Source organism: Tamandua tetradactyla, chromosome 1, assembly GCF_023851605.1.
Source record: "Tamandua tetradactyla isolate mTamTet1 chromosome 1, mTamTet1.pri, whole genome shotgun sequence".
Taxonomy (NCBI): domain Eukaryota; kingdom Metazoa; phylum Chordata; class Mammalia; order Pilosa; family Myrmecophagidae; genus Tamandua; species Tamandua tetradactyla.
This window is the reverse complement of record NC_135327.1, coordinates 212,909,375-213,053,553: the sequence shown is the minus strand read 5'-3', so window position 1 is coordinate 213,053,553 and position 144,179 is coordinate 212,909,375. Positions and strand designations below refer to the sequence as shown.

Genomic DNA, 144,179 nt, shown 5'->3' with positions numbered 1-144,179 from the left:
TTTTCTAAATTACTTGTTCATATCCTTTATCCATTTTCTATGGAATTTTGTGCCTTTTTTCAATTAATAAAAGTCATTCATATTTTAAGAATATTAAATTTTTGCTTCCATATATGTTGGAAAATTTTTCTCCAATTTTTCATTTGTTTTTTAAATTTGTCTCTGGGATTTTCAGATTCAGGAAATTTTCATTCATATGTCCCTTCCCTAATTATTTCCAATGAGAAATTAGCTGTTAACTTAAAAGTCTGCTTGGGAATGTAAATTGGTTTTGATCTTGTAAAAAGGGTGAAAATTGGGCAGGCCATGGTGGCTCAGCAGGCAGAGTTCTCACCTGCCATGTGGGAGACCTGGTTTCGATTTCCGGTGCCTCCCCATGTGGAAAAAAAAAAAGTGAAAATCACACTAGCAAATAGCATGTCTTCAGCTGGAGAGTTCCTTTTTCCTTGTAAAATCCTCCTCCAATATTTTTAAATGAAAAAAAATCAGGTAGCGTCATTAAGTCTGATGTGGGGATATCAGGGGTGTTTTCTGAACTTTTTGTATATATAGAAACCTCCATTCTTTTTGTTTTTAACTAGTAGAAAAAATCTCCTTCTCTCCATGGCTACTGCCCGAAGTCAATCAATTCTTTCAAATTTTCCAGAACCTGAGCCTTCTTGTTCCCTTGGGAGAACTTCATCAAATAGTGACAGACACTAACAATGTGCATATGTGTGGTATTTGTGTGTGTGTGTGTGTGTGTGTGTGTGTGCACATGCATAAGAGTATGATGTTTGCAAAAGGCCAACAAAATATTCCCAGGTTAAGAGGATGTCGGTATATCTGTATGTGCCTGGCGCTGACTGGTTCTTTGAATGATTTAAGTCATAATATCTCTATGCGTTTATTAGCTTTATTACAAATAAAATTATTTTAAAGATTATTCTGCCATCTGGTACATGAAGGAAAAAATAATTTGTTTGGATTGTGCCAATATGTAAATGATATTACTGGTTAGCTTACCCTGCATTCATCATTGTAATGGCTTTAGAACCAGGGATATTGTGCTGGCTGATTGGCTCCAAAAATGGACTTGAGCCAGAGATGCAACAGCTATGGATGGATTGAAAAATGATACCCTTATTCCAATTCCATTCCTGCAGAGAGAGGTTTTATAAACTTGAAGCTAAATATATTAGATTGCAAATAAACTCCCACAGTCTCCAACACTCCCTATTTTCTGTACCTAGTTACTCTCCCATATATGTAACTTACTTGGTCTCTTGAGGTATTTGAGTTTAGACTTCCAGTGTATAGGTCCAGATACCCAAAAAAGTGTCAAAGCCAAAAATATCATGACTGAAAAGGTCAGAGCAGATCATCAGATAAGAAAGAGGGGGAAAAGCAGGTAGGAACAACTTGCTAGAACAAACAGTTTGGGTGTTTCCCCTAACTAGTGAATAGAGACCCAGAGAAAGGGGCAAAGCTGGAATAGATGTCAGAAGAGGAAGGTGGGGACATAAAGGTTGAGACATGAAGCAAAGGCTGAGATTGCTCCTTGCCGACATCACATCAACAATGGTTCCTTGCCAAGGGCAGTTTGGGTTATCACTGGCATCTCCTACAAAGGATAGGCCATCTGTGTGTTGAAAGGCCTAGGTTATTAACATGGGGCTATTTATCATGGGCCACTGTATTTGTTTAATCTGCTAACATGTGTCTGGAGGAACACTGTGACCTTACGGCAAATGCTCCTGATCTGGCATGATGCTACTGAGTTGTGATTTCTTGGTTGTTCTCTGGGTCTCAGGACTGTATCAGAAACATCTTAGGAACAAATAAGCAACACCTGAGAGACATAAAGCTCACAATTTTCTATATTTAGAAAGAAGGTCTATTGTGTTGATATTGACAAGATACCCTGGCCAAAGTAGAGTACAATAAGCTCTACTGTTTCTCACCAGTGAAATTTTCAGGAAAAAAAAATAGCAGATGAGACAGTCCATTGAGAGCACTTCTTAAAAAAAAAAAAATGACAATTATTTCTGTAGTTTAATTTTAAACAGTGCTTTAGGAGGCAATATTATCTACTGGGTGCATCAATGAACTGTTGCTGATAAAAAAGCATTCCAAACTGAGTAGTTTGAAATCACGACAATTTTTTGTTTTGCCAATGAATCTAAAATTGGGACAGGGCTTGAAGGGGACAGTTTATCTCTGCTCTATGGTATCAGCTTGACTGGAGCTGGAGGATTCATTTGCAAGATGGCCTCTAACCCTCTGGTTCTTCAAAAACAAATGTCCCAAGAAACAGGAAATGAAAGCTCCCGTTTCTCAAAGGCTTGGTCTGGAGCCTGGCACAGAACTGTGTGTGCTGTGTTTTGTCTGTTAAGCATTCACGGAGCCAACATTCAAGGCACGGTGGTAGAGACCACACTTAATGATGGGAAAAGTGTCAACCAAAATTTGGAGCCACTTTTTAAAATTGCTACAATGGATAGAGTTATGCTATCTGGGTTCAAATACTGATCCACTTACCATCTAATCTCTTGGAGACCCTGTTTCTCATCTGAAAGATATATATATATATACTAATAGTACTTAACTCATAATGAGAATTAAATGGGAACATCTAGTAAATGTGAGTAGCATAGTGCCTAGCACATTGCAAGTGCTCAGTATATCTTAGAAATTCTAATGTTTAAATGGAGATGGGCAATATGGTAGGCCTTTTATTAAAGGTGATGCACCATTGCTATTGCCACCCCATGGTTTTATTCTCTGATTTTCATTGCTTTGCCACTAAGCACCATAAGTAGGATTTACGTCAAGCGGTCTGATATGTTCAATTCTCTTTTTTAAGCTAGATGTAAAAAAATTAGGAGTGCAGATGCTTTTTTGACAAATATGTATTAGAGTGAAATGAATTATTCTTAGAATCCATATTATCCAAGACATTTTTAACTGTCATAAACTCGTTAGGCTGTTGGCTTGAACGTTTCTTTATGTGTGAAACTGAACAATAATGGATACTTTTTCACTTCATGGAACACAAAATTGTTTTAAGTTTTATGGATTTTCTTTATCTGAACATTTTACTAGCACATGCCTAGAGAAATAATTGTATTTCAAGCTAAAAAAGTAATAAAGTATGAAAATATTCTGTAATTCTAAGTTGACATTTCTCTAGAAGATAAATGGATGCACACATTTAGTGGACTACAACAAACTTTGTCATTACTTGGTACTATTATATCTAATGAAGACAGTTATGCTAAATCTTTCAAGAATTTTGACAATTAAAATTTTCTTTAATTTAAAATATTGTTTCACTAAAACTACATATTTTCTCCAGAAACATCAAGTTAAATTCTAAACAGCCATTTTTTTTCTGAATGGTTTGTCTACACATTTTAACTGATACAGAGCAAGAAGGAATTACAATGATTATTTAATTCATGAAAAGCTGAAGAAACAAAGCTATATTGTACTAGAGCAGCAGTTTCTTCTCTGTATTGTATTTCCTAAAAAGCATCCATTCTCTACTGTCATTTTTCTCTGTTTAGTGACTCTTAATAACTACAAGATATAAAATGGCCTTAGGAAGTTCTTTTTCATTTTCTTTTTTTATTTGAGCTTCAAATAAAGTTTTTACTAAGCAGGTATCTTTTCTCATCTAGTAATTATCATGCTTTCAAAATTGATTATATATACAATACCTAGTCTGTAAAACTCATGAGAACTTCTGCTATAACTTCTACTGGAACAAAAAGTGATACCGCATTTATAAGATGTTTCTAAACAAATTTTCATCCATTCCAACCTTTAGAAAGTAGTCTATATTGAGCAATCATATCGCCTTAAGTAGTGATTTTAGAAGTGATACAGAATATAAAACACAGGTTTCATCCTTCTCTGCCTTCTTAGCTTTCCTAACATTAGGCATGTATATACATGGTCTCTGATAATAACAGATTAGGAAAAGGACCATTTTCATCATAATGACAAATCCAAAAGATGAACCAGATAAAATTTAACATGAAATAGAAGTGAACTAGCTGAAGAATATTAAAATTTCATTGAAGAATTTTTTGAATAAATGAGATAACACAAATTCCTGGATGGAAAGACTGAATATTATAAAGACATTTCATTCTATATTAATTTATAGTCTGATCTAATTCTGGAAAAATTCTAAATATATTTCTTTTGGAAACTTGATACATTTATTTTAAAACACATCTTAAAAATAAACGGGAAAGGGTGGGCCACGGTGGCTCAGTAGGCAGAGTTTTCACCTGCCATGCCAGAGACCGGGGTTCGATCCCTGGTGCCTGTTCATGCAAAAACAAACAAACAAATAAATAAATGGGAAAGCCTAGAATTTGGACATTATATATGATACCTAATGAAGATAGGTGGCTGAAGACTGCACTGAATGAGAAGTAGATTGGTAAATGATGGTGTATACATATGATCAGATATTGTGCTGCTACAAAAAAGAATGAAGTTGTGAGGCACACAACATTGTGAATGAACCTGTGGGAATTTGGTGAGGCAAGATAAACCAGAAACAAAAGAGCAATTAAGTATGGTATCTTTTAGAAAATGCTTATAAGAAAACAGGGGCTTAGCTTGTAAGCTCTTATCACAGACACGTTTAGTCCAGAGTGGTAATTACTATGGATTTTGAGATGCTCTTTCATAAATGTATAACCTGGTATTTAGAGATAAGAATGAAGCAGATCAGGTCAAGATTAAGGTAATTCAGAATACAGGGGTAAGGAAGACATTGTGTATATTTTAGAACCTTACCTATTCTTTAAGACCAAAGGAAGAAAGGTTTATTTTGTCCAGAAACTAAATTTTCTGTACAAATAATTTAACTCAGCCTGTCTGGATAGCCTATTTAAACAATCGAAAAACAGGGACCCCAGAATAAGAATGAGGTCCTTTAATCTAGTATAGCTTAGTGCAATGCCTGGATACTTTCTAGAATATATTAAGCAGATAATCAAAAAGTATTGGCAAAGTCCCTTGAGGACTGGGAGAAAAAATATGAAACTATTAAACCTTACCACTAGGAAAACCCCTGATACTGTGTCACACATTAAGGACACCCAAATTAATAGGTCAAGCCCTTCATCTTGAGGCTTACTCTTGTAAAGTTTATGTGTGTAGTGAAGAAGCTTAGCCTATGTATAGGTATGCCTAAGAGTTACTTCTAGAGGACCTCTTTTGTTGCTCAGATGTGGCCTCACTCTCTCTAAGCCCAACTCTGCAAATGAAATTATTGCTCTCCCCCCTACATGGGACATAACATCCAGGGGTGAAAGTCTCCCTGGCACTGCTGGAGATGACACCCAGGTATGAGTCTTAACCTGGCACTGTGGGATCAACAATGCCATCCTGACCAAAAAGGGGTTAAAAAGAAGTGTTACTAATAAAGTGTCTTTGTCTAAGAGGGTTCAAATAGAGTTGAGAGGCTACTCTGGAGGTCACTCTTATGCAAACTTCAGTTAGATATTGTTATCTACAATAACTTGCCAAACCCTAACCAAGACCATTCCAACTAGATCTAAAGACTACTTAGGACAATATGTAAGATTCTACAAAGGTTTCATGCACTAGGGTAAGTTTCCAGAAACCTACAACATCCAGATGGGTCCTTGAACAAAATAAGTCCTGAAACCTAGAGAGGCCAGCCTCTCCAGAACATCAGTTAGACCTATCTCCCTACCCCATATTATTGACAACCCCTTTTAACATGAAAAAGTTAGAATGGGCATAGTCCAAATACCCCAAAAGATGAGAAAAAAATCAAAGGTGATGGTGGTGAAGGTAGGACTTAACAAATGAGTGTGATTGCTGAATCATTATATTGATATTTCTTTTAGTCTCCAGTATCTTAGAGCAGCTAGAAGTAAAAACCTAAAATTGTGGAATTGTAACCCATACCAAACTCTGAAATCTGTTCTACAACTAATTGTTGCAATGTGCTTTGAAATTAATTGCTTTTTTGTATATACATTATTTTTCACAAAAAAGAAAAAAATCAATTGTGTTGATAAAAAATATATATATTCCTTCTAGCTGCCAATGTTCTGGAGCAGCTAGAAGGAAAAATCCGAATGATGGTATGGTATTCCATGACAAGCTTTTGGATCTGTCCTGTAAGTACTTGTTGAAGAGTGCTTTGAAAACTACTCCTTTTTCCTTTCTTTGCCTTGTATGTGTGTTATCTTATACAGTAGAAAAGTTTACTATAAATAAATGGGAAAGAATAACTAAATGAATTTTGAAAAAGAAGAGAATGAAGAAGAATTCAGTATACAAGAACATTGACATAGTTTAATATATCTCTATTTCTATCCACATTCATATCCATCTCTCTCTCTCTCTATATATATATGTACACACACGTACACATAAACATATATGTTAAAAAAGACATTTTCTAAGACTGTTTAGACAAAAATGTCATGTAATGCAAATAATCATTTTCATATATTTTAATGTAGTGCATAACTCAAAAAACCCTAACATATGTAAATGTTTAATAATTCCTCTCTTTTCTAAGCTTTTAAAATAACAACACCAAATCTCCATTTTCCATGAATAGACCTAATCTTTTATTGAATCCACCCTAATGCTAATACACACAATCAAATCATGCAAATATTTTATTTAAGAGAAGGTAAAGTTTCCTAGACATTAACATCATCCAAACACATTTGTGAGGACTTGAACTTAGCAATATCACTAAAGCTCCCCTAAATAAAATGAATAAATGAGTAAACTATCATGTGTACCGAGTTTGGTAAATCAGATTACCAATGTTCTACAGAAAACCATGTAATCAGAAAGAGCCCTTGTAATCACCGTGGTCTTTAAACTGTCTGGGTTTCCTCAGAATTGTCTGTATGTATGCATATATAACAATAATAGTACCTAAGTATCAATACAATTTTTTATATCCATTTCTTTCTTTGTTTTGATGCATGAAAGTTATTTGATACAGATTTCTTGACACAATCTCTAAAAATGAAAATCCAGGGAAAGCTGAATAGTTATTTGAACTATGTTTTAACATTACATAAGGTTCTTTTGGCCCCAAGATGGCATTAAAAGAGCTTAGGTACTATAACATTAATTCAATAAATAGTTATATTGGCAGTCTCAACCCATACCCCATGGTGCTTAATGTACTCCCAGGGAGGAGTTTATGCACAAGAAATATCTAATTCATTATGTGTGGCTATTAGTTCATACCATTTAAATCAATTTATTTCATTTATTTAAAGGAACTTATGATTTAGCAATACTACAATAAGGATATTGCAGATGGGACTTATAAATGCAAGAACAATTTTACATAAGATATACACGTGGATTCATTGACCTTAAGGAGGAAAATAGAGACTATGACTTACTAATTTACTCATTTACTTATTTATTCAACAATTATTTCTGAAATTAAAATACAACCAGCTACAACATGAAGATGCAGAGATATGTAAGACCCACTCTTTTTCCATAAGGTACTGACATTCTTATGGTGAACAAAACAGTGTGTGTAGTGGCATTTCTCCAAGGAAGAGCACAGAAGAGTGACACTTCATGAATGCAGGCGTGCTGGTTTGAATCTCTTGCGGACCCCAGAAAAGCCATATCTGTTAACCTTTATTCAGTATTGCTGGGTGGGAGCTTCTTGATTGTACCCGTGGAGATATGAACCACTCAATTTTGGGTGGTAACTTTTGATTAGATGTGTTCTGCGGTGATGCGTCTCCACCCATTCAAGGTGGAGTTGCTCATGGGAGCCCATTAAGAGGGAGCCATTTTGGAAAAGGCTTCAGAACCAAGAGAACGACGAGAGTACACATAGTCAGAGACCTTTGGAGATGAAGAAGGAAAACGCCCCTGGGGGAGCTTCATGAAACAAGAAGCCTGGAGAGAAAGCTAGCAGATGTTGCCATGTTTGTCATGTGCCTTTCCAGTTGAGAGAGAAACCCTGAATGTAATCGGCCTTCTTGAACCAAGGTATCTTTCTCTGGATGCCTTAGATTGAACATTTCTATAGGCTTGTTTTAATTTGGACATTTTCACTGTTTTAGAACTGTAAATTTGCAACTTAATAAATTCCTCTTTTCAAAAGCTGTTTTGTTTCTGGTATATTGCATTCCATCAGCTAGCAAACTAGAACAGTGGGTATGTGGGTTGGGGTGGGATTGGTGAAGGGAGGATTGCAAAGAAGAAACTATTGAGTTGATTCTAGACCTGTGGCCAGAAGATCACATTGTGCAGGTGAAGAAGGAGGGTGGCTGATAGGAAAGGCATCATCGCAGGTCATATTCAGCCATTCCATATGGTTGGAGTTGGGGTGCCATATCTATGAGCTGCACATGATTGAGACTCTTAGATCTCCTATTCCCTTGCTTGCCCTGCCGCAGTGCCTCTGTCCTCACACTATTCCTTATACATGTTTGACATGTTTCTGCTTTAGAATCTTCATGATGGCTCTTTCTACTGCTTATGTATGTGTAATATGTATAATAAGAGTTCTAGAAAGAGAGTGAGAGAGAAAAATAGTGTTTTTAGAAGAGAAAGGATAAGGCAGAAAAATTATTTGTGAAAATAATAGTCAAAGTTTTTGAACTTTGGTGAAAGATGTTAACTTACAGATTCAAGAATCTCAATAAACCCTAAATAGATTAAAATCAGAGGATTCTGACTAGCCAAAACACAGTCAAACTGCTGAAAACCAAATGAGAAGAGAAAATCTTGGGAACAGCAGAGAAAAATGGCAAATTAAACAATGATTTGAATTATCACTGATTTCTCATCAGAAGCCATGGAGGCCAGAAAATAATGGGAAAGCATTTTTAAATGTCCAATATAAGAAAAAACAAACAAACAAACAAACAAACAAAAAAACCAAGCCTGCTGACCCAGAATTCAATGCCCAATGAAAATATCCTGTAAAAATGAAGGACAAACAAAGATATCTGAAGATAAAGATAAGCTAAAGGAATTAGTCATCCCAGACAAGTACTGGAAGACATTTTAAAGGACATTTTCCAGACTGAAGAAAAGTGTGATGGTTTGGCTCTGGTGTTAACTTGTCCAAATGATTATGCCCAGTTGTCTGATTAGGAAAGTGCTGGCCTGTCCATTGCTGCAAGGATATTTCATGGTTGGTTGATAAACCAGAAGGGTGGTATATTAAAGCATCAGTCAGTAGATTGCATCTGTGGCTGATCACATCTGTGATCAACTAAAGCATGCCCTCCCTTCAATGAGATAATCCAATCAGTTGAGGATTTTTAAGGGGGAAGAGAGACTCTTTCACTGCTTCTTCACCCATGGAGTCTCTCCATATTATGGTGGAAGTTCAATCCAAATCCTTCATTAGAGCTGCCAGCTTCACAGTCTGCTCTGCAGATTTTGTACTCTTCCATCCCATGGTTGTGTGTAAATCACCTTTATAAATCTCATATTTACCGATCTCTCCTGTTGGTTTTGTTTTGTGGTAACGCAAAACGTGCCAACAGAAATCCTGGCTCTTCGGAAGTTAATGAAAAGCACCAGAACTTGCAAATTTGTAGGCAAACATAAAAGGTATTATTTTTCAATTTCCTTAAAAGTATATGGCTGTTCAAAGCAATATTATAACATTGTTTTGTGGGATTTATAGTGTTTATGATAAGATATATGGTAATCATAGCATAAAGATTAGCCAGAGAGGGAACGAATAGGTCAGTATTGTTGCATGATTTTGGTATTGGCTATGAAGTGGTAGAATATTAAATCTAAGTAGACTGTGAAAAGTTAAGAAGGTGTATGGTAATCCCTAGAGCAACCATTAGAAATGCAAAGATGTACAGCTAAAATACCAATTGATAAAATGGATTTTAAAGTATTCATATAACCCAAAAGAAGGCAGGAAAAAGGGAAGAAAGGAATACAAATCAGAGGGGTCAAAGAAGAAAAAAATGGTAGAGTGAATCCAACCATATCAATTATTACTTTAAATGGCAATGGACTGAATACTCCAATTAAGAGGCAGAGACTAACAAAATGTATAATAAAGGGAGACCCAACTGTATGTTGTTTATAAAAGATGATGTACTTTAAATGTAATACAATAGGTTAAAAGTCATTGTATGGAAAAGTACCATCTCAACAGTAATCATAAGAGGGCTTCAGTGGCTATATTAATAGTAAAATTGATTTCAAATCGTTGAGTCATTTCATGATGACATCATGATAAATATAAATCTGCATGCACTAGTAATAGAGATGTAAAATATATGAAGAAAAAATGAATAGTATTAAGGGGAGAAACAGTAAATTTCAGTAGACATAGTAGAGATTTTACAGCCCTTTTAGCAATTGAAGAACTGGAGAAAAATCAGCAGTGACATAAAGGATCTAAATCATTCTATCATCAAATTTGATCTAATTGATAATTATAGATACTTATTTTTCCAATTGCACCTGGTAGGTATGTGTATGTGTGCATATATATGTCTATATAAAAATGCATGCACACACACACACATATATACATGCATGTGTGTGTGTATATATAGATTCACACACATATACACATAAATGTATGGTCTTTAAAATGTCTCAATACCTTTAAAAGGATTGCAATCATATAGAGTATGGTTTCTGACCAAACAGAATTAAATTAGAAATCAATTAATATTAAGATTATCTAGGAAATCCTAAAATATTTGGATGGGTATAAATAATACAGATCTAAATAACCGATAGGTCAAGGGAGAAATCACAAAGGAAATTAGGAAATGTTGAATTGAATGATAAGGAAAATGAAACACACCAATATTGTGTTATGCAAATGGAGCTGTGTTTAAAGGAAAATTTATAGGCTTAAATGTTTACATTAGAAATGAAGAAAGTTCCAAAATCAGTTCAACTCAAGAAGATACAAAATAGAGAGCACATCAGAACATCAGTATTTACCAAGGAAACACAAATTCAAACACAATGAAGCACAACCACACGCACTTTAGAATGACTAAACTCTATATCAAATGTTGGTCAGGAAGCAAAAGAATTCTCATCCCTTCCTGGTGAGAATGTAAAATGGTACAATTCCTTCAGCAGTTTTTAAAAAGTTAAATGTCCATTTACATATGGAGAAATGGGAGCACTCATATCTTGTTGGTTGGAATGTAAAATAGAGCATTCTCTAAAATGCCCTGGCAGTTCGTTAAAAGATTAAGCGTAGTTACATTGTGACCCATAATTCAACCTCAAGGTGTACACCTATGAGAAATGAAAATGTATAGCTACACAAAAATTGTTCATGGTGTTCAGAACAGCTAATTCACAATAGCTCAAACATAGAAATAACCCAAATGCCCATCAACTGACAAATGGATAAATAAATTGTGGTCTAGCCATACCGTAGAATATTATTAGGCAGTGAGAGAAATGAAGTACTGATACATACTATGATAAGGACCAACCCTGTAAAACAATATGCTAAGTGAAGGAAGCCTGTCACAAAAGACCACATGTTGTATTATTCCATTTATATGAAATATCCAGAATAAGCAAGTCTATAGAGACTGAAAATAGATTAGTAGGTTACCCAGAATTGGGAAGAAATGGGGAGTGACTGCTAATGGATTTAGGATTTCTTTCTTAGAGAGATGAAAATGTTCTAAATGATTGTGTTGATGGCTGCACAATATTAAAATAAATTGTATTCTTTAAAACGTTGTGTGAATTGTATTACATGGATTCTATCTCCAAGTCGCTATTAAAACAAGAACACCATCCATTTACCATGCAATCAAGCTCTTCCACTCATAGAAATTTGCCCAAGAGAAAGAAAAAACACACATCCACATGAAATCTTGTGTATCTGTGCTAATAGCATCTTTATTTACCATAGTCAAAAGCAAACAAACCAAATGTCTCACAATACCTGTATGGATGAACAGAATGTAGTATATCCATATAATTTAATATTACTCAGCAATAAAAAGAAATGAACTACTAATAATTCAACAAATTAAATAAATCTTAACACTATTCCAAATGAATGAAGACAGACATAAAAGAATATGTACTCCTCAATTTCATTTCTAGAAGATGAAAACATATTCATAACAACAAAAGCCAGATTGTTATCTTGGGTTGGGTGTTGAAAGAGCGATAGACTTAAACGGAGCATTAGCAATCTTTTGTGGAAGATGAAAATGTTCTGTATCTGGATTGAGGTAGTGGTTTCATGCATGTATAGAACTATTAATATTCATTGAATCAAACACCTTAGATGGATGCCAAAAAAGCACATGAAAGTATATTCTCTCTCATCAGTATACATGAACTACGACTTAAAAATTGAAAAGGGATATCATTTTCTACCCACCAGATTGGCAAAGTTATTTACAAATAACAATGTCTACATATAAGAAATAGGTACAGATATGCATAAGTGAAAATAAAAGTAATACCTATATATATGTCAACATTGATGCTTCTCGAAAGCATAACATTAAGCAAAAAAGAAGGCAAGTTACATAGAGCAGGAGTCCATTTATATGAATTTCAACAACATCCAAACTAAGCAACATTATATAAAGCCTTACATGTTTAGCAAAACTGTACAAATATGTGGAAAATAAACACATAATTGAAGGTGGTGGTAATTCATGGGAATGTGAAGGAGTATTTAACTAGAAAATACCAAACAGGTGATTCAAAAATCATTGGCAATGTGTTATTATTGACTCAGGGTAGTTTATATCTCTTTTATCCTTATTTTTTAAGTCATACATTTATGACATATATCATAATGGATATTTCTATTTTTAATTTTATGGAGAAACAGACATATAACAGTGGCAACTACAGAATAATTGAAATAAAATTAATCAATTTTAAGGCAAATAAGAAAATTTACTATGCCCATTAAAAAGAAAGAAATGCAAAAAATATTTAAATAAAGTAAATAGAAAATATGGTTGAAAAGATAAAGATACATTTCAATATAATTGTGATTGTAATACATGTATTTGTGTCCCATTCAATAAAACTATAGGCTCATGGAATTCATGAGGGGAAAATGATCCAGCAATGTGTTAATTGTGTGATGTATTCAAAATATTAAGAAATATTCGGGTGTACCAATGATAGAATGCTCATCTTCCATGCAGGAGACCCGGGTTTGATTCCCAGCCCATGCACCCCCTCAAAAAAATTTATATATTTTCAGATATATTGAAAATGGCAGTATGTTGTGACTGGCAGATATACCAGGCAAAATTAAACAAATGAAAAAGCAGCAATTTTCATGCAAAAATAATATTTAATGCAAAAATAATTATGAGAAAAAATATGTACACTGGGGAAAGGCATCAGAAAGTGAAACAATCATGAACAATATAGTTTAAAGTGTAGAAGGAAACAAAATCATTTTAAGGAAAATAGATGGTATTTAGAGATTTTAACATATTTGTTCAGAAAATTTCAACCCAAGTGTGAAAAAAATAAAAGTACAAAAGATAGAAATGATAACTATAAACTTAAACAAACAGAAAACAGTTACATGTATGCATATAACTTTATATGCAAAAAGTAAATCCATACTTTTCCAGCCCATACATAACATTTACAATAAAAGAACAGGCTACTGTGCATATCTTTTCTAAAAAGAAATTGTGGGTTTATAGAACAATCATGTAGAAAATACAGGATTCCCATGTATCACCTCAGCATTAACACTTGCACTGATATGATAAATGTGTTAAAATTGATAACACTTTTTGTAATTCTACTATTTTTTAACAATTGATGAAAGATTATTAAAATAGTACTATTAACTATTGTCCATAATTTATGTAGGGATATTTTTCTACCATATTCTCAATCTGTTATTAGCATTATTATTATTTTCAGGAGTATCTTTATTTTTTTTCCATCTACCCCTACACTGGGTAAAGGGGGTATCAGTCACAAGGTTTTTACAATCACATGGTCACATGGTAACAGCTAGATAGTTATACAATCATTATAAAAAATCAAGGCTACTGGACTACAGCTCAACAATTTCAGGTATTTCTTTCTGCTTGTTCTAATAACATTAGAAAGAAACATCTATATGACCGTTCAGTAGTCATAATCATTTGCTAAATCCTAATTTCTCAGCTACACCTCCTCCCTCTCATTTGTTCATTCTCTCAATCTTCAGGGATATCTGGGCAATGATCATTTTAACTTCTTCATGCTGGAAAGAGGTATTGGCCTTAGGGAATAGAGGGGTGAAGCTTGCTGATATTCTTGGATAGATTGGTACCTTTGGGTTTCAGGGTTTCTCTGGCATAGGAACAATCTGGAAGCCTTAGATTTCTAAAAACGTAAACTTACTAAATAAAATTTTTATAGAGTCTTAGATAGAGCTTTTGGTATTCTTTTGGGTTTTCAGGAATACTTTTGATTGGGGCTTGGCATACTGTGGCAATTTCCAATACTTGGCAGAAGCTTATATAAGAGTAATCTCTAGAATGACCAATCAATTGTGTGTGAACTCTCTTAGCCACTGAAACTTTACTTTTTTTTCCATTTCTTTCCCCCATTTGTGGGCAAGAAGGCTTTCCTAATCCTACAATGCCAGGGCCAGGTTCATGCCTGGGAGTCATGTCCCATGTTGGGTAAAGATAATTGCCCTCTTGGAAGTCATATCTCATGTAGGGGAGAGGATAATGAGTGTATTTGCAGAGTTTGGCTTTAGAGAGAGAGGCCACATCTGAGGAACGAAAGAGGTTCTTCACTGATGACTCTCAGGCATAATTACAAGTAGGCTTAGTTTCACCATTGTACTCTGCATATCTTCATATGTTTAAGAGGGAAGGAAATATCAAAGTCTAATGAAAGTGCAATCAGTTAGAAATAATTTACAAATGGAAAGCTTAAAAAGAAACCCATGTTTCTAAAAATGAAAATCATACCAAAACAACCAAAAACAGACCAAAGATACCAACCAAAACATATCAAAAGAAAAAAAGGAAATAATAAGTAAATTAGAAAAACTGTGTTTCATGTCAAAATTTTAGAGGCAGTACTAAAGCAATACTCAGATGGTAAATTATAAGTTTATTATGAAAGCAACTAAGCTACGTTTTCAACTCAAAAAGCCAGAAGAAATGAGTAGTACCAGGGTATAAAGGTAAAAAGAAGGAAAGGGATATAAAGAAGATTTCAATAAAATAAAGAACTAAAAGAGAAAGGGAGTAGTAGCAGACATAGTGACACCACCACAAAAGACAGAAATGATTTAAAAATTTTGAATCGAAATGATTTAAAAATCCAAAAGACAGAAATGATTTAAAAATTTTGAATCGAAATGATTTAAAAATCCAAAATTTCTTTGGAAAGATTAATAGTAATTAAACACCCAATAAAACTGACAAAGGAGAGATAGAGGAGTGAGTGTGAGTGTGAGTGTGAATGCATGTGTGTGCATATGTATACCTGAGATTGAGAGATAATGCAAAGAACAGATTAAAGAAGGAAGAATTTCAGTCACAAGGGTATTTAACCAGGAATGTAAGGACACTTCAATATCAGACAATTTATCAAATAATTTATCTCAAGAACTACAGGACAAAGCCTCAGGCTTATCTCTAATCTATTTAAGTACAAAATCTACTTTTGGTTAAAATCTACTTATCAAAAAAATCTTCAGGAAACTAGGAATAGAATGTCCTTAATTCATTTAACTGGTATTTATTGAGTATCTACTATGTCCTAGGTATTCTTTAAGCACAGAACTATAACTTGGAATTTAATTCACTTTATTTTCATGTCATGTTAATGTAGAGAGATATATTTCTCCCTAGGGAACAGAGTGCCCCATTTATAACCATTTATGTAAATAACTTATGAACTGGCAAATTATATAACTGCCTTTCTCAGTTTTGAAGTCTCTATTATAATTGCACATAATGATTTCACTTTTTTTGCCTTTATGCCTTTAATTGTAAGTTTATTGCCTTTAATCAGCAAATATTAGGATGTGTATTTAATATTGTCTTAGAGTGTTAAAATCAAGACTGAGAGTTCTCAAATGAACTACAGAATTCAGTGAGTTTAGGCATCAAAAGATACAGGATTTGTGTACAGGAATGTGTGTGGGTACGTCATTTTTAACTTAGCCTTGCCTTTCTTTTAAGAAGGACACATTCCTAGACAGGTTCTTTTTATTTCTTTGGTTCAGAAGTGGCTCAAATCTAATTTTTTTTTGCAAGTGCTAAATAAAATCAAGTTTAAGCTAAACAGATGGTCGCACCTCCCTCTTCTCATCTCAGTTAGTCAGCCTGATTAAAATGGTCATTCTTCCAAAACTTGTATGTCTTATGCAAATGCACAAAAAATATTTCCACAAACCATATGCCCAATATCCTAACTTAAGCGTGAGTAGATTTATGTGAAAAGTTAATATCGACACCCACTCTAATAGTGTGCTCTCAGTGACTCTCAAAGGCGTTCTGCCGGGGTATTTTTGTTTGACACACACTTATAAAGTGTGGAAAATTCTATTCAAATGAATAAAAATATTCAATCAGACGTGTACTTAGCAAGAAATAATCTGTATCCCTAAAGCAGGTAACTGCGGACTTCATAAAAATTAAGTGTTTATGTCATTGTATAACAAAAAAGACATTTTAGCCTAAAGTAAAAATGTAAATGCGTTCATGACCTAAAATTAATAATATTTCTTTTCCTTTATTTATTTAACCTGAATTTGGCAATCAACTTAATCAGATTAACCCATTTTTATATTCTATATAATTTTAAATTTAAAACACTTTGGGGGAATAAAAGAGCTCCTCATGTGTTCCAATTTAACAAATGTAATATATGTTCCTTCAGCACTTTATTTATTTATTGTGCAAAACAGGGATTCCATGAATGAAGAAGCAAATAAATGAATTACTGCTTGGTCTTGTCTTCCATTATTTCAGACGTTATTCATTTCTCCATCTAAATTGTAAATTAGTTGAGAGCAAGGTCCATGTATGTTTTTTCTCTTGTGTCCTACAGAGTAATGACACAATAGACTGTTTATTAATATATACATTCCAATGATGTGTCACCTTCCATCAATATTAGCACCACTAACCAGTGCTATTTGACCTTCAATAAGACAACAATAAGGTAGATATAAATGAATAAAGTCTAATCCCTGCTTGGATTTAACATAACCATGTTCTTTCTGGCTAAATCTATTCTAGAACTTTGCTTTCTAGATTTGACTTTTAGTCTGCATCAAGCTTCTTTCCATTCTGTGGCTTTCCCCCATTGGGGAAACTAACCTTTAAGGTTCTCTCATGTTTCTCCGGATGGTGCTTTCTGTCTTCATGAATTCCTCACATCCTCCCACACTGCCCTTTCCTAGCAAACCTTTAGGGAACAGGACACTTCAAGCAGGTACTGTGGGAGCAAGTAGCTTTGTGGTTCCAGGCTTCAATGCGAGTCCTCATTCTGCCACTTATTCTGGACAAATATTTGAGCATTTGTGTCTTGGGTTCTATATCATTTATAGGGACAGTAGCTCACTCTAGAGAGATTTCGTGAAGATTAAACTAGATAACATATATGAAGAACCTGCCAGCATTAACTTTAGCTACTTAATAAATAAATGCTTCCTGTCCTTATGAGCAGTGATACAAAACTTTAATAATAGGCTTTTTATTGAACATTCATTCTATACATGGAAGGCCAAAAAATAAAGATAAAAAACAGTACACAAGTTTTCCAGGAGGAAAGCATAAAACTGATTTCACTGAATTCAGATCTCTGGATATCTTTTCAAGATATTGGTTAAAATGGTTGTCCATATTTTAAAAATTCTTAAGAAAAGTCTGTTTTGCAAGGATTATTGATTATCAGTTTAACTAAAACTGTCAAATTCTCTTTAAATCAGTCTGAAATTAAATTACCAATGAAACCCGAGGCATAGATATTATTTGGTTATTCATGCAAGACACAGGTTACTAGTTCTTTCTACTCCCAAAGCTCTAGCACTCATCACTTATTTGAGGAAATTACAAACTTGCTTCTACTTTAAGCTTCAAGATTAATTACTGTTACTCCTTGAGGAATATGTGCTTTTAAAACAAATCAGCATTTAATCAAATATTTCATTTAAGCAGCTTTAACATTTATTGTAGAATACGCTATTGGCATATTTGAAATGCTAAACCATGCCCACCATTGCTAACTAATCAACTAGTCCCAAGTTAGTAATTACTGTGAGTGCTTTTAAGCAAGAACACAAATGCTAAGTAAGATGGTACTTCTTGAATCATGTCTCCCACAAAAAGCATGCTCATATCCAAATCTCTAGACCTCAATTTTGGACTTCTCCTGAATCTCAAAACCATAAACCAATAAATAAGCTCCCATTGGTTTAAGCCAATCCATTGTAGGGTGTTTGTTTCAGCAGCTGATAAACCAAAACAACCTTGAAGAGTCAATAATGGAAGTAAACTACAGAAAATATATACTTTTCAGTTCACTCATCTTATTTCTCATAAGGTTCTGCAATGTAATTTCAATCAAGTATATTATCACACGAATAATCTAGCCCTATATCAGGCTAAAGCCTTGGAGTAAAGATTATAATCTACTTTTTACTACAGGGCAAAGCCTGATTGCTCACATTATATCCACACCATTACTATGTAGGTGATAAATTACATGCGTTGTTTTGCCTCAGGGTTTTAGGTTGTATCTCTAAGTTCAAAGGTGACACACCTTTCAAACCACTGTGGCCATAAAATCAGCTAAACCTTCAAGACATTTTCCCTTGACTGACTCACAACCAGTAGAGATGGGACAACTTTAGTCATTGCAATTTTACTGCTACACAGACATACCAAGGGTATGTGCTCATGAATTAATCTCAATTTCAAATAATTTTATTTATTCTTTGTGTGCCTGAGACTCACAAACTTAGTTTTCCTTTTTTTTTCATTATGAGACTAGAGCATCTAGCCTTAGCATGTAAACCACCTTTAAAAGCAATTTATGTGGATAAATTAGATCATTAAAAGTGTGTCAAATTATATCTGGATCACTTCTATTCAGAAGGTTGCTTCATCCTATACTGCCCCCTGTCAGTTTTCTAAATGAGTTCTATAATTCTTACAGTCTGACCTGCTCTTTGAAATTTTTGATGTTTCCAAATCTCACCATCATAAGGATAGAGTAGTTATCTCACTTTCCAGATTGGTCCCAATCAGAAAGCAAGCTACAGCAGTTTGGCCTCCTTCCCTAGAAAGGTCTTCTCTTCTCTAGCTCTAATTTCATGGGACATATGGATCAATGATTATATTGTAATTTGGGGCAACTGGTCAAAATCCGTAACAATGTTAATGCTATCTGTGTAGCTGACATGTGAATTATTTAGAAACCACTGGGTGAGGAAAATGGAAAGACAAACATTTGGACTGTCCAAATGGGCAAGTGGCAATCTTGTGAAACTTCCTCTGTTTCCTATTATATAACTCTGCTTCTCTTCCAGGACCTTATACAGAATGTGTGACTTACATAAGTAATGTTCATTTGGAGAATTAGCCTGTGGCGTTTCATAACCCCTCCTTGGTAACCATGTGGAAACATGATTCAAGTATTTTGCAAGATAGTAAGTTGTGATAATAAGTGGTATTAATAACTCCTATCAGTACCCCATATCTTAGGACTGAACTGAGTAAACAACTTTTCATCACACCCTGTGAATGTTGAATATAATGGCAGATTATTGGGAAATAAATGAATATAGATCAGAATAGGCTATTACTGAACTAGAAGAAAAATTTTCACCTTTATCTGTGATTGGAAGTTAGCTTTTAACCAACAGATTGTGCTAAAGGGAATCATATTTCTCTTTAAGTTTACTGTACCGGGCTAATCACATGGTGCTCCAGGTTTTTTTTTTTTTTATGACATTAAAAATAATAAAGTGGTTTTGAGATGAGTAATCATTTACATTATTATTATTATTTGCTTAAAACTCACTGTTTAAATGTAAATTTAAATCATTCAAAACACCACTCCTTTTTTTGATCTTTTTTTATTTATTAATTTTTTTAAATACAAAAAAAAACCACACCAAACATTACATTCGTAATTTTTTATCATTCCGTTCTACATATATAATCAGTAATTCACAATATCATCACATAGTTGCATACTCATCATCATGATCATTTCTTGGAACATTTGCATCTATTCAGAAAAAGAAATAAAAAGAAAACAGAAAAAAATTAATACATACCATACCCTTCCCCCTCCCCCCATCAATCACTAGCATTTCACTCTAAATTTATTTTAACATTTGTTCCCCCTATTGTTCATCTTTATTCCATATGTTTTACTTGTCTGCTGATAAGGTGGATAAAAGGAGCATCAGACACAAGGTTTTCACAATCACACAGTCACACTGTGAAAGCTATATTATTATACAATCATCTTCAAGAAACATGGCTACTGGAATACAGCTCCACATTTTCAGGCAGTTCGCTCCAGCCTCTCCACTACATCTTGACTAACAAGGTGATATCTATTTAATGCATAAGAATAACCTCCAGGATAACCTCTCGACTCTGTTTGGAATCTCTCAGCCATTGACACTTATGTTGTCTCATTTCCCTCTTCCCCCTTGTTCAAGAAGGTTTTCTCAATCCCTTGATGCTGAGTCTCAGCTCATCTTAGGGACAAAACACCATTCTTAAAAGGAGAACTGAAGAATTTAAAATTATAACCCAATTCATGGCCTGTTAGCTTTTTAATAATGAGTTGATTGTTGGAGTTTATAGATTGAAGGAAGCAAATTATTTTTATTTTAAAAAAATGATTTTTTTTCATTCTAAAAGTTTACTATGAAGTTCCTTTGGTTTTTCTTTTTTCAAAGCATCAGTAACTACCTAGGGATTTTCCTGCACTCATGAAATTCTTGATTGGTAGGATTGACCACATTGTTTCTTGGACAAGACTGCATTTGCTCACTACACCCAGAAAGACTGCTGGCTAATAGTTGATTTACAATGTTAAAATCATCACCACCAATTCTAACAAAACTTCCTGTGCTTAATCACCCTAACTTTTTGCAAATTCTCTCATATGTTTATTAATTTCCAGTTTCTCTGCAATAATAACCTTGAATTTCATATAAATAGTCCGTTTAAAATCATGACATACCTTTATGCATCTGATCTAAGCATTATTTGACAATTACCTTACAACAGCACAATTAAGTACGGTTCTGTTTCAGGTTTTCAACTTATCTCAGGTATGTCGACCTTAAGTTAACTTGAGATAAGCAAGTGGGAATATATAGCAGGATATGAAATATTTGGCTTTGAAACTCAGGCTAGAGATTTTGGCTGAGGATAAAGATTTGGTAGATCCCTCAAGAAAGTTATCTGTGTGAGCAAAATCTACAGGTTGATCTGAAAGATTCCTTTCATCGATTTTCAATGAAAATCTGCTTGCTGCAGATTTGTCCTTGAAGTTTTGGGGAATATAAGAAAGTGAGCAGGGTGTGTGTGTATGTGTGTGTGTGTGTGCGTGTGTGTGTGTGTGTGTGTGTGTCTTATAGAGGTTCTCATTTCCCTATTAAGGTTCGATACTTTGGCTATGCACCCTTTCCATGGCCCCTCCTTGTTGTTGTTTATAAGGCTTGAGACAAAACAGTAGACTTTTTTCATGGAAGGAAACAATTGGGCTAGTTCATAAAGTTTAAATTGATCAGACAGAAAAGGATATTAATTTAAGAAGGAAACAAAATTTGCCAATGAACAGCATAAAAGATTGAAGTCAATTCAGAGAGAGGAAGCATTGTGTGGGGCTGAAGAGTAGTAATTATATTGTAGGGGACAGGAGGGACAAGGATGTTGGGGACCCTTAGTTGAAGGTGGAATGTAGGCTGGAGATAGACTAAGAATGTGCTCATATAAAACCTTGGAGCAGTCATTATGAGTATGATTCACAGTGAAGAAGCACCATGGTTCCCAATTTCTCCCCAGTGTGGTACCCAGTAGCCCCTTTAGATACTGGAATTTCCAGATTCTATTAACACAAGACAGTAGTCCTAAAAGACTTAGCAGCAGTCGTTCACATTTTTCTTAGACTTGCTATGATCAATTAAATCTAATAATTTAAGAGATGAAAGATCATTTGGGTTCATCTCCCTTAGATTGAAAAGTGATTCTGGCCATATTCCCTTCGTTCCAGGCAGTGTGCCCTCAGCCATAGCCCCTCCTCTAATCTGGCAGCTTGGTCACGGTGGGAAATGTGAAGAATCTCTAGGGTGTGTGATTCTGTAGCCATGTGGTCTCAACCTACCCCTTTTCTTTCTGTCACTTTTTTTTCTTTGGCATATAATATTAAACTTTTCCCCAACTTTCAGTCGGCCCCTCAGATAGTAACTTAAATGTGACTCACACATTATCCAAGTTTTCTTCATGATATTAGTTGTAAACATTTCAAGGAACAACAACACTGAATTTCCCTGGCAATATTTTAATTTCCATACTCAGAATCATGGTACAGTAGAAGGATAGCATATTTGAAATGAGAATTCTGAGTTTCAAAGAAATGAAAGAACTTACCCAAAGTTATTCAGTTTGTTAAGACCAGAGCTTAGTTCAAGATCCGGAACTGAAAGCACTCAAGACAGTGCTACTGCCTCTACATCATCTTCCGTCTAGTTTGAGAAGTGATACTTATGCTTAAGAACCCCTGATTCTGACAGAGGCTTCCAAATAAAATTGCAAAGTACTTGGAACTGAGTTTTGTTTTATCAGTAACATGGTACTATAGGTCTGCAGATTCCAAGCCCTTTGAGGTTAGGTGCCTTGACTTAATTATTTCTGTATGTACAATAGCATTTCCTTTAAATGTTTCTTGGACAAGTAAATGATCTTAGGCTGCTGGAGCCAAAATCAATAGAATAATTCCCCAAGATATATAAATTAGCATAGTTTTTTTTAGTAGTGAATGTCTGTTGACCCAGAAATTGCATATCAAAGCATAAAAATGCATAAAGATGTATCTACATTTTAGATTTTAACAGGATGATTCTATTTGACAAAAGAGAACAAACCAAAATGCTCACCAACAAAAACTGTGTTAAATAGATTATGGTAATTCTATATGATGGAATAGCAAAAGCAATTAAAAATAAAGAGGAGAAAATTATTCACAGTATCATGCTAAGTAAAGGGAAATTCAAAAAAAGCACACATAGTATGATAAGAATACTGTTAAAATATCTATACAGAAGAAAGTCTGTGTAGAAAGAAACCACAAAATGGTAATTATCTCTAGGTGATAGGCTTGTGGATGCTTCCTGTTTTCTTTATTGTGCTTTTTCATAGTTTCCAAAATTGCTACAAAGATCACACATTCTTTTGAAAATTAAAAAACAAATCACAAAAACAAAACAAAAAATCCATACAACCCTGGATTCTAGGATAACTACCTCAATTTCTTCAGTTCTTGATCCTCAAACTCTCTGCTATGCTCATATGCTGACTAGTGAGATTGTGCTCTCTTACTTGGTTCTGTACCCACATTTTTAACCATGTCTCTGTATATGGATTTACCTGCCTCTCTTGGATTTCGTTTTCTCACTCATCTTTTATCACATTTTCTCTCCTAAGTTACTTTTTCTCTATTTGCTGATGCTTTCATTCAGTTCTTCCTCAGATTGCTTCTTGAGATGCCCAAATAAGTCACATCGCATGTACTGTACTTCCTCTGATTGGAGGCTGCCAGTTTTTTATCCCAATACTGGGCATGGCCAACATACTCCCAATGGAACAAACTTGCCAGTTTCCAATGGGACCCCCCCATAATACTCTGAGTATAACAGATACTAAACAAATCATGATAGATTTAATTTGTGGGTAAATCAAACCTTTTCATCTCTGGCTAAGGTAGCTACTCAAGTGGAGACTTGAGTCTCATGATAGCCTTATGTGGAAGGCCAAGGTAATATCCAGGCTGAGGCTTTCTCTCTATCACCTTTGGAGCCCCCGAGTTAAAGTTGCCCTTTCCTACTCCCACAGACTCTTGCAATGATCAGTCTACTGAGTTTAGGAACTTGGTGGCTCAGCATTAAGCCATCCCTGTGCCTCAGTTCTGCTAGGTGGTCCCCTGTGAGCAAACCTTCTACCCCAGTTGCAGAACTCAGTTTGCCTTGCCTTTCCCTGCCTGGTTCCCTATCTTGTAACCTGAATGGTACTCGAAATTCTTTGGCTTGCCTTCTTTTCCCCCCTCTTCTTATTGTTCTGAGACCACAGTTCATGTACTCTAACCACTATCCCTATGACTGAGTTCCTCTATATTGATTCCTTGCTTAGATCATCTTTTGATATTTTTAAGGCTTTTATAATATCAATGTCTTTAGCTCAATGAACTTCCTTTTAAGCTGCTTATAAGGGGAAGGGGAATTTGGCAGAAAGACCACAAGATTTGAAGTTAAATTGGTTTCAAATCCCAGGTTTTATACTGATGTGTTGTATGATTTTTGGACAATTTATTCATTCTCTATTCTCTCACCTGTAAACTGGACCTAAGAATAATCATTTAATTGGGTTGTTGTAAAAGCTGAATTAGATTATGAGAGCTATGTAACATAGATTGAAGATTAGCAAATATCAGTTAAATTTCCTACTTTTTTGCCCATTTAGGCTACCTTTCCTGATTGGCTGTTATAGCTCCATGTCCTTGTATAGTTTCATGCTTCCTGGTTCATCAAAGTCTGTTGTATGTGGTTTCCTTAAGGAAATGTTTAATATTAATAATGACCAACATGGAGTCCTTACTGTTTATCAGACACTGTCCTAAGTACTTTCCATGTTCTCTCACATAGTCCTCTCAACAGTCTTATGATGTTTCTATTTATGGATGAGGACACTGAGGCAGGGAGGAGTCAGTTAGATAACTGGGACACTATGCCCACGAGGAATTCTGTCCATGAAGTAGATGCTACCATCATGTCCTTTTGTAGAATGTAACTAACCAAAGCTCATAGAAGAGAGGAATGTAAGAAAGCTCTCTCATTTTGAGCAAATGAGTCAGTGAGCAGTCAAAAGACAGCATGTAGAAATCGGAGAAATTAAAGGAAGGGCTATTTTGCAGAAATTACATCAAAATGTAAGCATTGACTTTTCCAGCCTTGTCTAGTTTGTGTTCTACTCTTTCGTTCTTTTAATGTCTCTAGCCAAATGCATATGACATTTAATTCTTGATTTCACTTCCCACCTTGGATCCCCGAGCATCATTCTGTTCTGCCTGGAAACATTGTGACTTGGATTTTTAATACTATCAAAAGAAATAAAAGGAAATCTTATGGTGTATGTGTGTGTGTGTGTCTAGGCAGGGAGCAACTTCTGAGTGGGAAATATGATTGCATATCATTTGTTCCAGGAAATGAGCTTTCCCACAGAAGACTAGAGAACATCAACCTCTACCCCCTTGCCATGCTTCCTGACAACACAAGAGAAATTACTCACCCACCTTCTCTTCCCCTTTACTGGTGAGATGATCTCACCTGTACGCAATGTATGTATAAATCTGCACGTCTTGGGAATTTTTTCCAGGGACAGGCTGAAACCCAAGAAAGCTGCACATGGAAACTGAGTAAGTTTAAAGGTATTCTCTGTGATGACTGCACTCTGAGGGACTGAATTAAGCAGACTTTGCAGAGTTTTCTTTGCAAAACCAAGCTACAGCTCCAGAGGCCATCACAATAAAAGAGGATTGCTAAACTGACCTAAGGTTTAAAAAAATTCCTGGGCAGCCAGTGGCAGGTGTACTGGCACTAAGTGTCTTCCACAGGTCTTTAAAAGGAGCTTGAGAACATGTACCTAGATCTGAATTTGTCCCACGATTCCTTCCATCCAGTCTTCCCAATGGGCCAGTTCCCATCTGTGTGCCAGATTCACTCCTAACAGATTTCTGAGGAACATATGACATCAATTATCCATCCTTTTTCTTTTGTTTTCAACTTCTTTCTCTAAAGAGTCTTCTTTCCCATCAGGATTCAGGCATTCTTAAATATGTCCTTTCATTTAATAAAAGAAAATGCCTACCCTAATCTCACTTCCACCTCCACTATCTCCCTATCTGTTTTGGCTACTGTGCAGCCACATTTCTTCAAAGAGCAGTCTATACTCCACTTCTTATCCTCCCACTCCCTGTTTATATATATTATCTATATGTGTGTGTGTATTCCATTTCATTTCTATCTTTGTCACTTTAATGTTGTTAAGTCTAGAGGCTATTTCTCATATATCATTTTCTTTGCTCTCAGCTGCATTTAATATAGTTGGCCATTGTTTTCTCCTTTGGACCATGCTCTTTCTTTGGCTTGTACCATGCTAAACAGTTTACTTTTATGAATTGCCTTCCTCCAGCTTGGTCTTTTTTTTTTTTCTTTTACTGGTTTATATTTCTTTACTTAGCCTTTAAATAAGAGGCTAATTCAAGGATTTGTCCTAAAACTTCTCACCATAGGTTCCTTCACTAAGGTGACCTGATCCAAGACATGTCTTCAATTATCATCTATGCACATACAGTTTGCAAGTTGGGATCTCTAATTCCAAACCCCTTTTCAAAGCTTCAGGCAAGTATTTCCGCCTATCAATCTGACTGTTCCACCTGGGGGTATCAAAGACACTTCGCCCTCAACATGTCTAAACCAAAACTTAGCCTTGTCCACCTTACACTTGCTCTTCTTCTAAGATTCTTATCACAGTTAGAAAATTGATGTCTAATTGTCCAAGCCAGAAATCTGGGAGATGCGTCAATGCTTTTCTCTCTTACTACCCACCCCTATTCAATCCATCACTAAATCTCCATTGATTTTACCTCCTAACCAGCTTGGTATACCTTTATCCCCATTGTCGCTGTGCTATCTGTGTAGTTACCTCTCACCTTTTGTTTCATGGACCCATTTTTGTCTCATTCAGTTATTCTGCATTTGTACTTAGAGCATCTTTTTAAAAGCTGATATCTCTCATATGTTTAAAATGCTTCAGTGGCAGAGGTGGATTGAATTATGTACCCCAATTTAGATATAGTATTTATCTTATTCCACATTCTTGTGGGTGTGAAACAATCATAAACACTGTCTCTTGAAGATGTTATTTATTTGTTTATTTATTTATTTGGCATGGGCAGGCTCCGGGAATTGAACCTGGGTCTCCAGCTCAGCAGGTGAGAATTCTTGCCACTGAGCCACATTGCCTGCCCGAAGATGTATTTTGAGTTCAGGTATGACCCAACAAGGCCTAGTCTTAATCTGCATATTGGAATGGAAGAAACTCAGATACATTGAGACAACATCATGGGGAGGAGCCAGAAGCCTAAAGTCATCAGAAGCCAGTAATCAACAGAACCTGGAAAAGAAAGGAGATGACATGGTCACGTGACTTGAGGAAGGGATGCATGCCCAGGACCCCAGGAACCCCAGGATTGTGGGCAACTAGCACCAGAATGTTACAGACTTTGAAGAGAAATATTGGACCCACTGATGTCTTCACTTTGGACTTCAAACCACAAAGCCATGAGTCAATGTGTATAGGTCTTTTGCATCCTTAGTTAAATTTGTTCCTAAATATTTTATTCTTTTGGTTGCTATTGTAAATGGAATTTCTCTTGATTTCCTCCTCAGATTGCTCATTACTAGTGTATAGAAATTCTATTGATTTTTAGGTGTTGATACTGTACCCTGCCACTTTGCTGTACTCATTTATTAGCTCTAGTAGTTTTGCTATAGATTTTTCAGGATTTGCGACATAGAGTATCATGTCATCGGCAAACAGTGAGAGTTTTACTTCTTCTTTTCCAATTTGGATGCCTTTTATCTCTGTTTCTTGTCTAATTGCTCTGGCTGGAACTTCCAGCACAATGTTGAATAACAGTGGTGACAGTGGGCATCCTTGTTTTGTCCCTGATCTTAGAAAGAAAGCTTTCAGTCTTTCCCCATTGAGGATGATGTTAACGCTGGGCTTTTAAGTTCCCTTTTATTCCTATCCTTTGAAGTGTTTTCATGAAGAAAGGATGTTGAATTTTGTCACATGCCTTATCTGCATCAATCAAGATAATCATGTGGTTTTTTTCCCTTTTTGACTTATTGATGTGGTGTATTACATTAATTAATTTTTTTTATGTTGAGCTAGTCTTGCATACCTGGAATAAATCCCACTTGGTCATGGTGTATGATTCTCTTTATGTGCTGCTGGATCAATCTGCAAGTATTTTTTGCATCTATATTCATTAAAGAGATTGGTTAGTAATTTTCTCTTCTTGTAGTAAGCCATGAGTCAATGAATTCTCATTGTTTAAGCCAACCCATTGTACAGTATTTGTCATAACAACATGGCAAACTGAGACAATGGCTTTTCAAAAATTTTTTTTGATAAACACTTTCCTTAACATGGCTGATAAGCCTCCATTATTTCACCCCATCTCTCTTCAACCTCTCCTTTGCACTTCCTGTATTCCCTGGTGTTCTTTCAGTCCCTTGGGGTATGTTCCAATCTACCCAAGATTTTGGATTCTCTGTTTTCTCTGGCTTAGATCCTCCCCTACTCACCCACAGACCTCACCATTTGTCTTAATGAGCTCATTCTCATCCTTCAGATCTATTCCCTTGATGGCAGAGATTAGCTCAGTTCCTCTGCTGTAATGATTTCACAGCATTGCATACTCTTCCTCTGTGGCCCTAGCTAAAGTTTGCAATTTCATGCTTGGATGATTATTTGATTACCTTTGCCCTTTGGTGTTGGGCTCTGTACCTCCTGTGCTCACTGTTCTATCCCTATCTTCTAACACAGAACCTGGCACATGAAGACTAGTCAATCAATATTTGTGAAGGAATGGATGACTAAATGAATGAATAAGTGAGAGAAAAAGAGGGGCTAAAATTAGTGAAAGAGTTAAGATGGAGAATTAAGTCATACAAGAGTTTCATGCTATGGAGGACCTTAGATCTGAGGTTAATACTGTTTAAGGCCTTCATTCAGTAAGAAACATTTTGTGAACATGGTTATGTACCAGGTACTTTAATGAGCATTTTATTTCAGGAAATAAACACCAGCTAAATCCTCAACTCTTAAAATCTTAGTATTTGATGTTTTCTACAACGTGTTCTAACACAGACTCTGGTGCTTTTGAGTTTTGAGGTTTGCTCATGTTAATCTAGAGGCCAAAGACAGGGAACAAAGTTCCTCCTCCCCTCTCCACATTTCCTAGCCTGGGTTAGGGATCTGCATTGGTGGGGGATGGGTGAGAGGAGTGGTCTGTATGCCAGGCACGTGTGCTCATGCAAGAGAAGAGGCACCTCTGCTTTCTGTATGCTGTGTTTTTAGAACCAGTGTTTATGTCAGACTCCAAATAGAAATTCAGTTCAGTGAAAATCTGGGCAATTCTATGTATTTCCCAGCAGTGTGTCATTTATCTTCCTTTTGTCTTTCTCTCTTCACAATTTTGATCAACATTGCTTGACACTTGTTTTTAGAGATGAATTTGAGCCCAAAGAGGGATTTCTAGGAGTAAGAGAAACCATTCTGTGAACTAGAAGTTTGATGAATTTTTTTCAGGAGATTTTTGAAGATTATCTCTGGAAAAGTGCTATGGCTGAGATCCAAATTCTACTAGCTATCTTTTGTTGGGCCTCTGAAATTTGTCTAGGTTAGATCTGGAGGAGAATAGATTTGTAATTTTTTCAACCATAAATCAGCCCCATGAGGGAGCAGCAACTCTTAACACTTCATGCTTTAGTGCACTCCTGTAAGATCGGGGAACGAGCAAACATTCTGAATTGTTTGTTTTGTTTTGTTTTGGAGGGAACATTACATAGATCTTTCTGGGACAGTGATTAAATTTACTTAGTAAAGTTTAATCAGATTTTGCAATTCAGCAATACAGATGTACGTACTCAGGTTTGTGAATGCACACATGCATGCACACACACACACATGCATGCACACACACACATGCATGCACACACGTGCACATGCACACAATTTGACACTCAATAAGCAGTTTTATCTCTGTATGTGTATCTATGCAAGTTACAAGTAATGTGAAAATTCATTTCAGTGTTCAACCATATAGGTGCATATCTCTATATGTCTAAGAACATGAATTGAGATATTGTTTCCTATATTTACAGGTTGAATGCATTTTCAAAAGAATATTTATAAAGAATCTTTTATTACAAATTTTACATAATGCCAGCTTTGCATGGTCTAGTGACTGGGTATCTGAAGCTAACTCAAGATGAGTTACTACTCTTCTTAGATGTATTTTGTCTGATCTCTGTCTTAATTGTTCACTGTCCATTTTGAACCGGTGAAATGTGGTGGTCTTGTTTTTCACCTGCCCATACTCAGTATGATTCTCTCTTTTTAAAAGATAAAACCATAAATGCATATATGCTCACTGTAGAACATTTAGAAAACAGAAAAACAGAATATGGCTTATAAAAATCATCAGTAACCATCAATGGTTCTCTTAATAATGATTTCCGTATCTTTAAAACTGTGCTAAACAAATATCAGGTCTGCCTTTTGTGAAATCAGTAATTACATCACTGGCACTTTACTCAGGGGATAGTGATACTTATAAAAGTAATTATCTTCATTATCTGCATGAAAACCATTACTTGATTTCCCTAAAAGTGAGCTTTGACCTCCTGAAGCTCCAAAAAAAAAAAAAGGTCATAAATTGATCTTGCAAAGTTTGATAGATAGTGCCAGCATCTTCTGAAAATTTTTAGTTAATTGCAAAGTTGATTTGAAGATGTCTCAATTGTCTCTCTACCTCAAAGGGATTATTGATGGTAGGATAGTAGGACCAAAATCCCAGTGAATATGATTAACAGCTTATTAAAGAGTTAAAAAATGTGTACGTTCTGAAGCTACATATGTCCTGGCTAAAAAAGAAACATTTGAACATTAGATTGAAACATTAGAACTTATATTCTTATATTCTTAAATCAAAACAAAAACAAGAACTAAATCTTAGTCTAAGAGGCCGAAGTTTTTTTTCCCCTCTGTTCTGGAAGCTTGTTATATTTACATTTGATTTTCCTCTTACCTGTCAGTCAGCATGAACATATATTCCAAGTGTGTTCTGAACTGCTGAAGAAAGAACAATTGTACATTCAGAGAACGAGTGATACTCACGGGAGATTCTTTTCCTTAAAAGGGAAATAGTATATATTCGCTTTCTCACCACACACTTCAGACATCTGCTAATACGCATTTCCAGGCTCCACTTCACAATCCTCAAAAATCTAGTGAGACGCTTCTATATATGGTTTGACTAAAAAGTAGGGCACAGAGTTTATCTTTTTCCCGAAAAAAGTAACTGCAGGAAGAAAACAGAAAAATGAAGCAGCCATTGTCAATCAGGTCTTCCTGTTGGGAGGGGGTAGTTAGCCAACCTGCCAGCCTGCCTTCCTCCTTGTTCCTTTATTTCTTTCATTCACTAGTAGATTGGCCCATCACACACACACAAATTTCAGATGTACTTGGTTTTAGAGTTTCGTGGATTATTTTTTTAAGAAGTACAAATTTTTATTTTATAAAACACTTTTTTTTTTTAGAGCAGCAAAACTAAGACTGCTTAGGTTAATCTTGTTTTACAAAAGAAACTTGAGGTAAATTGGTAGTTCCTGTTGGCCAGACTTCTCTAAATGCGGTCCACAGAAAATTCAGTTGCCTTTCCTAGTTCTTAGATGCATTGCACTTTTATTTTATGTCGTGGCAGAAAAGTGAAACATTGTTACAGTCTGAAAATAATATTTGTACTTTAAAAATACACCATGGTGGGCGGGCCACAGTGGCTCAGCAGGCAGAGTTCTTACCTGCCATGCCAGAGACCGGGGTTCAATTCCCAGTGCCTGACCATGCAAAACAGAAAAAAAAAAATGCACCATGGTATTTGGTTGCATTTAATGAGCCTCCAAGCGAAGGAAACACTGCCCTCTTTACCGGTTCTTAAGACACATCTATGTCTAGAGAAAAACAGCTGTGAAAAACTGTCCTTCCTGGGTGGGCCATGGTGGCTCAGCAGGTAAGAGTGCTTGCCTGCCATGCCCAAGGACCCGGGTTTGATTCCCGGTGCCTGCCCACATAAAAAAACAAAAAAAACAAAAACAAAAAAACAAAAAACTGTCCTTCCTTAAAGCACCCATGTAAGCAGTGTATATACGTGGCTCTCTGTACCCTGTTACCAGAACCTCTCTATTTCTTAATAAAATTAGTTACACCTGAAAGGTTTCTCAAAAATTCTTCTGACTATGTGGCGGCAATATATATATCCATCTTTGACTTTGAAGAGTTTAAGGTCAAATGATTCATTTACCAGTTCCTTTTACACTGCCTTATATTCAGAAGCAAAGTCCTGTGGTTCTAAATGCTATTAGGGGAAAAATAACAAAAGTGATTCGGCTACTCTTCCCCACTCTACACATTTTATTTATTTCCCCTTTATCTTTGATAAAATACCTACACATTCAGATTCATTCTTTCCTTTTACATTGCATTTCTGTGATATATATATATATATATATATTTCTTTCCTTCCAAGCAATGCACATTTTTCTTCATAAGCAGAGTTGACTAGCAGTATATAAAGCAAACATTATCATCCTAATCGGCATGAACAATTTAGCACTCCTTTATCAGCATAAGTGATGATGAACAGATTTTTATTTTGAAATTTGTGGAGTTTATACAAATTATACAAATAAAACAAATTTATTTTGAAATTTGTTGTTGGTGAAGAATGATGTACAGAGACATTGTCCTTTCATAAATAAGGTATGAGACTTGGCAGAACCATCTTCTATGGCATAACTGATGTCAGGAGATCATTGTCCTGTCTTTCTTCAACTCTTGCTTCAAAGAGTATTAGACCCAAACCTCAACAATGTAAAGTGATCAATTTTCAGCATCCAATGTGATAAAAACTTATCAGGCATGCAAAGAAAGAAGGTATGAGTCAATGTCACGAGAAGCATGGTAACTAAAAATAAGAGAGATGAGGAATTAACAGAACAACTTGAAAAAGCTATGATTAGTTTTATAAATATGCCAAAGAATGTAAAGAAAAACACAACTATAATGGGGAGAGAGATGGGGGATACAAAATGACCCAAATAGAACTTCCGAAGGTGAGAAAGTACAGCATTTGAAGGCCAGTTTGCAGAGGTGAAACCCAAATAATACTGCATCCTTCTAAAAATCTTGATATTGATAAAACAACCAAATTTACTCGAGTTGGTCACTAAAAATTCCAGTCTTCCTTGATCTCAACTTTGGTCTAGCACATCCACATACTGTTAGCTATTCTGCTACTCAGCTCATGTGTGCTGAGGCCTCATCCAATGCCAGCAGTGTTGCTCACTTAGTATCTTCAGGAATAATACAATCTTCAATTTCAAAATGCAAAATGATTCCACTCACTTCTTCTGTTTTTTGAAATCAAGAAATATTTAAGTTCTTTCAAGGCAATTCTTTCTCTCAACTTCTATTCTCCAGGCATGCATTTTTTAAATATGTAGAACATCCAAAATGCTTCCCTATCCATGACCCCGTGTATGTATGTGTGTGTGTTCTAGTTTGCTAGCTGCTGGAATGCAATATACCAGAAACAGAATGGCTTTTAAAAGGGGAATTTAATAAGTTGCTAGTTTACAGTTCTAAGACTGAGAAAATGTTCCCATTAAACAAGTCTACAGAAATGTCCAATCACAGGCATCCAGGGAAAGACACCTTGATTCAAGAAAGCCGATGAGGTTCAGGGTTTCTCTCTCAAGTGAGAAGGCACATGGCAAACACAGTCAGGGCTTCTCTCTCAGCTGGAAAGGCACCTGGCAAACACAGCGTCATTTGTTAGCTTTCTCTCCTGGCTTCTAGTTTCATGAAGCTCCCCAGGAGGCATTTTCCTTCTTCATCTCCAAACGTCATTGGCTGGTGGATTCTCTGCTCTCTCTGTATCTCCCATTCTCCAAAATGTTTCCTGTTTTATAGGACTCCAATAAGCCAATTAAGACCCACCCAAATGGGTGGAGACACCTTGTCACCTAATCCAGTTTAACAATCACTCTTGATTAAATCAGATAATCAGATGATCTGATGACAGTTTCAAACATACAGTATTTAATAGGGATTATTCTACCTTTATGAAATGGGATTTTGATTAAAACATGGCTTTTCTAGGAGGCATACATCCTTTCAAACCAGCACAGTGTGATTATAGTTCCCTGACTACCTCCTTCTCCTCCGTCTCACCTTACATCTCACATCTGTGTAAATCCACACTTCATTTTAAAGGCCTGTTCACTTGTGTGCATGACAGAGAAAGAGAGCTCTTTTTAGAGGAAGGATCAATTTATCGTTGTGCCCTCAGGGCTTGCTGTCATCTGTAAATATATCCTAAACATTCATTTCACCTTTATACAGCTATTAGTAACCATGAAGTTAGACAAGAGAAAATTCAATTTTGAATCTAGACCCACCGAACCTTGTCTCAACACTGAACAATGTCAACATTCATTTGGGGGTGATGTAAAATGAGAGTCTGAAAATTAGAGGAGGAGGTAGCACTGTATTTATCAGAACACTTTCCAATTTAATAAGCAGCTGCAAAATTTTTCAGCAATATTCTATGTAATGTAGTTTATTTCATAATAAACTTTTCTCATTAAATACTCATCTTCTTAGAGTGCTAGATATGATGAAGTCTAGAATATTTACTAAGGATTATTTTACTATATTGGTTCACAGACCCAGATGGGAGGTTTATTTGGCTATACTTCTTTTGAAAAATATTTCATTTAGCCAACAGATGTTACTGAGTTTGATAATTCACTTTGGATTCAGTCACTTTGTTTCTGAGCTTTACTACATTTATTCAAGGCAAGTCATTTATAAGGGTTAAATATTTAGGATTTTTTTTTCTTAAACCACCATTGTTAAATTCAAATTATCATTATTATTACAAATCCCTTTTGCTAAGGTAGTTCATGGACGGCTATTGCTTGAGGCTGAGAGCAAGCTGACCACCTTTCCCAAAGGAAAATACCAGAAAAATCATTCATCACTTCATCCTTTTCCTTATCAAGGATTTCTCTTCTCACAGAAAGAGGTTTATCCCTGAGGCTCTTTGGAAATTGACAATTCAGGAAGAATCAATGGGGAGCTGCATTTTTGATGGATGAACCATTAGAAAATTCTATGGCATTCTTCCCGTGACCTTTTCTGAAGACAGATGAATAGCCTTCCAAAGGTTGCATTTTATTTTATGTTAAAAAAAAAAAAAAAAACTAGCCAGTCAAGTTATATTAGAAACAACAGAGTCACATTAAGATATTTCCAAATGTATATATATATATATATATATATATATACACACACACACACACACACACACATATGGCAAGAAAAAGGAAAAAAGGATAGTAGAAGTTAGAGACATTTTATTGGAAAAGGAAGAAGTTATTTGCACCGAAAGTGAGATGCATCAGCACCCTGAACGTAAAGAATGCAAGGAAGTTCTTGATTTCCTTGAGGATTACTTCTAAAAATGGCATTCCCCCTCTGTTCATTTTTCTCATACTTAAATATAATCTACATATGGCCCTTTTGGTGCATATCTAACTCTGTACTGTGACCTATAGGAAAGCGTTTGATTTCCTGACTCATGCAATATTACTGATGAGAAAAATTAACGCACAAAAACAACACACCAATAAAATGAAATCTGACATTAAAATATCAACTGAAATTATACGAGGGCACATCGCATGTGTACAGATGTTTAGAGAAAAGGGATGGTTACAGCATGTGAAATAACCAAGAAATACTTCATAGAGATTCTTTCAGGGATTTATTATTATTATTATTATTTTGATGCATGGTACGGGAATCGAATTTGGTCTTCCATGTGGAAGACAAACATTCTACCACGGAACCACCTGTACACGCTTTAAGGGATTTTAATGTAGAAATGGAAAGAAGGATCCTGAAGAATTTAAGTAATAGTATGAAAAGAGGTGAATACTCCAAAATGATTAAGACAAGATGTTTGGGTAGTGACAGTGCTTTTAAAGGGACAGTAAAGAGGCGATGAAGTGCACCCTCATATGATGGGAAAGCCATAGGAAATCCATCAACACAACCAGGTCATAAGTCTGTTAGAATTAAATATCTTGAAATAATTGAATTATACTTTTTTATAACTGAACATTTGATTATTTGTGTGTGTATGTGTGTATTTTAGAAGGTTTAGGCAACTTGGAAAAAGAGATTTATATGTTAGGCTACAGTGCAATTTCACACATGGATTTACACATATTTTAATGCCTTTAACCCAAATAATAAGTACTATTTATCGAATGTTTGTGATAGAGTAATAATTTTACATGCAACAACTTATTTAATTTTCTTAACAATCTTAGGATAAATGAATTGCTATTTATAAGGTCAATCATTACAACAACTACCAACAAGGGTTTTTAAGAAATCTTCAGGAAGTAATTTAATACAACATCTTGTGCTCCTATTTTGAGAATTTTTTAATCAATATTTTTATATCACTTACTACTATCTTTTTAGGTTTCCAACCAATAAATAGCAAATCAACCTATAATTAAAGGTGAAGAAATAGTAGTGAGAGAATCATACTTTTCTGTTAAAAATAGTCCCCATGTGTTCTAGTTTGCTAGCTGCTGGAATGCAACACACCAGAGACGGATGGGCTTTTAATAAAAGGGGATTTGTTTTGTTAGTTCTTCAGAGGAAGGCAGCTAACTTTCCACTGAGGTTCTTTCTTATGTGGAAGGCACAGGATGGTCTCTGCTGGTCTTCTCTCCAGGCCCCTGGGTTCCAACAACTTTCCCTGGGGTGACTTCTTTCTGCATCTCCAAAGGCCTGGGCTGAGCTGCAAGTGCTGAGATGAGGAATGCCGAGCTGCTTAGGCTGTGCTACGTTGCGCTGTCTCATTTAAGCACCAGTCAATTAAATCAAACATCACTCATTGCAGCAGACACGCCTCCTAGCTGACTGCAGATGTAATTAGCAACAGATGAGGTTCACGTACGGTTAGCTTATGTCCACAGCAACAAGACTAGGTATGCTCACTTGGCCAAGTTGACAACTGAATCCAACTAACACATCATGGAAACAAAATCACATTCAAATTATTATAAAAATAGTACAAACCATGGGGGAAAAATAGCCACTTTTATAAGAGAGACAATGGTTTTGTCAACGAAATTATAAAATACTCAAGTGAAAAAAAAAAAAGCAGAAATTCCCAAGAACATCATTGGTAAAAATTCATAGGAAGAAGAACAAAAATCTGTCCAGTTGTGGGATAAAAGAAAAACAAAAACAAATAAAAATCTCTATTACCTGTACATGGGTTTGGCTGCATTCATGAACTAGTCAGTTGAATAGCATAAATTGGGGAAAATTTCTTTTCTAAAAACAGGTGCTCATTTAGTTATGTTTTCCCTGAATCACTAAAGTGAACAACATTTTGGAAAATGGAAATATGTCCTAGAGTTTCAAACGGCAGATTTTGCATATTTTAAATCATTGTCTCCTTCATATCATTATGAAATCCCTGAGGGAGTGTGGATCATGTGCTAAGCACTAAGGAACAAGAAGAACAAATAAGACAAAAGACATTGAGCTTAAGGGATTCAAGCCTGAAAAAAAAAGTAAGACAATTGCATACACTTCTGTGTGTATGAATTTTGTGTTCATTATGTGAGAAGATTAATGCTTATGTTACAGAATGTACCATCATTAAAATCTCCATATATTTAGATTTCAGGAGTCATTATTAAATTCTTTCTCTATAAATATAATTGTTAATAAGAAAATTAATATTAATATTTTAAAGTGATTGTGAAGTTTAGTACCCAGTAAGAATAGTCTTTATTTTTCTTCATTGAAATACAATAGAAGAACAAAACTGAGAACTAGTACAGGATTTAGTGGATTACATGATCCAGCCATGGATTAAAATGTAGTCAAGGACTTGCTCTCTTCTTTTAATGTAATTCACACACCATATAATCCATTGAAAGTATACAATCAATGGTTCACAGTATCATCACATAGTAGTGTATTCACAATCAGAATCATTTTTAGGACATTTACATTACTCAAGAAAATTAAAAAGAAAAAAGAAACCCCAAATATGCCACAGCTCTTACCCCTCACCCCTTATTGACCTCTAATATTGCATTGTGTCTAATTTTAAGACCATGCAGTATTGCCAGAGATAGATATATAGATCAGTGGAACAGAACAAACCATCCAGAAATAGATCCATTTAAACATGGGCAACTGACATTTTTTTGTTTCTTTTTGTTATATAATTATACAATCATTATCAAAGATCAGAGCTACTGGATTACATTTCAACAACTTCAGTTATTTCTTTCTGGCTACCCTAATACACTAAAAACTAAAAAGAAATAGCTATATGGTGAATCAATAGTCATAGTCATTTGTTAAATCCTTATGTCTCAGTCATGCCTCCTTCCTCTCATTTGATCACTCTCAATCTTCAGGGATATCTGGGCAATGATCATTTTAGCTTCATTGTGCTGAAAAGAGCTGTCGACTTTAAGGGGTATAGGAATGAAACAGATTGATGTTCTCAGAGAGACTGGTACCTCTGGGTTTCAGGGCTTCTCTGGCATAGGATCAATCTGGAAGACTTAGGTTTCTGAAAAAATACACTTACTAAGAAAAACTTTTATAGAGAATTATAAAAGACTTATAAAGCCCAGGGACCTCTTCAGGGTTTTCAGGAATACTGTTGGTTGGGACTTGGCATACAATAGCAATGTGCAATATCTGGCTGAAGCTTACAAAAGAGTAACCTCCAAAATGAACTGTCAACTCGATTTGAAATCTATTAGCCACTGAGACTTTATTGGTTCCATTGCTTTTCCCCCTTTAGGTCAAGAAAGCATTTTTAATCCCATGATGCCAGGGCCAGGCTCATCCCAGGGAGTCCTGCCACACATCGAAGGGAGGTTTACACCCTTAGGAGTCATGTTCCATGCAGTGGGGGAGAATAGTGTATTTATTTACAGAGTTGACGTAAAGAGAGAGGCCACATCTGAGCAAAAAAGGAGGCTTTCTAAGGGTGACTCTTAAGCATAATTATAAAGCAGGCCTAGCTTTGTCATTGTAGAAATAAGTTTCATAAGGGCAAGTATCAAGATTGAAGGCTTAGTTTTCTAAATTGAGAATTCCTAATGCTTGAGAAAATTTCAGAAATTCTCCAGGTGGGGAAGTTTAATAGTTCCGTATTTCTCCCCAATCCCTCAAGGGGACTTTTCAAATACTTTTTATTTTCTGCCTATTGTACTCTGGAATATATCCAGTTATTACATCAACCTGTACAAAATAATGCGATCTCATTTATTATTCTAGGTTCCATATAATTAGGTTGTTTAAATAAACTGGACAGGTTAAATTAGATAGTGTGCCACAAAAAAAATTAATTTTGGAGCAAATAAACTTCTTTTAGTCTCAGATAGAAGTTGAAGTTTTAAAATACAGACAATATCATCCTTTATGCTGTATCCTGGCTTACATTAGTAACCAGGTCCATTCCAATCATATCTCTAATTGAGGTCTGATCTTTTTTTCAGCTTTTTTAAGAACCACCGAACCCTAATTCTGAGTCTCAGGTGTCACATGGATAACCAAAGTTCCAAGGAACTTACCAGATTAAACACAAAGAACTCAGGCTCTCAGAATTTAGAAATAAACAGTTAAAACTCAGGAATAGATGTGACTGCTTTAAGACCTTACTATCTAGGAACTTTTACAATAAACCTTACTGAACATTCTGTACTCCTTAATTTTTGATTGCACAATCTCTGTCTATGTTCTATTCCCTGATAACCAATGTTCTCAAATTCAATTCTCAGTGTTTGCTCATTATAGTTAGTTTATATTACTGAGGCCTTAAGGTATTTGTCCTTTTGTTTCTGGCTTGTTTCACTCAACATAATGTCAAGGTTCATTCACCTAGTTGCATACCACATGACTTCATTCCTTTCTGTAGCTGTTCAATATTCCATCATACGTATACACCGTGGCTTGCCCTTCCATTCATCCATTGATATACCCTTATGCCACCTCCATCCATTGCAAATTGTAAATAATGCTGCCATAAACACCACGGCACAAATGTCAAGGACTCTCTTAAGGAAAAAGGCACAATCATTGCTACTATACAGGGGGAATTTTAATTCTGTTGCATTTTCTAAATATAAATATATTCCTCAAGAGACAAGAGACCGAAGGGGAAAATAGAAAAGAGAAGAAGCAGAGACCTATTAAATCTCAACATTGAGAGTGATTAAATCAGGGTCACAATGGAGATGTGGGTACCTGGAGCAGGATGGTGATTTGGATCTCTTATCTAAATATTTAATTGTTATGTATTTCAAGGAGAATGGTTTATAGAAGGAGGGTTAATAAGTCTCTTTTCCAATTCAATGGAATTTTGTTTTTAATCAAATTAATCTTTGAGGATTTCATCCCCTACTTCAAAATAGTGTTTTATCAAAATATTCCTTCAGTGCTATTCTAATATTCTCCTTGGAAAGAATGCAATGTTTTCCTCTTATTCAATTTCCAGTGCCTATTTACTGTCCCATTTGAGTCTTTCTCACCTCTTATATATCTCTTATATATTGCCTCTACTCAAAGGGCTAACCAGTTGGTCCATCCCCAAATCACCCTTTTAATCTAGGTTTGTCCTAAACAAAAATCCCATAATTTGGAATACCATTTTCCAACAAAATATACATCTTGGAGCCCCAGTTTTACAAATGCATAATGTAGCCTCCCCTTTCAATGTACAAAGAAAAGGGGTTTGCAATCATTGCATACCCTATTCCCTTGTTGGGTTATCACAATGTACATTAATTTGTGTATTTGAGCCTAAAAACTCCTTCCATGAGGACATACTCTTTAACTTTATTTATTCCAGATTGTTACATGGTTATATGGCCATGGAATAAATTTTGGCAAGGCATACCCTTTATGAGTTCTTGGAAAAGTTTGAGAAATGTTGAATTGAAGTATTATGGTGTTAGTATAGTTCACAAATTCTTCCAAGAAAGACATATAGAATTTCTAATGACTGGGGAGGTCACATTAACAATTAAAATAATTTGGTGATATCAAAAAAGTAGTATGAATATGAAATATTCAGAGTTCTTTCATCATTACAGACCCTCTTTCCCAGCCTTTAATGTGTTGAGATAATGTAAACAACCAACACAACATAAAATAGAGGTTGAATTTGGGTAAGAGCAAAGTAGATGAGCTGACTGGGTCTCTTGAGCTTTTCAGAAGGCTAGAAAATGAAAATAATGGAGAACCCGCAACTGAAAAAGAATAAGAGAAAAAATGTAATGATGTCTTTAGCCAGTTAAGCAACAGTTAAAATGGGTTTGCCTGGAGCAGCAGGTTACTGGCCTGACCTCTGTGGGTCTTTGTAGGCTGAGAAAGACTATAATTAGTTAAGAGTTGAGTTCTTTCAGTCCCACTCCCCATTGTATGATTGACAATTTGGTCCCTTTAAGTAAAATCTTCTGCGATAAGATGATAAAAAACAAAGCAACTTCAACTAAGAGAAGAGAGCAGTGTGTTTCTCCTTGTACTTACTGAAAGGATACCACAATGGTTAAATTCCAGGTGCTGTTTCATGGCACAATGACTAATCATTGTGTGTCACCAGGCAACAAAATACAGTTTCATCTTCCTGTGGTCTTATTTGCTTCTGAATTATAGGATATAGGAGATGAATCCTAGGAGATTTCTGGGTGGTGCTTAGAGGACAGTGAAATGAAACCCATTAGCTCTCTGAGAACATGGAAACTGCATCCTGTAATTCACTTTTAAGTACATCCAGAAACCATGTTATTATCCTGTAAAATAACTTTTCCAATGAAATTAAAACAATGAAACATTTGTATTTCTTTTCAAGGATGTATATTTAGCCTACAACAGCCTGTTTAAAATATTTATGGCATTTTCTCCTTCCATTACACATTGCCATTTTAAATTCAAATGGGTCACATTTTCTCTTCCCTTTCCACTGCTCTTAGCCTCTCTCAGCAAAATTTATTAAGCACTTACTATATGCCAGGTTCTATGTTAAGTCCTTTTAAGTGTATTATTTTATTTATTCCTCACCACATGCCTCAGAAGAGGATATTACTATTATTATCATCACAATGTCACGGATGAGGAAATATCCAAAGGTCACCTCACTTATAAATGGTAGAGCAAAGTATTGTCTCCAAGCCAGGAATGCTTCTCTAATGCCCTATGTTGTCTACTATCTTGTAAAATACGTCATGACAAAAGAAACTCTGCTGTTTCTAGACTGCTGCTGATGTATTATTATTTGCTTGCTTTTTGTATAAAGCATCTTATCAACCAAATCCCAAAATATTAACTGTAAGATTTAGCCAATGGTTACTTTTTTAAATATTATGTCTGAATAATATTAAAGAAACAGACATAAAACATTTGGAAAATCATTCATAATTGCATAAAAGAAGACTATATATCATTGTTTTATTATGGTTAATTTGAGACACTTCGCTTTTTTGTCAATTGGCATTATAATTTGGATTGTTGAGATTATTTAAATAGTTAACAGGCCAGTTTAAGATAAAATGACATATTGAAAGTGAAGTAAAGAAAATTACTTAGTTCTATTTAAATAATATTGGTGTTGAGAATAAATAACTAAGCGTCTTGACATTACCATAGTATGAAAAGATAAATTAATTCACATTTACATTCTAAGGCAGAATTTGCTAAAACAATGAAACAGGATTACTTGCTGTGTGTGTTGTTAACATTTTAATTTTTTACTTTTTCAAGGTTTTTGGCATGAAATACTGCCAAAGATTATTACTATCGAATAACTGAAAATTAAGACATTACAGTAGTTTGGGGGGCAATAGAGCATAATGGTAAAGAGCTGAGCTCCAGTGTCCAACCTGGGTTTGTATTCCTGCCCAAACTCAAATTAACCTCTATTGTTGAGTAACATCCATAGTGGAAATAACAATAGGAATGACTTCATTGAACTACTTTGAAAATTAGTAAGATAATACATGTAAAGAACAAGGCACCATATCCAGCACATTGTAAATTCCCAATAAAGTTAGTGACTGTTACCAGTAGCAGTACTATCAGATAAGTGTGTATGTTTTCAGGTTGTTTGCTAGTTGAAAAGTTTATGGCAACCAAATTCTCTCTTTAATAAAATCATTTCAATAGTGTACCAATTATTGTGTGGATTGCATGGTTGTTCCAGAATTTATTCTGAAAAATTCATGTGCATCGAAGGCATTTCAAATACAAAAAAGAAACAGAACACACACACAACCATCCTCTCTTACAAACCATTCTCATTTGTCTGTAGCCCTTGTTAACTGGGAAAATTTCTAGACACTACATATATATATATATTTTTTTTTACGTTTTCTTATCTCTATGCTAGATACATCTTCTCCACTATGATAAATAATTTTATTTTTTTTCCCACAGAGCTGTCTTCTTGGTGTGCTTTGTTTTATTTAGTTTTCTCGGTTTGACACTTCGCATGCTTACCTTGAGAAAGAATTTCAGGCTGCTGGCCAACTTACGTGCTGTTTGTCTAAGTCAGTATGCATGCTGCCTAGACTTGAGTCTATTCAAGTTTTTTGCTTTTGGAATTATTAACTCCTCAAAGAGAAATTTTGGTTTGAAAAGTTGGTTTATTTTTGAATTTGAAACACGTGACCTTTTCATTTCAAAAAATAATGATTACAGGGCGGGCCGCGGTGGCTCAGCGGGCAAAGTGCTTGCCTGCTATGCCGGAGGACCTCGGTTCGATTCCCGGCCCCAGCCCATGTAACAAAAACGGAGAAACAGAATACAATAAAACAAGAAAATGTTTAAAAATGTTTCCCTTTCTTCCTTCCTTCCTTCCTTCTATCCTTCCTTCCTTCTCTCTGTCTTTCCTTTAAAAAAAAAAAAAAAAAAAAAAAAAAATAATGATTACATAAACATCCTGAAAAATCAAGTCTTCTAATTCTAAGAAAAAATATATGCTCTTTTTCTGCTGCCATAAAAATCAAATTACTCATTTATTTTTCTTTGTAGAACTTGTTTATACTTTCACGTAATTTGGCAGAGTTGTAGACATCATGCATCTTATTATTACTGTGGAAATCTCCTTCAAATCCTCTTCATGATTTTCTGCTCAACCAATAAGTAAAAGGGCCATAAAACAAATTCAGGGATTAGGTTATCACAATAAAATGAAAAAAGCTCATGGAAAAATATCTACATAGTGAGTACAGGGTTTAAATGTATGGAGTTTGGTGTCAGATAACATGCGCTCAAGTGCCAGTTTTGTGAAAAATTAGCTGTGCTGCTTTACCCATCTGAAATTCGGGTTTCTATCTGTGAAACGGGGATAATGACATCTACTACACAGGGTTGGGGGGAGAATGAAATGAGATCCTGAATGTAAGGCAGTTAGCAAATTAGTTGGCTTGCAATCACTACTAAAAGCATGGTATGGAAGATTGTTTCCGTCATCATCATCCTGCTACCCTTTATTTGCACCTGTTATTTATAGAATATGAAGTCAGACAAGGGAAAATTACGATCTCATGAATTCCTTTTATGTTCTTAAGTATAGCCTATAGAGGAAGTCATAATATTGGATTATTGCTTGTTGATCAATTAACTGTGGCATTCTCTCCAATTTATAATTCACTATCCTTTCCGTATTCTGTTAGACAAATTCTCTTTGAAATTTTGTTTTCCACTTGAAAAATGTACTTCTAGTTATATACCTCTCAAGATGAAGATTATGTTTAAGAATTCAATGATTTGACGGATTCATCTGCTTCACTGTTTACTCTGCCTCACTGATAGTTCATTCTATAGACTACTATTCTACAATCCAGGAACAAAAAAACTGGATTCATACCATATGTCAATTCTTAATGTATGGAAAGAATTTTGCTTAGACAAAGACTAAACCATATTTGGAATTAATGTGAGATATAGACTCTAGATAATACCATAAATATCTAAACAAGGGTTAATCGATGTGAATGAATAGATTTAAGTTCATTTGGAATAGTTACACAGAAGACAGTTTTAATAGGCTTCTTGTACTTTCAGTCAATGTCTAGTTTTCCTAGCCTAGGGCTGTTTTAGGTTCTCTTCGACTACCAAAACATGGGCAGTTAAATCTCCATACAATGGTTAAGTAGCCAAAGTTTTCCTTTTTAGACATTAATTTTCATTACAAGTAAACACTGTGGTCTTATGCACTCTGTTAATCCTTTTCTCATGCAATTCCAAGTTTACTTTAATTTGTCTATTTTCTTGGAATAAGCTCCCAAAGGAACTTCATGCATTGATATCATCATACCCAAACGTAACTCAACTATGAATCAAAATGTAAAAAAGCCAACAGGTTTAGGGATACAAGACTGAACAAACTCATAGTAGGGAAAAGAGATAAAAACACTTATGTTTTTTTCAGAGGTTAAATATGTGTACAGAAAAATGTGCAAATTTCTGAATTTCTGACTATAGTTAATGGAAGGAATTAAAACTGTGAGGTTCAGTGTGAAAAATTCCAGACTGATTTTTCTTTGTGATAGATAATGCTATCTTAATGACACAGCATGCTTTTCAGCATGCCAAGTACCTCACGATTGTTTCCCTGCTAATTCTATTTTATCATCCTGAAAGTATACAAGACAAACAAATAAGTCAGGGAATTTAATTCTTTTGTAAAGACCTTGGAGGTATATCAAATGAATCTGGAGCTTAATTTACACTGGAGTAAGCATCATCATTGGATAAATAATAGCAAATCACCATTGGAATCTGTATCATATAAAGATGATAAAAGAGGAATAAAAATTAAGCACACGTAAAATAAGCCAAAGATGTTAAATTATTGTTTGTTTGTGGTTTTTTTTTTAAGAAAAAACAATCAATATAAACAGTGTTTCATCACACTTGGTTAACACCCCAGTCTGGCTTCTGCCCTCACAGCTCTGTAAAGTCACTAGTTGACTCTATGTTACCAAATCAAAACCAGCATTTTTCAGTCCTGGTTCTTTTTAGAATTTTTGGCAGCATTTAATACAATTAAATGCTCCCTTCTGAAACTCTGTCTTCCTGTGGTCGGTAAGATATCCCATTTTTCCATCACTCTGTCTTACTTAGACTCCTTTGCTGGCTTCTTCTTTTCTACATAAACCTTAAATATTGGATCACTGCTAAGTTTAGATCCAGGTCAAGGGCTTCGATGACCATCTAATTGTCAATGTCTTCACATTTGATATTTCTGGCTCACACTGCTTCTTTTATTTCTGACCCATGGACTCAAGTGCTCATAAGACTTTTCTACTTGAATATCTCAAAGGTCTTTGAAGTCACTATGTCACAAATGAGATTTCCCTTGCCCCCTGTCTGTCTGCCTTGGGTCTACCACTTGTGTCCAGTCCTGATGTTCCTTTAATGTCCCACATCTCAGTGAATGGCACCTTTATCTATCTATCTTCTTTAAACATTTGAGAAAAAACCTTGCTGCTCATAACAAGGTGGATATGCCTCCAAGCCTTTCCCAGAAGGATCTGTGGCCTATTGACGGGATGACTGCTTTGGGGAATGGGAAATATCAAGATTTTCTAGGGATTATTAGATAATATCTCTGATGTAATGTTGATCCCTGGAGACACAAAACATCACCATCAAAGGGGAGCTTAAAACTGCTGGGTGATAGACTCTCGGCATGAATCTCTTTCACGGTACATCCAGGTAGGCCTGTGGGCTTAGTTTGTGGCTGTTTCAAAAGTCCTGGAAAGAACCACAATAAGTTTATTAACTGTCAGAATTCCCACATAGGTTTTCTTATCATTGAAGTAATATTATTATAGCAATAAGGGCCAAATAGAAGTTTCTGGAAATGTCTTCATTCTCCAAACAGTAAATAAAATTATCTGGTACAGCAGCAGACATTAGTGCCTCTGTCAAGACTTCAAGATGCAAAGGTGAAGCTTTCTGTCACATTCCCATTTAACTTGCCTATTTGGTGGAAAAGACAGATGGCTCTTGCAGAATGACTTGGATTATCACAAACTTCATCAGTGATGATAACAATCCCAGCTGCTCTGCCAGATGTGGTATCTTTACTGGAATAAATCAACAATGCCTCTGGCTGCTGCTATGCACCATCCATTCATTGACTGAGAAAATGCTTTCTTGGCAATGCCCATCAGTAGAGTAATCAGAGCAGTTTACTTTCATCTGCCATAGAATCCATCAACTTTTACTGTCATGCCACAGGGTTATGTTCAACATCCTGTTTTTTGATACACTGTAGTCTGGAGGAATTGTGATTATCTAGATATTCCACAGAATATTTTACTGATTTAATGTACGCTTACTTTATGCTAAATGAACTTGGGAACAGGAATTCGTAAGTAAGTTAATTGCCAGTGTGTCGGAAACAGTCACTGTGAACATTCAGGTATCTGCCACACTGGGGAAGTCCCTAGGAGCTATATGGAAAAGGCTGAGATATCTACCCTAAATAGATTGGTTGCAGAGGTACAACCATCTGTGTCACTGGATTTTGGAGCAAAATTAATCATATTGGGTTTTGCTGCCCTGAGCTGTTATCCAGCTAACTTATTAAAATTTCCAATGCTGAGAAGAACTTGGAAAAATAGAAGCCTCTGCAGCAGATCTGGGTATGGTAAAAACTCTCTTGCCATTTGGACCTTTTAAAGCAGGGGACTCCAAGGTATATGGAAGCATCTGTGACAGTAAGAGATGCTTTTTGGATCCTCTGCAAGCACCAACAGGAGAATCACATGAAAACCTAGGGCTTTGAGTAAGACCATGTCCTTTCCTAATGACAAATTCTCTATTTGAAAAGTGATGCCTGATTAGTAAAGACTGGATATCTGACCATAGACTATCACGCAATTATGTGACAGGACCTGTCCAAATTGGGCTTTACACCTTCTACCAAATTATAAAATTTGATATTGAATGTGCACATCAGAATTTCATTATAAATTGGGAATGCAAGATTGGGTTTGAACAGTTACATAAGGCACAAGTAAATTGCTTAAGCTTGACTCCCACGGGATCTGCTTCTTTGACTTTGCTACGACTCCTATGGGACTTGCTTCAGATGCTTTACCACTCCCTAAACACATATACTAGGCCTCAGAGGGAGTTCCCTATATTGGTTAGCAGAGGAGGAAAAAGCATGGGCCTGGCTTATGGAAAGATTGTCACACTTTAGCGACACCAGTCAAAAGTTGATGGCTGCTGCATCACACTCTTCTCAGTGGTGGCCAAGGAAGCCAGTGGGTAGAATATCCACTTCATGGAAAGACTGGTGGCCTGCTGTTCCAATCTATTTTAATTTTTGTGCAAAAATTAATTGGAAGATTGGTGACCAGAAGGCCCAGGGAAGAGGAATATGAAGGAAATCTTCAAAAAAGGTTATAGGAAATAAAGAAATTCATCTCACGTAAATGTCAACCAGAAGACAGTCACTATAGAGGGGGTCAATAACCAGGTGGACAAAATGACCTTTTCAATAACAGATGGTTATCCTTTCTCCTCAGGCACTCCAGGCTTGCTCAGTGGGCCCATGCCTAAATGACCACAAGGGCAGTGATGGTGATTGTGTATTAGTTTAGCAGCAGGGACATCCCCTTACCAAGGCTAATGCAGTGTCTGCCACTTCTGAGGGCCCAGCTTGCCAAAAAAACAGAAGCCAATGCTGAACCCCAAGTAAAGTAACAATTCTCTGAAGAAAGACATGGCTATGTATTAGAGGTTGATTATATTAGAACTCTTTCAAGGTAGAGGGGGAAGTGATATGTCTTCACAGATATTCCAAATACATATCTGTTATCCCTACCCATAAAACTTCTGCTGACACCTTCGTGTGTGGACTTATAAAATGCCTTATTCATTAATATTATTACTGAGACCATTGCCTCAGAACAAGGTGCTCATTTATTTGGCCAAGTGACTAGTTTTCTAACAAAGGAACTTTGGCAATGGATTGCATGTGCAGAAATTGCAGGCTTCACTTTTGTACACCATCTTTCAGAAGCATATGACAGGATACTATAGGAAGTATTATGAAGTCTAGCTATATCACCAATGAGGAGATCATCTGCAAGGTTAGGCTTCAGTGAATGTCTTAAATCGGTAGCCAATGTATGTTATTCTTTCCCCAAAAAGTCCAGAGGCCAAGGCATAGATGTAGGAATTCTGTTTCACTATGACATCTAATTTCCTACCTTCAGAAATGTTCTTCCCATCTCTGCAATCTAGTGCTTTCCAGATTTGGAGTCCTAGTGACTAAGGAACAAATGATTCTACTGGGAAATACTGTTATACTTTTGCTGAATTGGAAGCTAAGGCTGGCCCTCTAACCATTTTGATCTATTCATCTCACTAGACTAAGGACACAGAAGGAGGTTGCCATACTACTTAATATTGCTAATCCCAATTACCAAGGAAAAATTAGATTGTTGTTACATAATCAGGACTAGGATTATTTCTGAAATTCAGGAGATTCACTGGATTGCCACCTACTATTCGCAGGTCCAATTATAACGGTCAGTGGGAAACAGCAGCAACTGAATAAACATAGGGAGAATATTTGGATCCTTTCTATGCAGGGTTTAGGTAATGCTAGAAGACCAAAGCAAAACTGAAAACCTGGTGAGTTCAAATGCTAGCTGAGGATAGGGAGAACATGGCATGTTTGGTGAGAAAAGGAAGTTAGGTTTCATGAAGAGGGGAATGTAGTAACAGTGTTTTAGGTTTATTATCTTTTTTTTCCTCTTCCTATGCCTTCCCACCTCCCATGCCCTTGCCCCCAACAGTTTATATGAAAGGCTCTGGAAGTAGACTACATTATAATTTTGGTGGGAACATGATTACATTGGCATTATTTCATGAAAATACAATGAATGATGGGAAATGAGTTTCCCTGTGTTGGATAAACAAACATTTTCCATCTAGAAAATGTATGATAAGTGGTAAAAAGCATAGATTATGCTGGTTATTCTCTTTGTGTCCCTTCAAATCCATTTTCTGTCCTTCTCTGCCATGTTCTGTGCTATGAGATGCTTGCCTCCAGGGACTAAATCATCTAATCTTGTTGATCTCTTTAGAAGAAAATGGAGGATAGAAGGGAAAGGAGATGGGGATATTTTATTCTCCTCATTCCCTCTTGTTTCATTTTGCTAAAGCTGACACAATGCAATATACCAGAATTGGGTTTACTTTTAACAGGGTTTATTAACTTATGATTTACAGTTCTTAGGCCATTAAAATGTCCAACTCAAGACACCAACAGGAGATACTTGGGCTCTGAAGACAGGCTACTGGCATGCAGAACACCTCTATCACATGGGAAGGCATATGGCTTGCATCTGTTGGTCCTTTGCTCCCCAATATTGGGTGTTTCATTGTTTTTAGCTTCTGGCTTCAGTGGCTTCCTCTTTGAGCTTCTCTCTTAACTTCTCAGGAGCTTTTCTCTATGACCCTCCCTAAATTTTATCTCTTAGCCTCTGTATGTGTTTTATCTTTATATCCACAAAAGCTAGTATATACTTGTAGGAAGTTTTAGGACAAATTCATCAGTAAGTCCTTGATGTTGGTTTGAGTGCATGAGGCTGCATATAGACTTTGATTTAGCTCAAGTTATTTGAGATTCATGCCACTGTTTTCCATATCTTCATTTCCATAACTGCATTTTCCATATCTACATTTTAATTTCAAATATGTTAGCAAAATGGGAAAGAAGAGTAAATCAAGAAATAATAATTTAAAGGGCTTTAATATCCAAACTATCATGTTTAAAAACAAAAGCAAACACAATAGGTGGGACAATCAACTTTCTTATCATGGAATTTGCCTCTTATTCTTTATTTTCTGCCATATGTTCATAGAAAGAAAATAATGTCTTTGCATTAAGAGCCTATCAAACTGATGTTTCATGACTGAATTTTCCGATGCATAATGTGACCACTGGTCAAAATATTAAATGACTTCTGGATGATGATATCTGACCCAAAGTTAGCAAGTTTACCATCAGCAATCAATCTGACAAATACAATTCTGTATCTGCGAGTCATAAAATATCAATGTGTTGATTTTATAGGACAAAGGGACCAGTCAGTCATCAGTGACTACTGTAGAAAATGGGCAAAGATTGACTAGCACAGGGAATGTACTCTATTGTCCTCTGAGGGACTCCATTTGAAAGCAGAAAACAGCTTCAGAACAGTGCATGCAAATGGGGAGTTGCCTCGTAGACATTCTGAATCACAACCCCACACGAATAGTGGGGAATTAATCTGTTGTATAGTAATAAACATGGGGTGATTCTTAGAACAAAGGTATAAATTCTCCCAATGAAACAGAGACAAAGCCTGTAAGCAACAGCTCTTTGGGTATGAGACTGCCAAATTTTTTCAGCCTCAATAGTGTAGGCCTGTTAGAAAATTCCAGAATCATTTACAACTGTATAAGAATCATACATGGAATGTTAAATGTGGTTTGATTAAATAAAATATTGTATGTGGGAGTCCTAGTGCTTAGTATTTAATAGACTTTCAATAAGCCTGCTATACTGAAAAATATTATTGAAGGAAAGGGTTTGACTCCTGATTCATTAAGCTCAAATCATGCAAACGTTTCTTCAGACAAAATGGTTTTAATCATAAAATAAGCGCCTGAAAAATGTGATAAATTTCTTAAATGTGTTTTAGAGGTCAGAAAGATAGTCAGAGTTTAGTCACTTAAATTTTCCATTGCAAGGAGCAAATTGCCTTTATTTGATCATTTTACAAATGAAAATTAGAAAACCGAATTCAGTGGTTTGAGATAATAATGACCTCATGAGAGATGCTGAACCACTTAACCGATTCTACTCACATCCTATAGGTTCTATCACTTGGGTTTGAACCAGAAATATTCTAATGTAGCCAAGGCTTCTTGAACCTAAACTTTCTGTCGTTCAGAAAGCTATTTTTTAAATGAGACAAAGCCATTTTATTCATCATTTGAGAGAATTATTGGTCTCTATAGCTTGTTTTGCAGCTCCCTTGAAGCCAAAGGTTACTGTGACATTTCTTATCACCTTTGCCTCTTGTGAATATTTATCTTCAGTTTTAAGAAAACATTGGAACCTCCCTGCAGAATATTCTGACCTCACAAAGCCTTCCAGAGCGGGCTCTAATCTTTACTGAGGCAGAACAGGCTGAATGACTAAGACTTGGCCACATTTCATTCCCATGGCCCCTCATCTATTTGCTGTCTCCTTAACTGAAAATAAGCTTTATTAATTATGTAAAACATTACCCCAGATATAAATACCATTTGTAATGAAAACATGACTGAGAAAAAGGGAAGTAGGCCTTAATTAGAGAGAGTTTGCTTCAAGCATCAATTAGGCTGGGTCTACACAGTGTAGTGAAATGTCAAAGCAATTATTTGAGTAATTTAGGATTTAGGAGCTCTTGGGCTGCTCTTCTAATTGTCTAGAGAGCTACCCTAGAAAGCCACCTAACTGTTTTACCATTGTAGACAAACCACTTGAGTGTGGAGGAAAAGTAAAATATTGCTGATAAACCCTACAAGTTACTATGTTATCATCTTTGGTCACTGGAAGGGTAAAATACACTTACCCTGATCCCAAAGTGTTGTCACCATTTATTTCTCCTTTGGTAAAATAACATTAAACGTCTGTCTTTCCAGAGGTCAACATTTCAGCAGCTCAGTTCTCTATTCTGATTGTATGCTTCTCGTCTTTAGGGAGCCAGAGTGAAGTCCTAAACTAAAGCATGTGTGTTTTATATGGGAAGCAGCAAGATGCTTGGAAGTTAGGAATTTTGTGTTCCAGTACCAACCAATACTGATTCTGTCACAACTTGGTTTTTGGCTCTGGGCATACAGCTCTCACTGTAGTTTCTTTCTTTCTTTCTTTTTAAAGCAGAATGATATGTTAAGTTTCACATCTTTAATATTGTAACCATTTATTTTTTGATCATTCAGAAAGTATGAATTTTATTATACATTTTCTCTTTAAGAGCTTAATGTACTGCTCAAGCAACGGTGAGTCTATTATTTGCTTTCTAGGAAAGAAGTTGAAAGGGAAGTATTGCCTTGAAAGAACTTAAATATTACTTGATTTCCAAAACTAGAAGAAGTGAGTGGAATCATTTTGCATCTTAAAATGGAGGATGGTGTTTTTCCTAACCGTTTTAAATGATTAACACTGCTGGCATTGGGGAGGGCTCGCTCACATGGGTGAGAAACAGAATTGCTAAAAATATATGCACCTGCTAGGCCAAAGATGAGACCAAGGAAGACTGGAATTTTTACTGACAACTTGAGCTAATTTGGTTATTTTATCAATATTAAGATTTTTAGAAGGATGCAGGGATATTTGAGTTGCACTTCTGTAAACTGGCTTTTAAATGCTGCATTTTCTCACCTTTGGAAGTTCTAATTGGGCCATTTTATATCTCCCTTCTTTCACCCCATTATAGTTATATTTTCCTTTACTTCTTAGGCATAGTCATAAGATTATTATAGCTGTTTTAAGGTTATTCTGTTATTTCCATCATCTCATTTCTCAGTCTTTTTTAATTGATTAATTCTTCTCATCCTATTGATTCATATTTTGAGGGAAAGCATTGGGTAGAGAAAACAAAAATTCACTTGGGTCTAAAGATAGGATCTTAGCCTTAGTCCATCATATGCAAAACTCTTTAAGCCCCAGTTTCATTATAGGTATAACATGGGAAATAATACCTGCCCAAATACTGCTAATACTTTCTATAATAATCAAATAAAAATATGTAGAAATCTTTGCAAACCATGAAGAACTACCTAGCTACAAATTATTACCATTTGCAAGTAAAATGTAGTGTAGAAAGATTGATTCCACTTTTCTATACATTAATCTGACTTTGCAATTGAATATTATCATTTTAGTTAAAAAAAAACTGTGCTATAAACATGTGGTTTATTTATTCCAAAAGTTGAATCAATTTTGAGATAATGAACAGAGAAAATATATTCCAATGGCATGGTAGATATCCAAGGCAATACTAAAAAGGAGATAGAATGATTTTTAGAACAATGGAGCAATTATTATCATTTTCAAAGATGTGCACATTCTTTACTAAAGTCGTTTAAATCTTTCTAGTGATATCCAAAGTGCATGCCAGAAAGGAGTGCTCTGCATTCCACTCAAGGTCGTCAATATAGATAGCATCTATTCTCACTCCTAGCTAAAAAGGAAATGTCAAGGAAATTGAATTCCAATTGGCTTTCCTCAGGTTAGCGACAAAAAAGCATTCAGCAGAGACCGTAATACGAGTGAGCATTCATTCAACAAATATTGACTGTCAAGTATATTCCAGCTTGAATTTAGGAACTAGGCATTCAAAAGTAAAGTATATACAGCCTTTGCCCTCAAGGAAAACTCTGTCTACTGAGAAAAGGTATGAATAACATGTAAGGGAATAATAATAGTTTCGTGCAATAGCCATTATTACAGAAAATGTGGAGGGAGGGGTGTGGGGAAATAATGAGAATGATGGAGTTCATGCTCCCTGAGAGCTTGATGCAATGTGTGCAGAAAGGCATAGCACCAACTGGAAAGGAAAAGAGAGGAGACACAGAGAAACAGACCATAAAGGCACAACAGTGTGTGGCATAGGCAGAAAATCATAAGGAGTTTAAACTGGTGGCCCTAGAGAAGAACTGGTGGGACATGAGGCATGAGGGAGGTAGAGGCAGCCTTATAAAGCAGCTTTATAAACAGTATTAAGAAGTTTGAACTTTATCCTGTAGCTCTTACAGTGTCGGGAAAAGGGACCACCAATGGATGGATTTTCAACTCTATCAAATCATGCTTTAGGAAACTCCTATTGGAGTCTGACAGAGAGATTGAAGTGATAAATGATTAGCATGAAGATCTGTCGTAGGAGAGCATGTTAGAAAAGAGGAGTGCAGAGAGAACATAAGTACAGGGGGTGAAAGCACATGGATTTCAGAGGCAGACAACCATGACTCAAATGCTGACTCAATTCCTGGTGACCAGGAGCAAGTTAATTGAATGCCTCTATGCCTTAATTTTCTTATCTGCAAAATGAGGTTAATAGATTTTTGAGAGAATTCAATTAATAAATACACTAATTTACTAATTTGCATGTAAATCAGTAAATAAAAAGCAGGAAGAATATGGCTGGAACATTGTAAATGGCACCCACAAGCAATATCTGTAGTTACTATGGCAGTAAAGACAGAAATGGATAAGACAGGCTGGATTTGAATAGTAGCCTTAAAAATGCAAGGATTTTTTATATAAATGAGAAAAAACAGAAATCTTGTTGGAAACTGGACTGAAAGATTTACCATTAGTTATGTGATGTTGGAAAAGTCAACTGGGTATCCTCATGGATAAAATAGGGTGGACACAAGAAACTGCAGTAATTGATCCTAAAATAGCCTTCTAATATCAGATTCTATAGTTTCTATATTTGTTTACATACTATTTACAAAACTCATCTATTGAATCTTTGTGTTTTGTTTAGAGTACTTTTATTTGTTAAATCTGTACTAAATCTTAGCTACTAGCCTATTATATAGTAAGTACCACAAGCTCTAACAATTAAATAAATATCTTGCTGTCCTAATCCTTACATTTTATGGAAATATTTCCATACATCTCAACACCCACATGAACAATCAAATCCATCAAATTTTCATAACTAAAATATGTTGAGACTATTGACAACTGGTCAACCTCTCAGCTGAGATTTTTTTTGAGCATCTGCTGTGAGTTAAGCTGACAGCCAATAGCTGTAACAGGTTCATCCATGGATAAAAGTCTATTGATACAATTTGTCTACTTAAAAAGTAAATTCTCCAGTGGACACTGACAATAATGTTATCTTGTTATACATAATTCCTAACATTTTTGTGGGGTGCTGAACAACTAAAAGCTATGAATTGAGCATGCAACTGCCTGTGCAGCAGGTATGTGGAACTGCTTAAAACATTTTAAGCCAAGGAGAAGTTAGGTTGGATGTAAATAGCTCCCAGATATATCTTATAGATTTATGGCAGTTGTTTTGGTTTACTAAAGCTGCCAGAGTGCAACATACCAGAAATGGTTTGGCTTTAACAGTGGGGCTTCATTAGCTCAGAAAGTTACAGTTCTAAGCCCATGAAAATGTCTAAACTAAGGCATCAAGGAGAAGATACCTTCTCTGAGGAAAGGCTGCTGGCATCTGGGACATTCTGTCACATGGGAAGTCACATGGCTGGCATCTTCTGGTCCTTTGCTCCCAGATTCCATTATTCTCAGCTTCTGATTCCAGTAGCTTTCTTTCTGAGCATCTGTGGGCTCCCTCTTAGCATCTCTGAGGTATTTCTCTCTAAAACTCTCTTTCTCAATGTTTCTGCCTTTTAACCTCTCATAAAGGGCCCCAGTAAAGGATTAAAACCCACTTTGAATTGGATGGGTCATATCTCAATTGAAACAACCTAACCAAAAGGTCCCACCCACAATAGGTCTGCACCCACAAGAGTGGGTTAAAAGAACATGACTTTTTCTGGGACACATTACAGCTTCAAATCAGTATTCCAGAAATTTGTTCAAAATACGGTGTTTTAACACTTCTCTTTTTCTCTCCTTCCAGATCACTTCTACCTCTGTGGTGTGAGTTTGTGCATGTCATCCTAGTTGAATTACAGGGTGAATTCGTAGTATATAAATGAAGAATCACAAAGAAAGTCCTACCTCAACTTATTGAATCATAGACTTAGTGAGTTCCAAGTACTCAGAGCCATTTAGACCTCAATGCTACCCTGAGAAGGAATCCTTTTTACAGCAACACTAGTTGTCACCAAGCCCTACCTGAATAAAACTGGGGATGCTACCACATGCCTCAAGGGGTCATCTAGAACATCTGTTCCCTGTACTGAATAACATCTCTCAAAATATTTGAGTATAACTAATATGTCTGCTCTCTCTATTTTTTTCTCTACACCAAACTTTCCCCAGTTTCTTTCAATCATGTTAGTATTCTTTCTCTGTATCTTTTAAAGTTATTGATATTTCCTTAAAGTGTAGTTTATTAACTCAGATTATCAAATGCAAATAATGGAAATCCAATTAAAATTGGTAAAAGTAAACAAAACAACCCCACAATGAAACATTAAAAAAGTGAGGGTGGGCAATACATTGATTTATGAAGCTACAAAGTTCAGGAGTATAGCAATCTTAACTATGAAAGAACACAAGTGCTTAAATAATGTTATCAAGAATAGATCAGTCTTTATATTTCTTTGTTCTGTGTAGATTGAGTCTCAAGCAGGCTATCCCAAAGAAGTAAAAAGATGGCTGCCAGGAGTTTCAGACTGACATTTATCATCCCAGGGGACAGTTCCAGCCAAAGCCCTGGGATTTAGTTGAATTGCAATGGATTGGGTCATTAGCCTAAGAGAATGTGGCCTGGTTACATTTCCCTTCCTGGAACTGAGTTGGAATTAATGCCACCTAAATCACATGAAGTGTAAGTTGAAAAGGAACAGCTTTGATTACTAGAAGATGGGGTGCCGGGTATATGCTAAAAAAGAAAAAAAATAACAAATGTTGACCAAATGTTGTTTTAAGACTCTAACATCATCTCTGAACATTCAGCCTTACAAGAATATAATAGAGAAGTATTAATGATATTCAAGGTTGTATTAATTTTTGCAGAACCTGAATTTCACTAATCCCCATTACCTTATAGTCGTGAAAAAGCATTATAGTGGCAAAGAACTAACCTCACATATTCCTTTCTCTGAAAATAATTTTACACAATTAACAATAAAAATAGCAGAAACTGATGGGACATGAAGAAATTTCTGTCATCTAGCTTCTAGCTTGATTTTTAAATCCTATCTTAAAAGTTTTCAACAGTTTTATTACCTAATCTATTGTTCCTGTAATTCAAGAGTCTCTTCTTACATTTCACCGTTATTATCTCTTCCTACAGTTTAAGAAGATTCTTGCATTGTTCTTTAAATGGAATGGTAACTTCTTAAAAACATGTTAGAGTTTCCCCATGCCTGCCCATGAAAAAAAAACCAATTGGATTTTGGAAATCACATTCCAGTCTTCATCCTTTCAAATTTAATTAAAATCAATTGCTCTATTTAATCATTTTATTTTTAGTTCCTTTTTAGTTTTTAGTTTTTTCCTCCTTTCTTGGCAATGTCAGCATTCTTTGAACATTTTTTTCTTTTTTTGATTTGGAGGATATATTTATTTCCAATGGCTATCTCCATGCCAGGTGTAATAGTTTCCTGTGACTGCTATAACAAATTACCACCAATTAACACAAGAGAAATTTATTTATCAAAGTTCTGGGAGATAGGACTCCAAAATCAAGGTGTCAGCAGTGCCATGCTCTCTCCAAAGTCTCTATAGAAGAATCTGTTCCTTGTCCCTCTCTTGGCTTCTGGTGGTTGCTGGCAATCCTTGGCTTGTAGACACATGTGCCAGTTTGAAACTGTTGTGTACCCTGGAACAGCCTGTTCTTTAACCCTGATTGAATATTGCTGTGTGGGTCTTTTGATTAAATTGTTTCTATGGAGATGTGACCCACAGATGCTCAGAGAGAAAGCCACTGGGATCAGAAGCAATGCAGCCTGGGAGTAAAGAACCAGCAAATGCCAGCCCCATGCCTTCCCATATGGCAGAAGAACCTTAAATGCGATCAGCCTTTCTCTAGTAAAGGTATCCTTTTGTTGATGCCTTAATTGGAGCATTTCCATGGCCTTAGAATTATAACTTGTAACTTAATAAATGCCCTTTAAAAAGCTAGCCCATTTCTGGCATATTGTATTCTGGCAGATTTAGCAAACTGAAACACTTGTGCATCTGTATTTCTGTATTTAAGTTTCCCTTTTCTTATGAGGACATCAGTCATGTTGGATCTAGAACCCACCCTAATCAAGAATGTCTCATCTTAACTTACGTCTGCAAAAGATCCTACTTCCATATAAAGTCACATTCAAAGGTTCCAGGTGGGCATGAATTTTGGGAGATCACTATTCACCTCAGTATAACAGATGTTGGGGAAAAACTAATTTTCAGCCTATGTATATCAACGTTAACATTATCTCCAGGTATTGTGGCCATGAACGTGCAGAGAAAAATGAAAGGTACCCAAATATCAACCTCTATTGACCAAGATTAAAACACAAGGGAAGACAATGAGTTCTGTGCATATGAATACTGCAGGCAACTTCGCAAATCATAAACAATAGCAGCCATTGATGATACTTTGAAAATTGAATAATTCTTAGTACACTAATTCTGAGTTTGCAGTAAAAGGGATTGAGGCAGAATTGAACCTATCTGCCTATTATCTTTAAACAAAGGGTTTGCTAAATAAATAGAAAATCTAAGCCAGACAGTATAATAAAATATTTGAACTACTCAGAGAACAAACTGTTTTTTAATACCCATTATCATAGGTAACTCATTTAGAAAGAATTGAAAAACTCTATATAAATAAGCTCCCTCTTTTCTTAAAACATTGGTGAGAAATTTTTACTAGTTCAAGTACCAGAATTCATTCTCAGTCAGATTTTACCTGGAGTACATGGTGATACAGTTCCTAACCAAAGCAGCTTCCAAGAATATAACATTCCATTCAGAGCTGAAGTTCTCAAAGCTAATGAAAGAAGTTAAGAAGCCTTGTTAGATGGTGATTAATCGACCTGTCAAAGGTCTATGATGACACATAACTTACTGTGATACCCAATGCCCAAGTGAACAGCAGGAATATTGAAAGTAACATTCATCTTAGAACTTCCTGAACCTTTGTTTTCCTTCACTTCTCTCTTATTTTTATCTTTCCTCTCCTTTCCCTTTGTTTGTGTCTTCAATTTATCTCTATTTCCTCTTGCATGGCTTTTAAGGATAATAATATGGAATAGAAGTGAATAAAGTAGAATCCATTTTACTTAGTGCATGCATTTTATATTATCTGTTCTTATTTTAAACTTAAATTTAATTTAATATTTAAATACAGTCAAGGAAAAGTATGTGTATTTCTATCTTAGTTATTTTATTTTTAATTTGGGTCAATGATTTTCAGGATGAGAAATTTCCTTAAAACCCCTCATCCTTGCTTAGAGTGGTTATATTTACAGGATATGTCTGAAAACAGTAAAATGTATTTCATTGAAATAACAGAATTAAAAATTCAAAGGCTCAAAGTGGTCGTCTTCCATATTTACCTCTACTAATATGATTAATTTAATGGAAGATACAGAATAAAATTTATCAGATTCTTAAAATCTCCCCAGATATAATCTGAAAGGCAACCCCATGTCAATTCCCATCCCATCTCTTACACTTGGAGACTCAGGTGTAAGAAGATCCAATGGTTAAAGGTAGAACAGTTTTCAAACATTTTTTAAAGCTACAGAACTCCTTCTTTCAAATAAATCTTAGAAGCTCAATATGTAAAGTACATAAAAGGGAGGTACTAGATTAAAGCAGGGGGGCTGGAACCACACACATCTTCTCGCCATTCCCTCTGCCCTCTTCCTCCATGTCTGTCCCAAAACTAAACCTTAAGGCACCACTTTCCAACAGCAGAGATCCCTGCAATAGAGGTAGGTGGTTTGAGGCTAGGTTAAGCATGGGGAACAGGGATATGACACCTGAGCTAGAACTTCTTCTTCATATCACTCACTGGATGAACTATCAAAGAGACTCTTCAACTTGAAAATACATGGGGAACTCACTATAGCTGCTAACTAATAGTGAACTTTTGGAGCCCAATCCTTAATGATTGTGATTGAGTACATCTAGGCACCCCAGATGCTGTATTATACAGTGCATGAGTTGATGTTAGGTAGTATAATACATGCCATTAATGAATAATAATATATATTATATTAATGTATAATAATACTACATTATAACAGAAACACTGGTCTAAGAGTACTTCTTAATTGGTCCTCCTTCTGAAAGACTTCTTACATTGGATATATTGTTCCTAGTTCCTTATATTTCTCTGTTTCTTTCCAAGTTTTCCTAGTGGCATTTCCCTTTGATTCACTATTTCTTCCAACATAGAAACAAACATACACACCCAGTAACACACTACTGCTCTGTAGTGCTGCAGCATAGGTAAACAGTTGCAGTACAAGAATAAATACTAAAAATTATGTGTATCATTTGAAAAATCTTATAAATTAGGGTATTTCATACCTAATTTTTAAAAGTATCCAAGGGTTTTGCTCCAGGCATTGGCCATTTTCATTCTGCTTCCATCCATTAGCCTCTGTCCTAGGTACTGACCTTCTTGGTTGTAGCCTGGTGTTCACTCACTGTTCATGTTTTCCCATCCATAGTCTAGCTACAACTGATTCCCCTATCTGGCCATTGAGTCCACATCTTGGAGTATAAGAATGATAGCATTACCATGTTCAAGACTTGCTGATCTGATATTCTTGGTTCTATCCCTGTAGCCTCTGACAGTGGATTGTGCCTTTGCCTTCTGTTTGTTCCCATGTTTTGCCTAGTCTCATGAACTCTGATTTTTGCCTGTAATCTCCATGTCTCTTAGTGGACATTGCTCCCATAGCCTTTTCTTTCAAGTTCATATAAAATCAGTTTTAGCCTAAGCAGGCTAATCCTGCTTAGATATGTCCCCTAAAATACCAGTTAATTAGATTATACAGAGTTTACATGAATTTGCCTCAAGGAATTTGTTTTTCTTTTCAGCTATAAACAAATATAAAATGCTAATCCAACTGTTATCGAAAGGATAGCAGGCTAAATCCCTGCCAGCTTGCTGTTGTCAGACCATTTTGCCAAGAACATCTTCAGAGCTTCTGCAGGGAAAGTCATTGTTCTCAAATTTAGATTCAGCTGAACCACATGGAAGATGAAGGAACACCAATTAATGTTTATGGGAGAGTGAATTGGGCTTTATAAGGCAATAATTTGGTACATGTGATAGTGAATTAGTTTGAGTTGTTGAAGTTCTGCTGAAACTCATATTCATGTTGTCACATTACCAGTTACATCTATAGCTAGAACCAATCCTATTTCCCTGGAATACATACTATGTGAGCTATGACAGCAAAGATCTATAAAATTAAAGGGATCTGCTTAGTTAAGATTTTCTCTTTCTTTCTTTTTTTTTTTTTGTCGCTTAGAATATGTTAAGATGAAACCAAGATCTGATTTTAGTGCAGCAATGTGTTTTGCTCAAAAGGAAATACAAAAAAATTTCATTTTGCCAGTATACTGTAACATTACTTGTCGATTTGTGAAAACTATTCTATTTACAGATTTCAGTTTCAATTGTGATGAACTTATCTCTTATGAATAGATAGAATTAAATGCCAGTAACATTGCCCCTACAATCCTTGCTCAATAAAATAGAATACAACATAGACTTCTTTATCTTAACCGGAAACCAAAACTTGCTCTCCAGGGTTCCCAGATCAAAATGCTGCTGTCTTTTCTGTCCACAGCAACCTCTTAGGCTGAGTGTTAATATGCAAGCCATTACCACTTTGCCAATGAGAAAGACCACTGAGGATCAATATGTCTCTGTGTATATCAACCCTGCATACCCCAGAGTAAGTCTGCAGCTCAGCCCTGCCATGCAACCCTGGAGACTTCTTGATTTCTTATTCAGTTATCAGTGCCACACGCTTCAAGCTATGCTTTTAGTGTTTCTTTTTTTCTCCTGTCCCTTTTGCAAATGCAAGTACTAGTGAAAAAGATCAAAATGCTTCATCGCATTGACTTTACAACTTGAGTTGTAGCTGGTGAAGACAGAATACCAGGGCACAGCTGCTTGGATAGTCACTGCTGTTTAACAGTTAACTATTGATGCTGCTGTGAAAATTTGGAACCAATTCCCAAATTACTCCTGAGAACCAAGAAGCAGGAAAAGAAAAGACAATGACAAATGCGGAAGAAAATGCGATTTATCTTGATGTGTTTCTGTGTGGCGCTCTTCTCCTAACTCCATTACTATTATTACTCTTAATATGATCAGCCACTTCGCACTTTGTTTAGACAAAGCAGCCAAGATTTTATGGATAATAGCAATGGGGAGTCACGCATACTAAGTGCAGTGGCCTCAGCTGGCACCCCAAACTCTTAATTATAGATCAAGCCTTTAAAAGACAAAGCTTGTTTCACTACAGAACCAATAAGCTTGAAAGTTTACCCCTGACAGGGCTCTTTATTTTTCTTTTCTATGCCATGCCTCCTTAATTACAGTTTTCTTAAAATTTTTCACACATTAGGATCCTCCTTATCTAAAGTTTACAAATGGAAATCACCTTGCGATTTTTTTCTCTGAATTGTCATCCTGATTTAAAGTTAGGGAAAAATAAAATCTAGATGACAGCAACTAGTAGAAACCTGTGATTCCCAATTCTAGTCTCTTATTCTTAATCACTGTTTACCTGATTCAGGGTTGGTACCCTGGGGACTCTTCAATGGTCCAGGAAATGACATAAACATTTTTAGTCTGCTTATGCTAAAACCTGCCTGCATTCATTGTGTTCATTGTAAAAATGTTTTGCAATGATAGTTTTTTTAAGGAAAGGCAGGAAATGTAATCGTGGCTTTCCAAAACATTCTTTTCCTGCCCATGATATTTTCTTTGGTGACATGGAACAGGGAGAGTCAGGACATTCTGTATAAAGTGAGTCTCTGCTCAGGGAAGGTAGAATCTCCAGGGACGTTAGTAGCAGAGCTATATGCAGAGAGAAGAGAAATTTGGTTCAGGAAAGTCTGTCAGGAGACAGTCAGGCTACAAGACAACTGTATGCTTGGCATTCTCTTGCTTTAAAAATGTTAACATGGGCTGGATCATGCCATAGCAAAGTTGCAATTGAAGGTGACAACTCTGTAGACTTTAGAGCTAACTCAGAATTCTTGGCAAACAAATTGAGATCTGTGTTCACAATCTGAAAGGTGCAATACACTCACAGAAACGAGTAAATGGTTTCTCAGCTCTGTCTCTTGATGCATCCCCAGTGGCCTGGCAAAATTTATTCCTTAAAGTACCATTTCCAGTTGACCTAGAATAACAATTATAGAAAGAGTGGCAGGAAGACAGGGAAGCTTCTTTATAACAAAATGTACATTATACTCAAGGTGTGAAAAATAGGGCATTGACTATTACTTTAACTTATTCCTAAGTATGCACATATAGCTGATATTTTAAGATATTTTATGAAGCTTTGGCATTTGTCACCACTAAAATAGAGTTGAATTTGTAAGAAGTGTAAGGTAATACCTATTCATAAATTATTACTAGTATTTACTTACTTATAAATTCACTAAAGAATAGAATGTAGTAAAAGGCAAGTTTATCTTGGACCTTTTTCAAAGAAAGTTCACTCTTCTACAATTGTCATTCTAGGTCAACTGAATGAACTTTCTAAGTGTCCCTTACTTCCAAATGGTTACCATGCATGCTACACCTTTGCATGACCAATGCCTTGACTTTAGTTTAAAACCTCCTCATTTTTCCCTGGATTACTACAACCAGTGTATAAATGGATCTGTCTCTAGTTTTACCCCCATTAAAGCCATTCTCCACTCTTCTACAAAATGACCTATATCATCTATAATATTCTCTATATCATCTGATGATATTAGCTCTCTGCTTAACAGTCATCAAGTGCTCTCCGCTGCCCTCAAGATAGAATTCAAGTTCGTAAGCACAATATAATGGTTACGTCATTATATGATCCTTGCTTATTTCTCTTTAGTACTTCATTGCTCATACTCTCCACTCCTTCCATGATGACTCACTTGCCTTTACAAATAGATCAGGATTTCTTGTGTCTTTGTACTTATACACCAGCTGCTCCCTGTTCAGAGTATATTTTCCCCCTTTTTCATCTGGGCAACTGCTGTTTATGCCTTAATATTTAGCTAATTGTCATTGCCTCCAGGAAGCTTTCCTTGGTCAGCCAGGTAGATCTATCTCCTGTAGGCTCTTATTTTTGCCAAAGCACTTTTCACATTGACTATAATATTAGCTGGCTACCAATTTGCCCCACCCAATAGTCAGAGTGTTACAAAGGTGTCTTCAAGTACTGTGCACTAAACAGATCTGTAAAGCCTCTATTGTAAGAAAAGAGGATTGGTTGTGACTACAATGATTGTAGTCAAATGACTACATCCTATTTAAATTCAGTCAAATTAAGAAAAAAAAGGATATCATAGTTCTGACTAAAGAAACTCGGTTGAATAGAATAGTTTTGATTCATTTGCCACAATTTGTAATAGCAGTGCTAGACAGGGGTTTCCTGAAGGCAGTGATTAGAGAAAGAAATGAGTGTTTTTGAATGAATGAATGAAGGGTTACACATCAAACATCAAAACCTTAAAAAAGAAAAAGACAGAAACATTAAAAAGTTAAAGGCCACAACCCCAACAAAAAAGATAAAAATAAAGAGTGAGAGACAAAGGAACATTTGAATAAAACAACTTCCTAATTATCAGAGATGGGGAGACCTTTGAGACTGAAAAGTTGACAAAATTATCAGATGCTGAAATGCTTCAAAGAAGAGGAAGTTTCCAGAAAAGAAGTTTGAATGGTTGGAAAAACAAGTTTGAATATTATACATACACACAAACATATGTAATCCCCCCCTCAAAAAAATTAAACCAAATATAAAAGCAGATGGAAAATGCATCATTATATGGATGATTTTCTACTTTTAAAGGAGTATTCTAGAAGCGTAGTAGGTACAGAAGGCAAGGGAATGACTGAGCAACTCATGAATGGGAGGGAGACACAGAGGCCACATATGTAGATTACACTTACAAGAAATCAGAGAATAAAAGGAAAGAAAGACAGAGGGTACTAGAGTAAGCGTTAGCTATGGATGGAAGTGAACAGGAGAGACAGGAAAATATCAAAGAGAACTTGTCAAAAGAAAGGGAGAGATTAAGAAAGACAAAGAAAGAAATGAGGGAGCAAATGAGGAACAATGTTTGAGATAAAGAGAGTCAAGATCCTTGGAAAAATACTTTGCAGTCACTAATGATTCAGACAATGATCATCAACTGATGTTAAAACTATGGGTAAAAGAATGATTGGGAAACAAAATATTTGCACTCTGTCAATGTTTCACCATATTTATTATTTGTTAATTGCATGCCAAAGAGTTCTGCTGCAATGGAGAAATTGACAGTACCACCTTCACTATTACTCTTTTCATGCTTACTGACATAAACCTTTTGAAGTGGTGAATTGAAAACAAAACACTATCACTGATGGGATATTCTTGCCCAAACCCATTTAATCTGAATCTAATCATGAGAAAATTGTAGAAAGATTCATACTTGAGCATTCTACAAAACAACTGGCTTGGACTCTTCAAAAACATCAATGTCATGAAAGACAAAGAGGAAAGAATAAAGGTCTGGGGGACTGTTTAAATGAAAAGACAAATGCCAAATAAATGCAGTTTGTGATCATTAACTGGACTCTGGATGGAGGGGAAAATAGTTTAAAAATACTTTACTGGCAGCATTGGGGAACCCAGATATGGACCATATGCTAGATAGGATTTTTGCATCAATTTTAAATTTCATGAGTATGGGAATAATATTGTGATATGATAAGAGATTATTATTGTTCCTGGAAGATATGTCCTAAAGTGTCTCAGCAGGGAAAAGTGAAAAACGTATCTACATCTCCAGGGATAAAGGAAATGTGCTAAAATGTTGACAAGTGGTAGACCTACACGAGTGGGGTTTTGGTACATTATTCCATCAATTTTTCTGAAGGTTTGAGCATTTTCAAAATAGATAGTTGAAAATTAAGATTAAAAATTGAAATGGAATTTTGAAAAGAGGAAAGAAAAAAGCAGGAGACTGGAACTACAAATGACAACTTACATTAAGTCATCTGCTTTTGCAAATCTTTGTTCTTTTAGAGATATTACCTAATTAAACCTTTCAAACACCTTTTCAGGGTAGGTATTATTATTCTCATTTTAGATATGAGGAAATAGAGATTCCAAAATCATGTAAGAGACAATCATTCATAGAGTTAATAATTGCACGTAGGATCAATTCGAGTCCACCTGACTTAAAAACACATTCTTCCCTTTACTATGTGTTGTTTCTTCATTGAAGTTCAATGACAATACTCCAGTGGGTTTATGCAGAAAGGAACTAAGAGTAGGGAAGAAGGTGAATTGTGAGATTGTTGGTAGGATTGAAGGAGGAGGCTTGAGGTTGAATTTCTAGGAATAATCCCTAGAATATTGCCATAGAATTTCTTTGCCAAGGGAATTTCTACCTCAGCCAGTCAGGAGGCAGGGAAATTGTAGCTCCATGGCCATGTAGTATTTGCTGAAATCCATACTAGCAAAACAGATGCCTTTGCCCTGATATTTGACACCCACATCTTGAACCTCTATAATATATTCACAGGAAAATTAGTCCGTCCTTCAGCCATGCCTGCTGACAGAAATATCAAATGTAGCAGGGGCATAGCTTCTATTCCCCAGCCTTCTCTCCCACCTTCCAAACATCATGTGGGCACCTCTGCTTGAGAGAAGCAAGGACATATGTGCACCTCACTGAAATGGAGTTTGTAAATTGCAACTGCAGTTTTTAGCTTTCCAGTCTCGACTATCCAGAAAAGGATGCTATAAGAAGAGGTGGAGTGGGATTGTGGAGGCAAGCTGCCATATTGGCCACACCTCTCTATGGTGCTTTCTAAAGTTACAGAAAAAGTTGCAGAGAAAAAGGAAAGGTATGGAGGGATCATTTATCTGGAGACTACTCAGTAAGGGTTCAACCAGAAAAGCTGAACCATTAGAATGGAGATGGATGGAGATACAGATAGAGGGACAGAGAGAGATCTGACCTTGCACAATTGCTGGAGTTGGTTCAGCAATCTCTCTAAGGCTGGCTGGAGCTGGAAGGGAAAATGGGTGTCAAGTGAAGGAGCACAAAGACAAGTCAGAAGCCACAGCATTCGTTGGAGCCCAAAAGGATGGACTGAAACCCTTATCAGTTCTTATTATCTCTGACCTTGAGAGTGTGGGTATCCCACAGAAGCTGGAGTCCTTTGTCATGGATCTAAATCTACACTCCTAACCCAGGTATCAGAGAACCTGAAGGAGCAAAGGAAAATGGAGCAGATCTGGCTGCTGCATCAAGTTATCAAAGCAGGCCAAGAAATCCCAGTGGCAATATATGTGAGCTACCGAATGGCTGTTGCTTTACTTGTACCTTCCAAATCTCACCCAAGAATCTCTTTTGTGGTCTACCCTAACCAGAAATACCCAGGAAAGTGAATTCTGGAGAATGTACTTCAGTTTAGACAAACTGATACCTTACAAAAACACCACAATTGATCTTAATCTATTTAATCATTAAAGAAGAAGTCAGGTAAGCGTTGGTAATAAAGTAAAGTAAAGGGGCAGGAGACATAGTTGAAATTAAAGATATTCAATAGCAAGAAGTTAGTGTGTCAAAGATATTCAATAGGAAGAAGTTAGTGTGTCAGATAAGTCACATGGTTACTGAACTTATTAAACTGATGCTGGAAAGTTTTTTTTCATGAAAGTTTCTATGCGGTTAGATTAGTTGTGACTATATCTAACAGAAAATCCAAATAGGTAACTTAAAATAGGGTTTATTTCTCTCTCATTTAAAAGTAGTTTAGAAATAAACAGGCTAGGCCTAATGTGGCCAGGTGCCTAGCTTTCTGCTCTGCTCTATTTGGTACACAGAGTCAACCCTCAGTGTCACTCCATGGCCTAAAATGGCTGCGGGAGCACCAACCATCATTTTCATAATTTGGCAGGATGCAGGAGAAAAGGGGCTGGGGTGTGCCAAAAAGAAGGACTAATTCATTTGAATTCGCCACCTTTAGATCATTTTTATTCAGAAGCTATCCCCTAATGACCTCCTCTCACATCTCATTTGTCATCATTACCTAGGGCAACCATATACTTTATTGTCCAAGCTGAGACATTTTGAAAGGGAAAGATGGTATTATTAATAACTATGACAGTACAATAAAGCCTAAAAATAAACCATTCCAGGCAAACCATAAACTGTGATTAACGCAACCTCTAGGCGAGAGGGAAATGCACTCTTTCAGTTGGGCACCTTTCCACCCCAAATAAATCAAATGTTCTACAAGTAAAGGAGGGATGATAGGTATTGAGTAGGTGGCAAGCAGTCTCTGCCACAAAGCCCACGTCCAGCTATGTCCTTCTTAGAGATCCCTGAAAATCTGCTGTTTGAATATCACTCATTTGTGCCTTCTTTATTTTCCTTTTAAAATCCCAAGGGAGAACATATTTAATCTGTAATCCTCTAAGGCAAATGATCATGGCATGGTTTAACATGCGGTAGCAGAGACAAGATCACCCCGAGAGCATGGGCCTTTGCAGGGATGAGAGAGACTCAGGGATTTTCCTCTGTTGCTTTTTGTGTCAGAGAAAAAGCTCACAGTGTGGACAGAAGATGGCCTTTGTAAATTCTACCATACGATGAAGGACAGCGAATGGGAAATGTCTATACATACATTTATAAATCTCCCCAGCTGATTTTCTGGGGAGAAGACTCAAGTTGTCAACATGGGACTAAATTAATCTGACAGCTACGGCAGTACAGACATTTAACTTATTAGTTTAATAGGAGCACCATGCTCAACATTGACAGCCATACTTGGAAATAATGAATCAATCTGCTGGATCTGTATCCAATTAGAAATGATTATTATAGAGCTTGTCTCTTTGCCTGCTCATTAGGATAAGTGGATGCCCTCCTGAAGCTGGCTAGCCCGGCATGAAAGGCAGCATCTAAATTGTAGCCTGGCAAAGGACAGCAACTTGTATTTCAGGAATTCACAGCTCCCAGCACTGGCAGCCCTGTGTATCTGAAAGTTTGTTGGAGACACTTAAAGACATAAATAAATTCTCAGTAGCCCAACTCCACACTCTGAGCAGGAGGGTGTGGCTGAGAGGTTTTCTAACTAATTTATCATTTGGAAAAACAGATTTAGGTCAATCAGGCCCTAAGCTCCTGATGTGATGCAATATAGAGCCCTCAGTACAGTTGTAAAGTGTTCTTGACATAACAGTGAACCTGAATCCAATTAAGCCCTTAAGAGCTGACTTTCAGTTTATGGGAAATATTGGGGTAAAAGGACAAGTTAAAGTCCACAACAAGGAAGCAAATAGACTAATCTAGAATTTGGGACTTTGTACAGAAGAATTCACTTGGTTTCTTCAACAATTCAGTAGCATGAAAAAAAAGGGGGGGTGATGGTGGTGAAGAGCTGGGACTGCTCTAAATGAAAAGTAAATGAAGTAACTTATCACCCAGTTTTTGTGTGGAGTTTATTTAGACCTTGGTTTGAAAAAAGAAAAGCTCTTTACAAAAACATTTTTTGGATGATCAGTGAAATTTGAATGTGGATTCTATGTTAGAGTTTACCAAGGGCTTACTGTATACTCTGTTATGTCCAAAAATAAGATCGTGGTATATTAAAAAGTCCAGATTTTAAAAAGCTGCATATTCAAATTTGTAGGAATGAAGCGACGATGTCTATGACTTCCTTTAAAAGACATCAGAAAACAAAAGTAAAAGGAGAAAAGGAATAGCTAAAGCAAATGTGGCACCACGTTGATAAGTGATGGATCTTCGGAATAGGTCTATGGAGGTTCATTGTACTCTTTATTCTAATTCTGTATACAGTTTTACATTTTTTATTTAAAACATTAATTCTAATTTAGAAAGTTTCTTTTTTATTAAAAAAGAAATCGACTAGAATTTCTTGCCAATTGTTTATATTATGTGCTTTCATGGTGGTTTTGGAAAAAGTATCTAGATTACTGCGTTCAGTTCTCATATTGACAGTTGTTTATGGACAAAATGGCCAAGATGAAATGATTGGACTATGGTGGAAGATAATTCCTTAAAGGGACATCTTTTCAAAAATGTAAAATGTTGGCATTTTACCACACCTGTAGGGAGTATTTGAGTTCTAAGATTCTATGACTGATTCAAATACTGTTTATCCTTTTGAACCAGCCAGCATGGGCTATGAAGCTAGAAGCATGCCTAATGTAAGGCAATTGAGAAGTTAAACCTCTGAAACAGAGCATTCAGAAGTATTTATGTACTTTACAGAATTCTTTACTTGATTCAAATGTTGGTGGTCTGACAATGAAATAATAGCATGTATATTTATATCATCTATATGTATATGCATATACACACACACAAACATATATATATATATATGTGCATATATATATACACACAAATACATATATTATTTTCCCTCATAGAGACCTGGGGATGACAGCTATTGATCAGGTAACTTCTAACCAGCTTCTCCTGCTGTGGATCTTTGGAATCAGGTACAACCAGATTAAAATCCCTCTGCTGCTGCCCATTGGCCCAGGGACCATATACAGGCCCTTTACTAGCAAGCCTCTGTTTGCACCTCTATAGTATGAATATAACAGTACCTAATGCTTGTCCTACTGTGAGGATTGATGGTTCAACATTTCTAAAACACTCAAGTTGGTGCCTGCAATATAAAAATCTCTGTTCCGTAATAACGCTTAGCTGCGCTCCTCTGATTTTTCTTGTATCAACTTTATTGAGGCATAATGCATACATAGTAAACAGCATACCTTTCAAGTGTACAGTTAGATCAAGATATAAGACATTTCCACTGCTCCTGAAGGCTCCTGTGTGCCTTTGCAGTTTAACCACTGCCTGCTTTCTGTCACTGTAAAGGAGTTGTGCCTCAGCTTCAATTTCTTAGAAATGAATCATTTATTATGGCATCTTTTGTGTATGGCTTCTCCCACCTAGCATGATGATTTTGGGATTTACCCCCATTGTGGCATGTATCAGTGGTTTGCTTGTTTTGTTTGTTTATCTGCCTTAATTGATGAATAGCATTCTACTATATAGCTATATCACAATTTGTTCATTCATTCATGAGTTGATGGATATTTTGGCTGTTTTCAGTTTGGAGCTATTATGACCACAGATGCTAAAATTTGGGTAGGACATATGTTTAACTTCATAGGAAAAGTTATGCGTAGCATTATAAGAATCTGCCGAACTGATTTTCAAAGTTATTGTACTATTTGCCTTCCGACTGGCAAGGCAGGAGCGTTCCAGTCCCTCACATCTTCACCTGCTTCTTTCTTTTCTTCCCTCGTCTCCTTTTTCTGTTAGCTCCTGGCATTCCCAAAAAACTCTGATGTGGCTTTAGCTGTATACAAACCTAAGGAACAGAGTCTGATGAAAATATCAAATAGCAGACTAAAATATCAAAGTGTTCTGGTTTCAACAAAAAATTACAAAACATACACAGAAGGCAGGAGGTGATGGCCCAGGTAAAGGAGATTGAAAGCATTAGAAACTATCAACGAAGATGACCAGACCTCGGGCATACCAGACAAAGACTTTTAAGAGATGGTCCTAAATATGCTCAAAAAACTAAAGGAAAACATGGACAAAGGACTAAAGGATATCACGAAAATGACAGCTATTCTGGGACAGTAAGTCAGAGGCAAGTTTCCTGTTTTTTCACCTACCTCTTGATGTGTAGGCTTTAGGGAATTCTGCCCTGCTGCTAAGCCACCAGTTTCCCCATAGATAAATGCACAGAGATGGCCTTTTAGCGGCTACCTGTCTGTTGGATGCTTCCGCCGTCTTGGCTACAGCCATGGTCTGGGGGTGAACACCTGACCCCACATGGGCTAATCCGATTTCCTGACTTAGAAATTTTGAATTGGCACTGAATGATGCAATCTCCTAATGTGTGTAGGCACTGCCAAGGCAAATAGGAAGTTGTACAGTGGATAATGTTATTTATAACATGGATTGATTAGGTTAGAATACACTTTGGGATCCCAATGGCTTTCCATTTCTCAGTTCCAGTCACCATCATGTACTCTTGATAAATGCCATTTTGCATAAGGTATATATTTGTATTTCATTTACTTCATTAGGAGCCTTGGTTTGCAAGTTCTTTAACTCAAAATGGATGCCTCTGACATACACCACCTCCCTGAATTTCAAGTCAGTCTTAGATATTTCATCCTCCTAGGACCTGCAGGCAGGTCACTCACCTCTAGTAAACTCTGGCTTCTAATGGTTATTTTGACATCAATATTTGTATGTAAAACTGTCTTCATAAAACAGAGGAGGACACATAATTTCCTTGATCTCTTTTTCACCATGTTTTCTCTCCCCCAATACTAATGTTGTTTTGCTTTTACTTACTTTTCCTAACTGCAAAAGATTTCATTTGTTTGTTCATTCATTCATTCATTCATTCTTTTATTTACTCATTCAATACAGACTTATTGACTACCCACTGTGTATTGTTCTAAGGCACTAGGGATTGAGCAGGAAAACAACAACAACATCCAACAAACATAAACCTATACTTTTATGGAGCTTATATTATTGTTAGGGAGAATGACAGAAAACAACATAAATAAGCAATAGTGAGTTAGAAGTTATTGGTGCTATGGAAAAAAGATGAGAGCAAGAAAGAGGGATAGAGAATGTGAGATGGGAGTAGACATGGTGAAGGAACAAATTAACCAGGTGCATGGAAAGAAAGTTCCAGATAGGCATTAACGGTGTAAAGACTGAGGTGGGGAGTGAGCCTGGAGCATTTGAGCAATATCAAAAAGGCCCTCGTGGCTGGAGCCAAGGGATCCACGGGGTGAGAAGGAAGAGGGTGGTCAGAGGTGAGACTGATGGCACCAAACTGGAGCTGGGGGTGGGGGTGGGTGGGTCTTCAGGTCTTTTTTTTTTTTTTTTTTTTGCATTGGCAGGCACCAGGAATCGAACCCGAGTCTCTGTCATGGCAGGTGAGAACTCTGCCTGCTGAGTCACCATGACCCGCCCCAGGCTTCTTTGGTTGGAGTGAAATGCAAGTCACAGATGGGTTTTGAACAGCAGTGACTTATCTGACTTAGCTTTTCATACTTCACTCTGACTGCTATTAAGTTTAGCTGGAGTCTAAAGTTAAATCCGGGAGATGCTTAGGAGGCCATTTTATAATTCCAGGACACAGAAGATGGTGCCTTGTCCCAGGATGGTGGTGTGAAGGTGTTGCCAAGTTCTCTGATTTGGGGTCTCTTTTGAACGTAGAGCTAACAAAATTTGCCAACAAACTGGATTAGTGTGATGTAAAGAACGTAAAACTAGACATGAGAATTTCTGGGTTCTGAAATAGCCTCTCTCACTCACTAACTGGCTGTGTGACCATAATCCAACCATATGACTTCTCTTGGCCATAAAAATAAAAATTTTGGATTTGAGATAGACTTTGGAGTGACTCTCAGTTTGATCATTTTATCATTTATTAAATAATAACAATAACAGACTGGTATATATACCACCTGTGTGCCAAGTATGATTCTTAGCACTATATATTCATTACCTAAATTAATTCTCACCTTAATTTTATGAGGTGTATCCTATCATTATCCTAATTTAAAGATGAAGATATTGAGGCACAGGGAGGTGAATTAATATCCCAAGGTCACATAATTAGTAAATGATAGAGCCAGGAGTTAAGCTCATAAATACTATTCTAGTTTGCTAGCTGCCAGAATGCAATATACCAGAAACAGAATGGCTTTTAAAAAGGGGAATTTAATAAGTTGCTAGCTTACAGTTCTAAGGCTGAGAAAATATCCCAATTAAAACAAGTCTATAGAAATGTCCAATCTAAGGCATCCAGGGAAAGATACCTTGGTTCAAGAAGGCCAGAGAAGTTCAGGGTTTCTCTCTCAAGTGGAAGGGCACATGGCGAAAACAGTCAGAGTTTCTCTCTCATCTGGAAAGGCACATGGTAAACACGGTCAGGGATCCTCTATCATCTGGAAGGGCACATGGAGAATACAGCGTCATCTGCTAGCTTCTTCTCCTGACTTCCTGTTTCATGAAGCTCCCCGGGAGGCATTTTCTTTCTTCATCTCCAAAGGTCACTGGCTGGTGGACTCTGCTTTTTGTGGCTATGTTGTTCTGCTCTGCTCTCTCTGAATCTCTCATTCTCCAAAATGTTTTCTCTTTTATAGGACTTCAGAAACTAATCAGGACCCACCCAAATGGGTGGAGACGTGCTATCACCTAATCCAGTTTAACAACCACTCTTGATTAAATCACATCTCCTGGGAGATGATCTAATTACAGTTTCAAACATACAATACTGAAAAGGGATTACAAGAAATGGTTACCTTTACAAAATGAGATTAGGAGTAAAACATGGCTTTTCTAGGGTACATATATCATTTCAAATCAGCACAAATACCATATTGCAAAGTTGTGTTGAGCACTAATGAAGAACACAAGTGACTCTAGAGCTTGAGAATATATGTTGATGCACAAGTGTGCTATTTATAAAACATAGTATTTCTCCAGTTGCAATTCAGTAATATGAGACATGATTTTATAATAGTGGTAAGAATGGGGAAAAGCAGAAGAAAACGAGACCATGTATATGATAGACATACACCAAAATGTGTATTACCTCCGTCTTTTGGGATGTTACAACTACGTGACTATCTATTTAATTCTACATTGGCATATTTTTTTTATTCAGAAAATCAATATACTATTTTTTCTGGGCTATAATTTGACAACCACCTCTGACCTAAGAATCAGATTACTTAAAATCAATTCCTGCCTTCCCTGCTAGCTTATTTTGAACCTCTGCACCTGCTATGTATAGACATGCAGTACATCTCAAGACCTTGCTCCCCTCCCTTTCAAAAGGTTTTTCCTGGAACTATGTCTCCAGAATGCCAATCACACTCATAAGTGCAGATTGAGAGAGTACTTGAGCCTCTGTCACATGTTATATAAATGCTAAGCAGTTTATTTTTCTGTATTGTATCATTTGCTGAGAAACTTGCTTTCAACAACTCTCAAAGGAAACAAATCAGATTTTAGTGTGTAAAAATATCTTTTTTCTCCTACAATTTTCTTGGTATATTCTAGAGTTTCTCCAAGAGTGAATGGCATGTGGCACTCTCATTTGTTTTAACCTCATCTGTCTTTCTGAACCAAAGCCCATTCAAGAAGCAGGGAACAGAATGAAACAACCTGCCAGCTCCATTTCCAGCCCTCTGATTCAGAAGCTGGTAAAGAGAGAGCTATGTCTACTTGTCTCGGACTCTCAAATTCCCTACATTCCTGAAGAACAACTCAAGATGTAATTTATTTAATCATGTAATGGAAACTGGAGTAAAAGAGTTGGCAGAAGTAGTGAAACAGTAGGAAAATTAGATAAGAAAAAAAGAGAAAAAATATCAAAAACAAGAGACTAAAATCAAAGCTTAAATTTTGGCTATTTCTCATGCTTAATTTCCCAACTGTTTAAATTAGTTACAATATATAATTATCAGACACCAATGACACCATTCACTCATGTATTCATCCATTCATTCTCCATTCACACAAAGAACATTTATTAAGTACCTATAACATGCCATGTATTACATTAGTCTGGCTTTCCATGGAGAGCTAGAAAAAAATTAATTTCATGGCTAAATATTCTTTTTTATTTTTTATTTTTTTTACATGGGCAGGCACCAGGAACCGAACCCGGGTCCTCTGGCATGGCAGGCAAGCATTCTTGCCACTGAGCCACCGTGGCCCGCCCTTTTATTTTTTATTTATTTATTTTTTACATGTAATGCTTTTTTTTTAAACATTTCACAATGGTCTTTTTTTTTTTAACATGGGCAGGTACCGGGAATCGAACCCAGGTCCTCTGGCATGGCAGGTAAGCATTCTTGCCTGCTGAGCCACCATGGCCTTAAATATTCTTATATTCACTCAACATTATGAAACAAAACAGCCATCCCCAAAGCTCCTGTTGCACATATTATGCCCCAAACCAACTCTTAGTGTATGAATAATAGGGGGAAATTCTGAGGGCAGAAAAATCAAAATCCTTTCTAACTGTCCCAAATTGTCCTTTTGTCAGAACAAGTAGAGAGAAAGACTAACGTGACTCTTCTATTGTTTTTTTGTTCAAATCCAAAGTGTGAACATCTACCCAATTAGTGCTCAAACTTGAGAAAATTAAACCCTGGGATCTTTAATAGAACACAAACAACAGAGAGAAATATTATCTATTGGGTACATTATTAATCATTTTAATGTATGCTCCTTGACATCAACAAAGCCAGAAAATTGATGGGTTAAAATCAATTTGCCGTGGTCCAGTATGTGTTTGGTGACCTACTTGGTCTGTTATGTAGGTCAAGCTTGGATTTAATGCTCTGATGATCAAAGAATATAGAAATCTATGATGGAAGTTATATTTCACCTATGTCTGCAGACTATGGGTTCCACAGATGAAATATTGGGAAAGAAGCAGCTATGGGAGGGAAGCAGCTTTGGGAAGGAAGCAGCTTTGGGAGGGGAGCAGCTGGAAAGTGCACCCTCCCAGAAGAGAATGGCACAGTCGCTCTCACTTAATGGTCTCTCACAATTGCAGTCTGCTGAACATAAGTAGTGCCTCTAAAGAGGCACTTAAAATACACCAGCAACTGCTGTGCTGTTACTATTCCTGTCAGGAAGAAAAGACTTACCAGTAAGGAAAATGGAAATCGAGGCAACGTGGTCTTTGAGCTAGGACCTTTATTTCGATTTTGCCTTAGCAATAGATGAAAAATATGATTTTTCTTTACCCCAAGCGGGAGCACCAGAATAGGAATAGTATATGCTCCAGATGTTTTTGAGAGGGAGAAAGGAAAGGGGAAGAATAGTTGATCTGTTTCTCTTAAAAAAAAAAAAAAAAGCCAGCAGGCGAGTCTAGTTAAAAATAAACTTTAGCTGGATTTCCCCTTTGTGCCTTGCTGCCTACTCACTTAAGTAGAAACCAGCCCTTGGAATGAAAAGAGTAGCAGTGTATGCTCCCTTTCAGAAATAAGCCTTGTAAATGGCCCATCCAATTGGAAAATAGGGTCAGGAGGCAACAATCAGGGCTCTTTGGCGGCTGGGCCAGAGTGGGCCAGCCTGCCTGTGTCTATTTGCATTGTACCCCTGAGCTCCTCCTCAGCATTTGCGCTTCAGGGCCGCTCAGAGACTGCTTCAAGTGTGCAGCTTTCCAGAGCCAGCCAAGTTGAGTTGGAAGAATTTCAAATTATGAGGCTTTGCCGCTCTTGCCGTGTGAGAAGCACTCTGGCGGCGGCTAACGCATGCGCTGTCTCCGTTCTGAGCAACCGATGGAATATGTTTTTTTGCTGGCCCCTCTCTGAGAGTGGCATGCATGCTGTGACCTTTAGTCCGGGCCGGGTCTTGACTAGGAGGGACAAATAAAGGCAACGGCCTGAACAAAATTTTGCTGGTCATTTCTGCACCGGCTCAGCAGGGAGAAGAACCCAGGAGTCAGACCTGGATCAAATACCACTGCTGCCACTTAATAGCTGTGAGTTCTTGGGCAATTTACTGACTCTCCCATACCTCGTTGTTTCCTCATCCATAAAATGTGCACCCATGAAAAATTACATGGAGAAGCTATTGAGATAATGGGTGCAACCTCCATCCACACATTATATTCAGTTACTATTGCTGTGTAACAAACCACCCCAGAATTTAATGGCATAAAACAATGATTTTATTGGGTTTCCGAATTTTGTGGGCCAGGTACTCAAACAGGGCCCAAAAGCCACAGCTCATCTCTGCTCCACCATGTCTAGCACCTCATTTCAGAAGACCCAGAGGCTGAGGGTATGTTGAATCTCTGGATGGGTCTGGAATCATCTAGAAACAACTTTACTCTTCACTGACACTTCTGACAGTGGATGTTGACTATTGGCTAGGACTCAGCTGGGGCTGCTGGTGGGAAGACCTTCAGGAGACCTCTCCTATGACTTTGGCTTCCTTGCAACATGGCAGTCTCAGGTTCCAGAGTCAAGTGTCCTAGCAGACAAGGTAAACACTTAGTGATAAGAGCTTGGCTTTTCTATGCAGCCTTGAAAGTAACCCCATCATGCCTTATGCTATGGAGTTGTGAGACATGAATCCACCCATATTCAAGGGGAGGGTAATTAGACTCCACTTTTGACTGGGGAGTGGGGAATCCCTAGAAGGTAAACAAGATGAAAGGTATTGTTGTAGCCATTTTCAGAAAACTCGATTTGACACATGATGCCTAGTCCATAGCTTTACAGTAAATGTTTGTGCTTCAGAGTAGATGAGCCATTTTGTCTTTTCTTTCCCGACTTTATTATACTTATTAATTTGTTATATCCAGTAGCTGCTCAAACTTCTTCATTTGCTCTAGCTAACGGGAAGTCTTGGCACCTGCCAAGATAAAGGTTTAAGCTTCGTTTCTGACCAACTGTTTTCCACTAAGCCTAAGTAGGTCAGAGCCACCCACCAGCTTGTGACAGCCTAACATCAGCAGGAAAGCTTTCTGATAATTCCACTTCCAAGTAAAAAAGACCTGCCAATCTCCTCACCATGGCCTGTGTGCTTGATGGAGCAATCCCAAAATACTCTCCAAAAGTCACAGCATTAAGTGCTTGCTGTTGCTTAAATAAAGGCTATCGGAGCTTACCACCAAGAGAATTCTAAGCCTTCTCTCGGGGCTGAGTCTGAGATCACCCATGTCTTTTACCTCATTTCATACCCCTTTTGAAATATTGAAAAGACTTGAGCCTTATCTGCTTTGCCCATATCACTGCAAGACATTTATTCAATCCACAATAACTCATCAAATATCTATCCTGTGCCAAATATCATGCAAGGCAAAAGGTAAACAAGCAAGCAAGTAAACAAGCAAAGATGGCATCTCTTTCCTGTGCAGCTCAGCACCTAAGGTGGGGGACGGGGTAGATAAAATCAAAATAAATACACAAATATGTTATTATTTATCACAATATTATACACTATAATGAGTCCTTTGATGGAAAAAACAGAATGAGAAAGAAAGAATAATAGATTTACTACAACTTGATAACTTCAGCAATAATAGTTGTACTTAATTCTTAGAGAGAGCTATTATTCAAAGAACTTACAAAATCTCTACACTTTTGATCTAAGTATAATTAGACACACAATTATAAAATATACAAAAAAGTAAAAAAAAAAAATTGCTCTATAGGTTCTTAAATGGAGAGGCTCCTTCTCAGATGTTTTTGCTGGTACTTTCTCAGTTCTCTAAGGTCTGAATGCCATAGGTGTCAATCCTTAGAACTCTCTTCTTTCTAAAGTCACTCATTTCTTGGAGATCTCATTCATTCTCATGGCTTTCAATACTTTCCATAGCTGATGACTCCTGCATAGATACCTATAGCTCAGACTATGCTCCCCCAAATCCAGATTCTTATATCCAGTCACCTACTCAGTTTTCAACTATAGTTGAATATCTTATATCTCAAATTTGGTACATTCAAGAAAAGTCAGCCTTTCTCCTGATATGTTAGTTATCAACTGCTGCATAGCAACACCACCATCAAATTAGTGGCTTAAGAGAATACACATAAATGATTTCAGTTTCTGTGGGTCAAGAATCTGGGCACCATGTAGCTGGATCCTTGGCTTTGGAACAGGCTACAATTAAGGTGTAAAAAATCATGTACATGTGATCACCTCCATCCTGTCGCCTTTTCTGAATTCTTATGTAGAAAAAAGTCATTGGTCCTGGTTACACTGAACAGGAGAGGATTTCACAATGCTGTGAATTCCAGGAGAGGAGGATCATGGGGCCAGCCCAGTGTGTCCACCACACCTGACAAACATGCTTCTCCCACAGGTTTCCCACCTCGGCTCACAGCAATCTCTACCTAGTTGCTCAGGCCAAGATCTGGAGTCTTCTCTATCACTTACATCCCACATCCAACCCATTAGCAAATTCTTTTGATGCTACTCGATGAATATATCCAGAATCTAGACATTTTCCACCACCTGCACTGCTACTACTCCAGTCCAAACCACCGCAATCTCTCACCTGGATAGCTACTATCACCTCCTAACAGTTTCTGTTTCTGCTCTTCCCCCTCCTTCAGGGAGCTCAAAATAGCAGACAGAATAATGCCATTCAATATGAATCACAAGTAGATCAAGTTACTCCCCTGCTCAGAACCTCCCAAAGAACTTTAATAAAGTGAGAGCCAAAGGCCTTCTAGAGGGCGGGCCATGTGGTTCAGTGGCAGAGATCTTGCCTGCCATGCTGGAGAGTTGGGTTTGATTCTCAGTGCCTGCCCAATGCCAAAAAAAAAAAAAAAAAAAAGCTTTATAGAAACTTACAAAGGCTCTCCAGAAGCTGATCCATTCCCCCAAATCCCTCTATCTTCTTGCTTTTCTCTACCTGGATCATTCTACTTCAGCCACTCTGGTCCTCCTGCAGTTTCTTCATCGGTCCAGGCACACTACCCCCTCAGGGCTTTCTCTACTTGTTCCTCTCACCAGAATCCTACTCCCCTCCTTTAGGACTTTGCTCTGAGGTTTCCTTAGTGTGGTGTTTCCTCACCAACCTATTTAAAATTATAATACTTCACTGGCTCCCCTGAACCCTCTTCTCTGCTTCTGTTTTTTCTGCTACGCTCTATCACCTTTTCCCATACTCTGTCATTGGTGTGTCATTCTATGTGTGGTCTGCCTTCTCCTCACTAGAAGGTAGGACCACGAGGACGTTTTTCCACTGCATTCACTACTATATCTCCAGTGCCTCAAGCAGTGCCTGCACACAGTAGGTGCAGAATAAGTATTGATTACATAAATTATATACATTAAATAATTATATAAATTTTATGTTCTTCATTGGGCAAAAAACAAAATTCTGGGACATGGTCCAGTTATTTGTGAAACACGCTTTTGGACAACAAATTCCCACTGTAAACATTTGGTCTTTGAAACTAGTAACAATTGTTCACTTACCATACATATCTTTATATATTGTTGTATTCATCTAAACCTCTCACCTCAATACATATTTTCCTCTCCTAGATTTCTTTACAAGATGGCCAACTGAATACTTACTGATTTTGGTCCTTTCCCTGTTCATTTCAGCATTCCCAGAGCCATCCAAAATGAAATTTTGATACCTAATGTGAAGCTTTCAGCTTCCTTCCATACACACATATTAACTAGAGAAAAATTAAGAGGTTAACCTGCTAACTTGACAGGTAAGGCTGCCCATGGTCTAACCTGGCATAGCTCTCTATCTTTTGCAAATTGAGGCTTTGCAAATTCGCCTCAGATATTCACATGAAAAGCTGTTTTATATCCAATTCAGGTATGACCACCAATGCATGACTACCGGTGGGCTTCTCCAAGCTCACAGGTATTATCTAAATCTCCTTTCCTATGAACTGTCTCCTCCACCCTACTGTGAGCTCACTGATGAACATAAATGGGTTCCTCCTTGTCCAGTGCTTCGAACAGTGCCTGACAAGTAGTAAAGACTACTTAATTGTTCATAAATTAAGCTAAATGGAAGGAACTATGTACAGTTCATCTATGTAACATAGCCCCAGGGCATAGCAAATAGTGGGCAATGAATAATTGTTATATGAATGAAGAAACCTGAGAAAATACAGATTAAAAAGTAACAAGAAAGAGAATTCGTTCCATGAGTCATAAAATACCTGATTTATAAAGCATGTTTCAATAAATGCAACATGATTCCCTTTTAGTACCTCCTAGCCCCCAGTTCTCCAACCTTCCTCAAGGAAAGGCCCCTTTTGGTATTTGCTTTCAGGAGTAGAGGGAAAGAGTTCCTGATTTGGAAAGTAAAATCTGTCATTTTCTGAACCTGCCCCCAGTGTAAGCAAGGGCTGGGACAGTTAGGCACAGGTGGATGTGAGAATCCAGGTTTGGTGTGGGGGTGGGCTAGCTTGGCCAAAGGCTGTTGAGGAGGGAGCCGGGGGAGACTTCAAAGACCTCCTCTAGGGATGAAGCCAGAAACAAAAGCCAAGGCAAGCTCAGCCAACATGTCAGTCCTAGGGTTCGCATCAGGGATTGAAATAAAGTCGGCAGCAAGGGAGGGAAACCTATATAAAGGACCTAAACGGGTTGGTTTCTTGAGGAGTCGCCCCCAGAGCTTTGTAAAGAACATCTCTGCATGGTGGAAAAGAGCTGTTAAAGGTACAAATCCAGTTCAGACAGTATTTATTCAAGAACATCATCTCAGTGCCTATTTCACGGAAGGTGCTTTACTTGGGGCAGGTATGTAAGAAATGCTTCTAAAGGGCTTAGAAACGATTAATTTTCCTAAGCAGTTAAGTAATACACCTTCAATCTTCTTTGCCCTATTCATTTGCTTATCTAATTATTTGTGCAGTCCAGGTCTTGCTGGCATTATCACAATTTATGAATTAGTGGGGTCTGAAGTAATAAGATTTTTCGGTATCTTTAATTATATGTAGGGGTGGCAGGATAATTCCTTCATTTAGGACAAGACAAAGGGAATTAATTAAACAAGAAAAATGAGACTCCAAGGTTAGTTATAGAAAAGGATTTCCTGTCTCTGAATATTGTTTCATGTTCACAACTGCACACAGAAGAGGTGAATCATGAACTGTGAAAATCTTTAAAAATAAGTGCTATTTATATTTACTTGGCCTTGTACATTTCTGCGTCCTGGAGGCACAGATTATAGTAAATCTCTTAAAGACCCTGTCCAGGTCCTCGATTCTCTAGGTTTATGATTTTATTGCAATCATTTTCTGAAGAGAGGACAAATGAGATTGTATCGGAATTTTCTGCCGCTAGAGAAAGGAAACAAGTTTGGTGCCACAACAGCAGTTCCTGTCTAAATGGAATGACTAAAAATAAATAGTCGAGGAACCATCAACTGCTTTAATGTTACATTTGCTTTAAAAAATAACCCCAAACCAGACTTTCTTTCACATCTAAAAATGCTCTCCAGCGTGGGCTCATATTCTCTCCTTATCCTGCTGATGGATTTCTGGGAATGCACCAGGCATTATGAAAACCCTGCTTTTCAAAGTGAACAAGGCACCATTAGATCTTGCTCAATAAAATAGCCTCGACTCTATTGTGTACGAGAAAGCCTGGTTATAATTTCTTTTGCTGCTGCTGTCCTCTCCCCAACCCTTGATCCCGAGTCTTTGGTTTTCTGGAACCAGCTTGCACTGGCTTCTGAAAGTTGATCACGTATATTTCTTAGCAACTCTCCATTCAAATTAGTAGCCTGAAATTGGTGGCCTGAAACTGGCCACAGTGGGAATATGAACACTGTGGAAATTGGCAAGCATGACAAATCAGGGATTTCCCCTAACCAAAGAACCAGTTCTTAAACATCTGCCAACACACCCCATCCCACCTCGCCTATCCAATCACGTTCACAAAACATTTGGTTGAGTAATGACCTAGGAGCTAATCTACTAGCATTATTGAATAATCTGCTAGCATTATTGAATAACTATTATTCAATAGTTAATTGAATAATTAACTGTTACTGAATAGTGCCCAATATTGAAGAAAAAAAGGTTTATTTAAAGAAAAAACAAAGCAGTGCTTGATATTCAGTGAGACGCTGAAAATTATTCAGATTATTACAGGTACTTGGACTGCTAAGGACACATGTCATCTGTTCATTTTCTCAATCAGCTACAGAGATTCAGTATTATCCATAAGAAATTGTGGTTTAAGGATGGACAACATAAGTTTCAAAGAGCATCCTAAATTCAAAGACGTGGGGCCATTCTTTGTGATTTTTGCGTCTTAGTTCTTAGAAAGAACACCGTACCTGAAAGAGAATAAGAGCTCACCCGACTGTGGAGAACAAACGAATTTATTCGCGATTTTGCAAAGAACGGGCGACCACCCGAAAAATGAAGGCTGAAGCGCCAAACAATACAATGCGACAGGTATTTGCATCCCCGCAGGCCGCTCCCCTATTTCTCCGCTGATTGGTTACTCCAGAAGTTACAGCCCATCCAGATAGTCTAACTAATTTGAACTTCCTGCCGAAGGTTCTCCCTTTGTTTATGTTTTACATTTTTAATGTCCCTGGCCTGGCCATTAGGGACTTGGCGCCAGTTCTAAGCTTGCTTCATTGGCCCTCCCCTCTCGCTGCCTGCCATCATCTCTTGTGAAAGCTAAACTTAATTTGACTCTTGCATTAGCTTCTTTCCAAGCCTATTTACATTCTCAACTAGTTTGATCTTCTGGACTAAACCAGTGAGGAAGTCAATTCTAACCCCCAGATTATTTTTCTCGCTTTGAAAAAAAAAAAAAAAACACAACTAATTAAATTAGTGGTTAACTCCATGTGGGACCTTCAGTGCAGTCTAGACCTCTGTTTAAATTCAAGCTCCTTGACCCAATACTGAGTTTTTTTTCTTTTCCCTTGGAAAATAAGACATTCCTTTTTACTACAATAAATATGAAAGTATTTTGCTTTTTTTTTTTCTGTAAATTTCTCCTCTATTTTTCATTTTTCTTTATTTTAAACAGGAAAGGAGAGAGGAAGAAATTAAACCTCAACTTGTCTAGAGCAAACAATTATCTGGATTTGGAAGCATTTACCAGATAAGTAATGAGTTTCAGGTCTAACCCCCATACCTCCCTACAATCTGCCCCCCAACACTTTGCAGGATTTTCAACTGTTCCATTTACCAGCCACACATTTTTAAACTTAAATACAAGAAAAAGTATGAGTTCATTATAAGGTGGATGACACCTCTAAAAATACTTTGTAAATGTATTATCTCTCTCCTTTAATTAAGTGAATTTTTCTGCCTGCAGTGTTTTTCTGGAAATAAAAACCAAAACAAAACTGCTCTACCCTTAGTAAAGAAAAAAAAAGGAAAAAATTGAGAAGTAATTTCACTCACTTCCAGATGATTTAGGTAATGGCATTTGTGCTGCAAAGATCTTTGCTTTCTGTTCAAAATATTCATATTTATCGCTGCCATTACTTTCTATTCTTATTAGAATTTGCGAAAGAAGAAAAAAGTTAACTGGTAAAGCATATAAATGCATCTTACTATCAGTCACATTTTTAAAAGAACGGAACAAACTTCTGATCCCTTGAAAGCCTCCAGTCACTCACCCCAGCTCACCACCACCCTTCACAGGAAGCTTTGAAGACACATTGTCTATGGTCACTTTCTTGTCTCCCCCCCTGCCCTGTTCACCCCCAAGTGGTTTCCATGACCTCAAGTCCATGCCTATCCTTGTCAATTTCAACAATCACCAGCTCATAACCAATGGTCACTTTTCTATTCTCATTTTTCTTAAACTCTGAAGCATTCCATCTAATGTTTCTCCTTGAAAGGGAGTATTCTCCTAGATTTCCTGATAGCCCATGCTCCTGGAGTTCCTCCTACCTCTCTGGACCTCCATTTCTCAGCTCTCTTTGCTGTTTTCTTCTCCTCCACCTGAGGCTAAGGGCTGGAGTACCCCAGGACTTGGATCTGGAATCCTTTCCTTGTTTTACCTTGTAGAATTTCACCCAATTACATAGCTTTAACCACTCTAGAAGTATGTCAGAGTTATATCTCTAGTCCTGACCTCTCTTAGGCACTTTTATCCAACTGCATCCACTTAGATGTGTGTCAGCATCTTAAACTTAACATAAAACCCAATTCTATTTCTTCTCTCAATCTTTCCTATCTCAGTAAACTGTAAATATCTATGGTTATTGAAGCTAAAACCCTGGGTTGGAAGCAGCGTGCTTCCACAATAATCTCAAATCCTTCCACTCCTTCCCTCTTCCCTGCTACACTAGCTCAAATGTTTGCCCTTTTCCCTTCCTATATGGTCTTCTTCATTCTTATACCTTCTACACTATTGTCCATACCAGGCTAAAATACATTTACTTTTTCAAAAACTGATATACAATTTATTAAAATATTAAATATCCTTCCAAAAAAGACTAAAAAAATCTCATATCCTTCCAATAACATACTAACCCTGACCTAAGAGGCCCTAATGATGGGGTCTCTTCTTTTACCACCTGGCTGTGCTTGTCTTCTACAGCACACCAGTTAGCATCATATACATCCACTCTCCCACCCCTGCCCCCATTTACACTGGTCTTCTTCAAAGAACTCAAACTCTTTCCCATTTTAAGACCTTGAAGAGTTGTTTCCTCTTCCTTAAATGATTTTATTACATATCTTTTTACTCTCTTTTCATTCAGGTCTCAGTTTGAATGTCACCTCCTCAGAGAGGTCCTTCTTGATTGCACAATAATGTAGCCTGCTGATTCTTCATTATCATATCACCCTGTTTCGTTTTAGTTACACCACTTCTCCCTTTTTGATATTAAAGATTCTATTTGTGTTTTGTTTGTCTTTCCCTCCTGTAATGGAAGCTCCATGAAATTTAGAGACCTTGTCTGCACATTCAGCTGACTCAGTGTCTACAGCAGTGTCTGATACATAATAGGCATTTATTAAAAATAAGTTGAATGAATGATTAGAATAATGCCAATTTCTTCAGCTTCTGTGGCATCTGGAATTGGATAAACAAGGGAGACAAAGAGAGAATTCACTAATGTTATGCTTTTGTCTGAGGGATGTTCAATCTCCAGCTCAACCATACCTTTCACCTACCTCTCCTGGCCCCTCTCTCCACTCGCAAACACACACAGACTCATTTATTTTAATGTATGTATTCATTTTTGTCTCAAATTCCTGAGCAGTATTGGAGCATGCAAAATTTAAGACCATGGTCTTTCAACCATGTTGATCATGTATAAACTTAAGAGATGGGAATCACAGAATATGAAATATCAGCAGGTTAAAGGGGAAGAAAGGCTATAAGGGAAAACAAAAGATAGAAAATGCTTTTCAAAGAGCAAAGAATGAAATTCTGCTGCCTGATTACTGTTCATTTCATCTTCTTTTCTAAAAGATTTTCAGAAACCATGGAATTTCAAAGTCATGTTCTGTACTTGGAAACTCTGAATGATATAAATAATTCTCAGTACGAATTAAAATGACTGATATTCATGAATAAGAAAGAAATGTTCTTGGATTGATATTTCCAGAAGTTTTCCAAACTAGTCTTTCATCTTGGCCAAAGAGCATATAATCAGAATTCCCATTGACTGACTCAGGACAGTTAGGGCAAAACCAACTGCTGTTGCAACTTTTTCTCACATTGCAAAAACATGTGGATTGTTTTTCAGAATCTGGCAATGTTAGTAGCAAAAGGAAATAATCCAAACATAATACAAGTTGCAGAGGTGTGGGGAGGGGATTCTAGAATTGAACATTTTATCATGAGAACATGAGCAGGAAAAAATGGAAAAATAATGATCAATAGTTATATATATTTTAAAAACCTATCACAATTAGATCCAGGGCACTACCCAGAGGGATCATTATGGGCCTAATGGAAATATTACTCCTCCCATACCAAAGAGAAGTACTGGATGAATAAGTGAAAATTAATAATAGGCTAAAGAGAAATTATATCCCACCTCTTTACATTTTCTTTGCAATTTAAGGGTAATTCCTTTTTGCCAGATACTAGTCTTAATAAAAGCCTCAGTTGGAAATGTTGGAGCTAGGATTGGAAATAAATTATAGGTGGAAAATGAAAGATGTAGATCTCTTTGCAAGGTCTTTCCTGCAAACATCACTGGAGTAGTTAAGTAATATCTCAGAGGAAAATGTAACTCATTCTGCAACTCTATCCCTTCCAGCATTATTTGGATGATGTTTGGGAGCTGTCATCCAATAATGTCAAACGGTATTTGGAATGCATTTTATCATAGCAGATCTTGTTTTCACCTTCTCATTGATGTTATCTACTCCTTTTTTTTGTGAACTTATTATTTTGTAGACATTGCCACTATTTAGGTTTATTCATACATAGCTGTCAGAGTCACTGAATGTAAAAGGAAAGAGTTTCTGCTTTAGCCCTTAATGATTTTTCTTACTTTCAGAAAATATAAGCCAGAAAGAAGCTGGCAGAGGGAAGTCTTTCTCAGGAGTAGCAGTATAACCATCACCTGTTTGACTTCCAACCCTTGTAGTGCAATATCTTTCACAACATAGTTTAATTTATCTCACATCCATAGACTCAGACCAACCCTATCAAAAGGGAATTAATTGTAATATAAAGGGTCCTAGGCCAATAGGTGTACATGATAGGTGTACATGAGGTGTATTGTTCTCACTTTGACTCTATTCCAGAAAAACCAATAACTTGGGTGCTGAGATGTCTCCCCTATCACCTAGCCTCTACCTTGGACCTTTTATATCTTTGCTTTAGCTGTTTCTCCATTGTAATGGTATGTTTCCCTACAAAATTTCCTGCCCTCCATTAGTTCTTCCATCCCACTTTCAAAGATAAGTTGTGTTTTTCCTGAATTCTAGTACCAAGTCTCTGCCACCTTCCCTCTTGCCTGTTAGATGGCCTTTTTGTCCAAGAAATTACACGTGGCCTCTAGGACTTAGTCACCTCAGTTGGTCACTATTGAGCTGATCAAATCTTGGTAACATCAATTGTTTTGCAAATAGGATGCTATCTATTGCCAACATGGAGGAAGCAATTTGGTAGGAACCCACATTAAAGAAATTTCTCCTAAATGCTGTCTTCTCTGTGCTTGCATGATTTCTAAATATGTACCATTAGCAAAGTACATGTTCATATTTAACTTAAAGTTTAAATATTTGTTCTGAAGTCAAACTGGAGGAATTCCATTTTAGTTGTTTCCTTGCCTCAGTCCATATGCTCTCATTTGTACTCTACTGATGTGCCTGATATGCTGACTCTAAGATAGAACCTACCTTTCACACACAGAGCTATTGAAGGAATTCTTGTTCAGGTCATATAAAATAAGGAGTCCCTCCTCTCGAATGCATGGAAATGTATCTCTTCGAAGAATCACTATGATTAACAGCTGTTTGATCAAAACAAATTTAATACCTTTTTCCTCTTAAGAACATGAAAAATTACTGGTAGATTTTCTAGGTGAAGGAAATAAATTAATACATCATTTTAATCTTTCTGTTTTGATTCTTTTTGGTAAATTTTGCAGGTTCATATTAATTTTCAGATGGATTCTCTATAAACTCAACCACCCCTCCATTTTAATTTTTCTTTTTGCACTTGTACTTTAAGTGGGGGGGCACAATTATAACCATTAAATGATGTTTTGTCCTTCAGGCCTGATGGAGCAACAGCCCGCCCCTTCCAAGCACTTGCCCAGTTGGCATACCTGCCATGAACCCTAGGTTGAAGTCTCCATCCTCCCCTCCCCCCACCAAGCATCTAAGTGGTGGCCAGCCTCTCCAGGAATGCTGGGTTACAGATTCCTCCATCTCAGAGCACTGGGGTGGCAGCAGTATTCCTGAACAATGGGGCAGAAGGTCCACCCTCTCTAAGCTCTTGGGCAGACTCCCCCTTTCCACACATATGGTGGGCTTTGCTTTCTTGGCTCAAAATGTCTTCCATCCAGACTTCAGTTTCTATAGTTCTGCCCTTGAAGTGATTTTTCTTTCAATTTGTCCCTTCTATGTCCCTTTTAGTTCAGACTGGCAGTGGTCTTGTTCACACAAATTATGCAAAATAAATTTGTCAATTTGTCACAAGAATTCAGATAATCAGACACAAGAACTTTCTACATATCCTTTCTAGATAACTATATTCCCAATCCTGACTTCCACAGACATTGCCAGTGGGTTCTGTGTTCAGTTAAACCCCCACACAGAGTATTATTGTCTGGTGACTTACTCTTCAGAAACAGAATTTTCAAAACCATCAATTTCTGGTTGTTCAGTTCTCTGCTTATCCCTTTCCCCTCTCATTTCACTATAAGCTGCAAGGAGAAAACAGGCTTCACTTTCCACATTTAGCTTAGAAATCTCCTCAGCTAAACATCCAAGTTTATCACTTTCAAGTTCTGCCTTCCATCTGACATCAGAACTCAGTTTCACCCAGTTCTCTGCCACTTTCAAACAATGATCCCATTCCCTCTAGTTTCCAATAACAGATTTATTATTTTTATCTAAGGCCTCATCGGAAGACCATCTGTATGTCTACCAACAGTTTCTTCAAATCTATCTAGGTCGTTTCTATCAAGCACCTCACAATTCTTCCAACCCTTCCCCATTATCCTTTTCCAAAGCCAATTCTACATTCTTGATATTTGCAATAGCAGCACTCCATTGGTACAAATATCTAGATTAGTTTCCTAGGCTGCTCAAACAAAAATACTATAAAATAGTTTGGTTTAAACAATAGAAATTTATTCACTCACAGTTTTTTTTTTTTTTTAAATCCTTTCTTCTCTGTATTTGCAAAAAGCAATGACCTTCAAAGTACATCACAGCAATTAGTTGTACAATACATGTCTGAGTTTGGTATGGGTTACAATTCCACAATTTTAGGTTTTTGCTTCTTGCTGCTCTAAGGCACTGGAGACTGAAAGAAATATCCGTATAATGATTCAGCATCATACACATTTGTTAAGCCCGACCTACTCTGTATAATTCCACCATCCCCTTTGTCTTTCTCCCACTTTTTTTTTTTTATTAATCAAAAAAAAAGAAAAGAAATTAACACAACATTTAGAAATCATTCCATTCTACAAATGCACTCAGTAATTCTTAGTATCATCACATAGATGTATGATCATCATTTCTTAGTACATTTGCATCGATTTAGGAAAAGAACTAGCAAAACAGCAGAAAAAGATATAGAATGTTAATATAGAGAAGAGAATTAAAATAATAATACTAATAATATATATATATATATATAAAAAGGAAAAAGAAAAAAAACAAAAACAAAAGATACAAACACACAAACAAACAAACAAAAAACCATATTTCAGGTGCAGCTTCATTCAGTGTTCCAACCTAGTTACATTACACTTAGGTATTATTGTGCTGTCCATTTTTGAGTTTTTGTATCTAGTCCTGTTGCACAGTCTGTATCCCTTCAGCTCCAATTACCCATTATCTTACCCTGTTTCTAACTCCTGCTGGTCTCTGTTACCAATGATATATTCCAAGCTGATTCTCGAATGTCAGTTCACATCAGTGGGACCTTACAGTGTTTGTCCTTTAGTTTTGGGCTAGACTCACTCAGCATAATGTTCTCTAGGTCCATCCATGTTATTACATGCTTCATAAGTTTAGTCTGTCTTAAAGCTGCATAATATTCCATCGTAGGTATACGCCACAGTTTGTTTAGCCACTCGTCTGTTGATGAACATTTTGGCTGTTTCCATCTCTTTGCAATTGTAGATAATGCTGCTATAAACACTGGTGTGCAAATGTCCATCTGTGTCTTTGCCCTTAAGTCCCTTGAGTAGATACCTAGCAGTGGTATTGCTGGGTCGTAATCCATTCTGCCATTCTATGTCTTTTGATTGGGAAATTCAGTCCATTAACTTTTAGTATTATTACTGTTTGGATAATATTTTCCTCTACCATTTTGGCTTTTGTATTATATCTATCATATCTGATTTTCCTTCTTTCTACACTTTACTCCATACCTCTCTCTTCTGTCTTTTCGTATCTGACTCTAGTGCTCCCTTTAGTATTTCTTGCAGAGCTGGTCTCTTGGTCACAAATTCTCTCAGTGACTTTTTGTCCATAAATGTTTTAATTTCTCCTTCATTTTTGAAGGACAATTTTGCTGGATATAGGAGTCTTGGTTGGCAGTTTTTCTCTTTTAGTAATTTAACTATATCATCCCACTGTCTTCTAGCTTCCATGGTTTCTGCTGAGAAATCTACACATAGTCTTATTGGGTTTCCCTTGTATGTGACAGATTGTTTTTCTCTTGCTGCTTTCAAGATCCTCTCTTTCTCTTTGACCTCTGACATTCTAACTAGTAAGTGTCTTGGAGAACGCCTATTTGGGTCTATTCTCTTTGGGGTGCGCTGCACTTCTTGGATCTGCAAATTTAGGTCTTTCATAAGAGTTGGGAAATTTTCAGTGATAATTTCTTCCATTAGTTTTTCTCCTCCTTTTCCCTTCTCTTCTCCTTCTGGGACACCCACAACACGTATATTTGTGCGCTTCATATTGTCATTCAGTTCCCTGATCCCCTGCTCAAGTTTTTCCATTCTTTTCCCTATAGTTTCTGTTTCTTTTTGGAATTCAGATGTTCCATCCTCCAGTTCACTAATTGTAGCTTCTGTCTCTTTAGATCTACCATTGTAGGTATCCATTGTTTTTTCCATTTTTTCTTCTTTGTCCTTCACTCCCATAAGTTCTGTGATTTGTTTTTTCAGATTTTCTATTTCTTCTTTTTGTTCAGCCCATGTCTTCTTCATGTCCTCCCTCAATTTATTGATTTGGTTTTTGAAGAGTTTTTCCATTTCTGTTCGTATATTCAGCATTAGTTGTCTCAGCTCCTGTATCTCATTTGAACTATTGGTTTGTTCCTTTGACTGGGCCATATCTTCAATTTTCTGAGCGTCATCCATTATTTTCTGCTGGTGTCTGGGCATTTGATCAGATTTCCCTGGGTGTGGGACCCAGCTGGTTGAAAGCTTTTTCTGTGAAATCTCTGGGCTCTGTTTTTCTTTTCCTGCCCAGTAGGTGGCACTCGTGGCGCTCGTCTGTCTGCACGGCAGTCGGCCCGGGAAACCGCGCGTGGAGGCGGGGGTCGCTGGCCGCCGCGGCTTGGGAGAGTGCCGGTCCTAATTGCCCAGCTGACCCAAAACGCCAAGCGTGACGGGAGCGCCCCGCTATCCAACGTTCCCAGTCAGACCGGGGAGCCACGTGCGTGGAGGGGACCCCAGTCGCCAGCCACCCCGGCCGGGAAAATGCGCGCCCCTCGGGTATCTCACCACAGCAGATTCTCCCTGCCCGTTCAGCTGTTCCAGAATGGGGTACGCTGTCTTTTTGGTCTCTGTCGTGACTCCAGGAGCTGTTTCGTATTGTTTCTGTTTCTTTAGTTGGTTTTCTGGAGGAGGAACTAAGACCCGCGCGTCTTACTAAGCCACCATCTTCTCCGGAAGTCCTCCTCACTCACAGTTTTGAGGCTGGGAAGTTGTTCAAGACATCCTCAAGGTGATGCTTTCTGCCCTCAGAATGTGGCACTCTGGGGCTGACTGTCAGCAATCCTTGGTTCCTCTGTCACATGGCAGCATTTCCTATTTTCTTCTTTTGCTTTTCTGGGTTTGGTTTCAGCTTTTGCTTCCTGTGGCTTTCTCTCTCTGTGTCTCAATTTCATTTTCTTTGAAAGGTCTCCAATAATAGGAGTAAGGCTCATCCTGATTGAGGTGGGCCCTTAACTGAAGTAAGCTCATCAAGAGGCTCTACTTAGGAAGGGGTCATACCCACAGGAATGGATGAGATTTAAGAACATGTTTTTCTTGGATACATAACTTCAAACCATCACAGCAAGTATAGATTTATCTATGTACTTTAGAAGAGTTTTCCTTTTCTTTTCTTCTAGGCTTTAGTATGAAATCACAGTTCTGCTAACATTTACAAACAGCATAACTTGCTCTGGAGGTAAAGTCTTATTTGGAGGGCCTCTTGTTTCAGAACCCTGTATCAGTTGAGTGAATTCTAGGCAAGGAGGTTTAATATGATAGGCAAAGTATATCTAGGCATTTTAGCTAGACAATAGGGTAAATGGGACAAAAGTTATAAAAAATTAACAAAAATTCTTGACTTTGACCTAAGCCAAGGAAGTCTTGAGTGCCATATTAGAGCACTTACCTTTTATTCTGTAAGCAAGTGTTTAGAAGAGTAGAATGATATAAACAGATCTTTGACAGTGATTTAAAGGTTAACAATGATAAGAAATTAAAGTACAGAGCCTATTTTGATGGTTAGAGTAGTTATTTTGGCAAGAAAGGCTAAAGGCTTGAATCATGGCAGTGGGATCAAGAATGGCTGAAAGGAGTGATGGCACAATGCATAGAACTGGTGGTGTATTGTAGCTGGGACATCTGGCACAAGAGGCAGTGAATGACCACTCTGAGATTTCCATCTTGGCAACATGCTGGTTGGTGATGTCATTAACCATGATGGGAAATACATTATTAAAACAAGCTGGAGTGGACAACTTGCATGTATTACATTTGATGTTGCCTAAGGGAGAGTCATTTGGCTATGTTTTGCAGGTAGATGAAATCAAGTCTGCTTTTCTTTTTTTTTTGTTTTGCATGGGCAGGCACTGGGAATCAAACCTGGGTCTCTGGCATGGCAGGCGAGAACTCTGCCATTGAGCCACTGAGGCTTGCCCTCAAGTCTGCTTTTAAAACATTTAGGGCTAGATATATAATTGACTCTCAGAGCTTTGAAAGTTGCTGAGTGTTCAGGAAAGATTGAGAAAGAGAGAGAAAGGAAAATACTTGGGAAAGGCATATCCTTATAGAGCAGATAGAAGAATTACTAATTAAGAGGAGAGAGGAGTGATTAGAGAGGCAAGGGCAAAACCAAGAGAAAATAGATAATAGGAGTCAATGAATAAAAATATTTCAAGAGGGTAAAAAGGGGTCCAAAATTCAAGAGAGAATAAGAAACTGATCAGGATGCTAACTAAAGCTAAGGTATGGAACTGGTCATTAGGATAGTGGTGATACCATTTGTGACAGCAGACTGGATCAGAATAGCAGGGAGCAAACTGAGGAGTGAATAGAAGGTTCAGAAAGGCAGTGACCACTTAAAAGTTTTACTTTTGAAAAAAGGCTGGTAATGAGAAAAGGAAGAGACAGGATAGTAGATCTGTAAAGAAGTAGCATTTCTTTTCATTTGCGAGATGGGGATATTACATCCATCTTAAAGAATTTTTGTGGTGCTTAGCCAAAGATAGTTTTTACAAAACATACAGTATAGTGACATGTTCATAGTAAGATGCAAATTATAATAATTATTATTAGTTATTAGTAAAATTAATAAGAAACATAATCTATAATAGTGTATAAGAGGAAGGACACCTGAATAGAGAAATAAACTGATGATATTATGGATTTAGAACTGATTATTGGGGTAAACTTTTCATGAAAGGTAAGGAAAAGGGGTTAAAAATTGTAATTGTTAATTTACAAAGGAAAGAATCTGTGTATGTGTGCATGTTTGTGTATAATGGAGTCAAATAGGGGTAAGACAGATTTTGGAAAAAAATAAGAAAATGGGAAAAAACTAGTTTGGAAAATTTTAAAAAAGGAACTATGGTAGAAAGCCTAAAAAGGGTTCTATTTCTTTGACAAGACTGGTCTTTTATTTAAACTGCAATCTGGGACTTAAATCCATTGAGTTTAGGTCCTATAGTCATACAAATTATAGGATGTATAATTAAACGTGACTCAAGTAAAATGAAAAAAAAAGCTGTGTGTAGAAATATATCCAAACTCTCCATATAAATTATAAGTTGCATCAAATAAAATAATCAGAGAACAGATAGAAACTTGAATGGCTCTAATAGCTTCTCTTAATTTCATTCTTGAGACATTTTTTTAGGAAGATACAGCCTTAATCCCATAACAACCATGGCTGACCTAGTTTCACCTGAGCTAATGCGTACTGAGGATCACGATTCTGATATTGGCAGTGAGCAGTAATTCTCTTACCCAGCATTATGCAGTTTTCCTCAATGGATACTCTAGGTCTGTGTGTGTGTGTGTGTGTGTGTGTGAGTGTGCGCATGTGCTCCTGCTGAAGTTTGAAGTGAGAACCACAGGCAGGTTTTCATTTCAAAGGTTGACTTCTCCGAATTATAATGGAAACTGGCATTTGAGCATTCATGCAAATGATTTCATCAGTAGGTTTTTGAAGAAGACCTTCTTAGCACTTTTTTTGAGCATTCTTCATGGCTAAGAGAAACAGCAACTAAACTCAGGATCTCTTTCACTCACTCTTGTTTAATTATACCTGAAACAGAGTGATTAAATAGGACAAAGAAGTCAAGTTGGGAGTGTGGTCTCCCATACTTTATGAGTAATCACCCTGGTCAGGATGCTTTATTTTAAGTATAACATAAATCTAAGTAAATCTTAAATTTACTTAGATTGTCTTATTGTGGATAGGCAACTTGAAGTAAATAGTAAATCTTGTAACACGAAACCATTTAGCAAAATTACATTTGCTTACATTAATTATATCTATGGCTCAGCCTAATGTATGAATTAGGGTAGCCTCCAAAATAATTCAATCTGTGAACTGCTAGTTCTAAACAAGAATTTTCTTGTTTTACACATTCATACCCAGAATACCCTATCATCTAAATATTTTTAGACAAACTTTTTACTAATATATAGCCTTATGACCAAAAAGAGTACATCTATCATGCATAGCTGTGTATTGTGAATGCTTTTTCCCCATTCCTAACTTTAAACATTTTGGGGATTCTCAAAACACTATTCATTTTAGAAATTAAATTTTCTTTTATGGGGCAAGTAATTTTGTCTTTCATGAGACTGGTGATGGGATGGTGTTTCAATCCATGTATGCCCTTCTGAAGGGGGAAGAAAAATATACTCAGCCTTTTTAGAAAGTGTGGACAGAAGCCTCAAGAGAGCACAACAGGTGCTTAGTGCATTAACTGACCCGTAGCCCACCAAAGAGTCCCCTGTGATAGTTTATAGTTTAAAAAGTTGTCAATGAGATGTAAATGTTTTGTTCGCTTTTATTTATATAACAAATATGTCTACTCATGGTTCAAAACTTTAAAGAGTTTTACAACATTCATCAATAAAAGAGCAGTTCCCCAACGTTCTCCACTGTTTCTCCTTCCTCAAAACAACTGATTTTGAGTTCTTTGGCTGATTCTTTTCTGTGTTTACTTCCATTTTTTTGAAATAAAAACTTGTATGGGTACTTGGTAATTTTTAATATTGAAGGCAGAACCGATGAAGTAATCATTAGCTCATTAATAGGGATTGACTGTCTTTCACTCCAGTCTCCAACCACACCCGGGCACCCCCACTGGTTCCTCCTAATAGAACTAATTTGGTTATATCAACATTCCTTGTTTCCACTGTTACGACTATGTAAGCGTAATCCACAGGTGAGGAAAATACTATAATATGATTACTTTTCCTTTCCTGTACATTTGATTTTCCCTGTACTTGATAAATATCTGCTTTGATTGCTTAGCTATTATGTACTTTTCATGCATTTAACCCTCAAATCTCTGCCAGTTGTGTATATCTCTTCTTCATTATTTCAGAAGTCAGATATTTTGTCAGTTTTATCTTTTTGAAGAAGCACCTTTTGGAGCCTTCGGAGCTGCTCCAACGTATATGGCCTGAGCTCTCTGCCTCATTCTTTTATCTGCCTCAGCCCACGTCCTCATATTTTGAGGCTTCCTGGATCTCTGTTTCATTGGAACCTCTGATTTTTTTATCCTACATGTCTTTTATCTCTGTAGGAGTATTTCCCCCTGAGAAAGAAGTTTTGAGAGGTAAATACTGAGAGCTTGCATGTCTGAATAAATGCTTATTCTCATCTCATTCTTAATTAATAGTTGCATGAGATATAAAATTCTAGGCTTGAGGTCATTTTTCTTCACAATTTTGAAGTTATTACCTTTAGTTTACCTTGTTTCTGTTGAGAAATCTGAAGATATCCTTCTTTTGTTCCTTTGGGTTGACCTTTCTGGGGGCTTGTAGGATTTTCCCTTTGCCCCTCTGTGATGTTCATATTAAGATTGTAAAAATAGGACTTCCGGAGAAGATGGCAGCTTAGTAAGACGCGCGGGTCTTAGTTCCTCCTCCAGAACAGCTACTAAAGAAATAGAAACAGTACAGAACAGCTCCCGGAGACATGACAGAGAGCAGAAACACAGCGTACCCCATTCTGGAACGGCTAAACCGGCTAAGAGAATCCACCGCGGTGAGGTCCCCGAGAGGCGCGTGCTTTCCCGGGCCGTGGCGATTGGCGGCCGGAGCCCCTCCCTCCCTCCTTCCCGGGCCAGCTGGGAGCTTTGGATTGGCACCCCCCCAAGCCGTGACGGCCGGCGCCCTGCCCCACGCGCAGCTTCCTGGGCCAGCTGGGAGATTTGGATCGGAGGTCCCCCAAGCCGCGGAGGCCGGCAACCGGAGCCTCTTCCACACACGTGGCTTCCCAGGCCGGCTGGGAGATTTGGATCAGCATTCCCCAAAGCCACGACAGCCAGCGCCCCCCCCACGCGCGGCTTCCTGGGCCAGCTGGGAGATTTGGATCGGCACTCCCCCAAGCCGCATCAGCTGGTGACCCTCCCCCACAGCGAGAGTCTTCCAAAGTTAAAGGAGCCACAGCATCTTTTACTGGTGGAACCCACAGATAGACGAGCACCACATACTGGGCAGGATAAGAAAAACAGAGACCAGAGACTTCACAGAAAAGTCTTTCAACCTGCTGGGTCCCACACTCAGGGAAATCTGATTAAATGCCCAGACGCCAGCAAAAAATAACGGATCACACCAGGAAAATTGAAGATATGGCCCAGTCAAAGGAACAAACCAATAGCTCAAATGAGATACAGGAGCTGAGACAACTAATTCTGAATATACGAACAGAAATGGAAAACCTCTTCAAAAACCAAATCAATAAATTGAGGGAGGACATGAAGAAGGCATGGGCTGAACAAAAAGAAGAAATGGAAAGTCTGAAAAAACAAATCACAGAACTTATGGGAGTGAAGGACAAAGTAGAAAAGATGGAAAAAAACAATGGAAACCTATAATGGTAGATTTAAAGAGACAGAGGCTAGAATTAGTGAACTGGAGGATGGAACATCTGAATTCCAAAAAGAAACAGAAACTATAGGGAAAAGAATGGAAAAATTTGAGCAGGGGATCAGGGTTTCATTGAATTCCACTCTTGGCTTCTCTGTGTCCTTCTCTCTAAACTTCTCTGAAGCTCTTTTTCTATTTTATCATTTTATAAAGAATTCCAGTAAGAGAATTAAGACCACCTTGAATGAGGTGGTTCATGTTTCAATGGAAATAACCTAATCAAACTAAATTGTACTATAAAAAGTCTACACCCACAGAGCTGGATTAAAAGAACATGATCTTTACTGGGGTGCATACCACTTCAAATTATACACATGTTAAAAGAAATTCCCTCATAGCTTTGAGATCTCTAGGCCAGATGGCAGGTAAGCCATTATCCTCCTTCCCTAAAGACTAAGGAGACAATAAATTCAGGTCAGATCATACCCCACCAGACAATGCCAGAATGTGCCTTGGTGAGATTTTGTCTTAAAACTGGATACCTGGGGGAGAAATTGCACAATGACAATAGCACTTATTTTTACTTCCTCTTTGTCATAGACCTGTGCTTATAAACTGGTGACAGTTCAGTTAGATGGAGACACTGAGGTTCAAATCCAAGATTGACCATTGTTCTAGCCAGTAGAAATATAGAAATAAGTCTCAAACTGGCTTAATCTAAAGGGAATTTATCCCTCATGTAACTGGGAAGTTTGGAAGTGAAGCTGGCCTTGCTATTTTAGGCACTGAATGCAGTATCAGGTTTCTTCCTCTCCTCCTTCTTTTCTCTGTGTGGTTTCATTCCCCCTTCATGAAGATATAGATAGTCTTCCTGTGAGCATTAAAGGGAGCACTGGGGCTGCAGACAGCTACAGACTTATTTCACCTCAGCTTAGCAACTCCCAAAAAAAGAGCATGTATCTTTCTCAATGGCCACGGAAGCCTTCTAATTGGCTAGGATGAGGTCACTTATCCACTGTAGTAGTTAGGTTCAGGTGTAGTTCAGGTGTCAACTTGGCAAGATGATGGTGCCTGGTTGTTCTGTTACTGTGGATTTAAGCCATCAGCATGTGAAATTCTTCTATAGTTGATTATATCTGTGGTGGGCTAAGGGGAGTGCCCTCTACAATGAGTGACATTTAATTTGATCAGCTAAAATTTTAAAAGAGAAATGTCAGAAGATAGGCAGTTCAGTACAGCTGAGGAGAGTCCATCTCAGCTCAGAGCTGGCTCAGAAACAAAGCTTTCCTTTGGGAAAGCTGTTTGAACCCAGAAGCCTGGAGAGAGGGCCAGCAGACATTGCCCACATGACAGAGAAAGCAAGAGGAAAGTTAGTAGCCTTTCCTCCAAAGAACTGTAAATTTGTAACTAAATAAATCCCTTTTATAAAAGACAAATCCATCTCTTCTGTATTGCATTCTGGCAGCCTTAGTGAACTAAAACACCTACCTTTGAACCAACCCTTATGACTAGGAGAAGAAATGCCCAGTTGGTCAGTCCTTTTTTTTTTTTTTTTTAATTTTTTTTTATTACTCAAAAAAAAAGAAAAGAAATTAACACAACATTTAGAAATCATTCCATTCTACACATGCACTCAGTAATTCTTAGTATCATCACATAGATGTATGATCATCATTTCTTAGTACATTTGCATCGATTTAGGAAAAGAACTAGCAAAACAGCAGAAAAAGATATAGAATGTTAATATAGAGAAGAGAATTAAAATAATAATACTAATAAAAATATATATATAAAAGGAAAAAGAAAAAAAAAACAAAAACAAAAGATACAAACAAACAAACAAACAAAAAACTATATTTCAGGTGCAGCTTCATTCAGTGTTCCAACATAGTTACATTACACTTAGGTATTATTGTACTGTCCATTTTTGAGTTTTTGTATCTAGTCCTGTTGCACAGTCTGTATCCTTTCAGCTCCATTACCCATTATCTTACCCTGTTTCTAACTCCTGCTGGTCTCTGTTACCAATGATATATTCCAAGCTGATTCTCGAATGTCGGTTCACATCAGTGGGACCATACAGTATTTGTCCTTTAGTTTTTGGCTAGACTCACTCAGCATAATGTTCTCTAGGTCCATCCATGTTATTACATGCTTCATAAGTTTAGTCTGTCTTAAAGCTGCATAATATTCCATCATAGGTATATGCCACAGTTTGTTTAGCCACTCGTCTGTTGATGGACATTTTGGCTGTTTCCATCTCTTTGCAATTGTAGATAATGCTGCTATAAACACTGGTGTGCAGATGTCCGTCTGTGTCTTTGCCCTTAAGTCCTTTGAGTAGATACCTAGCAGTGGTATTGCTGGGTCATAATCCATTCTGCCAGTCTATGTCTTTTGATTGGGAAATTCAGTCCATTAACTTTTAGTGTTATTGCTGTTTGAATAATATTTTCCTCTACCATTTTGGCTTTTGTATTATATATATCATATCTGATTTTCCTTCTTTCTACACTTTACTCCATACCTCTCTCTTCTGTCTTTTCGTATCTGACTCTAGTGCTCCCTTTAGTATTTCTTGCAGAGCTGGTCTCTTGGTCACAAATTCTCTCAGTGACTTTTTGTCCATAAATGTTTTAATTTCTCCTTCATTTTTGAAGGACAATTTTGCTGGATATAGAAGTCTTGGTTGGCAGTTTTTCTCTTTTAGTAATTTAAATATATCATCCCACTGTCTTCTAGCTTCCATGGTTTCTGCTGAGAAATCTACACATAGTCTTATTGGGTTTCCCTTGTATGTGACAGATTGTTTTTCTCTTGCTGCTTTCAAGATCCTCTCTTTCTCTTTGACCTCTGACATTCTAACTAGTAAGTGTCTTGGAGAACGCCTATTTGGGTCTATTCTTTTTGGGGTGCGCTGCACTTCTTGGATCTGTATATTTAGGTCTTTCATAAGAGTTGGGAAATTTTCAGTGATAATTTCTTCCATTAGTTTTTCCCCTCCTTTTCCCTTCTCTTCTCCTTCTGGGACACCCACAACATGTATATTTGTGCGCTTCATATTGTCATTCAGTTCCCTGATCCCCTGCTCAAGTTTTTCCATTCTTTTCCCTATAGTTTCTGTTTCTCTTTGGAATTCAGATGTTCCATCCTCCAGTTCACTAATTGTAGCTTCTGTCTCTTTAGATCTACCATTGTAGGTTTCCATTGTTTTTTTCATCTCTTCTACTGTATCTTTCATTCTCATAAGTTCTGTGATTTGTTTTTTCAGATTTTCTATTTCTTCTTTTTGTTCAGCCCATGTCTTCTTCATGTCCTCCCTCAATTTATTGATTTGGTTTTTGAAGAGTTTTTCCATTTCTGTTCGTATATTCAGCATTAGTTGTCTCCTCTCCTGTATCTCATTTGAACTATTGGTTTGTTCCTTTGACTGGGCCATATCTTCAATTTTCCGAGCGTCATCCATTATTTTCTGCTGGTGTCTGGGCATTTGATCAGATTTCTCTGGGTGTGGGACCTGGCTGGTTGAAAAGTTTTTCTGTGAAATCTCTGGGCTCTGTTTTTCTTTTCCTGCCCAGTAGGTGGCGCTTGTGGTGCTCGTCTGTCTGCGGGTCCCACCAGTAAAAGATGCTGTGGCTCCTTTAACTTGCCAATCCGAATCTCGCAGTCGGCCCGGAAAACCGCGCGTGGAGGGAGGGTCGCTGGCCGCCGTGGCTTGGGGGAGTGCCAGTCCAAATTGCCCAGCTGGTCTGAGACGCCAAGTGTGGCGGGAGGGCCCCGCTATCCAATGTTCCCAGTCAGACCGGGGAGCCACATGCGTGGAGGGGACCCCAGTCGCCAGCCGCCCCGGCCGGGAAAACGCGCGCCCCTCGGGTATCTCACCACAGCGGATTCTCCCTGCCCGTTCAGCCGTTCCAGAATGGGGTACGCTGTCTTTTTGGTCTCTGTTGTGGCTCCGGGAGCTGTTTCGTATTGTTTCTGTTTCTTTAGTTGCTGTTCTGGAGGAGGAACTAAGACCCGCGCATCTTACTAAGCCGCCATCTTCTCCCCAGTTGGTCAGTCCTTTATCTTCTACTCATCCATGTTGTTGGGGTGGTGATGAGACAGTGACTTTAATTAGAAGTACCACATGAATAAGGAGTGTCAGTGCATAAAGAATGGTGTAGTGTTACAGAAGAGGAAAAGAAATACAGGGAACATCCAAATATTCACTGTTGCCACTTTCTGATTTCATGACTATGACAAATTAATTAATTTCTCCACTCCCCATAAGATTGTTATGAGAACTAAGCAAGATGAAGAAGATCCAGCCCTTAACACACAGTAGGTAATCAGTACATATTTATTATTTATAAACTGGTTTTCAAACCAGTTTTCTTCTTAAGAAGTTATGAATCATATAAGTATATAAGCAATATTAAACCAGATTTTATTTCTATGATTGAAAATCCCCAGGAATTCTAATTTAATCATTTTATAAAATGGTGTTGAGGACAAGACTAATTAATACCTAACCTGCAAGTAGTTAATTTGGTTAAATTGGTCTATTGTCCAACAGAATTGCCATGCAACATAGACACAATTAAGAGATTAAAAATTAAACCTGGAAAAGGTCCCTTGCAATAATTTTAATCAATAATCCTGTCTCACAGATTCAGTCACTAGCCAGAGAGATTGAAGGTAGAGTCTATGGTCACGTCGACTATGTTAGAAGTAAATCTAAGACTAGGACCAGGTTGATCAGCCAAGAAGAATTGTCTACCTCCCTATTGCATCTTTTTAGACCTTCTGGTTGCTCATGCAGTGCCAGGAGAATAGTCAGATTCATTTCCCAAAAGTATCCCGGAAGCTAATCATGAGAAAGTCAGCAAGTGATAGAACACACATGCTGTGTCCAAAAGTTCTGGAGCTACTGGATTCCATTTAACCCTTTTGTACATATACAACCATGTTATCCTGGCCATGTGCCCCTCTGTATGCAGCCTGCCCCTTCCAGGAATTGGCTCCAGTCTTTTGCTGGGGTAGAGTGGGCAGGACCTACCTCAAAGATCTTCATTGGAGTATGCATATCTCCTTATGCAACCAGTCAGTCTCCTCTGAAGCCTGCATTCTTCTTGGCCAGCCTCCCACTGTGTTCTTGGCTTTTCTGACTCCCGAGGTTCAAAGAATGCAAAACATCCTACTGTTCTGCCAGCTTCTCCTGCCTGTTTTGTCTGTCTCTCTGTAAGGTCAACTTCTATACTGGTTCCCAAATATACTAACTTAGCCTGTCTTACTTCTACTAACCTCTCCCTCCTGTGATATAGATCCCCCTTCTGAATTCATTCTCTCATAAATACAATCCTCATAACAACAACAAAAAATATTACTGAGCCACAATGTAGCAAAGAATTCTGTACGAGACTCTGGAATACCGATGAGGAAATTAAGTGGCTCTGAAAATTTGTTATAGGCACTCAGCCCTTCTCCCCACCCTCTCTCCTCCCAAAAAAGGAAAGACAAGAGTAACCCTTCTGCTGCTCTTTCATCATTTCAGATTATTTAAGGCTGATCTACTCGCAGTTTTGTAGTAACGTAAAGTGTCATTTTTTCTCTTGGACCAGTGGTTCCCAAACATTAGAATCACCTGGAAAGCTTCAAAAAAATTCCCACGATAGCCTTCACCTTTTATTTTATTTTAGTACATCATATGCCTGTCAGTGGGATCATCTTCTAAGGATACTTGGGTGATTCCAATGCACAGAAAAGTTTGGAATCACTGTCTTAGACAAATAGCTAATCAGCTCTTGATTATTCAGAAGCGTTGATTTTGCAAACTTGTTTTACTTCTGCTTTCCCTTCTCTGGCTCAGTGGTTTTCAAACTTGAGCATAGAGGTTAAATTCACCAGGTAGACCTAATACAAAGGATTGCTGGGCTCACCCCAGGGTTTCTGATTCTAGAGGTCTTGGGTGGGGCCTGGGAATTTACATTTCTAACAAGTTCCTTGGTGTTGTGAGACTTCTCATCAGAGGGTGACATTTTGGTTACCCTTGCTCTAGGGGTCGCTTTTTTTTTGGTTATGTTAGCACCCAGGAGGAGAGGACCCAAGCAAGAAAATAAGGTATAAGGTTAAGTATATCTCTAGATTCTAACTTGTTCACCTTAGACATATAATAGCAATAGTTTTGCAATGATTATAGCTCTAGAGTTGGCTAAATTAGATGAGGTATTTGAGATCATTATTTTCATGGGCTTTATAATCAGAATAGTCTGAGCATGAATCCTGGTTCTGTTACTAATTATGTAATCATGGGGACATTATACATTTGTTTCCCAAATCTCAATTTCAGATAGGTAAAATACATATGTTCCAATGACATTATTACATAAAATAAATTGCGATAAATCTAGTATAATGGAGGATACATAGGAGGTGCTTAATAAACTTAGTGGCAAATGATACTAATCAATGAAAAAAGGATAATCAGGTTGCTATGGGACACACAACTGCTAATCAATGAAAAAAAGGATAAGCAAGATGCTATGGGATACACAAGTGAGGGTCAACTAACTATATGGGGACAATGCTGGATAAGGAGAAGCTCCTAAGAGAAGGGGACATTGATTTGGATTTTAACCTTACTTGATGTACAAGGTGTAAGAAAATATTTTCAATCATATGCATTGGAACACTTATAAATTCATGTTAGAATTAATAGATACAGAATATTTAAAAATGGTAAATATATAAAAATAAAAACAAGATCTAGCCTAGTTGCTGTAGATTGGGTTTGGGGTGAGTGTCTACACATAACATTGTACAGATAGGCTTGAACCACTTTGAGATCCTCTGCAACTGTAGGTATGCCACTTTGAAAGGATTTATGTACCTAGAAAAGCCACGTTTTAATTCTAATCCAATATCGTGGAAGCAGCCTTTTCTCTTAATCCCAGTTCAATAATGAAAGTTAGAGGCTTGATTAGGTTTTCTCCATGGGGATGTGACTCATCCAATTGTGGGTATGACCTTTTGAATAGAGGGAGATGTAACTCCACCCATTCCTGGTGGGTTTTTATTACTTTACTGGAATCCTTTAAAAGAAGAAGCATTTTGGAAAAGTTTTGAGATTCTGAGAGAGCAGAGAATGACGAGAGCCCATGCTGCCAGAGACCTTTGAAGATGAAGAAGGAATATATCCCCAGGGGAACTTTATCAAAGAAGATGCCTGGAGAGGAAGCTAGCAGACATTGCCATGTTCGCCATGTGTCTCTCCAGTTGAGAGAGAAACCTTGAACTTCATCGGCCTTTCTTGAGTGAAGATAGCCTCTTGCTGGTGCCTTAAATTGGACATTTTTACAAACTTGTCTTAATTAGGACATTTTCTCGGCCTTAGAGCTGTCCACTAGCAACTTATTAAATTTCCCTTTTTAAAGGCCATTCCATTTCAGGTATACCACATTTTGGCAGCTAGCAAACTTAAACAGTAGGGAATTTGGACTTAATTCTAGCAGCAATGGGGAACCATTAGAGTTGTGATGGAGTCAACATTCATATACTTCGGTGTTCTTGAATCAAGAGTTGAATTCTAGTATTCCTTTGTGAGATCTGTATATATATAACATGAAGGTCTTTGAAAGAAGGTTTGTATTTTTTAATCTTACTTGGTTAATTTGTCCACAACTACTTTTGTTTTTCAAAAATCCTCCCATCATCATAAACATTGTGATTTAATTAAGATTGCTTGGCCATTTTTTCTCAATGAGCCTAGTTCTCTTCCTGACAGAAGAGTAAACAGAATGACATGGGGGTGGGGAGAAGGATTTGCTCTCCCTATGGAGATGAAGAATTTCCATATCCGGAAGTAGAAGAATTACTAATTACAGTGCTCACAGGTAACATCCTCAGGTGTAAATGGGGGCCCATATCATTTTGAGGGACTCACTGCTGGTGATGAAATATTTCCTGCTAGTCAGGACTTTGAAATCAGATGTGTTTAGACTTCCATCCTTCCACTGCCATTTCCATCCCTCCACTGCCTTTCGCAATCTTAGACAAGTCACTTAACCTCTCTAATCCTTCTATGAAAACTGAAATAATAATAATAGGGCTATTGTTAATTGAATTGAGTTAAAGCACACAATAGGAGCTCAATAACTTATTATTATAGGACTTTATGTTTTTACTAGAGATATAATCTACTGGTCACTGAGTCCAAGATAAATCCCCTCGCATAAAGCAAATGCCCTTATGATGAGTCATGACTAGACATTTTCCATCATTAAAACCATTAATAATTGGATAATTTCTTACTAATTAGTAAAATAAGGAGAGTAGTTTGAAGGAATACAACTCACAGCCAGTAACATTTTATGGTGGGCTATTTAGAGGTTGGTCAGGAAATAGCCCTAGCTGGCTGTCATAATGGAGTAGGATAAGAATCCTGAGTCTTAGGAGTTTAAAAAGGCACAGAAGAAACAAAGAAAGGAATTTGAGATATGTTTGGGGGGAGATCACAAAAGAAAAGTTCCCATCATGGGGCTGTGCCTGCTTGTCTTGTAGGTGCTGTTCACATTCTCCTTCTGAGTTGTTCCTTTGGACTTGTGAACAGTAGGGTAAGTGCAGGGTCTCTATGTGGAACAGGGATGGAAAAAAGACAGCGGAAGGGTCAATCCTCCACACTAAGCCAGCCACTCTCCAGACTACCCTTATTCTTCTCATGAGGAAGGATAAGTCCCATGTTACCTAAAGCTTCTATTTTGTGTGAGAAGGACTATATTCGCAGGCACCTACAACATTCATGGATAGACAGGCTATATGACAGCTGAGTCAAGTTATGATAATTCTTTTTTTCAATGTGGAAGGTAGTAACATAAAATAAGGATTGAATTATTGCCTCTGTTCAGGAAAGAAAGGAGTCATAATATAGGTTATTGAGTTTTTGTGCTAAAATGTTTCAATGTACCTCTAAACACTTTTTGCCACAACGACCAGGTTTTATATAATTTCACAGAAGGAATTCTGGTTATTCTGATTTTCACCAAAAAAAACTAAATACTACTGAGAGAGTGGCCAAAAGGAATCTAGAAAATTAAGAGGAGCCATTGGAAAGCACTGCATCCAAAAATAAAATGGACATGATTGAACATAAATCAGGACCCTCTTCAGCTGGACGTGCATAATGTTTTCATGTGACTCTTTTGACCCTAGAGACATTTTGACATGACCTAAAAAAGATATTACTAAACTTTTTGCTATTTCTATTCTAAGTAATGTGCTCAATAAACATCCTCCCATCTCTCCAGAGACTCAGTCTTTTCCTGCAAATCACTGAGCCCCATCTAAGGATAGGGAGTGACTAAAGAATGAAGAATCCGGGCTGTCTTATAAGCAACATACTTTGTGTTTACATTTTGTATGCAGGCATTTTGACATGGCATCACTAAAGAGAACTCTCAAAATGCTCCCCTACTAGAAAACAAGTATGTCAAACTGTCCATGTTAAAATAACTTGCCCGACTAACAATGCCAACTTTCATTTCCTCTGGATACTGAAATACCTTAAGGCATGGACAAGGAAAAAGAATAAACAGGAAAATCTACCAGTCACATATTGTTAGTACTTGTAGTACTTATGTTCAATTCTGCTCTAACACTCTTATCAACTAGTTCTGTGATAGATTCTCTGTTTTCTTTTCCTAATGTATAAGATTGAAATGATGATTACATTCTTATAGGATTATTCTAAAGGTAATATGGAACTACTGCTATTAATTCTCTAGAACCCTGTCTTCTTCATCTTTCATGATTAGCACAAAACACACCACTTGGGTCACAAGCTATTCAATAAAAAGCTGTTAAATGAATACATGTTTGGAATTGGTTAAACACAAAGCCTCATATTGGGAGATAAGTACTAGCACTGGTCTCTTCCTTTTCTCCCAACAATTTCACCCTTTTCTTTTAGCAATGAGAAATAAAAAACCACCACAGTTTAAATGACACATTTGAATTAGTGGCAGAAATTGAATTAGGACCAAGGTTGCCAAATTTAGCAAATAAATATAAAGGATGTTCAGTTCAATTTAAATTTCAGATAAACAAGGAAATGCCTATTTAGATTAGTATAGCCCACATAATGTTAGGGACATACCAGCACTGTAATACATCCTCTGTCTATCTGAAATTCACATTTACCTGGGCATGTGGTATTTTATCTGACAACCCTAATTTGGACCAAGAACTTCTGACTGTAAATTTAGTGTTCATTCTCTACAAAAGGAAAACTGGTGAGAGATAGGAAAATAGGAAGATTATATATATTCATATATATTTTTTTCGATAGTCTTTCTATTCCAAGGCTCACAGAATTGCCTGGTTGTTCATGAAACCCTATGGAAATATGACATATCCCTGGGAAAAGGTGTGTCTAGAAGGGAAGCAGCATTTGATCTACTCCTGAGAATATATACCTGATTGCTAATACCTTGCCTATTTGGCAGTTGCCTGCAGTTCTTTCAGGGATCATGAAAAACAGAGCACTTAAGGAACTGAAAGTCCGTCATCTTGGCTTTTCTTCATCCAAGGGCACATCTTATCAAAAGTGCATGTTTCTCCAGGTTTATATATTATTCATCATTTGGTTAGTCTGAATTGTTTATGGAGAATGTTGTAGGTTGTGTTCATGGTATTTCACAAACTAGCTTGTAAGCTTAAAGTTTTCCTAAACTTTTCAGATTAGGGCTTGCTCTGTGGGAAAGTGCTGGGCTGAAACTATAGGTGCTGTGGTCTGGCTTCACAATTTCTCTTCTAATTTACCCTGAGAAGGCTCAGTGGTGAACCACATAAACACATCTCTTCGTTCTTCTCCAATGATACCCTATTTCCATTAAATCCAAACCAACATGAACATAATAATATCATGCTATGAACCCTTTGCAGAATCCTTCATGAACTCAACGGAATTAGAGCTAAAGTACCGGGGATTACGTCACCTGCTGCTGGAAAGCACTTTTGGGGCAACGCTGCCAGTGGAATCGTTGTAAAACAGGGTTCTGCTTGAACTGCAGTATATGAAACAAGTTAGTGCAGGGAGCAATCGAAACTTTCCTTCTGCCAGGAAAGATCAGCAGAAACTACGAAGAAGAATAAAAAAGAATTCCAAGGTAAAAGGAACTGTTTGGCTTAAAGAAAGGCTGATTGTTTACAAAAAAATCCCCACAGACCTGGCAGCGATTATTAAAGAGGTGATTACAAAGGATAAGGGAACAGAGATTTCAGATGAATATGCAAAAGGCTAAAGTCATGTTTAATGCAAATAAGCAAGCAAGCAGTAGAAATAATTAAAAGCTGTTAAGGCATATGTCTATTTGGCTGACACATATGTTATTAAAAAACGAGACTATATAGCCAGTTGCCTACAAGAATCTGTCTTTGCCACAAGCCATCTCAATGAGTAATAATGTATAATAATATTTTACATTCATGGAGTGCCTTTCCTCAAACACATCAAAGTTTCCACACTCTGTCTCGCTCTTTAGCAGACATTACATTCACCGTGCAAGTAGCTCACCTCTGGCCTTAACAAAAGCAGCTGGCTTTTGTTACCTTTTCCAGTCAAGTGTTACTTATCTACAGATGGGCTCTATATGATACCAGGCTATCCCTTCCTGCCACCCTGTTAGAAGGATCCCTGGTTGGTCACCCTTGTTTCCTTTCTGAGCCATAAGTAGAGTTAAAAGGAGAAACTGTTATTGGCCTCATGGCAATCTGTCCTTCGTTTTTTTTCTTTTTCCTTTTTAAAATTTTTGATGGGGGGTTTGGCTAAGTTAAGGGAAATAATATCAAGGGTGCCAGATGACGTATCAGGCTAGCCAAGCAACTGCCCAGATGTCAAACTATAATAGATGAAATCATTTAGATTAGGTTTAATGGCAAATAACAAAACCCAAAATAGCACTAAAGTAGAGTTTATTTCTCCCTTTCAGAAATGAAGTCAGGAGGTAGTTATTCCAGGATTGATATGGAGGTACTATCAGGGACCTAGTTCCTTCTATCTTATAGCATGTGGTTTCTAACATGTGGTTTCTATTCAGGTCAAGAAGATGGCTCGATCTCCAGCCATCACATTTAGGTTCCACCAGCTGGCAGGAGAACGAGCAAAAGAAGGGATGCCAAATGCACTTAAGGGATTTATTGTAAGCTGCACTCATTCTCCTACTCATCCCATTGGGTGGAACTGAGTCACCTGTCTACACTTCACTATGTGAATATTCTTTTTATTCTGACTACCCACGCACCTTTGAAAATCAGATACTCTATTACTAATAAAAAGAAGAGTACAAATATTGGGCCACAACTAACTGGATCTTCATTAATGCCTAACATATCCCAAGTAAATTGAGTTGATCTGTTGAATTAGGTATTGACACATGATGATTATTGATAGAGATTATGGGCCTGAATATAAGGCAATCTCTAATGTGAAATGATCCATTTATATATATATATAAAGTGCTGATGGCCTTTTCCATCAGTGTTCTATAAATAATGGCACATCTGAGGCCACTGTCGCATGTAAGTCAAGGTTTTGCCTTTAGCAGTGGTTTCAAAAGGAATGTTAGCATGTACCACAGTTATTGCATTTGACTGAATCATCCTTGAAATAGAGACCTGAGAAGCATCAGATAGACTAAAGTCGTGCTTCTCAAATCTAGTGGGATATCATAACCAGTTGGTAAAATTTATTTATTTATTTTTAATTTTTTTTCTTTCTCACCATTCCTCCAAGGGACTTTGCAAATACTTTTTTATTCGCTGTTCAAATCACTCCGGGATTTATCAGGGCATCACTCTGGACAAACCCACAAAATCTCATGCCCTACTCAAGGTTCCATGTAATTATGGTGTTCAATCAAGCTGTCTACATAAGCTATATTAGGAAATGCACTAGTCAAAGTATAAATTTTGTACCGAATAAACATTTTTTGCTCTAGTCTCACACATAAAGTTTTAAGATGTTAATTGCCATCTATTTTCAACACCCTGCAGTATTGACATTCCTTTGTTCTTCCTCATGCAAAAACATTTTTAAATTTGTACATTAAGTCACTATCATTATACACTCTAGGCATTCCTAGATTATGCCATCTCAGTCTTTGTCCTCTATCTTTCCTTCTGATTACATTTGTGCCCCCGGCTTCCTCCCACTATCATTCTCACATTAAGCTTCATTCAATGTTCTAACATTGTTGTATTACATTTAGTTAGTATTGTGCTATCCATTTCTGAATTTTTACAGTCAGTTCTGTTGCACAATCTGTATCCCTTAAGATCCAATTATCCAGTATCTATCCTATTTCTATCTCCTAGTGGTCTTTGTTCTTAACTGAAATTCTCCAAGTTCATTCATTAATGCTAGTTCATATCAGTGAGACCATACAGTATTTGTCCTTTTGTTTCTGGCTAATCTCACTCAGCATAATGTCCTTAAGTTCCATCCATGTCATTAAATACTTCATAATTCTGTTCTGTCTTACAACTGCATAATATTTCATCATATGTACATACTACAGCTTGTTTAGCCATTTGTCTGTTGATGGACACTTTGGCTGTTTCCATCTCTTGGCAATTGTAAATAATGCTGCCATAAACATTGGTGTGCAAATGTCCGTTTATGTCCTTGCCTTCATGTCCTCTGAGTTGATACCTAGCAGTGGTATTTTTAATTGCAGTCTCCTGGGCTCCACCAAAGACCTGTTCAATGACAATCTTCTGAAACTACAACCGGTGAATCTCTAATTTTCCAAATCTTCCAAAGAGATTTTGAGAGAGCCAAACTAAATTATCCACTGGACTGGGATTTAGGAAATATCAGCTAACCACTCTAGAGATTCTTCTTAAGGCTGGAAGGATTGGGTCAAAATTCAGGAATCAGGGCTTTTTGGCAAAAGTGGAGGGGAGGACACTTGAATAAATAAGATATGACAGAAAAATATACGATTGGGTTTTTTTTGTTTCCTGGGTTTTGTTTTGTTTTTACTACTTTGGAATATTTTCTTTACAGCAAACATATTCAAGGTGATTTCTCAAACTTGAAAGCTTACCAGCATCTCTGATTGCTTTTCCTTTACTTTTCCATCCCTCCCACATTCTTATGCCTACTTCAATAAGTAGATTCTTAGCACTAGTGGATCACACTGTCTCCCTTCACTTTTATAAATGTGCAATTGAAACACTGAATCATGATTTAAGACTGAAATTTGGCAGAGAGTTCAACAGCTCATTTATAAAGTGTGTGGGTTATCAGGTAGATCAGTTACTTCATGTATCAAACTCTCAGAAGGAACTCCCACCAATGTCTACCCCGTGCCTCACTTAGTTTAATAATATATTACCGTTCAAACAAGAAAATACTCCCCAGAATTAATAGGAAATTTACGTGAGATGATCTGATTCTATTTCCCCAAATTACAATGTACTTAGAATACTGTCTAGACAGTTGTGGCTTGAAATTTTTACTATCATCAGGGTGAAAGATAGTGCCAGTTCATCTAGCAGTATAGCATCCCTTCATATTGCTCACATTTGAGGGACTATCAGAAAAAGGCAGGGGCGAAGCTTTGTGTTTGGTAATTGCAGAGTGCTGAGGACCTCTCCATTGCATTGTATAGAATAAGACTTTATATTTTCTAACCATAGACATATTCAGACTTGTTCCTGTTTATAGACAGAACGTGGATCTATATTTCTAAACCATTTCTCTCCCTTTCACTTTTAAAACCCTCTACTTCGAGGCTCATATCATTGAATTACTCTACCATTTTCCACAATTCCTAGTATTTCCTTCTCTCACTGAAGATGGATTCCTTACCTTGAAAAGCTTTATTTCAGGTCGACCCAAACCATTATCCTTCTCCTTAGCAGCAACCAAGCAGCGGCTCATTGACGGACAAAGTCACCCAATGCTTTCGTTTAAGCTTGTACCCACAAATCTCAAATTGGAACTCTTCACTGTTCAGCATTTCTGTTTTGCTTTCCTACAAAGTGTGTCCGCACAGTCTGTAAGATCTTACAAACCAAGATGACCTTCCCTTCATGATTCTCAGGAATGTAAATCTCCCTGGCAATGTGGGACATGACTCCCAGGGCTGACTCCTGGCTCTGGCATCGTGGAATTGAGAAAAACTTCTTGACCAAAAGGGGGGAAAGTAATGAAACAAAACAAAGTTTACGTGGCTGAGAGATTTCAAATAGAGTTGAGAGGTCATTCTGGAGGTTATTCTTATGCATTGCATCGATATATATGCCTTTTTGTTTTCTAATGTATAAGAATAGCTGGAAGGAAAAACTTGATACTTGGTTTTTGATGATGATTGTATAACTATATAGCTTTTATGGTGAGACAATATGATTGCAAAAACTTTGTGACTGACTTTCCCTTTATCCAGGCTATGGGCAGATGAGTAAGAAAATAAGGATAATAAATAAATAAATAAATAAATAAATAAATAAATAAATAAATAAACAAATAAATAATAAGGGAGATAAGGGGTATGGGATGTTTTTGGGTGTTCTTTTTACTTTTATTTCTAGTTATTTTGTTTTCAGTAATGAAAATGTTCTAAAATTGATTGAGGAGATGAATACACAACTATACATGATACTGTGAACCACTGTATACTTTGGGTGATTATATAGTATGCAAATATATCTCCATAAAATTGCATTAAAAATTTTTAAATGAACTTCCCTTGATTCCACCTCCCCCCCAGCTTCCAGCTCATCATTCAATTATTTTGGAATGTGCTGTCTAATCTTGCAGCTTCCAGTTTCTTATTGCAGTCTTCAAATCACTTTCCACGACAATCTGACCTGAATTCTCATCATCCCTGAGACTGCTTGTGAGGTGGTCAATGGATAATTCTCTATCCTTTTCTTCTCCCCTCACTGCAGTGATCAGCAGCTGATCACTCTCCAACATCTGTGCTTCTTGAATCCTCTGGACCCAGGCTCTTCTGTCTCCCCTCCCTACTGGCTGGTCTTTCACTATCTCTTCAGTAGGCTTCTCCTCTGCCAAATTCCAGAGCTTGAGTCTTGAACCCTCTTCTCTTTTCTTGCTCCTCTTTCTGCTAAGTGTTTCCATTCAGTCTTGTGGCTTTAAATATTCTGTCTATACTAATGACTATACTATGTCTCCAGCTTTGATTGCCCACATTTCTTCTCCTATCTAGATGACTGACGAGCATATCAGAAATGATATTTCCAAAATGCAGTCTTTGCTTTTTGTTCCACCAAAAAATCTCTTTCACGGTTTTCCCTATATTACCTATCTAAAATAAAACCCAAGTGGGCATTCTTTTTCTTTTCTTTTTTTTTTCGCATGGCAGGCACCAGGAACCAAGTGACATTCTTGATTTCATGTCTCCTTTCAACTACCACATGCATATTTTGGGGGGTGATGAAAAGCATTAGAAATTCTTAGAAAAATTTATTTCAAACTAAGATAGAATTATATGAAAACTTTCAAAGCCATAATACATGGTGATTGAAGTAGAAATACTGACAATTTGTTTAACATTAAGAGAGTAAAAAAATTGCAGTGGTAACCTATATGCAAATACAACAGAAGTGGTTGTTTATGTCGTTGGGTATTCTAAGCAACCATTTCGGTTTTCAGAGGTGAGTTTTCCATAAAGAAAAGAACCTTAACTGAGTCTTATATCTTGTTAGTATGCCCAAATCACAATAGAGCTTTGAGCTTTGTAATGGGATATAATTAAGTTCCTTCCTGGAGGGTTGATGATGCCACTGGATCAATGCTTTTCTTTCATATTCTGGCTTCAAATATCTCTCTCACTTCTCATTCTGAGTGCAGGATAAAATAACAGTAATGATTGCCTTTTATATCCTTATAATTTATATTCAAAGATGATGAATAATAGGAGAGGGACAGAGAAGAATTAAAATAATATACAATTGGACATAGAATATTCTGGTAGTAATCTAGAGTAGTGATTACTAACCCGTGGGTTCAAATGCCTGGTGGCCATATAAGAATATCTATGTGGATGAAGGGGTTTGTTCATTGAATTAGAAAAAGGAGACCACAAATCCACATGCAAGGCAAAATATTTCACACATATATATTTTATGCTTGTCAATTTAAAAGTGCTATAAAATTTGTAATTGCAGTTTTTTCAGCTGATTGTTATTAAATAATTGCAAAAAAGGAAACTACTATCATGAGTTGGCTCATGAGACTTTTGAATGTCCTTTAGAGATAACATTGAATTTATACCTCATGCTTTAAAGCAGAATAAATTTCAGATGTGTCTAAAATATAAATGTTAAAAAAGAATATATAAGAAACCATGGGAAGATATTTTTAAAATGACCTTGAAATGGGGATAGCTTTTCTAATATTGCCTAAAACCCAAAACTGTAAAAGAGAAGATTGCCAAAAATTGAGCTACATAGAACTAAAAACTATCTGCATGTTAAAACTACTATAACCAAGTCACAGTTAAAGTGACAAAATAGGATAAAACATTTGCAACTCATATTACAGATGACTTTTTAATTAACATATTAAGAATACCTACAAATCAATAAGAAAAATACCAACCCAAAGATAAATGGGAAATTTTTGTAATCAGATATTTTCAAGAAAAGGAAATACAAATAGATTACAAACAAATGAAAGATGCTTAAGATCATTAATAATAATAAAAGAGTAAGTTAGAACTTTATGTTAGTATTTTCTACTAACCATATTGTCAAAGAACCAAAGATTTTATAAATACTATGTGGACAAAAGGGGGATATTGGAACTTTCTTACATCATTGATAGAGTATAAATGGATATACTGCTATCAAATGAAATTTAGCAATAGCATAAAAATTACAGATGTGTATACAATTTAACATAGCATTTATACTTTTAAAAATGTATCCAATAGATGTGTCTTTACACATATGAAATAAATTATCTACAATATTATATATCACAGTATTATTGATGTTAGCAAAAGACTAGAAATTATCTAAATGTCTATCAATATGTCACTAGTTAAATTATGAAAGTCTATATTGTGGAAAATATATAGCTATAAGAAAAGATGAAACTCTTTTTATAGAAATATTGAATTTTCTCCTATTTTATGCTATTAAGTGAAAAAAAAAAGCAATATTCAAAACAGGAAATACAGTCTGACACCATTTGTATAAAAGAGGAGAAAATAATTTATGTGCCTTCTTATATATGGATAAAATAGCTCTGACTGGTTAAACAAGAATCTGAAAATATTCATTACTTCTGAAGAGGGCAAATGAATGGAGAAAGGGATAGTCTTTACTTTCTCTCCCACGTATTTGCATTTTTAGAAAAGACATGAATCTTTATAGTGGAAATGTTTGACAATGACATTTCTGACCCAATTCTCTGTTTTTATAACCCAGAATATAAGTTTGAGAGGTGATGTGGTTTGCTCAGGGTCAGGTAGTTCGTTAGTAGGCTCAAGCAGTGGTCTTGATGCTCAGCTCTTGACTCCTTTCCCACATGGAGCTTCATTCTGAAAGATGGGAAGATCTCATTTGGCAGAGCAATGAAAGAGTAGGGATGGAGCATTCCAGGATTAGGAAACAGCTATCAAAGCATACGAGAAAGCCAAGAGATAGGAAAATCTCGAGAATCCAGGAACCTCTTGGGGACAAGAAGCAGGGAAGTGCTATGTGTAACCAGAAACAAAAATAGAAAGAGGAAAGAGAGTTGAGTCAAAAAATAGCAAGAATGGAATGTGGTACAGGGGATGGGTGAATAAAGGGAGGAAATCGATGCTCTAAAGAGTTTGGCTTTCTTATCATGCAGAAAGTGGAAAGCCAAGGAAGGACTTTTAACTTGAGAGCAATGCAATAAATAAGTTTGGATTTGAATTTGAAAACACTGTATTGATAACAATGTGTGAAATGGATAAATGTCACTAAAACTGTCAGGGATTAAGCAGGAATACAAGGCAGGGTACAGTGTTGCATATATTGAAACATAGATGAAATTTACTCCTACATTGTGCATGGGTAAATGTGTGTTACTAAGTGTATTAGCTTTAGCAATCCATCTGATTCAAGTTTGAATTCTTGCATGAAAGCTTTGGTTCTGTACAAGTGACTTGATCTGGAAGTTTTGTTGATAAAATACATTTTAAAGTCTGTAAGCATGCTTCACAATGCCCACCATACCTTAAAAATTTTTTGTCGCCTTCACTTCATTGTGTGTTCTAACACTCCATAATTCTTGCATTACTGAGATGTGATTTGTTTGTTTGTTTGTTTGTTTTCAACAGACAAGCAAAGCTGATTCTTTTAATGCTGAAATACTTCAAAAAATTGTAAGTATTGAAAAAATATAGGATGACATACATACATAAAAAAATGCTAACCATAAGTATGAAGCTTGATGAATTTTCGCAAAGTGAACAACCTTGAATAACTACCTCCAGATCAAGAAATAGAACATAGCCACTGAGAAGTGCTCCTTTCCAGTCATAGATGTCTAACACTCTATTGCTTTTTCATCTTCAACTTTATATAAGTAGAAGTATACAATATGTATATTTTTTGGTGTGGCCTCTTTCAACATCATGATTGTATGTATTTGTAGTGTGCTCATTTCTTTTGCTCTGTAGAATTTTATTTGTCTACCTTTGATAGACATTTGACTTGTTGGAGAAAGCTGCTATGGACGTCCTTGTATGTCTTTTGGTGTACATATGTACACATATCTATTGGGTATATACCTGGCTACGGAAATGCTAGATCATAGGATGTAAGTGTACACAAATTTAGTAGCTAATGCTTAACAGCTTTACACAGTACTTGAACCAATTTATACTACCAATGGTAGAGTTCTAGTTGCTTCACACACCTCCCAACATGTGACAATATCAGTGTTTTCAATTGAAGGCTTGAAGGCATTCTGGTAAGGATGTAGTGGTATAACATTTTGATTTCACTTTGCCTTTCCCTGGTAATTACTCATGGTGGACACATTTTAAGTTTGTTTATCAGCCATTTTTTATAACCCTTTTGTTCTTGATTTTTGTTTCCATTTTGTTTTATTCTATGCTGTTATTTTAGAGTGGTGCTGAACATTGTATATGTAGAAATGTCTGGAAGCACTGAATGTTATTACCTTCCTCTTGAGATGTTTTTTTGTTTGCATGTTTCTGATGAACAGGGAGTCAAGGAGCACCAGAAAACCCAGATTACGTAGTGAGAGGTAATGAAGTGATTATTTGAAGTTGAGCTGCAATACACGTGTGCATTGGTATACCTCCAGTTTATCCTTACTCCTATGGCTTAGTTAAGGAAGGGGTGACTAAAGCTTTGGTGATCTCTAAAATTCTATGTTTACTCCTTGAGTTCAATAATTGTTTTGAAATCTCACTTTGCTTCTTGAGTTCTTAGCTGCTGTCTTTGGAATCAGCTAGTGAATTTCTGGGAAAGAAGCCTCACTTGTTGGGTTTTCATCCTCTTCCAGATCTTAGCACCTCAATTTCTCACTGTCTTACTGTAAGGCTCCCATATAAAAATAGGACACTGAATTACATTTGAGTTTCAGACAGACAACAAATAATTTCTTGATATAAGTGTGTCCCATACAATATTTGGGACATTCTCGTACTACGAATTATTTATTTTTGTTTATCTGCAAAGTTTAAATGGTTGTTGTTTTTTTGTTTGTTTGTTTTGCAAAATATGGTAACTGAACCTTGGTAGGTCCACAAGTTCTTCAAAGAGATTTTTAAAAAACATTTTCCAGGGTGTTGGCTTGATTTGAGTTGGAAGGTGTATCTTGGAAATAAGCTAGTTTCACATTGCTAGAAAGACAATTCTCCTCCCATCACTTTAACGAGATATATTATGTATTCATATACCATACAATCATCCAAATTGTACAATCGGTGGTTCGCAGTATCATCATATAGCTGTGCATTCATCATCACAACAGATTTTTTAAACATTTTCATTACTCTAAAAGTATAAAAAAGAGTAAAAGTAAAAAGAACTCTCAAAACATCCCATACCTTCTATTACCCCCTATTATTTTTATTTATTTTTTGCCTGCTTATTTTCTTAGTCATTTGTCCAAACACTGGATAAAGGGAGTGTCAGTCACAAGGCTTTCACAGTCACACAATTACACCTTAAAAGCTCTATAGTTATTCAATCATCTTCAAGAATCAAAGCTATTGGGTTTCAGGCATTTCCCTCTAGCTACCCCAAATACCCCCCAAACTGAAAAGGGTTATCTATATATTGCATAAGAATAACCTTCAGAATGACCTCTTGATTCTATTTGAAATCTCTCAGCCACTGAAACTTTATTTTGTTTCATTTCTCATCTTCCTTTATATCAAGAAGGCATTCTCAATCCCATAATGCCAAGGCCAGGATCATCTTTGGAGGTAATGTCCCACATTGCCAGGGAGATTTATATCCCTGGAAGTCATATCCCATGTAGGGGGGAGGACAGTGAGTTTACCTGCAGAGTTGGCTTAGGGAGAGAGGGATGTCACATCCGAGAAAGGAAAGAAGTTGTCTGGAGGCAATTCTTAGACATAATCATAAATAGGCTTATATTATCCTTTGCATGAATGAGTTTTATAAGGGCAAGCCCCAGGACCAAGGGCCTGGCTCATCAACTTGGCAGTCCCTGATGCTTGCAAGAATATCAGGTCTTCCCCAGGTGGGGAAGTTTAATATTTCCACCTTTTCCCCTAGTCCCTCAAGGGCACTTTGCAAATGCTTTTTAATCTTCTGCAGAGATTACTTTGGGATATACTGGGGCATCACACTAACATGTACAAATCAACAAGAATTCACTCCCTATTCAAGGTTCCATGTAATTACGGTATACGAATAAGCTGACCATAAAAGTTAAATTAGTTATTGTGCTACCGAAAATATAAACTTGGCACCAAATAAAGATGTCTTCGGTCTCACACAGAAGTTGAAGTTTTAAAATACAGTCAATATCATCCTTTATCCTTTAATCTGATTTACCTTAGACCTAACCGTATTTGCTTCATTCACATGTCTAACTGAAGTCTGATCACTTTTTCAGTGTTTTAAAATTAACAGTTGCCATATAGGATGATACTGACCTTCATAGCTGCAGAACTCGAGCTCTGAGTCTCAGGTGTTAATTAAATACTGGAAGTTTCAGGGAAAGACCAGGTTATACACAAAAAGCGCAGAGTCTCAGAATTTAGAAATAACAGTTACAACTCCGGAATACATGTGACTGTGGTAAGAGCTTACAGTTTAGGAACTTTTCCAATAGGCCCCAACACAATAACCCATGCTCTCAAATTCAATTCTCAGAATTTGCACATTATAGTTAGTCCATGTTAGTGAGGTGTTATATTTGTCTTTTCATTTCTGGCTTATTTCATTCAACATACTGTTCTCAAGTTTCATTCGCCTAGGTGCATTTCCTACAACTTTATTCCTTTTTGCAGCTGCTCAATAGTCCACTGTATATATAAACCGTTCCCCCTTCCATTCCTCAGTCAATGTACCCTTAGGCCATCTCCATTCATTGTAAATCCTGAACCCGCTGCCTTAAACAACAGCGTGCTCTCATCACTTGACAGAAATTTTTAGCTGGACTGAGAAACCTCTGAGGATTGGACATGCATTTTTTTTTTAATATAGTTTTTTTGGGGGTGGGGCAGGCTCCGGGGAATTCAACCCAGGTCTCCCGCATGGCAAGCGAGAATTCTGCCACTGAGCCACCATTGCAGTGCTCTGGACATGCATTGTTTTCAGGTTCTTTTAGAGTCTGATAAACTTTGTTTCCTTAGAGTCTGATATACAAAGAACACACAGGATGTTTGTCAAATGTAAATTAATGAGATGCTTGCCTTTGTGTTTAACGACATATCTATATCAAATTGCCATTTATCCATGTTATCTCATTATGATATAATTTAAATTTTCTTGATGAGTAAGGGCAGAAATTATTGCTTTAAGCTTTGATGTAAGATTTATCCCGGGAGAGTTTGAAAGGTGTAAGTCTATTTTTTTCCCTCAAATGTCACAAGACTTACACTTTTGAGTTCTTAAATATGGTTTTTTAAATAAATTTTCTCATTGTGAACCTGCTAGCTTTCTCTTTTTGCACTATCGAAAAGCAAGTGTAGAGCTCAGATCCCATTCTATTATCTAATAAAAGCAAGCTATAGGCTCATAGTAACAATCTGTGCATGAGTTATCCATATTATAGAATGATGGCTTCCACAGCCCAGGCTATTTTATTGTTTAAAAGTAATAATGGGCTCGGGATATTTTACTGCTAAGAGAATGGAATGATCAGTAGCTTAATGGAGCTGAACACAAACAGCCCTATTTAAATCTCTTAAAGTCTGTAGAGAAAAAAAATCTCTTCCTCTTGAATGTTAAATAAAAACAAATGGTTAGAGAATTTCAAATGGTTATGTTCATTTAATTTATTTCCCCCATCATACCAAAAAATCAGAAAAAATATTGCCTTATAATAAAAAGGTCTTAAATAAGTAAAATATTTAGTACGATATGATATTTAAAATAAGTTTTCTTAAAAGTAAAATATTTCAGCTCTAAGAAAATTTGGAAGGCCCTGGAATGTTGAGTAATTGAAATTATACCAAATTACCTCAGGGAAAATTGCTTTTAAGGATGAAATTACATAAGCTAACCAAATGCTATTTTTATACGTATAGTTTATTAGTCCAGTGTTTCTTAAGCATAAACCACTGCCCATATATTGTTCCACTACCCTTTGTATTTCTTTAGGACACATTTCAAGCTGTAAATGTTAATTAGGTAAATCATTGCTATTATTTAGGAATAACATCTTTTTTTATTCTTGTCTTAGATAGTTCAGTGATAATCATTTTTCCATTACAAGCCAATAAGCTGATTTTATAAATGTAAACTCCTGTTGGAAAGTGTTAACATGATTTCTCAAAGCATCTGCCTTTTTTCCAACATACTTGGGACAAATAATAGGAAAATACAAATTAACTAAGTACTGTATGAAGCTGTACAAAACATGCCAAAGTATGTTATCTGACTCCAAGTAGTTTATAATTTCAAATTAATTACCCAGAATGTTTGAAAGCATGTGCTTTCCCTTCTATGACTTTTTTTTTTTCTTTTACTTTTTTCCTGATTGCTTGCGATTTGGTTTGAAGATCAGCCACTCAAAGGCATTTCTTAAGGGATTCTTTCCTTGGTGCCGGAATTTCGTTAGACTTTGACAGAGTTGGAGAGTTCTTACAAGTTCTTGCCCTTTATTTATTATCTCCTTTAGTATAATATACACATTCAAACTGCACATTTGTAGGAGTTTGGTGAAATTTTCTTCGTGCCAATATGTCTTAGTCAAAGTCTTAGTCTGAAAACTCCACGACCTTTTACACCATGCCAGAACATCCATTTGGATGCTTCCCTTGTACAAAACATTTTTTCCTATTCCTCCTTGTACAATCTGTTCTTATTCTATGGACAGTATGATCTTATTTTGTCACCTTCAGCAAGTTTCTGAAACTAATCCCACAATACATATGAAATGGAAAAAAAAAAAAAAAACATGGACAAAATGAAAATGTAGAATTTAGTAGTGTTCTTAAATTTACCTCAACTCTATGTAAACAGAGAAACAGGATAACAGTGAGGTATGACTAATTATCATCAGGTTAAAATTTTATTTTATTAATTGTTTATCAGCACTTATATCACTGTGAGTTCTAGACTGCAATTTAGTCATATAGAGTATGATATTTCTACTGTCCTCTACAATAATCCTACTAAACAGAGGAAATAAAGCATGTTTTTTTTTTAATGTATTCTTTCTTTATTCTCCTAAATGTGCAATTTGTGTTACTGGAATTATGTGCTCTCTTGTCATCTCTGTCCCTGTGCCTCTATTTATAGCATACACATTTTGCCAAGCCTGAGTCAAGAACTATGTCAAATATTCTAATCATGTTGCACTGTTGAATTCCTGAACACTGATCACTTCTCCTCTGCTTTGGTTTTGTAACTGTTGTGTCCTCGTGAATGGAAGGTTTATGCTTCTATTTTGAAAAAATCTGTGAGACTCATTAGCATTCCCATTAGCTTGCCCTATATAGCTGGAGCTGTTTCCCTCTTTAGGTGTGAGAGCAACAGCTGCCGAAAATATTCAAATTATACTGGTGACCTTGTTAACAAGGAACTTGTGAGCACATTTACCTCTACTGGAACTGTAATTTATAAAAAATATAATTCGGCTGCAGAGCTAGTAAAATGGGTTAACAATTATTTTTATTGTCTGCGGTGTTTTGTTGTTTCATTCAATATTTGCTATTCAAATTGCTATGATAAGAACAACACATTTTACCATTCTCATTACAAGCCATATAATGTCTAATCCAAGCAGTGATTTAAAAGAAACATTAGAGGGTAGGATGTGGTAATAGCAATACATTTCTTTTATGAGTAAAATAAACAAGGATATAAAAGCAATTTCCACTTTGACTACCTCAGAACAGTCTTCCATTACCTCTCACCCAGATGATGCTAATTGTCTTCCGATTGCTCTCTGATTCCAGTTACCCAATTCGTCCATTTATCTAAATGCCTTTGACGAAATTAAAATTCTTTCTGTGCAGAAGCAACTGATCTTGCCACGTTCTTGCTCAAAAATTTTCAGTCAGTAATTTCGCCTTGTGCAACCTTTATTAACTCTTCAGTCTGGTGTACAAGTTCTCCTACAATGTGCTTCCTTCCACCAAGTGACCCAGCTTCTTCGTCAATGCAAGATCTCTCTAGTAAACCATTGGATGGTCTCACCAAACCCTGGAATCTTTCTGGATTTTGTGCCTTTGCTGCTGATATTGCCTGCACTTGGAACATCTCATCATCCCACATCCCCTCCTCTCCACCTATGACATTCTATCCATGAAGGCTCATTTAAAAGACCAGCTCTTCCCTGAATCACTTCCTAAAATGCTCCCCTCAGTGCCACCTGACTGTGATACTTCCCTTGTATCTCCCATAACCTGTTTGTGCTACCCTTGGGGCATGGAACACAGATTCCATTGATTTGTCCTCTCTGCTATTTTTTTCATTTTTTAGTACATTGTGCTCTAAATGTAATCATCCTGAGGGCAGAGACTGTTTCATTCCTTTTATCCCAATACTTTGTAAGCAAAATACTTAATAAACATCCACTAGCTTAAATTCTAAAACTCCATTTTGTTGGATAACCACTATCCTGAGAACGGAACCAATCAGAGATACAGAACATAATCTATTTTCACTGTTTACCAGAAGTGTATTGATTCAAATATACTGAGCGTGATCGAGTCTGAGTTCAACAACATTTCCCACAAACTACACCAACAGATGTGCATAAAAAAGGGTAAAGAGAGGCCAGCAATACTTTCATGGAGCTCTTTTTATCTGTGATATCTTATAGTATCTACTGATTGTGCCATTCACCACCTTATATTGTTCAGTCCCCCTATCAACTCTGTGGCATTCGTTCTGCAAGCTAGGCATTTTGTCATTTTACTTTTAAGTATGCTCTTCACCCTGGTATGGTATTTTGCAAATAGCAAACCCCCAATACATGTCTTTGCTTTTAAAATCCCCATACTATTTAGACTGAATTCAACAGCTTGGTTTTGCATCCATCTGTGTTTGCTACTGCTTCTGAATTCACATTTTGCGCTTCTCCTTAGCTCACCATCATGCATTGTAGCCAGTCAACTGACCTTGCTGCTGCAGCTACTAATCTTCCCTTCTAATAAGTGAGGACATCCAAGTCTGCCCACCTGCTCCATCACCCTGAAGTACTGCTTCAACACATCTTCCGTGTGTTTCTTCAGTCCAATGCGCTAGCCCCACTTATCTCAGTTCATAACTTGGACATCTAGCCATCTCTGCTTGGTGCAGAGTCAAGATACTTGGCTTTCGGTGAATCAGGGCATGGCTACTACATGGTTCTTTGAAGACTCTGCTTAGAAAACCCACTTTTGTATAAACTTCTTTAGACACGTATTTTTTGTATCTTTTTTTCTTCAGTTGCCTCAATGGTGTGAGCATGAGGAATTTTAATATAATTTTATTTATCTATGTTAAATGTGCTTAGATATTCATGGGAAATATACTCATTCTACCAGTGACTTAGTGTTTTTTCAAGTCATTTCAAATTAGTTTTTCTTCCACATTTACAGTATGCTAAGGACACATTTTGACAAAGACAGATGACCAGGTTAGATCCTAAGAAATGAAGGTTTGAAATCCTGAAACTACGTATTCAATAAGGAAGTGAAATGGCAGACATATCTTTTTTGTTGTTAAATTTCTGTACTGAAGCCCTGTGACAGCGTACAAGCCAATAAAGCTTATCTGTCTCTCCTGCCCAGGTTCCGAGTCCTTTGTGTATTCCTGCCAGTCTTTCTAAGAGAAAGAGGAGCACCATTTGTTTTTGTTTTTTTTTTAACGTCCTACTTCACGGGTTCAGCTTTGTAACTCAACCATCATAATTGTGCCGGTGTTTTTGTCACTGTTGCAGTTTCACTAACAGAAATTCCGGATTATATCATGTAAGTACGTCTCCCAGATTTTGTGAATAGTTTTTCTTTATATCAACACGTCTGTTTGAAAATGAATGTTAAGGTGGTCATTTCTTTCATCACTTTCCTTTCTCATGTAGGATTAGTGTGTGCACATGTTGTCACATGTGTGTGTGTCTGTGTGCACGTGTGGTCACATCAGTATGCATTCTGTATCAGTAAAAGGGATGTGGGGAGATTCTATGATATAACTCAGAATAAGCTTGACACATAAGTATTTTTAAAAGACAGAAGGAAGAAGTAATCGGTAATCCTTCTACTAGCACTAGAAATTAGTATGAAGGAAACATATATTCCTAAATTTGAGGCTATTTTTCAAACATAGTAGCTGTAATTAGCCATTACTAGTTTAGGCTTCAAAAATTTAATCTAAGATACATTTCTCAAGGGGTGTGTACCTGATGTTAAATTTTACTAGAATTAAAAAAAAAAACATTTAAAGAACAGTTTCAATGATAGAAGGGCTTGTGAAACTGAGTTAAACACAATTAAGATGGGCTCTTTCCAGTAGGACTCAGCAGCGCTCTTAATTTATTAAATTGTTTTGTGACTCTCTAAGGAGAGAAGGCATCTATATTGTTGTAATGTACCGTTATTTGACCACAGAATTCTTTTCCAGGGCAGGTGTTCAAAAAACATACTTTGGGAATTACTGGCTGAGAGAATCCAGAACTATCAATAGTTTAAAGCACTTGCAGAGAGAAAACTCATAACTTTTCTCTTCTCTATCCATAATTTAGAAGATCTGTCTGTATTATTTTCTCATCTGCCTAATAGCTCAGTTTTAATGTTAATGTATGTTAGACTTTTATAACACCTTTCTTGGAAATTAAAAGGTCAAAACTTTCCATAATGTAAACTCTTTAAGAATATACTGTCATTTGCTAAGGGAAACTGTCTCAACCATAATTTCTTTTGTTGTATAAGTTCATCAGAAATGAATGGACTTTCTGCAAAATAAACTGCAAAATTCCTTTAATCTGTAATTTTGGGGAATATTAAAAGAAGAATATACAAATTTACAATAAAACCAACACCTTTTACAGTCACATTTCCTATAAGAATTGTAAAGAGATAATAATATATCAAAGAGGTTTCAATTCCAGTTATAACTCACACAACTCCATTGGAGGTGTAGTTCTCCTGCAGAACAGAGAGGAGCTGATATAATTCGAGGTACCCGATATAATTCGAGGTACCCTTACGTGGTTGTGATAACAACTTGTAGCAAAATTAATTTACTTTAAAACTTCCTGTTACCATAACAGCTTGGTGCACCTGTTCATGTGACTTAATGAGATTCAGAAAAGAAAAAAAAAACTTTTAAAGAAAGTTTCAACTGCCTTGAAATAATTTTAAATTATTTTGCCTTTAAATATAAACATTATCTTCATAGTTGAAAGAAATGCCTAATGCGAAGCATAGGTCTTTGATGTCAGCCTTTATTTTCTTTGCTTTTTAATCCTGGGGGAGTTAACTTACTTTTTTCTCCCTTAGCTTCCTCCTTTTTCCAGGGTTTCCCCTTAGGTAGCTTTAGATTATAACTGTGGGTTGTGACAGGCTAAAATGTAATAGTGATTCTATTGAGTACCAAAAAAATGAACAGTACTTTATATCAAAACATTTCATCCTGTTGAAATGCAGTCTGCTAATGTGGTCAAAATTATGTTATTGTTGGAGCAGAAAAACACGTCCACAGTGAATTTCATTTACGTTATTCTTGTATTTTTGTTTTTGAAGCTCCATACTTGCCCTTATATACTGTAAATCAGATAGAAGCCGGAGATTGATCCACCTCATGCTAGGCCACCCAATCTGCACTTCTCTTTCAAGCTTTATAATAATTTCTACAACAAAGGATCAAAAGTGAGCCCTAAAACATGACAAAACCCATCAAAAGATTTTTAAAAAGCTATCAGAAAAGTAAGATCAGCAATAGTGTTCTGAAATCTCTTTCATGCCTGTATCTGATCTGCTTATTTAATTTTTTCGTAAATGGAAAAGTAATATATGTTAATTGTTGAAAAGTTTGAAAATATATGCCATCCCAGAGACCGAGGTTCAATTCCTGGTGCCTACCCATGTGAAGAAAAAAAAAAAAAAGTCTGAAAATACAGATAAAAGATAAAGAAAGCAAAAAATATTCCTTAAGCTCATCTGGAGATACTCACATTCTATAATATACTATACATCATTCTGGAATATAATCTGTCCTTTTCACTTAAGAATTAAATATTCTTCCATAATATGTCTTTCACTTTTGGCCCAGCTTTTTAGCATATTATTATGTAATATATCTTTCAATTAATGTCCTCTTGTTAAACATTTAGATTGAATCCATATTTGCTTTTATAAACAGTGCTGTAAGAGATATCAATGTTGAGAAATTTTCAATGAATCTTGGTTCCTACAGCTAATTTCTTAGGGATAGAATTCCAACATGTATGAATAGGTGACTTTTTATACATATTGCCAAATTTCTTTTACAAAGAATATACCAATTTTCACTATCACCAGCCAAATGTGAGAATTCTAATCTCCCTAGATATTATCATTAAAAATATTCCTCACCAATTTGATAGGTAAAAAATAAACTCTCATTTTTATTGCATTTTATTGATTACCAGTACCAACTTAAACTTTTATTGGTAATTTAGCAACTGAGAGTCATCCATCTTGCCTTAAGAAGTTTCATCAGAATGAATAGAGCTTCACCTAATCTAGCTAAATGTGAAGCTCAGTACAGCCTCTTGGTTCTACATACACTGACCCAAATGTGTAACGTAGCTCCCATCTTTATTTATACACACTCATACACATAAACAAATCAGCACTATGCTAAAGAGTACATGAAGATCTTTCCATAGAGAAGTTTTACATTGCAAAAATACAAACAAATTAAAATAAAATATTAGACACTCCTGTTCTTAAAAGCCTTTATCCACTCTTCCACTTTTCTTAGCCAGCACTAGCTTTCAAATTTCTTTAGCCCTTTTCTTTTAGGAGTCCCTAGTTTTGTACTGTTTTGGTATGTAGAGCAAATAAATCTATGTACTCCATCCCCCAAACTCAGCTCCAAGCTTGCTTTTGTTTTATATCAAAAGATTCATTAATGCATTTTTCTCAGTAAAGGGTTATCTACACAGATTTTCACTCTTTCATCCTATTCAGGGTCAAAAACTGGAATGGAGCAGTATGGACATTTTATTCCTCCTGTGAAGTACTCTGGCTTTCTTAGTAAGTGGAAGTGGCTACAGTTTTAAATAATCTTATTTACATTGCACAGATCCAAAGCATTCTGAAAAGGAACTTAATTAAGGGTAAGGTAAGGGGGAAGGTGAGATGCTTCGAGTCATATCAGGATAAAAGTCCTGGAATACAGAATCAAGATTTTGAGTTGGAAGAGTCAGCTAGCAGAAAAATCCTCACCGGGAAGATATGGTTGGGATGGTTCAAGTTGCTATGAAGTTTTTCTTAAATTGAGACAAAATCCGTCTTCTTATAACATCTAACCACCGATCATTGCTCTGCCCAATATTTTGCACATAAAACTATACAGTGATTTGAAATCAAACCTGTTAATTTAGTAAAAAAAAAATAGATCTGTCCATATACTACTTTGATTTATATGTTGAGATTTAGCACAAGACACATATTTCAATGTGCGTCTTAAAACACCCAATCTTCAGGATGCAAATAAATGTCACTGAAAAAAGTAATACAAAGCTTTGTGTACAGGTTAAATAGCATTAACCAGTTTATAGCCCCAGCTTTCTGCACTGTGGATCTCTAAATGAACATTAGTAAGCAGTATTCTCTAGATTTATTTGACCATGTGACCTCTTTTCAAGGAGAATCTCTTGGGACCTTAGTTTTCCACTGAAGGACTATGGAGAAAACTATATAATGCAAAGTCAATGGAAATTGTGTCAATTATACCATGCCCAGTATCACACTTAGTGTTCACCAGCTCAAACTGCCAGGCCTGCTTTGCAATGTCACTATCTTTGACCCTGTGCCAGAGGGTTTCTACTTCATCTGGATGAAACCTGTACATATATATTCACAATTTCTTTATATGCCGTCTTCCTTGAGGGCACTTGCCATGTCTGACTTACTTTTTTATTAATTCCCTACCTCTATTTCACAGGCAAATTTATGTTTAGAGAACATTCACAACACTATATTAATAGAATACTCATTTTATAACTTAGCATAATTATATTTGATTCTTTCTATTCATAGTTTTTATCCTTCGGCTATATGATTTGATCTGTAGTATGAATCTGTTGCTGCAATAAGGATCCATGTTATAATAGTAATCTATTCTAATTATTTTGGTCATGATTTACTATTTTCCTATTAATAACCACTAACCTAAACATTAAAATGTTTTGCATATCTTATATATGGAATATATTCTGTGCTTTCCATATTCATAGCTTTAAAATTATTTGGTGTGCATGGAAATTAGTCAATTTTTACAGAACTCCCTTGAGATCTAATTCTTATTTTGTTTTAAAATATCTCAGGTAGTTAACTACATGTTAGTAGAATAGTAGCAAATTTTTTTTATAACATTTTATATGTTCCTGAACATCTTTTCACTTACTATATTATAAATTAGAGCCAAATATCTTCCCCAGTATTACATCTAAGTGGCAAGACATTTAAGTAGTGTCATGATTTGGGGCTGGAGTTGGTTTCTATTGCCAGTGGAACTGGGGCGCAAAGTTTAAATTAAATTTCCTTACACATACACACAAGACATTTCTCTTGGTCCTCAGTTTATGGCATGAAATTTGTATTTGCTCTGCTTGGGGGCTATCTAGGATACTCAGATTCTTTGTGGAATGAAGGCCTCTCCATTGACTGATGAAAACCCTTGGCTGGAATGAGACCCAGTATGAAGGCAAAGTGCATGATTCATGACACCATTGAGAGCAGAAAAGGAAGTAGGATCTCAGAACTCACAGCCAGAGTCAATATTAAGACCAGTGGACAATAATGATATAAGCTTAAAAATACTGAGCTTAACGATATGCGTTAAACTTCCAGGAGATTTGAAGGATATTCTACAGAGGAAGCAAAAGAAGGCCACTAATCCACTAATACTCAACCCATTGAAAGTAGCTGCACATGTGAAGGCAGAAGCTGCAGTAGACTTGGTGGTTCTCACGAAGCTTGAGAGAGACTCACAGATCCTCAGAGAGCCTGGGCTCAGCCAATGCCCTCTTCTTTATTCAGGCAATATGTCAACATGGAGATGGGAAAATAACCACATGCAAAGAGAAGGCACATCTGGAGACTGGAAACTCAGGTTGGAAAACCAGCAGAAACCATCTACTAACCTCAAGCTCAGATGAAGTTGTCCATGAATAAATGAGCACCTTGTGCAGTGGGAGCTGGTGAGGAGAGTAAATAGGGTCCTTGTTGCTAAAGCCCATTATCTTGGGAAATGAGTAATGCGCTCAGTATAGGGATGGGAGGACATCTTATAATGTTTATATTACTTAAACCTTGGCAATCTGGATGGAATGTCACCTACATAGCCTGTCACTGCTTTGCATCTCAACATTACTATTTCAGAGAAGCAAATGTGGGACAGGTATTTGCTTTCCACCATCTGAGACAGTTGAGGAGGGGGACTTAAGGTGAAACGCAGATTTATAGGGACACCAAGATTTTCTGGGGAGAAAAGTAGCTCTAATCAGATTGCAGCTGGGTCTTCAATGATCACACCTGAGAAGCAAGATCTTGGCTTTTGACTTTAAAATGTCAAAATCCAGAGCACTTGAATGAAATAAACATATATATGTGCTATTTGGTTATTAAGCCAGTTTTCTATCAATAGAGGAACTAAAAACTCTTCTCTGGATAAAAGTAGGGAATTAAAGAGAGGAGAGTTGGGAGAAAAAGTAGAGTTAGAAAATGTGTGTTCTGGAGATGGGCCTTTTCTCTGTTTTGTCTTGGCCTGTGTTTAGGGAGGAGGTCATCTAAGGAAATGTGACTGAGAGGTCCAAGATTATACACTTACACCCAGCAAAGTGCAGACAGCACTCAGTACTCCTTTGGTGTCTGGAGGAACAGACAGTGTTTGGAAAAGGAAGACTGCATTTGAGAGGATGAAGACAACAGTCTGTGTGATTCAATGAAAGGAGACACAATGGGACATAGGCATCTCACGGGTTATTGACACAGACAAGCAAGCTTGTCCAAGAACCAGATTCTTCCCCACCTACCCCCAAACCTGACATTTTATAGGTTCTTGACATTTGGATGCAAATCCCAGCTAAAATTGACTGAGATCAACTTGAATTGACCAAGATTAAGTTTTTGTTGCTTATTGGAAACAAGGCCCAATAAAAGGAATTAAATTGAGTATAACATATTTGTGATTTGACAATTCATATATAAAAATGTTTACCTAAGGAGGAAATCTTTTGCAGAATTTAAAGTCTAAGGAGCTATTGGCATATGTTCATGATTTAAGCATATCTATAATGGACTCAATTGCATTCTTCAAAAACTGGTTAAGAATCATTTTATTTCAAGATACAGGGTTCTTAGAGTGCTTTGGATTAGAGTTGGAGTAGAAGGAGAAGGAGAAATTTCATGTAGGGTGCCTGAAATATTTGGGTGGCTTTTGCAGCATCAATATATGGTAATTTATAACTGGACATTTCCAAAGTATTGCTAGCAAGGGACAATGGCTCCTTAATCATCCTCTGTAGTCAGTGGTCCTAAATGTGAAGTAGGCAGTTTGTCATGGAACATCTCAGCTTTTTCTCTTTGCCTTCTAATTTCCTTTCTCAGGCACTTGCTAGGATTATACTGCCTTCCTTCTCTCGCAAAACTACCCTCACTAGTGTCTTAAATTATTACTGACTTAGAATAATACAAAGGAAAGTAATAGGACTTTTATTGATTTTGTTTCCCTGCAAAAACTAATCTTTGGAAATATAAAATCATTTTTACTTAATCATGAATATCATCAAGACAAAAGATCCAACATATTCAACTATGGGAATAAGAAGTTTAAAAAAGTTCTATACATTAACGAGAATTTAGTTTTGCTAATTTTTTCGTGTGGCAAACTCGTAAAATATTACACTTTACATCTCAAACCAGATTGGACTAGATTTTTATGTATTAACAGAAAACAGTATTTTACAAAAATATATTTTAAGCTGTGATTCTTTTCCTACACTTTCAATTTTGGAAAATGTTCAATCCTCTTTTTTGAACAAACCAGTTCAAACAGAAATGATTGTCATCAACTCCCTAATATTTAACTTAACAAAAGACAAATATGGTACAATTCCATATCTAAAGATATTCTACAAGATTTTCATATTATAGAATTTGAAAGAAGTCCAGACTAAATAATGCTTGCATTTCTACAAGAGATTCCATTGTGATACTCTTTGTTTTAATAATGGTATATCTTAATGTTTTATTTATTGTTTTCCCAAGATTTCTCTATAAATAAAACAGATAAAGCAATTCAAATTTAATCATAATTTTAAAATCACTGGTTAGTTATGCAGGAAATAAATTGTAGCCTTTCTGACTCATTACTGGTGTTTATGAAAAATGACACCATTGGGCAGAGAAATGCATTTTTTTTTTTCAGGGATGAACTGGTAGAGAGCTGTGTCTTGCTTAATGACCTGTCCTTCACTTCTCCTCTACTGAGTCATATCTCAGATTCAGGGGGGAGATACTGAGATGTAAGGATATGATAATGTTCTCAATGTATTCAAATGGTATCTATGTTAACCACAAGGATAATTGGATTCAAAAACATACTCAACTTGTACCAAATGCTGATCCGCTGGCTCAACTGAAAGGAAAATGTTCCTTGCCTTCTGGTACAATTCTGTCATAAAGGAGATAGTTAGGACATTTCTTTTTTAACTCTCTAGCAACTAATGCTTGTCATTCATTCACTCAGCATTTCCAAGTCAAATTCCCACGTAAAGAAATTTGTACAATTTGTTTAACCTCTGATGGACTTTTTTTTTTTTTTTTTTTGGCATGGGCAGGCTCCGGGAATCAAACCTGGGTCTTCCACACAGCAATGAGAATCTGATGGATTAAAAAAACAAGTCCCTTAGATATAAAAGAAAATGGACACATAATCAAATGGGAGGCCATTTTTACTATGTCTTCACAACCTTAGTACAACACTATCAGAAAAAATAAAAAGGAAACTGTAATGCAACATGTTGTCATTGTAACAAATACACCAAGATCACTGGAAGAAAAAATGTTTAGGAAATCAAAGGTTTGGGTATAACTTTAAAGTGATTTGAAAATTATCCACACATATATACATACATATATAATCTACCAGAACATCCTTGAAAAAAATTGAGGGTCTTAAATGAAATGAAAATTATATTTATGTTTTTTTCAAGAAAGTATCCTTTTTCTACAGCTGTGATTTATGTAGCTTTTTAATTTCTAATGATTCTCTCAGTAATCTATTTTTCTGGAAATGTATTGTACTTTTATCATTGGCCTCCAACCCATACAAATTATTACTATAATTCTATTCATGTCGGCATGCAACTGGCCCTGACACTGCATTTTCTATTTTTTGTTCTTATATTCTAGCTTTTGTTAATCTTCCCCTGTTCTCTCATATTTTTTCTCACCTCAACCTTTTGAAATTAAACAAAACTTTACCCTTAAAAAAAAGGCACTTAAAAGCATAACAACAGCCAAGCGTCCCCCAAAAGCTTTTAGTTGGGTTTGCTGACTTTAAGTAATTTATTTTATAGCACTATATTTATTCTCTACCTTAGAATCCAACATTTACTTAAAAATAGCACTATTGTAAAATTGAGTTAATATCCTAATCCCATTCTGAGGCCAACTCTAATATTTCAAAAAAAGATGAAAGCATATCAAAAAAATGAATTTACATATTTATCTTTTGTATATTTACCATAGTCTAAGGAGATAACTTATCTAAAGATTGAAACAAGTTTTCATAAGATGCATTATTACAAAATCACAGATATCAGCAAATAAATACTATGACAGTATCAAACTTAATGTAATATAAAATTATAAAATCCCATAGCATCAGATTCAGAAGCGGTTTTAGCAATCAATGATTCTAAACCAATTTCCTTTTATTAGTATTAAAGAGTCCTTGAGCAAGAATTTTAATGAATGTGATTGATGGGTTTGCCTTGATATAGAAAATGTTATGTGATAAATATTCTTCTAACTGAAGTTAAATGTATATGCAATGAAATGTACAGGTCTTAAATGTACAGTTCCGTATAGTTTGACAAATATGTATTTACATACATGGCTAGTGCTCCAACCAAGATGCAGGATGCTCCTCCAATTCCCCAAACTCCTCTTCTGTTTTCTGCCAGTAAATTCCCATTCCCGTTGGCAACAAGTATTCTATTTATATCATCAGGACTGATTTTGTCTGTCTTGAAGTTCATATACAAAATGTTTTCAGCTTCTTTTATTCAACTATACACTTCATGGGTGAAATTTTATTGCTGATTAGTGTGAATGCAAGTAGTTTATCTGTTTACCTGTTGATGAATATTTGGGCTATTACAAATAAGGATGCTATAAACATTCTCATGCAAGTGGTTTTGTAGATATATGTTATTATTTCTCTTTGGCAAATACCTAGAAGTGAAACGCTGGGTGTCAGGGCAAAAATGTTTTAACTTTATAAGAAACTGTTAGTTATCCAAAGTGATTGTTTAATTTTTTATTTCCCCCCATTAATGTATAAAAGTTCTGGCTGCTCCACATTCTCTTCAACCTCTGACATTGTCAATGTTTTTTACTAGTTAAGCAGTGACTCAATGCATTTTTATTTTACATTTTCATGATGTCAACGTTTGAATCATGTCCCCCACAAAAGGTATGCTCAGGTCCAACCTCTGGTCCTGAGAATGTGAACCCATTTGTAAATAGCATCATTAAAGATATTAGCTAAGGTGCATCCAAACTAAATGGGGTGGACTTTAAATCAATTTAGCCCAAGTCCTAATAAGCAAATGGAATTGGACAAAGAGGAGAAGCCTCTGGGAGTAGTCAGAAGCTAGAAATCAAGGGAATCCCGAAGAGAAAGTCACTGCCATGAACACTGCTATGTGACAGAAAAGCCAAGGACCCAGGATCTCTGGCAGCCAGCCCCTAAATGCCAGTCTTTGCAGATGCCTTGCAGATGCCTTGATTACAGACTTTTCCTAGCCTCAAAACCACAAGCTAATGAATTCCTGTTGTTAAAGCCAATCCATTGTATGGTATTTGTTTTAGCAGCTAAGAAACTAAAATACCCGATGACTAGTGATGTGGTAAATCTTCCCATACAGTTATTGTATATTTAGCTATATGTCTTCATAAGTTCAAGTCCTTTCCCTTAAAAAATTTTGTTTTTGTCTTTTTAATTGCAGGTATATGGATGTTCCTTATATGTTTTGGATTCAAGTCCTTTTGCAAATATATATATATATATATATATATATATATATATATATATATATATATATAGTGATACATTCTCCCAGTTTGTGGCTTATTTTTTCAATAACTTAATGGTGACTTTTGATGCATAAAAGATTTAATTCTGATGAAATTCAATCTCTTGTTTTTCTTCCTTGTACAATTAGTACTTTTTGTGTCCTAAGAAATCTTTACCTACCTGAAGTTGTGAAGACTTTTCCCTACATTTTCTGCCAGAACTATTATGGTTTTGATGTTTATGTTTTCCTCTATAGCATGAGGAAGCAACTGAGGTTCTTCTTCTCCATGATTATGTTTATCCAGTTTCTCCAACACTCTTTGTTGAAAAGACTTTCCACACTAAAATGGTTTAAAGTGTTGGTCAGGTGCCTTTGTGAAGTCTGTTTCTGGAATTTCTATTATGTTCCAGTGATCTATTATTTTTATCCTTATGCCACTAACACACTGTATTGGTCACTGTAGCATCATAATAAGTCTTGAAATCACATAATTTAAGTCTTGCAAATCTCTTCTTCAAATAAATATGTTCTTAAATGAAAAAGTTCAATAACCTCCTTGGTATAAACTAGGAAATACTCTATGAATAGGTACAAACATAAATTTCTACATTATCCCCCTCACCTGAGAGCCAAGTAAAAATCTATGAGCAATGCTGTCATTTGGGTATAGGAATTATAATCAGAATGGGGCAAGAGTCTCGCACTTTCGATTTTATACCCTGTGGAAAATATGATGTTTGATTCTTTCAAGTTAGTCCATGAATTACTTACATATTTAAAAATATTCATGGTGAGGCTATGAGTCTTTTTATTTCTTTATGTTACTCTATATTTAAATTTTTTAAAAACACTTTTCTCAAGGTAATTTTTCAGATTTCCACTTATAAACAGATGTGGTAGAAAGACAAAGAAAACTCTATCTCCATGTCCAGTATGCTTATAGATTTATCACTCCAACAAGAAGATACCATTAGCTCAGAGAATGTGCTTGTTCATAATGAAATAGTTGGTAGATGATAGAACTGGGATATGAATTTATGACATTTCAAAGTCTTCTTCTTTATTTGAACCTTTTTAATTAAAAAATAAAAAGACACATCTTGAATTGGTCCATAGAGATTGAGAAAGAGAATGTTACTGCTAGTCTTCCATAGGGTCTTTATGTGAGACGGTTACTAAAGTTCAAGTGCAGGAACTGTTATCACTTCTAGCAAGGAATGCCTATTCCACACTTGATGAGAAGAATATAGCTGAGGCGAGCTCTGCTTGACACTGGAGAGGACGGCAAACCAGTTTCCAATCACAGGCCAATTCACACTTTCAATATCTCCAGCACCAACTCAAAGTTTCTTTATTAACCAATGTGTCCAAATTTAGTAAAAGTCAATTGGCCCAGAAGGTCAACACTCCTTTCCCACATAAAGAAGTTGAAAAGGTCACTGTCCTGATATCTCTGAAGATTGAGAGAAAGATCAAATGAGAAGAAGGAGGTATAACTGAAAAATTAGGATTTAGCTAATGACTGTAACTACTGATTCATTATATAGATATTTCTTTTTAGAATCTAGTGTTTTAGAATAGTCAGAAGGAGATATTTGAAGTTATAGAAGCATAATCCAGTAGCCCTGATTTTTAACAAGGATTGTACAACTATATTGCCAAAAAATGATGTCACTTGCCCATGTTTGTATGGATCTACTTCTGGATGTCTTGCTTTTTCCATTATTGTATGTGTATATATGTTAACATATATGTCAATACTGTACTGTTGCAGTCAACATTAATATGCTAATATGCTAATATTAACATGTATGTTAATGCACTGTCGTAGTTAATTTACCTCTATTATAAGTCTGAAAATTGGGCAGATTGCAATACTAGTGGTCAATAAGAGGAAGAGGTAAGGGATATAGGATATATTTTCTCTTTTTATTTTTTTTTCTGGAGTAATGCAAATGTTCTAAAAATGATCATGGTGATGACTATGCGACCATGTGATGATATTGTGAACCATTGATTGTATACTTTGGATGGATTGTGTGGTGTGAGAAGATTGCTCAATAAAAATCTATAAAAATTTAAAGACAAAAAGGTCAATTGACTTGTCACTCACTCTGTAAAGCATGAAACTAATTCTTTAGTGTTCTGGAAAAAGGAATGAATTTGGCTTTTAAGCTTCAGGTGAGGAATTTTTAGGGTATGATTATTTAGTCACATAAGTCCAAAATTGTGGAACACTGTAAAGCCACTGATTGGACTAGACATCCTTAGAGAAGAAAGAAAATAAGATCTTGACAGAACACACATGGAAATACTATGTACATCAAGTACTTCATGAATTAATTTTCCAATAAGGTATAAAAAACCTCTCTCTCCCATCTTACAACTTCATTCTGCTTCCCCAGGATAGAAGCATGAGAATCTTCTCAACTTTCCAAGACCAGTTATACCAACCCACTCATTGCCTCCTGTTAAAATGGATGAAATGTTCTTGCTCTTCTAACAGACCTGCTCTACTTGTGACAAGGTCTCAACTTCTCACTGACTCAAGCGCTCAGTTACTACAATGGTTCCCTCTCTCTCCTGGGTCAACATCTTCCTCTCTCTAGGGTTCTTCCCATGCATTAGAAGCTTGCTATAACATGTTGCATCTTAAAAAATAATCCTCCTTTGACCCCAATCTCCCTCTAGCTATCACCCCACTTTTCTGCCTCCCTTTACAGTAAACACTTGAGAAAGTTTATGTACTGCCATTCTTACTTTCTGAACTTTTCTCTCTTAATCCCACCCCAGTCCGATATTTTATCCATATTACTCCCCTGAAATCTCTCTTAGCCAAGTTGCCAATGACTTACAATTTCATCTGTGTGCTGAGGACATCTGCATTTGTACTTGTCTTCACAACACTAGATACTGGGGATACAATTGTGATCATGAGTGACAAGGACCCCATTGTCATGAGGCTTAACCTTCAAAATATTAGTCTTGACTCTCGCATTGCAAAGTTCTTGAGAGGAAGATTTGGCCCTTATATATATTTTTGTATTTCCACAGCAGTACATTTTTATATCCCCCACATGAACTGCCTCTATAATGTGTTTAAAATAAAAGCTGACCATGTCTTGGTTAAAATAAAAATAAATGTTATCAAAGCATCTTCCGCCTAAATACACGTTATTGTCTTGAATATCATATTACAGCAATTTAGGAAAAGGACTCTAGATATCAAAAGCATGACTTGTGCCCCATTAGTCCTAAATTTAACAATATTACCCTGAATATGACCTGATCGGGGCACCCAAACAGATCCAGCCTTATCTTAGGAGGGGTCCCGTCACTGAATCTGCCTGCTCTGGACACCAAAGCTTGGTTGCAGTTGTTTACTGGGTTTCTAACTGGATCATATTCCTGTTTTAACATGAAACTACTTTTGCTATTAATTCATAGTTTTCTAAGGACAACAGAATGGATTAGTTAGGAATGACTAATCCCAAATTATACAACAGGGCCATAAAATGTTGCAGGTTTTCACATATTTAACAATAAAATTTGTGCACTGTAAGACTAATGGCAGCTACAAATGTTTTTCTCTAGGCAGCTGATGAATATCATGCTCAGAAGTGGCTGGCTAAGGGAAATCTTACTTCTGTTGCTTCCTCTTCTTTCATCATACTAATTTCGTGTTCTCCTCTCACCCTTTTCTGTGCCATTTTTTCAGTATTATCCTTCTTCATCTCATGGCCTTTATGGTAATTGCAGAGACTTCTCCTTGCTTTTCTTGCTATATGGGCTTTTATGTTTCAGACTTTAAGCCCAAGATCAGAGATGAAGGGGAGGAGAAGTGGGGGCTCAGGCTGCGTATGCCTGAAGACATTTTATTTTCTTTTTTTGGACCACATGATATTTTATTTTTACAATGTGAACTATTTGATAACATTTTAAAATGAGGCATTTCGCAAAACATGAAGGTTTCCAGTTTCTTTTAAGAAACCAGAAAATCTAGGCCAGCATTTCCGCAGAGTAATAATCTACTGGAGCTGAATAGCAGGTCTCTTCTTTCTAGAAGGCAGGGAGTCTCAGGTTTGCCCTTGGCTCTGTTCAGAGACCACCTGGCTGTCACTGCAACTTCCTTGTACCTGCCTGACCCCGCGAGCCACTAGGACTTGTGAATTCTGGCTTCTGTGAAGTTTTCCATTCCAAGTTCGACCCTCTAGTTGCCCCCCTCTTGCATGCTGCCTGGCAGTTAATTAAAATGAATGAGTGAACAAATGCCAAGACTGCTGTTCCTGTACATTCTATTTCTATTCCTAAATATCCTGCAAAATTCTTGGACTTCAAAAGAGTCACCCTCCTCCATCCTGAGCTCCCCTGATTCTCTTGTCATCGTTAGCTAAGTATGATTTTAGATTTTCTCACAAAGGGAGGTTTGTGTACCCTGTCTTAGCTTTAGGCAGGAAGAGAACAACTTCCAGGTTGAGTGTGACTGGAAAAAATCTTCCTTCCCTACTGTGCAGAAGTTATTGACTTTGGGTAATTCCTGGGCTATACTATCAAATATCTCTGGTGGCTACAGCCACCTGGGGTTTTATTGTTTAACTATTTCATACTCCCTGTTTGTGTGTTACAATAGCACTGTGGTTCTGTTATGAGGAAGACTCTTATATCATCGGATCACAATGATGTATTTACCCCAAATGCAATTACTTTGCAGTCACTGCCTCTCTCTTATCAAATTTGACCTAGTGGGAGGTAAAGAAATGTATTATGTTTTATTCAGTTTATATTTTGCATCATTATAGTTCCTGACATTCATTATTTTAGCCTGAATTATAAAAAAGAGTGTGACTATCTACTCCAATTGATGAAAAATAACATTGCATATTTTCCTTTCTATGAAAAAAGGCTTGAATACATTTTTGATTTGTCAGGCATGCAAAAATTTTGAGGAGATTAAAAAGGAGTCTTTACCCACTCAATTGTTTCAAGCGTATGTGTATGATTGTTTTTGAGTGTCTTTATCAACTGCAGAATTAGGACTTTTACATTTGCATCGCATATAATATTCTTTTCCCATGGAAAACACAAGCATTTTGTGCATTTAATTATGCATGGCCGGAAACCAGTTTTCATTAAGTTAAGCTCTGATGGCTGATTAAAGTCGATAGCGGTCATCCTTTAGGGTTTTCTTAACTTTTGACTGATATGAGAGTAGAACATTTAAATTCCATAAAAGGAGCGAATTATAGACTATATTCATACACTCAGCAAATACGCATGTGAATACTTAACCTTCAGCCAGCCAAAGCTCTGTGAGGGAAACCCTACCACTCTTGATAAATCCTATTAATGCAATGCCATCAATCTACCATTCAATTCATAATTTAGCAAAGAGCATGCTTCTTTTGTAAGCATTCCAGATGAACTGCACAGAAGAATATCAGGTTGATTTGACAGAAATGTTGTAATAAGACTAAATAATATACACTACTTCCTCTTCTCAAATAAAAAAGACAAACTAGTCATAGTTTGGTAGCATTGCTTTACTTTGCAAGTAAATCTGTGCATATTGAAGCCCTTCAGCCAAGGGCATGAAATAGGACTGTCAAAAAAAAATCAGCGTTCAATTGTTCTCTTTCCATCTCCGTTCCCTAGTTTGCAAGTGTGTTCTTTTTCCATCTTCCTTCCCTAGTTTGCAAGCACTCAATAAATTCCGGTGAATAGTAGTTAAAAATAAAAAATGTTCCCTCTTTATTCTGGAGTTACAATCAGTTTTTACAAAGTGCAGAAGATATAATAGGTATACACCTAGACATCAAGACAATGACTGTTGGCAATTGATCTGGGTTCCTTAGCAGAAGCTTATAGGATTTATAAAATTTGCACTTCTTAAGCTTTACTCAGTAATTATACTTTAAAGTGGTCACAGACTAGAATTCCAAGGCTGGAAGGAGACTTTTGTATTTTTTGATCTGATTGTTTTTAACTTTTCTCTTTCTTCCCCTACTGAAAAACTCTTTCATCAAATGAGATCTTATTTGGAAGCCCAATTTTCAAAACAGATAAAAGCAAGATAGGTTTAATGAACTGGGAGTGGGGGTGGTGAGAGTGCCGCTGCCCTCTAGTTCAGCCTCCTCTTACTGTTGGGGGTTCTTCCCA

General features: G+C 36.6%; 1 long non-coding RNA gene across 1 annotated transcript; it reads right to left on the bottom strand.

Moving 5' to 3' along the window:
- Positions 1-27,201: 27,201 nt before the first annotated feature.
- On the bottom strand, positions 27,202-105,286 carry LOC143688035 (uncharacterized). Its single transcript, XR_013177795.1, has 4 exons — positions 104,904-105,286; positions 98,744-98,930; positions 31,236-31,419; positions 27,202-27,440 (listed from the first exon to the last, which is right to left on the bottom strand). It is a non-coding gene; the product is annotated as an uncharacterized LOC143688035 (long non-coding RNA).
- Between the last annotated feature and the right edge of the window lie 38,893 nt (positions 105,287-144,179).